Source organism: Lytechinus variegatus, chromosome 6, assembly GCF_018143015.1.
Source record: "Lytechinus variegatus isolate NC3 chromosome 6, Lvar_3.0, whole genome shotgun sequence".
Taxonomy (NCBI): domain Eukaryota; kingdom Metazoa; phylum Echinodermata; class Echinoidea; order Temnopleuroida; family Toxopneustidae; genus Lytechinus; species Lytechinus variegatus.
The window spans coordinates 6,523,015-6,651,460 of NC_054745.1; the positions used below are offsets into that span (position 1 = coordinate 6,523,015).

The window sequence follows — 128,446 nt, forward strand, 5'->3', positions numbered from 1 at the left end:
GGAAAGAAAGAGAAGGAAAAAGAGAGGGAAAGGAAAAGGAGAAAAAAAAGAGAGAGGGGAAGAGGGGAAAGGAAGAGAAGAAAAAAGAGAGGGGAAAGAAATAAAGAAGGGAAAGAAAAAAAGAGAAGAGGGGAAAGAAAGAGAAGAAAGAGGAAGAAGGGGAAGGAAGAGAAGAATAAGGGAGGGGGAGGAAGAAGAAAAAGAGGAGGTGGGGGGAAGAGAGAGGAAAATGAGAAAAAGGGAAAGAGAGGAAGAGGGAAGAAAGAAGAGGAAAAAAGAGAGAGAAGGGGGAAGAAAAGGGGGAAAGGAAGAGAAGAAAAGGGGAAAGGAAGACAAGAAAAGGGAGGGGAAGAGGGAGAGGGGAAAGAAAAGGAGGGAGAGGAAGAGGGAGGAAAGAAGAAAAAGAGAGGGGAAAGAAAAGAAGAAAAAAAGGGGAAAAGAAGAGGGGAAAGAAAGAGAAAAAAGAGGAAGAGGGGGAAGGAAGAGAAGACAGTCCTTAAAAGGCACTTTTCGATCAGTTCAAAACGTATACAAACATTTTCTGCTCGCCCTTTGCGCTCGCATGTTTAATGTAGGATCCCCTCTTACTCATCCTTTTCATGATTTAGGAAACATGAATAGAGTATCCCCGTTCATGGTCTAAATCTAAAATATTTCCGCTCGCACTTCGCGCTCGTATCAGTTGTTTAGTTATACTGTATAGCTGTCCTGTTCATGATTACAAAAACTGATTAAAGATTTCCATTCTTTATGTAGAAATGTCAAAGTTTTTCAGCTCGCGCTTCGCGCTCGCATTATTTGATTGTTGAAATATATAACGTCTTCATGGCTAACTGTATGCAGTCTTTAACAGGACTGGTATGCCTACCTTTCCGATCAGTTCAAAACGTTTATCAAAAATTTCTACTCGCGCTTCGCGTTCGCAGTAATTATTGCAGGCACATCTTTTTTCCGAATGTTCAAATTTTAGGAAAAAATACATACAATTTCAAAAAAAATGCTCGCGCTTCGCGCAGGCACTATAAAATAAGGATTTAATATTATACATTCATGTTGATTTAAAGAATAAAGCTAAGAAGTGACTTATAGGACTACCCCTTCAAAGAAAGAAACGAAAAAAAAAAACATCTTCGAGCGGCCGATCGGGGAAAATATGGTTGAAAAAAATTCCGGGTCCCTTTATTGGCGAAGTCTTGATCCGCCCCTGATTCATGTGCTTATGAAATAAGATAATTCAGCATGCATTTTAGGCACTTATGATAGCCTGGGAGGAGGGAGGGGCCGCCATTTTTCCGAAAAGTACACAGGGGCGCCAAAATCAGGTCGAATTTGGGCCCCCCTCCCTAGGAAATCCTGGATCCGCGCCTGATTTCAAGTACGGTGTTCGGTGTTGGTGTTGGTGTTGAGAGCGTAAAAAGTCCGCTGAACCGAGCTCCAACACCGAGCTGAGTTCAGAAGAACGATACCGGTTGCGTTTATCGATAGCACATGACGTCAGGAGGTGCCGTGGCCGAGTGGTCTTAGGCGCCCGGCTGCGAATTTTTTTTCCGTACTTTAACGCGCAAAAAACCCATGTGCGCATGCGTTTGGACTTAGCCAAATTTGCACTTCTCGCCTCGTTCTCAAATTCAGCGCACACGGCGTAGTCTTTGCACACAGACTCTATTTGCTAGTATGACGAGCCCACGTGGATTATGGTGCTATACGAGTCTGCATAGTTGCATGATTCAGACCCTAATGGGCCTATTAAATTGTTATTATATTATCCTTCATAATCAATATGCGATTAATAGGGCACTTAATTGTACTTTGATTTAAAAAATATAAACAAAATGCAATTGTATAATTATGTGAAAGTATCCTATACAATGTATAGGATACTACGTTCACATAATTTTAGTAGATTTTGGCTCGCATATAAACTTCTATTTGCTTGCGCTCGCAACATGTATTAACAGTATACAAGGTACCGTAATTGTCAAGCTCATGCGCATGCGCTTGACACGCAGTGCACTCGAGCGGATTATAATGCAGCAGCACCAACCGCACTTGATTGGATGAAAGTTCACGCTTCAAAGTTCAAGACAAGTTCGTTCAAAAGTTGTCCATCATGACGTTGTCATTGTGTGCTTGTTGTAATGCTAGTCAGGATCCAGGGTCTCTAAACGATTTAGAGGTAAGTTTTAAGTTAAGTGAGGCGTACTTAGTCAGTGGGTCAGTGACTAAAAACACAGTCACTACACTAGGCCCTTGTGTTAAACGTTGAGGCCTAGATCTACCGGTAAGTTAGGCCTACGTTACAGTTCAATAGGCTACAGTCAGAGTTACAGGTAGTGTATCTGACAGTATAGCTAGGCTAGATCTACACGTAGTAGTATGGTGAGACTACCACATATCGACCACCTCTTTTGAAACCGACCACCTTTCGCGCGTTAAAATTATTGCGTATTACAAACGATACGCGCGGGAGAGTAGGCGCAGTGTCCATAGAAACGGTAAGAATCGATTTTACGAGAAAAAAAGAAGCAACAAAAGGTAGAAATTTAGTAGAATTAATCAAAATTGTATTGACCAAACCCAATCCCTGCTGAAAAACCAAGAAATCCGATAGGAAACGGCTTTAGAACAAACATCCGTCGTCAATCGTCGAATCATGCGCCGGAGCTCGCAGTGGAAGTAGTGAGGCGATCCTTTAGCATCATGATGTCATAGAACTGATTTGAAAGAGTAAAAATATTTCGCCACCGCGACAAGAATCGACCGTAAACTTCGTGTATCGCGGGTGGTCGGTTTCAAAAGACGGGTGCAAATGAGAAAATGTAAAATCGTCGCATTCGTTGTTCGTCGATATATACGCGGATTGAATCGGAGTCGCCGAGCGAAACATGGGAATCTGATCTACTCAATTTTCTGCACAAATGAGACGAAAACTGGGTAAAATTTATGAATACTTTCGCAGATACGATGCTTAGAAGATTAGGTGGTCGATAAGGGGTAGTTCCAACCATACACGTTGTGATGGTGGGCCCCAAGTCAAGACCAAGACAAGTCTGCGCACATAACGATTTGAGTTGAGATTAACATGAATTTTTGTTTATTTCACAAAATCTTTCAGTTAATAATGTTCCTTATAGGCCTAGGCCTACATGTATAATTATGAGTGAGTGTGCCAAATATCTCGTAAAAAATTGACAGAAATAGACTCTACTAGGCCTAGGCTAGGCCCTAGGGCTAGGCCCTATAGGCTATAGGATTTTCTTGGAAAAAACCTCGGGCGGTCATTTTCAATTTCAGATTGAAATAAACATGTCTGCGTACACATTCAGTTGATTCACTTGCACACGATTCAGATTGATGAGAGAAAGGCTGCATTTTGAGGCTGTCTCATGAAATGCCCCAAAATAATTATTTTTCCACCATTTTTTAGTCGGATTTTTAAATGAATATCTGTCTATGTCATGCAAAAGTTTGTGTTCGTTGCATATCTTCCTTGGGTCTCCTAGTAGAATCACGCAGATACAGGTAGACTCTACCGTACGTGTGAACAAGACACATTGTTTGTGTGTGTCCGAAATCGTGTTACCATGGAAACAGGATATTATACAAAAAGAATTGGGTAAAAATCTTGCGATTTGAACTACTTCGTCAGTTTTCAACCAATTCTGCAGAAATTTTACTCACACCTTGGCCTAGCTAGAGGTAAAGATGTGAAAGAGACATTTTTGCCATTGTCAGAGATAGTGTTGCCATGAAAACCACATACTCTTGCCAGAAATGCAGGAAATATCCTCTTCAGGCTTGTGGATCAAACTACTTGCCCAGATTTTAGCTAGTGCTCAGAAAAGTTGACACAAATCTTAGTCATGGGGTAAAGATTCATTTCCAAATTTCTTCAAAGCTGTAAAATGTTAACGCCATAGGTCGAGGGGGGGGGTATTAATCACCTTCAGTGATATTTTTATATTTTTTGTTAGTGTGGGGAGGTTCTTAAAAACTGACAACATCTATAGTATCCCACAATTAGTAACCATCTGGAATAAAATAATTGGAAAAAACGCTCTCCCTGACAAGTATTCCTCCTAACTTCTTTTAATGCCCCCGCAGACGAAGTGCAATAAGCATTGCCCTCCGTCCTTCCATCCCCCCAATTGGTTTCCATGCGATAACTTGAAAAATATTTACAGGATTTAAAAAAAATTTTGTGTGTAGGTAGATGACACCAAAATGCAGGCTAAGTTTGAATTCAGAATCTGCAGGTCAAAGGTCACAGGTTATTAAATATGCGAGTCGGTTTCTGCTTGATAACTTATGAAATATTCAATGGATTACAAAAAAATTTGGTGTGTAGGTATATGACACCAAAATACAGGGAATTTTCGAATTCAGAGTCTGCAGGTCGAAGGTAAAGGTCACAACTCATTAAATATGCGAATTTGTTTCCGCATGATATATACATATTGGTTTATGCACAAGATTAAGTTCAATCACATTGAATGTATTTCTGATTGCGTTAAGTGGGGCGTCAGTGTAATTTGGACACGTCAAATTTCTAGTATGAAGCTAATAAACTGGAATTATTCAAAAGTCAAAGGTCATTTAGGGTCAGTAAGCTTTGGCCACGTAGGGGGTATTTATTGTTGCATTGTCATCATAATTTAGAAAGTTTATGGATAGAATGAATGAAATGTGGACAAAGGTGTAATCAAGTATCACTGACAAATCTTAGGTGACTGTTCAAATGTCATTTATAGTCAGTGAACGTGGTATTGTATTGTTGTGTTGGGGTTGGATCGATTGCACTTTAACTTTCAACCAGACTTTAAATGAGACGAAGCAATACAAAGCCTGTACAGTTCATATATACATTTATAAAATACTTGATGATGAAGATGATTATAACAAATAATACAGGAACATTAGTAAGTCTGATGGTGACTATACTCTCTAAACTCCAATCTCTAATATATCTGTATGCTGGAACAATCTGTAAAGTCATCTCTAACCAATCTGTAATAATCTATAACCAATCTGCATTCTCTGAAGAAATCTGATTTTGGTTTAAAAGTGAACCCTGCCTTTTATATTGGTCTGGTCTAGACTCTTTACAACCAAACAGGTGTTGGTCAACCTTGGACACTTGACCAAAGCAATCTGTATGTCATAACTTTACTCTGAATTGGGGGAGTTGACCTTTTTGGGAGAACATGAAATGTAGGGCAAGTCCAAGAATTCGCGCGCGTTACGTATGGGACATTTCAGAGGCTTTAATGACCTGAAAAATATTGTTAGAAATGACTTTGATTAGATTGAATACCCTCATGATGTTAGACATCTAGGAGAAGAATAATCATGCAAAAAATGGTGACATATGACCTCGACCTTGACCTTTTAGAGAGAAAAGATGTGCCGTTACGTATGGGACGCAGAAAAAAGACAATTTTTCAAACATTTTTTTCAAGTTGAGAATTCTCTGAAAGTATTTCATTTGACAACTTGTAACTTAGTGTGATAGAAGTCACAATACTATAGTATATCTAAGGCAAGTTTCATGTCATATGCCAAATACTTCTAATTACAGACTCTAATTAAACAAATTAATGACATGTTACGTATGGGACAGTTACGTATGGGACATTTTGTCCCCATAGAGAACGTACACAATTTTCCCTATAATTCAAATAATTGAAATAATTTAAAATATAGAAATAACAAAAGAGTGTCATTCTTTTACAATGTTCTATTGAGACATATTTGAAATGACTGAAAAGGAAATTGGTCATTTCAACATTTTTTTTCTTGCTTTTCATGGTTTCATGAATTTCTTATGTATTTCTATTGTTTTTTATTTTTTTCATATTTTTCAATATTCACAATTTTTTTGCTTCAATAGTTTTCATTAATCAGTATTCATAACAAATTAGTCTTTAAAAACCAAAGAAAAGGTAAATAATCACTTTTTAGAGCACTCTTGAGAATTGTTTTTTCCATTCACTTTGTACACAAATCTCCCAATTGATATTGTGTGTAAATGTCCCATACGTAACATGTTGTCCCATACATAACAATTTTTTAATTAACTCTTAATTAAAAAGAAAAATCTATTTTTGAAACTTTTTGTGGTATAACATTTTCATACTTAATAAATTAGAACTTCCCAGAGATGCAACAATTCAAGTATTGTATTATGAGAAATAACTTAAAAAAACATCCTCAAAATGTTACGTATGGGACATTCCATCCTTGGACAAGACCTAATTTGCATAATTAATTAGATGATACCACTTTTTTTCCCTCAAAAGTAATAAGATGTTAGGGGGTCCATGTCCCACGACTCCCACCTATCACTAAATCTCAGAAGTTTTGTTTTTATTTTCTATGAGTTTTTATAATTGTCCCATACGTAACGCCCATTTTAACAATTATGCAAATTAGGTGCCCCAAATTAGCATAAATATGCATATTATCAAATTTTTCTTAATGAAATTTGAAAATTCAACACTTGGGCTTTCTTACCCCACCAAAGATAACTTCTTAAATTAAAGATGAAATTTTGCCTTCTAAGGTGACCATTTCTTGGACTTGCCCTGTAGTGAATAAATGTGTGTGCATCAGAAGTTTAGCTGGAAGAAGAATGAGTAATACTTTCTAATGAAAGTCGGAGCTGGTATACTTCCTGTATAAATATTGATTAAGTATTGATTATGTATAGATATAATATTGAATATGTGAGATATTTCATCACATAACAATATCATTATGTGAATGGTGTTTTTGTGAATTATTATATAGCAGTATTCAAAGTCAGCACTGCTGCTACATATATAATAAATCATGTAATGCAGGCGAGACTGCCGGAGGTGATCCACTTGTTTATTTTTTTTGGTTCGCCATAATTTCCTTGTTACTCTTCACTTTGTGTTTCATGTTTAATAATCTTTTGTATTTTCAATTTTTTTCCCTTATAATTTTCTTGGTGTTTTAAATTGATTTAAGTTGTTTCAAAGAAATGGTTTCATTCAGGTAGGCCTAGATAGGAACTGCATAAAGTATAGTGATTAATGATTATTGATTGATATTTTATTCTGTAAGACTATATTTCTGATTTTCCTAGAGATAATCAAGTTTATAATTATTTCAATCTTTATATCTTGTCTCCTTTCAGTCATTCCTACCATCACAGTTCAAACATGAAGTTTGTAGCTACAAGAAACTTGGTGGGGAGAAGAACTTTCAATGTGTATTGAGGATGAAAGTAGATAATGAGGATGATGTTCAATCCTGGTTAGAAGCTTTCAAAAGCAGAACAGATTCAGTGACATGGAGGTTAGCAAGGACATATCCTAATGCTGGTCTTAAAAACCAATATAAGGTGAGTTGGAATTCACGCTTGATGTAATTTCATGATTAATTGCACTTTTTTATTGTAAAGGATAATATTGGATATCCTTTTTTCTCTGAGCAAATAAGACAATGAATTTAAAGGGAAATGCTAAGACAGAGATAAAATCACTAAACTAATGATTATTTAATATATACACAACAAAAAAGTAAGTTCCCCCCTTAAACAAACATCCATAATTTCCGAACCAATGCGAGTTTTTAATGTATTTTTACATGAGCGTGTAGATAATTTTATAAACTATCCTCTGAGTAAATGTTATGGGCGTATTTTACGTCATGCTTCAGTGAGCACCGTCAGAAGGCAAAAATGTCACTTTTCAAAAGTCACAAGCAAAATATCATTACTTTGATTCCATTTTATTGGAGCTAATCCCACATTCCTCATCAGGAAAAATAGTCAGAAGGCTTGTAAAAGGTACTTTCTAAAAGATGATTAAACTGTTTTGGCTAAATTTCACAGTTGAATAAACACAAGTCCAAATTTGCTATAATTGGATTTTTACACATTTCTATCAATAAAAATGATAGAATAGGATGACAGTTATTTTTGGGAAGAGCATCTTCAACAATATTAATCGTTTCACGGTTCAATGAACATTTAATGAAAACAAAAAATACGATTTTCAAATATCATAGGCATGTATTGTTTCATTTTGGTAACTGAAAATGATCTTTTCTCAACTTTTTTGTTATGTTCATGACCAATTAACATGCTTCAATGATTCAAAGGCGTTTAATTAAACATTTATCACCCTTGAATGAACATGTGGAATGTGATAAGCTCTTTTTTAATTTATTGAAAAAATGCAATTTGTAACTATGGATATCTGTCACAAACCTCCTTGCATAGTTCATTTGATTTGATTTTTATGAAAATCCCGATGTTTAATGTAACAGTGAGTACACAATATTCGAAAATTATGCAAATGAGAAGAAAGTTCAAGGCCTTGGCCCCACTCTGTGCCGTATCGAATGGTTAGTTATTTTGGCATGCGCACCTTTTGGATAGTGTTACTCTGAAGCCATGTGCGAAGTTTCATGAAATAACTGTTGGCAGAAGTAACAAAAACCGTCCATGAAACAAACCCTCATTTCATATTTGTTAAAATTTTGACTTCCTCTCTCATAGACTTGTGTACATTAGAGGTGCATATGTTTAAGAAGAAGTAACCCCTTATTCAATATGGTGGAACTTTTTTTCACGGCTGTCTTTAGCAATGTCATTTGGCAGTAATGTTTATCAACCTATGGGCAGTCTTTCTGTGCAAAAATGAAATCGATTTGTTTATTCATGCATGAGTGAGCACGCATCAAAGTGGGAAAATTGGTATTTTCAATGTCACAGACTCATTTTAAAGGGTATAAATTGAATATTGGGGGCCAATTCTGTTTCAAATGTGACTTAATTGCTGTTGTTTTTATTATCCATCATTTCTATCACTACACACTTTTCGAACTTTAAAAATTTTCATGGTTGAGCGAGCACATTCGAAAGTTTAGGAATGAATACTCTTTATACTGCATAAATGCATTCTTTCCCTAACAATTTCTCATGATCAGTTTAATTACTGGACAAATCTGTAGTGGATCCAGAATTTTGAAATGGGGGGGGGGGGCTTATAATCGGGAGAGACATCAATATTTTCAAATTTGAACATGATCTAACAAGTTTTAGAGGATACTACCATAAACCCCTAAGATGATACGTCACGATACAGGGGCCGCGGAACGGTTTTCAAGGGGGGGGGGGGCTGACCATGCAAAAAAATCACAATCGTATGATCATTTTTACATTTGTGTAAATGCTTTTAGAAAAAAGTGAGGGGCTGAAGCCCCCAGCACCCCCCCCCCCCCCGCGGCCCCTGCAATACACTGTGCTCACTCAACCATGAACATACAATTTTTTTATCAAAATTGTGTGTGGAGTGGCTAAATGATGGACAGTAAAACAGCATAACACTATAAAATTCATCTAAAAACAACTTTTGCCCAACTTTGTATAAATGCACAATCTGAAAAAACGACTCTTGTGACTTTCAAAAATGGTCATTTTTAATTCAATCTTTAATCACTTATGCATGGACACAACCGATCAGTCTCATTTTTCACCAGGAGTTGCTTAATGAGTGTAGAAAACCACCTACGAAATACATGTATAATATCTCAAAATAATTTCGTTCAAAAGTTACAGCAATTTGATTTAGAGGGGACTTACTTTTTTTGTTGTGTATATATTGATTTACATGTATGCGTATTGCTTTGTTTCTCTTTGAAGATTGACTTGCGATGCCAGCACAACACTCGACACACATGCAAACCTGGAAAGAGAACAAAAGATACCAAGTGCCCTGCCACAATGTCCCTTGTTCTGAAAAAGTCCATCAAATATCCCAGGTACTAGTACGTGCATGAATACTTAAAAGTCAAGTCAAACCCAGAAAAATATTGATTTTTTATTTTAATCAATCTATAGAGAAAAATCTAACAAGTATAACGCTGAAAATTTCATCAAAATCGGATATTAAATAAGAAATTATGACATTTAAAGTTTTACTTATTTTTCTCAGAACAGTTATATGCACAACTCAGTGATATGCAAATGAGAGAGTCAACGATGTCCGTCACTCTCTATTTTGTTTTTTAGTGTTTGAATTATACAATATTTCAATTTTTACAGAATTGACAGTAATGTAAAACTTGACTAAAACACACAATGTTAAACAATGTTAATTCCACACATTCAGGGAGGAATAAAATTCAATTTCACTTGAAAAGAGGGAGAAAATTTGAATAGTTCATATTTCATATAATAAAATACAAAATAAATTGTGAGTGAGTGATGTCATCAGTCCCCTCATTTGCATACCGACCAGGATGTGATTATAGCTGCTTTATGAAATTGAGCAAAACTTGAAAATAGCATAACCTTTTTATTTTACATTCAAGTTTGATGAAATTTTCAGTGCTACAGTTGTTGGATTTTTCTTTTTTTATTCAAATCAACTTTCTATTGGGGTTGGCTTGTCCTTTAACTGACTGTCAGTCTAAATGAAATAAAAATACACTCAATTCATTTAATGATAATTTACCTTTTAACAGAAGGAAGAGGAGAATTAATAAGAAATAAATCCATAAAGGAAAGAAAAGAAGAAAAAAAAGAATAGCATAGAAATGCATAAAGAAAGACAACAAAGGGAGGAACAGAATGAATATGTCATTGTTCATGTTAATGGAGAATGAAACCCTTGAAACCAGTTGAATTCATATGAAAAAAAGAAAATTAAAGGAACATATTGTTGAAAGTTTGATGAAGATTGAATGAATAATAAGTTATGAGCATTTGAATATTGAGATCACTTATTCTATGTAGATCCTCAGTCCCATTGGCAATGCGACCTATATCTGTGATATCACACACATACGACTCCCCTTCATTTCACTTAAATTCTGTCTTTTGTAGAGCCTATCACAAGGTGAGGTTTTCTTTTTTAAGAGGGGACAAGTACAGAAGTTTCAACATTATTTTCAACATTATATAATGGATGAATTGTTTGTCATATAATTACAATGAGCAAATATACATGCTTTGGCGTGTATTTTCAGTGTCCAAAGGGGAGAGTTGTTCATCTGTGACATCACAGATTTTGGTCCAATTGTGCTTAAACTTTCTTTGGTCTTATTCTGTTATTTTTCTGCATTCACTCTAACTTTCTCCAAGGGTTCCATTTAAAATAAAAAAAGGCATATATTTTTTGTTTTTTGGCTCAGATGTCCTGTGTGATACCATGCAAAGCGAATTTTCCTAAATGTAATCATTAAAAACGGTCATATATCAATACAATATCACTCTCCCTATTACTCCCTATTACCATGATTACCTTGTCCTTTCAGGTTCCTGACATACATTGTAGAGTGTATTATATGTATATAAACAAAATGATGCCAGCATTGTTAATCTAACTACCTTGCTTACATTCTTATAAAACAATAGTGTAAAGGAATAAATAGGTAATAATCAAACGTGAAATTATAAGTTTATCCCTGTATAATATGAACACTCTCATTCTGATTAACTTTTATCTAGATCCAAGGATCCTCACATCAAGGCAGGACTTCTATTCATTGTTACTTTGAGGTTTGAACACAACCATCCACTCTCATGCGCTGACGTTTTGAAGAGGAAAGATGTTTCTGAAGCCACCGTCACCAAGCTGAAAACCTTGTTCCAAAATGGACACTCTCCCTCCTCTGCGCTTGATATGATTAAATATGACCTTCAGGAGGAGCATGGAGACCAGTATGTTTATGTCTCTGCAGACCGTTCTATCTTACCGGACCCTCAGTTTTGCTACAGGTAAGTCGTCGTAATATAAAAGAAAGATTAAATATTAGAAGTTGCACATAATTAGGTCATTTAGGGTCAATGAACTTAGACTATGTTGGGAGAATTATTTTCAAAATGTTAACCATAGGTTAACTTTTTGAAATGACATGATAACTTAAAAAGTATATGAACCTAGTTCATGAAACTTGGGCATAAAGTTATCAAGTATTAGTGAACATCCTGCTTGAGTTTCATGTCACATGACTAAGGTCAAAGGTCATTTGAGGTCAGTGAACTTTGGCTTTGTTGTGGGTTTTTGTTGAATTATCATTATAACTCTGAAAGTTTATGGATCTAGTTCATAAAACTTGGGATATAAGAGTAATCAAGTGTCACTGAACATCCCGTGTTAGTTTTAGGTCACAGAATGAAGGTCAAATGTCATTTAAGGTCAATTAATTTGGCCATTTTGGGTGCTATAGTTTTGAAAGTTTATGGATAGAGTGAATGAAATGTGGTCATGGGTTTAATCAAGTACCATTGACAAGTCTTAGGTCACTGTTCAAATGTCATATATGGTCAATGAATGTAGTATTAGTATATTATGAATGGTGATTTTGTGAGTGATTATTTTATAGTAGTTTTCAAAGTCAGCACTGCTGCTTTATCAAATCACGTAATGCAGGCAAGTGCAGGCAAGACTGCCAGAGGCGCTCCACTTGTTTGAAATTCATATAAGGAAGGAACTTTTGACATTTTGAGTGTTCTAACAATTGAAGTTTGGTTGCTTCTTTCAAACTCTAAAATATGACCATTACACCAATTTCTTACAAGCTGTTGAGGTCTCTGTTAAGAGTAATGTATGAAAGGGCTATGACACTTGGTCACGAGTTAGTGGTAGTGATATTATCATGATTACATATATGACTTGCGAACAGATTCTGATAATCAATGATACAAAGATCTATACACCACTGACTTAGAAATGTATTAATTTCTTTTGTTAGTGGGGGATGATCAATTCATCTCCCACTAACAAAAGAAAGTCTGATTTACTCTATTGATACATATATTCATCCATGTCTGTAAAAAGAAATTATATATTGACTGGAACATGCATGTAGATGTTTATTCTTATTGTAATATTATTCATATTGATAAATAAGAACCGTACCTCTGCTTTAAACATTATAACAGATCCAGCATTACCTCTGACAAATAAATGTATTTGCCCATGCATAGTAAAGTCGCTATAATCCCCAGACAATTGGGCCCATGGATTGCTTTGTAAGAGCCAATGCTGGATCTGCACCCACAGACACTCTTAAAATGTTGGGCAACATACTGTCCACTCAACAAATTGTTTAATAATTTATCCAATTCTGGATAGTTTTCAACCAATACTGTGTTGTTTTACCCAAATCACAAAGTATTGATTTAAAACTACCCAGAACTGGATAATTTTTTTATTGTTGTGTGGACAGTATGTTGCCCAACATTTTGGAGAATGTAAAACAATGGTGAAATAGCATTATCTAATGAAAGTATAATTCTGTGTCTTCAACAGGTTGTACTACAAAGTATTTGAACAAGCTTATGGTCCAGCTTCTGGTGAGGCAATGTTTGTAGACCTGGAGAACAGGATCCATCTTTATAATGAAGAGCAGCATCAGACTTGTGCTAAAATTGAACAGACGTCTGATGATCAAACTGTTATTGCCATCTGTACACCTCTCATGAAAAGAGCACATGAAACCATAAAGCACAGTGGAGAGTTAGTGTTTGTTGACTCCAGTGGGAACTGTGATAGACACAACAGTAGGATTTTTGTAATGTTGACCCACTCGTCAGCCGGGGGGGTGCCACTGGGAATCATTGTTGCGACTTCGGAGTCCCAATCAACTGTTACCGCTGGATTTAAACTATTGAAATCCATTCTTCCAGATGGGGCTTTCTATGGAAGAGGAGAAGATGGTCCTCAAGTAATAATGACGGATGACTGCAAGGCGTTACGACAGGGACTGCACGCTGTCTACCCGGATGCTGCATTGATCCTGTGCATCTTCCATCTCCTCCAAGCCATGTGGAGGTGGTTGTGGGATGCCCATAGTGGCATTCCTAAGCAAAATCGTCCGTATCTGCTTCAGTTGTTCAAGCGCATGGTATATGCGGATACTACTGTTGAGTTAGAGGTGCAACACAATCATCTCTTGAATGATGAAATTGTACATAAGTATCCCAAGTTCCTGGCCCATGTAGACACAGTATACCAAAGACGTGAGGCATGGGCAGATTGTCTACAGAAGGAGCTGCCAATACGGGGCAATAGAACAAACAACTTTGTGGAGAGCTCCATGAGAGTCATCAAGGAGAAAGTGTTCATGCGCTTGAAGGCTTTCAATGTTACTCAAACCGTTCACTTCCTCTACACGCGACTGGAAGCCTACTACATTCGTAGGCTAATGGATGTTGCCAACAACAGGATGGCTAATCCTTCACAGTCCAAGTACAATGCAGATGATGGTGATGTCAACTTGGATAACATTGTCAAGGTAAGGAAAATGTCAGTGATTATTTTGAATACATGGATTTTTTAAAAGTTGTTCTGTATATTTTCTTTTAATACAGACAAGAAGTAGAGTAATGCCATGTCAAGAAGACATCTTATATTGACTAACGTAGATCATAATACAAGTTTGATTTTCAAAGTTTATTCCATTAATTTTTTTAAAACAAAATATATATACACAACGAAAAAGTAAGTCCCCCCTTAAACAAAATTAAATATCCAAACAACTTGGAGTTTTAATATATTTCGACATGAGCATGTAGGTAATTTTATAAGCTACTCTCTGAGTGAATATTACGGAGGTATTTTAAGTCATGCTTCAGTGAGCATTGCCATAAGGCAATGTCACGTTTAAAGTCACAAGCCAAATATGACTTTTCCATTTTATTGGAACGAATTCCACAATCTCATCATGAAAAATCGTCAGAATGTTTGAAAGTCAAAATTAGCTATTAGATTTTTTACAGATTTCTATCGATAAAAATGATCGAATATGATGACAGTTATTTTTGAGAACATTATTTTCAACCATGTTCATCATTTCACGGTTCAATGAACATTGAATGAAAACAAAAATACATTGTATGTTTTTCAAATATCAGGCAAGTATTGTTTCATTTTGAGGACTGAAATTATCTTATCAACTTTTTTTATGTTCATGACCAAGTAACATACTTCAATGATTCAAGGGCATACATGTACATTCACGCTTGAAAGAACATGTGGAATGTGAAAAACTCTTTTTTACTTCAATGGAAAAAATATAATTGCGAACTCTGGATATCTGTCACAAACCTTTCATAGTTCATTTCAGTTGATTTGGGTCAAAATCCCGATGTTTAATGCTGCTATTGAGCACACAATATTAAAATATTATGCAAATGAGAAGAAAGTCTAAGGCCTTGGCCCCACTCTGTGCCACATCGAATTATTATTTTGGTGTGCGCGCCTTTTGGATAGTGTCACTCTGAAGCCATCTGCGAAGTTTCATGAAAAAACTGTTAGCAGAAGTCACAAAAATAGTCCATGAAACATACCCTCATTTCACTTTTGTGAAAAATTTGCTGTCTCATAGACATTGTGTACACTGTAGGTGCATATGTTTAAGAATATCAAGTAAACCCTTATTCAACATGGTGGAACTTTTTTTCAAAACTGTCTGTAGCAATGACATTTGGCAGAAATGTTTATTAACCTAAGGGCATAATCCTGTGCAAAAATGAAATCGATTTGTTTCCATTTTCTATGTCACAGACTCATTTTGAGGGGTTACAAAGTGTAGTATGTGGGAAAATTCAGTTCCAAATATGACTGAATTGATGTTGTTTGTATCATCCATCATTTTTCTCACCTCACACGTTCCAAACTTTTACACATTTATGGTTGAGCGAGCAAACTCAAAAATTTAGGAATTAATACGCTTTATATTGCATAAGTACATACTTTTCCTAACAATTTCTCAGGATCAGTTGAATTATTGGACAAATAAGTGGTGGATCCAGAATTTGAAAAGGGGGAAGGGGCCGAGAAATTGGGGAGGGGAGCTAATAACATTTTCCAATTTTAACATGCTTTTTTAAGTTATAGGGGATACTACCATAAACCTCTATGATGATACATCCAAAAATTGTGCTCACTCCAGGGGCTGCGGAACAGTTTTCAAAGTGGGGGGGGGGCTGACCATGCAAAAAATCACAATGAAATTGTAATTTTTTACGTTTTTGTACACGTTTTTTGAAAAAGTGGAGGGGGGAGGGGCTGAAGACCCCCCCCCCCCCCCCGCTTCTGCGGCCCCTGCACTCAACCATGAACAAATACGTTATCAAAATTTGGTGTGCAGTGGCTAAATAATGGATAGAAAAATAGCATTAGCACAATAAAATTCACCCCAAAAACAACTTATGCCCAAATTTGCATTTACACAATCTAAAATACGACTCTTGTGACTTTCAAAAGTGGTCATTTTTAATTCAATCTTTGATTACTCATGCATGTCTTGATCGATTAATCTCATTTTTCCACAGAAGTTGCATTATGAGTGTAGAAATTCACCTACAAAATATTATGTCAAAAAATTATTCTGTTCAAAAGTTACAGCATTTTGATTAAGGGGGTAGTTACTTTTTTTGTTGTGTATATATTTGAACTCTTCCAAAGATAAAGGATATATATTTACTTAAATGGAATCAAATTTTAGGATTCTCTTCATAAACATTTTAAAACTACTAATTTTTCACATTTAAATAGTGCATAAAAGCAATACCTAAAACAGGAATTTTCTCAATAACATCACTCAGTAAAAATTTATACATGTTAATCTCAGTCCCTATTTTTTCATAGGGTATACTGTAAAAGTATATGCCTAAACATAGACATGTATTAATTGTTTCCTACAAGTTCTTGCAAAATTATTATTGCACAGTAATTATATTTATGCCCTCATGTTTACATAATATAATTGGAAATAAGCACTAAAGGCTTTTATGGGATATCCTGTTAGAGTATCTTTTGTGCTGTCATTGGTATAATTCTTGCACTTGAATAAAATCAATCAGTCGATCATTTAACGTGCATAGAATCAAGATCGATAATTGTCGTTGATTAAAATTTACAGTATTTAGAATGGATTTTTTTTCCAATCTATCTTGAAAGTCCCTCTTTCATTTTTAAATCAAGTTTATCATGTTTATTGGGTTCTCTTATTTTGATTGCAGGAGGGGGACACAAGCTTCACTGTACCTAGCAGATCATCAGAGAGACTGTATCACGTTGATATTACTCTGGGTACATGCACCTGTCCTATTGGAATCACTGGTGGACCATGCAAACATCAGAGTGCTGTCATGAACAAGTTCAACATAGAGAGTACAAACTTCTTGCCAACATGTTCACCTAATCTGAGGAAAATGTACTATTTCATTGCGACAGGTAGGCCTGAACTCGAAATTGTCGTGCATTGGTTTTTGACAGGCGTGTATCAATCAATCAGGCATGTTTTTTACGTCTGGGACTGACATTCATATGTCACCATCTGAGAGACTTGACTGGATCAAAAACCAGGGTCCACTCCATGTCAGTTTGTAGGCTGATGCACATAGTTGAATATGAGCGCTCTCACTATTAATTCCAGTTGATTCCATCTGATTTTCCATATTGAAACCAATTACTTTTACAATTTCATGAGCTCAACAATATTTTTATTTTTTAATTACTTTGGTATATCTGTGGAATCTCATGCAAAAGGAAATATCTTGTACCATATAAATATACATGTACATGACTCATGTGTATGAGGGAGAAATTGAATAATTATTGTAAACAGATGCCAATGTCAAAATGTTGGATAGAGATGGCATGTTGAAATAAAAATAAAAAATATGTACTGGTATGTTATAATAAAATGATTGTATTTTCCTGTCTTTTCAAATTGGTGTCATTAATAATCCTAATCCTTATCCTCATGTTTTCATGTCAGTGAAATGTGATGGAAAAGATGGTTAGTAAATTAATCTTTCTGCTGTTATTTTAAATGTGATGTATGAAATTACACATTTTCATTGTGAATTAGTTCACACACTTATTTAGAAAGTTTTTAAACAACAATGAGTGCCTTTGCAAGGATATTCCATTCTAAATCCTGATTTTTCTTTAAAAAACAGGAAATATGCAAATGAGGTAAACCACGTGATCAGCATCATCAGAATTACTGGTATTACTGGTCTTGACCAGTTTAATTTCAAACAATGAATTGCTTTAGAACAGTTGACTCTATCAGATGAATATATCTTGCTTTGATCTTAATCATCTAAAAAAGGAAATAATTATTTTAATGATAATGTTAATAATTGATAATTATGATAATATTGATAAAAATAATTACAATATCAATAACAATGATAACAGTTATACGAATGATAACAACAATGATCATAATAATCATAATAATCATGATAATCATAAAAAGAATGATAACAATGATAAATGATAACGGTAATAATTGCAAGATTCATTTTACATAATTCGTCTTATGATCTGACTTGAAATAAAGTCATTGTTTATTGGACCAGTACAACACCAGTTTGATGAAAACAATTTAACTGGTATTACTACTTTGATTGAACTGGTCTCCAGTTGATTTTTACTGGTCCAGTTAGAAATCAACTGGTCCAGTAAATATATACTAGAAACCAGTAAACATATACTGGAAACCAGTAAAAATCTTCTGGAAACCATTTATTGGACCAGTAGCATCAGTTTGATGAAAAAACAATTTAACTGGTATTACTAATTGCTTCAACTGGAATGCGGTTGTTGGAACTGGTCTCCAGTTGATTTTTACTGGACCAGTTAAAAATCAACTGGCCCAGTAAAAATATACTGGAAACCAGTAAAAATATACTGGAAACCAGTAAAAAAAATTACTGGTCTTACTGGTTTTTCCTTCTGGGTAACATTTTGGCATTTAACCGATACATAAAAAGGGAAGTTTGAAGAAAATGGACATCATCAACAGTAAGACATTGCAGCTTATAAAGAGAGGGCGTGTATGATCATATTGTTATTTAGGGAGAGATGACACTCCTGATGATTGGTTCGCCAGTCTCCACAAAGAGGATGACCAAGTTCCGTCAAATGAGCACCAGGGGGGAGATATGATGGGTCCTAGTACCTCTGGCTTCCAAGATCCTCAGATACTTGCGATAGAGTCCCTGGGATTACAGAGGTCTCTTGACAATTCTTTCGCACAGAGGGGACAAAGGATTGAGGCATCTGCTGGTGATGAAGAGCTTTCGCAAAAACTTAACCAGTTTGTTGATACGCTCAACATCAAACTCAAAGAAGATGGTGACTCCTTCAGAGGCCCTCTTACAAAGTTCGCTCAGCAAATAGATAAACTACAGACTGATAGCGCTCTGATATCGGCGCTTGTTACCTTTGGTAAATATAGTGGATATGCTGGGGCAAAGCTTGTTAAGAGACCTGGCCTTCAAACTTCAACGAAGATTGGAGTGCAGCCCACTGCTGTAAGTAGGCGAAAAGCTGCTCTGGGTGGGAGGAGGGCATTGATCACAGGTCGCCCGTTGAAAATTTCCAGAAAAGAGCATGGGTATGCCAAGATCAAGAAGCATAGCTACACAGTCAAGAGGGGTGTTCTTCCTTCAAATGTTCGGCCTGCCGCACATTCACTTTCGCATTGTGTTGCTTCAAATGTTGCACTGGGTAAGAGGCATTCAGCTGGGCATTAAAGGGGAAGTACACCCTGACAAACAGTTTATGGTAAAAATAGCAGAAAAAATAATAAAAAAATATTGCCAAAGGTTTGAGAAAAATTCATCAAATAATTAAAAAGTTATTAGAATTTTAATTATTTGATTTGTGACGTCATATGCGAGCACCATTCCTACATAGCGAACATCAATGAAATGTCATTTTCTAGGAAAATTGAAAATGGTTTTCACTGTACCTTTTTTATATCAATAGACCCAATCATTTCACACCCGATCATGAATGGAAAACAAAATTAAATCATCAGGAACCATACAAAATTTGAAATTCATGCATTTTATATTACATAACACATGGGGCAGCTGCTCGTTTATGACGTCACAAATCCAAAACTTTGAACTCTAATAACTCTTACTCTTTAACGGATTTTCCTCACACCTTCACCAATATTTTTTACTATTTTTCTGCTATTTTTACAACAAAGTTTTCTTCAGGGTGAACTTCCCCTTTAAAGGAGAATGAATTGGAACAAGATAGCTTGTGTGAAAACAGAAAAATCAAAGAAACAGATCAACAAAAGTTTGAGAAAAATCGGACAAATAATGATGAGAAAGTTATGAGCATTTGAATATTGCGATCACTAATGCTATGGAGATAGCAAATTGGCAATGTGACAAAGATGTTTGATGTCACTTGTGAACAACTCTCCCCATTACTTTAGTATATATTTCACTTGAATTGCCTCTTTTATCACATCTATCCATAGATCATGTGTTCTTTCTCCATGAGGGCATGTAATACATACTTTTTAAGAATACATCATGGATAAAGAGTTTGTATCATCATAAGAAAAAGCAAAAAGAGACATTTTGAGGGTATTTTATAGTCCTCCAAAGGGAAAGTTGTTCATCAGTGACATCACACATCCTTGTTGCATTGCCAATGGGAGGATCTCCATAGCATTAGTGATTGCAATATTCAAATGCTCATAACTTTCTCACTATTTGTCTGATTTTTCTCAAACTTTCTTTATTCTTATTTTTTTTATTTTTCTGTTTCTACTCAAGCCTATTTGTTCCTGGGCAAGTCCAAGAAAAGGTCACCCTAGAAGGCAAAAGTTCATCTTTAATTTAAGAAGTTATCTTTGGTGGAGTAAGAAAGCCTAAATGTTGAATTTTAAAATTTCATTAAGAAAAATGTGGTAATATGCTAATTTGGGGCACCTAATTTGCATAATTGGTAAAATGGGCGTTACGTATGGGACAAATATAAAAACTCATAGAAAATAAAAACAAAACTTGTGAGATTTAGTCATAGGTGGGACATGGACCCCCTAACATTTTAATACTTATGAGGGAAAAAAGTGGTGTCATCTAATTAATTATGCAAATTAGGTCTTGTCCAAGGATGGAATGTCCCATACGTAACATTTTGAGGATGTTTTTTTAAGTTATTTCTCATAATACAATACTTGTATTGTTGCATCTCTGGGAAGTTCCAATTTATAAAGTATGAAAATGTAATACTACAAAAAGTTTCAAAAATAGAGTTTACTTTTTAATTAAAAGTTAATTAAAAAATTGTTACATATGGGACAACATGTTACGTATGGGACATTTACACACAATGTCAATGGGGAGATTTGTGTACAAAGTGAATGGAGAAAAACAAATTTCAAGAGTGCTCTAAATAGTGATTATTTACCTTTTCTTTAGTTTTTAAAGACTGATTTGTTATAAATACTGATTAATGAAAACAACTGAAGCGAAAAAAATTGTGAAAATGGAAAAATATGAAAAAAATAAAACCAATAGAAATACATAAGAAATTCATGAAACCATGAAAAACAAGAAGAAAAAAATGTTGAAATGGCTAATTTCCTTTTCAGTCATACCAAATATGACTCAATAGAACATTTGAAAAGAAAGAAACTCTTTGGTTATTTGCATATTTTAAATAATTTCAATTTTTTTAATTATGGGGAAAATTGTGTACATTCTCTATGGGAACAAAATGTCCCATACGTAACTGTCCCATACATAACATGTCATTAATTTGTTTAATTAGAGTCTGTAATTAGAGGGATTTGACTTATGACATGAAGACTTCTATCACACTAAGTTACAAGTTGTCAAATGAAATACTTTCAGAGAATTCTCAACTTGAAAAAAATGTTTTAAAAATTGTCTTTTTTTTCTGCGTCCCATACGTAACGGCCCATCTTTTCTCTCTAAAAGGTCAAGGTCATATGTCACCATTTTTTCCATGATTATTTTTCTAGATGTCTACCATCATGAGGGTATTCAATCTTATCAAAATCAATTAACACTATTTTCCAGGTCATTGAAGCCTCTGAAATGTCCCATACGTAACGCGCGCGCATTCTTGGACTTGCCCTCCAAAGGTTTCATTCCCCTTTAAGTGTTTCACATAATGTCAGAGATATGCAATGATATCATTTTGACCATATAAAAAAGGAACACTGGGGGCTTCCTTGCAATAACACTTAACAGCAGAAAAGGTTCCCTCGTAAATTTATGTGAACTTTATATTTTGTGGTTGAATAGTTGAGTTACAAAGTGCATGCTCAAGTTTTATTGATGTTTTTCCATGATCTACATTCAAATATAGCAGATACAGATTAAAGACTCTCAGTAACACTTTCTTATATCAACATACAATTTCTTTGATCAAAAATGATGCAATTACATTATTTTGGTCTCACCTGCAAAGCACAGCGAGACTATAGGCGACGCTTTTCGACGGCGACGGCGGCGTCAACACCAAACTTAACCTAAGGTTAAGGTTTTGAAATGACACAGTATCTCAGAAAGTATATGGATCTAGTTCAGGAAACTTGGACACAAGGTTAATCAAGTATTACTGTATATCCTGCCTGAGTTTTAAGTCACATGATTAAGGTCAAAGCTCATTTAATGTCAATGAACTTAGACTATGTTGGGAGCTAGAATTATCTTCAAAATGTTAACCAAAGGTTAAGTTTTTGAAATGACATCATAACTTCAAAAGTATATGGACCTAGTCCATGAAACGTGGACGTAAGATTAATCAAATATTAGTAAATATCCTGCCTTAGTTTTCAGGTCACATGACTAAGGTCAATGGTCATTTAAGGGCAATGAACTTTGGCCAAGTTGGGGGTATTTGTTGAATTGCCATCATAACTTTGAAAATTTATTGATCTAATTCATGAAACGTGGACATAAGGTTAATCAAGTATTATTGAACATCCTGCCTGAGTTTCAGGTCACATGACCAAGGTCAAAGGTCATTTAGGGTCAATGAACTTTGGTCAAGTTGGGGGTATTTGTTGAATTAATACCATCATAACTTTGAAAATTTATTGATCGAATTCGTGAGACTTGGACATAAAGTTGACGAAGTATTAGTGAACATCCTGCCTGAGTTTCAGGTCACATTACCAAGGTCATTTAGGGTCAATGAACTTTGGCCAATTTGGAGGTATTTGTTGAATTGCCATCATAACTTTGAAAATTTATTGATCTAATTCATGAAACGTGGACATAAGGTTAATCAAGTATTATTGAACATCCTGCCTGAGTTTCAGGTCACATGACCAAGGTCAAAGGTCATTTAGGGTCAATGAACTTTGGTCAAGTTGGGGGTATTTGTTGAATTAATACCATCATAACTTTGAAAATTTATTGATCGAATTCGTGAGACTTGGACATAAAGTTGACGAAGTATTAGTGAACATCCTGCCTGAGTTTCAGGTCACATTACCAAGGTCATTTAGGGTCAATGAACTTTGGCCAATTTGGAGGTATTTGTTGAATTACCATCATAACTGAAAATTTATTGATTAATTCATGAGACTTGGACATAAGAGTAATCAATTCCCAGAAGGAAAAACCAGTAAAACAAGTAATTTTTTTTACTGGTTTCCAGTATAATTTTACTGGTTTCCAGTATATTTTTACTGGTTTCCAGTATATTTTTACTGGGCCAGTTGATTTTTAACTGGACCAGTAAAAATCAACTCTAGACCAGTTCCAACCAGGGTTGGCGGATTTAAATCACGTTGATTTAAATCGTGATTTAAATCGCGATTTAAATCACCATGATTTTTTTTTTAAATCATTGATTTAAATCACTTCCATTGAAAAATGTACAAATCATGGACAAAGTATTTGTTCAATGCAGTTTTAATTCTTCAAGTCAACTGAAAAACTTTGAATTAACTTTATATCAATAAAAGATCAACAAAGTCTTCATATCTACTTAAAACAAATTAAAATCAAATTAATAAAATCAGGTAATTAAAAACTACAGATGAATGTTGTCAATAGGTACTCATTTTTGTAAATTATGTCGAGTTTTTCTTCTGAAATTTTACATTCTTTGTCAGTCAATTTCTTTCTTAACGTAAAGTTTTCACATAATCCAAAGACTTTCCAGAGAGCAGATTGTAAAAAAAAATATATAATATATAAAAGTCAATGAGAAAAGGTTTGTTGGCAATTTTTCAGTTTTGATCCTATGCCTACACATAACTACTTCTGTCATGTAAAATAAAAAATGATACCTGCATGTAATCAACATATTTAACATGCCTCTTATTTCGTATTTTTACATTTATCATACATTTGATGTTTTGAATAACATAATTATAAAAATCACATTAACATAATGTAGTGCAGTCATAATTTGACTTTTGAGAAAAGCTTTCTCTTATAAACCTTTTAAGTCACTGCAGCCCATTTTATGTTCAGTGCTACAAATAATGGAAGTTTTGTATCTGCATGTAATAATGGAAAGAGCTCTATAACAACAATTTGCAAAACTCAGAATAAACATTTAACACTGCATTTTAATGTTAAGATGCAGGTACTTCAGTTACAATCATTGGCAGTTGTAAGCTGTGTCTCATTTAAAATAAAATACTTCTTTTTGTAATACATATGTTGTAATTTAAGCAGTTTTGCAGTTTTTATCCTTTAAGTTAAAAGTAAGTAGATTTTTTTTCATACTTCATGGATCAAACAGATTTTTTTTGTAGAGAATATGGGAATAAAAATTGTAGATTAATGTAAAAAAATCACAGTAACAGAATGTAGTGTAGTCACCCTTTGACTAAGCTATCTCCTATATTGTTCTCCAAAACTGAGAGTTTTGCATCTATATCTGTAGCAAGAGAAGAGCTTTTTATCAAAAAGATCCTAAACATATACAATTGTAGTCTCTCTTTGACTATTGTAAAGCTGTGACTAATTGAAAAAATCATTGATTTGAATTATTTCTCTTACAATATACATGAATACTAGTAATTGGCAAAGGGTTTGTTGGCAGTTTTGATAAGGGATTTTTTTCTCTTGGATTTTTGTCTCACCTGCGAAGCAAAGTGAGACTATAGGCGCCGCTTTTCCGACGGCGGCGACGGCGGCGGCGGCGTCAACATCAAATCTTAACCTGAGGTTAAGTTTTTGAAATGATGTCATAACTTAGAAAGTATATGGACCTAGTTAATAAAACTTGGCCATAAGGTTAATCAAGTATTACTGAACATCCTATTAGAGTTTCATGTCACATGACCAAGGTCAAAGGTCATTTAGGGTCAATGAACTTAGACCATGTTGGAGGAATCAACATCGAAATCTTAACCTGAGGTTAAGTTTTTGAAATGTCATCATAACTTAGAAAATATATGGAGCTAGTTCATGAAACTTGGACATAAGGTTAATCAAGTATCACTGAACATCCTGCATGAGTTTCACGTCACATGACCAAGGTCAAAGGTCATTTAGGGTCAATGAACTTTGGCCGAATTGGGGATATCTGTTGAATTCCCATTATAACTTTGAAAGTTTATGGATCTGATTCATGAAACTTGGACATAATAGTAATCAAGCATCACTGACAATTTTGTGCAAGTTTCAGGTCTCATGATTAAGGTCAAAGGTCATTTAGGGTCAATGAACTTTGGCCGAATTGGGGGTATCTGTTGAATTACCATCATAACTTTGAAAGTTTATTGGTCTAGTTCATTAAACTTGGACATTATAGTAATCAAGTATCACTGAACATCCTGTGCGCGTTTCAGGTCACATGACCAAGGTCAAAGGTCAATGAACTTTGGCCAAATTGGGTGTATCTGTTGAATTACCATCATAACTTTGAAAGTTTATGATCTGATTCATGAAACTTGTACATAAGAGTAATCAAGTATCACTGAACATCCTGTTCGAGTTTCAGGTCACATGATCAAGGTCAAAGGTCATGTAAGGTCAATGAACTTTGGCCATGTTGGGGTTTTTCGTTGAATAACCATCATATCTCTGTAAGTTTATTGGTCTAGTTCATAAAAAGTGGACATAAGAGTAACCATGTATCACTGAACATCTTGTGCGAGTTAGAGTAGTATTCAAAGTCAGCACTGCTGCTATATTGAACCGCGTGATGCAGGTGAGACGGCCAGAGGCATTCCACTTGTTAAATATTTGAATGAAAAATCCCAGAGGGGAATTTTCTCTACTCACTGGGAATTCCCAATGGAATATTCCTTCATAGGCCTATGTATGATAGAATTAAGTTAAGATACATGATTCCTCAAATTTATTTTAATTGTCCATTTTTACTGGATTTTAATTACCAAATATGTGGTTAAGAACAATATTAGGGGTGAAATGTATAACATCAATATTGATGTCATTGTAAGAGTAAGGGGGGGGGGATAATTACCCTTTTTTTCGAAGGAACTTTAAAAAAATAAAAAAAATCTGATTTAAATCAAATAAATCCGATTTTTTTATTTTTTTTTTAAATAAAAAAAAATCGCCAACCCTGGTTCCAACAATTGCGTTCCAGTTGAAGCAATTAGTAATACCAGTTAAATTGTTTTTCATTAAACTGGTGTTACTGGTCCAATAAATGGTTTCCAGTAGATTTTTACTGGTTTCCAGTATATGTTTACTGGACCAGTTGATTTTTAACTGGACCAGTAAAAATGAACTGGAGACCAGTTCAAACAATTGCATTCTGATTACTGGTCCAATAAATAATGACTTTATTTCAAGTCAGATCATTTAACAAATTATGAAAAATGAATCTTGCAATTCAGAGAAAGTTATTATCGTTTTCATTTATCATTGTTATCATCATTGCTCTTATAATTATCACAATTATTATTATGATTATTATGATCATTGTTGAAATCATTCTTATTACTGTTATTATTGTTATTGATATTGTAATTATTATTACTAATATCATAATTATCAAGTATTAATATTATCATTAAAATAATTATTTCCTCTAAAAATTATATGATGAAGATCAAAGCGAGATATATTCATCTGATATAGTTAACTGGTCTTAAGTAATTCAATGTTTGAAATTAAACTGGTCAAGACCAGTAATACCAGTTATTCTGATGCTGATTACGTGGTTTACCCCATTTGCATATTTCCTGTTTTTTTTAAGAAAAATCAGGATTTATAATGGAATATCCTTGCAATAGCACTCATTGTTGTTTAAAAACCTTCCAAATAAGTGTGTGAACTAATTCACAATGAAAATGTTTAATTTCATACATCACATTCAAAATAACAGCTGAAATATTAATTTACTAACCATCTTTTCCATCACATTTCACTGTCCATGATATAAAACAAACCAAATGCATGTAATTAACTGATCCAGTAAGACCAGTACGAGGACCAGTTAGACCAGTATGTAGTCCAGTGAGACCAGTAACAACCATCAGAAACAAGACCAGTATGAAATTCCAGTACTTCAAGACCAGTTTAATTTTTTAACTGGACCAGTAAAATTCTAACTGGATCAGTATGACCAGTTAGACCAGTAAACTGATGTTCCAATGTCCAGAGTTACCAGTTAAAATTATACTGGTCTGACTGGTCCAGTAGAACTGGTTTTTCCTTCTGGGTTATCACTGAACATCCTGTGCGAGTTTCACGCACATGACCAAGGTCAAAGCCTATTCTTGTAATGCCCTTTGAATTTCCTTCTTAGAATTTTAAATTTCAAATTGTGTTTTCAAAGCGGTGTAAACTTGATGAGTGTAATAGTTCAAGATTCAATTCAGAATTTCTCAACTTTCAATACAGATAGGAAGTATTTAATAAGCCAATATACATGTATGGTAACGATATTGAAAGGTACTGAATGATCTTCAGTGATCTGTATAGCATCAGCTGTTTCATTTTCATATCAGGCTGAGAATGAATATTCAAAAAATCTATGGCAGCTATGTCCACATATTTTGTCTTAAATTGAATTGTTTAAAATCATAAATTTGTCAGTTGCATAAACTTGTACATGGATTTAGGCTCAATACAATCCTTGCTGTATCAGTGTATGCAGCTTTCCAGTTGCATCAGCTCTATACATTATGTGTCATTCACATTTAGCTTTTTTTTTTTGGGGGGGGTATTACAAGTTCAGTCAATGGAACAGTGTTCTTTTAATAGTACAATGATTTTGCAACTAAGCAGGATGTCTGATTTTCGCAGGGAAAATACTTTTTTGTTAAGATCATCTTTCAGGTAATTTGAGCTAAACAACATTTTGTCAAACATTTTTTGAATGTTTTGCATAAATCAATAGATGGATATTTGTTTGAAATTAACTAAATTTGTAAAAAAATTCCCATGTTTTTGCGAATGGTGATGTTATAGAGTATTTATTGATAAGTACTTGACAATTGTAGTTATAAATGCCATAAAAGTACAGTGTATATAGATTGAGGAAAAGTTATTGTTTAATGACTGGTTGTGATAGATTGTCAAAAAAGAAACACTTAAATAATTAGCCAGGTGTTTACCAGCTTGTAATTGTGATATTAGAATAATGTGCTTTAAAAAATTGATCAATGTTTCATAGATCGCATTGAATTTTGTCAAAGGACAATTTATGTGTGCTATGGTAGCAAAGTTATTAAATAACTTTGCATAACATACTTATATCCATCAAAAGATGTCCATCAAAATGGAGAAGAAAATATAGTATTCTTTGTATGATATGATTACACTATTATTTTAAGGATATATATAGGTGGGAATATCGCGAACAATGGATAGGCCTACTGATCATTCAGCTGACATGCATGTAGGAACATTTATGTTTTTATGTGTTTATCAGGTTTCATGTCCACTTCAGAAATGTTATTTGATGAAAATCTTCAGGATTAAAAGGAAAAGGATTAAAAGTAATTAAAAAGAACTTGTTTTTATATTTGTCTGCACTGCAAAATTTATGCTTAATCATTGTCAAAGAGAGAGAGAGCGAGAGAGAGAAGGTAATTTGGTGCTAATATTACCTTTTAATAAGCCTATATACAGTGCGTCCCAAAAAAAACTATACACTTTTGAAACGGCTGCCACATAAAAAATGTAGCACTTTGGGGGAAAAGACTTATAGATATGGAAAGCCAATAAAGTCAACTTTCAAATGACACCAAAAAGTTGGAAAATTTTCATGCTTGAGCGAGCACTGCCCACTGAAACAAAGGGTATGCAAAATAGGGTGGGCTGGAATTAGGCTTCCAATTTCTTTCAGATTTTTTGTTTGGTACTTGCAAAGTTGAAGGTTATGTGGTGAATTAAAGAAGATGTGATCAGTTTGTTGTTTGTGAAAATTTCATACGTTATTAAATTGAAATTTAATGCATGAGTGATAATGAAAGGCAATTTTTAGTGCAGCTTTATCATTGGATCATGTGGATCTCAACAATGTGTTCATGACAGTCAGGAGAAGAGGGCGGTAATATGACTTAGGTAGGTGAAGTAAGTTGATGGGATAAAGGTCAACAGAACATTTAGCAACCCCTCCCTCCATCTCTACCCCTCCCCCACTTCTCTCCTCCTGAGAGACTAAGCTTGGCTAGGCTGGGCAGGAATCAGTCATACATTTTTTTGAGAGGTTAGTCCTTTGGAACTTACAAAGCTAAGGGTCTTATGCTATTCATGAGTGAGATAAGTTTGGTTTTAATAGGCAAATTTCATGAATTACTAAATTGAAATGTAATGCATGAGTGAACAGGAATTGTAATTTTAGTGTAGCATATTCATCTTGTGGACCTCAGAAGTGTGTTCGTGAGAGTCAGAGTAATGTGATGGTACTTGTACCTGTTACAAGCAAGAGGGCGAGATATGCTAAGACTTGGTTAAAGGGGCATTCCTCTTCTTTTTGTCCTTTTACAAATTAAAAGTCATATGTACCCTCCCCTCTTTACCTCCATTTCCCAGCCCCCCCCCCCCTCTCTCTGTCTCACCTCCTGGATTGTAGCCTTTTCAAAACTTAACTGGCAAATGACCGGTGGCTGATGGTCAGTTTGAATGATTACCAAAAAATTTAATGATTATGATGATTATTGGAAAAAAATGAATGTTTGATTGATCACATTGCACATTGAATGAGTTGATTTACTGATAGATTGTTGATTAAATGATTGATAGGAAAAAGTTGATGCCCTAATTCATAATTAATCATTAAACCAACATTCTGCTCTGGACTTCACGCGTACATGAGAATAGCCATCAGTCTCTCAATCGGAGGGGAGGGCGGGAAAGAGGGAGGGGGCGGGGGCTGAATGTTCTGTTGACCCTTATTTCATCAACCTACTTCTCCCACTTAAGCCCTATCTCACCCCCTATTCTCCCAACTGGCCGACTCCCATGAACACATTGCTGAGATCCCCATGATAAAGTTGAAATGCTGCCCCAAAAGAGATCCAAATGATAAAGTTGAAATGCTGCCCCAAAAGTGTAATTTGTGTTCACTCATGCTTTAAAGTTCAATTTAATAACTAATAAAATTTGCTTAAGCTATCAAAACTGATCACGGTTGATCATTAATTTATCACAACGCCCTTAACTTTGCAAGTTCGAAAGGATTTACCTCTTAACAACTGACATAAATTGGAAGGCTAATTCCAGCCCACCCTAATTTTCATACCCTTTGTTTCAGTGGGCAGTGCTCGCTCAAGCATGAATAGTTTTCCAACTTTTTGGTGTCATTTGAAAGTTGACTTCATTGGCTTTCCATATATGTGAGTCTTTTTCTCCAAAGTGCAAGGTTTTTTATTTGGTGGCCATTTCAAAAGTGTATAGTTTTTTTGGGGACGCGCTGTACATTAAAAAGGGGAGTGAGCAGTGTGGCGTAGATGTGGTCATGTGCTTATACAAAATATCACAAAACTTCTTATAACTTTAATATCTGATGCTGTCTGTTATCAAAATAATTAAAGTGATTCACTAACAATTAAACCGATACTCAATGATCAACTTGACCATGGTCAACACTGAAAAATATTAATAGTAATAATCTTAAAGGGTTAATCTGGGCTGAAAATAATAGGAATTAAAGATAAAATCAGACAAATAAAACAGTAAAATTTCATCAAAATCAGGCAAGGAAGAAGAAAGTTATGATCTATTTTAAACTTTTTAATTATTTCGGTGAAACAGTTCTTTGCATTTCTTCATGAATATGCAATGAGCAAGCTAATGACGTTATATCCTCACATATTCTTTTGTATTTTATGATATGAAAGTATAGTTATTCAAATTTTGTTCACCAAGAATGGAAAAGATTTGATTGACATCTGATTTAATGTATTAAGTAATCATTGCTGCAAATTATTGTTAAAAGAGAGACATATATCATACACACATGTATGAAAAAAAGAAAGAAAGAATCTAAGAAAAGGGAAAATTGGGACATGATGCCATTAGCTTACCTAATGCATAATCATGATGGGGCGCATATATACAGGGTATCCAGTCCATCAGGGAAGTCAGGGAATTTTGATTGGCCAAAATATCGAAAGCGCGAGTCAGACTAGTATTTTATACTACAAAAAAATTCTTGGCGAAAACACAGAAAAAATCAGGGAATTCGGTTTTCTTGAAATGAATCCTGATATAACTGTTTTCACAGAATATTTTGCTAAACTTTGAAATTTAATAAATTAATTATTTGTTATCCGATTTTGATGAAAATGTCATGATTTTGCTCTCTGAGTTTTCTCTTTTACGGAGTACCCCTTTAAATAAATCAAACGTGGACATGGGCATCTCATATTATTTCTATGTTCAGGGCGAGATAAAAAAAAAACAAGCAGAGATATTTGGACAATGTAGAGATCGAGAGAGAAAGAAAGTGATTATGTGTGTGTGCACAGTCGCCATTTAAATCACTAGAATTAGCCCCCAAAATATACAAGCACAAAGAGAGAGAGAGAGCGGTCAGTGTATAGTTTATGACAATACAAGGTCTAATTAAATAATATAAAACAATGACAAAATGTTTTATATGTTCTATCACATAGGCCCATCAATAACCATGTAAACCACTCAAGTGTCTGGTTGAAATACATTTCCAATACACGAAGCTTGCAGGGTCTAAATAATAAAGTCTGCCTGTAGACATTAGGGTCTGAATCATACAACTATGCAGACTCGTATAGCACCATTTAATTCCACGTGGGCTCGTCATACTAGCAAATAGAGTCTGTGTGCAAAGACTACGCCGTGTGCGCTGAATTTGAGAACGAGGCGAGAAGTGCGAATTTGGCAAAGTCCAAGCGCATGCGCACATGGGTTTTTTGCGCGTTAAAGTACGGAAAAAAAATTCGCCGCCTGGCTATACATGGAAAATCCGGGGTTCGATCCTCGGCCGCGGCACCTATGCCCGTGAGCAAGGCATTTAATCTACAATGCTCTTTTATCCTGCTTTCAAATAAATGGAAATGCTATATGCATTACTGGTAACTAGGTGTGCACTTGTTTAAAAAAAAAAAAAAAAAAAAAAAAAAAAAAGGTCACGCCTCTGCGCTGCGCCGCTAAATCATCTCAACTTCACGCGAGAAGTCTCGACGACGAAAATGAAATCGGAGAGAAATGCATTAAATTCTCAACGTACAGAATGCCGATGCTTTAATTAATTCAAGAATTCGAAAGAGTAAACATTATTCTTCATCAAAAGGTATAAAGCTCAAATAATTTGAACTCATCTTAACTAGATTTGTTTTTCTTTCCAAAGCAAGGGTTGCAGAACTTCCTCCCCTAGCTTTTTCGACCCTTGTAAAAACGTGTTTAAAAACGAAAACAAATAACCACCTAATGGGTTTGTTTTTTGCGTGAACACCAACCAAAACTGAAGTATGTCTTCTCAATTCTTCTTTCCATTTTCTAGGGGTTTGTCCAGTCAAGCATATCTGAAAAGTATCTTACTTGAATGTTCTATTTACATCAGTAATATCGTGTAAATGGACAAAAACTGTGTTTGAGGAACATATTTCAAAATAAATATTTTGTTCTTTTATCTCAATACACCTACTAGTGAATATAATGTATCGTTTTTAATATCAAAAATATTCATTTCAGCCTACATTACATTTTGGTAATAAGGTACTTTAATCAAAATCACACGAGAAATCGTAGTAAATATGGAATTACCACCCAGTGTACATTTTTCCCTTCACTTTCTGATTACTAGTCTTTTGAATGAATTGTGCCTATATCGACCATTTATATCATATATCCCCAAACAACGAACTCTGTTGAAATTGAACATAACGCCATATACATTATGCATTATTAATTGAAACAGACTTACCACGTGAAGCCAAAACTCGACTATTTCCAAATAAATTCCGTTTTCTAAAATGGTAATATCTCAACTACGTTGGAACTCGCCGAACGATGTGGTATGAATTTGAATACTCCCGTTATCTGTAAAAAGTCACCAACCTTTTGTGCAATTAGCTATACCACGGGGATTCCCATCGTGTTGTATGCTATGCATGATACATGATGCGTTGCCATAGTACCGTACTCGCCTTTGTGAAAAATATGGTGGATGTTAATAAGTACAGTATTGATGATTAGAACGGTATCATTCCAGTTATACACCTAGCATACATCATTCTTATACTTGCTCTCATCTCTGGTTCTGTTCTTCTCTCTCTCTTTTCCCGTTCCTATTCTTACCAAATCATATTTGTTAATAATTGTTTAACTGTTTATCAATACTTGTAGGGGGTATCCTGACACAAAGACCTGCTTTTTTTTTGGTGTTTCACCGTTACCCATACGGATAATTTAAATATTGTATTGGTATTCATTGTAATGTGCTATATTGAATTGTATATTTAGGCCTATATCATGACTGAAAGATTGATGGAATGGCAAATGGAAAAAAAGATGAACGTTTATTTTAATTGAATTTAATAGAATCATCAATGGGGTATGAAATTAGCATACATCGTCATAGGGATATCCATCTTGCATACGGATTAAAGGGGGCGGGGGTACCTGTTTTTAAGGGGTGGGGTGGGCAGAGGCCTGATTGTAGAATGAGCGCTTATGATGATAATTGATTTCATACAAATCATGCCAAGGGTGCGAAGCGACTTGGGAAAGAACATGATAAAATGCTGCATTTGACAGACGGTGTAACCCAGTATTAGCCTGATAATATTGTGTACAATAAGAAAAACGTTGATTTAGGACTGTGATGCCAAAACAATCACAAAATTTATCATAATTCAAATGGTAAATCTGGACTTGTATCTGATTTTTTTTAAGGGAAAATGTATGTCATCTATGCATGATATTATTCCGGTTGCTTTAATCTGCTACGTTGAGCCGCAATTTTGGTGATAAGCGGCCGGAGAGCGCTGTCCGACTATCGCCTCTGCGCTAGCGCAGCCGGCGCCCGTGAGCCGTGCTAGCTGCATGCACGTATGCCCGTTCCATTGGGATGCACACGCAGGCGACCTGTTCCAAGGACCCCCGTTTTCACAAACATTTGTAGTTCCGAAGCCCGTTCCGAGAATCCTCCTTTTTACAATAAGCCCGCTCCAAGGCCCCAGATTTTTGTCTCGCCCGCGGCACACCCTTACCACTTTTTGCGTCGAGTGCCTCCCGGTGGGGGGGGCTGTTCTAAACCTAATGATGTAGGTAAAGGTAAACGACTGACATCCGTGACATAACAATACAAATATCGATGTACTTTATTAGGGGGTCCTTAAATGAAAAGAGAGAAATATCGAGATAGATACTAGGCTGAAGAAGGGTTATAAAGTTGAAATTGAGTTATTGTTTTATAAATAACATTAAGTATAGGCGAATAATATCATTATTGCATGCAAAGATGACATACGTTTTCTTGAGAAAAAAATCAGAAACAAGTCCAGATTTACCATTAAAATCATAATACATTAAAAAGTAGAGGATTATGATTTAACCTGATAACTTAACTACAGACTTACAGGCGAACTGCAAAAGGAAACATGCTTCTGTAACGATATTTACTTCACGGTGCACTTCTGGTTGGATAATATCAGCAGACACTTTGCTCACTTTTACAGGGGACAGCAAAAATAAATGTTGCATTATATCTTGGAAAATAATTTGAAATTACTTGACTGGCAGTATTTGGTCACAGTGCTGACACGCAGCATCACAAATTTATACATCCCAACAAATTAATCCGAACATTTCCATAGTGTGGAAGTGTGTAGGATTTTGTAAAATGTTGATATAAAAAATATCAAATTATTAGCTTTTATCACATTTTGAAACTGTTGTCATTCACTGTTTCGCGCAATATCAGGACATAACGCGCCTTTGATATATGTTCGTCATTGTGTTCAATATGTTGACCTTTTTTTTTTACCTTTACGGATATTTCAGTGGGAAAAAAAGATGCCAGTGCCTCGAAAATATGGGTGGTTTCGGACCGTTAGCCATAACAAGAGCTGTGAACGCGGACAATTTCAAATGTACAGCGAGACGTAAATAGTGAATTGTAATAATATTTACATCAAATTTATGGAATTGGATAAAATTTTCACACTATTATCAATCTGGTGTGAGATTATTAATAGTTATAAAGATATACCCGGATTTTTGCAATATTACGCTCGTGAAAACGTCTGTTCCCTGTGTTTAACATCTGTGTTTGGACTTTCAGACACTCAAATGCACGCGACTAACCATTATGTGAGAACAGGAAAAAATAAATACGAATACAAATTTCTGCTACCCTTCTTTAATGATTTTTTATCACCTTTTTCTCTCAATATTTCTTTAATAACCCCCCTCTCTCTCTCTCTCACACACACACACACCCTCTTCCTCTCTTTCCGTCTCTTTTTTGCTCTATTTTTCGCTTAATACTTAGCTTTATTTCTCTGTCCATATCTCCCTTGAGTCTCTTTTTCTCTCTCTCACCCCTCCTTTAATTCTCTTTATCCTGACAAATATATTAATCTTCCTCTTATCTCCTTGTCCCTCCTTTCTTCTGTCTCTCTCTCCCTACTTATCTCCCCATTTTTTCTTTCTCTCTTCTTATCTCATCTTCCCCATTCGTCCCTAAACATTTAATTTTCCAACCATTCTAATAGACTCATTTGTACATTACAAGATGAGCTGCATAATGTCATTTTTCACATTTAATTCATGTATGTTGACAAACTTACTTGATTATAAAATTACATGATAATATTTTATTCATATAACATCACTCTCGTTGTCACCATTATGGCCTTGCACCATGCAAAGATTTTGATTGATTTGAAATATCAAACATTTATTCAGATATGTTGATTATTGGTGGTAAGTTCAGTAATTAATTTACAACTGATAGTGGATTGGCAAACCTTTCTCAATATGCACAGTAAAAAATATACAACGCTGTTTATTATTATATAAACTTTACAGTAATGGTTTAAACAGTTTTAACAAGTGTTTAGATTTAAGCAACAAAGTTTAAGTTTCAATATCTAATCTTCAATAAATTAAACATGATTGCTGTTTAAACGGTTAAACAAATACTGGAAGGTTCATAAAGTAAATAGCGGTGTATATTTTTTTTTAAACAGCGTTTTTTACTGTGTGTACAAAAGACCATAACCCATAGTAAAGATATTTTCTTTCTATTTTCACATTTTCTGCTCTCAAGTACATGTATGTTACAATCATTGGATCATGATTAACGTGTATGCATCCCAAAACATTCTCTTTGACAACAAGTGTTAATAATTCACAACAAAGCACAGTGGAAATATATTTCATTTAAAACAAAACGTAAAGTATCTACTCATCTTAAGATACAATAGCTCATTACGTCATTACAAATCTTCACATTACATTATAATATACATGCTCTGCCTCTTCTGTTTCTTCCTCCTTTATATATTTAATTAAACAAATCAAACCATAGTAACAACGCTTCTCGGCCAATCAAAATTCGATATCATTTAACGATGTCGATAAACGTTACTGAACGTAGCGTGCGTCAACATCAGTATACAGTCGTTAACAATAAAACGTAACAAGAAAATGTTTCAATAATCCATAGGCTTGCTATTTCAGATTCGCTAGTAAGGTAGTAAGTGTAATATGATATAATCGATTAAACATGTGGGGGGAAAAGTCATATTTAATCTTTGTTGAAAATACAGAACCGATATGAGGATAAAGTAAAAGGTGTACAGAGGCTTTCGAAAGTAACTTAACTGATTGAAATAACCGATATGATGTAATACTTTTATGAATATAATAGATATGGAGTGTGCTTAGTCATTTTGAGATGGACGTCACCGGTTTCTACGGAATGAAAAAAATCAATTGGTGTAAAGAGAATTATGGGGGAAATATATTCATTTCTGTCTATCTTTATAATATCAATTGTGATATGCATGCTGACTGAGCAAGGATTGTTTACACAATATGAGTTTTTGTTTTTATATACATTCAAGAGGAGGATTACGTGCACTAAGGAACATTAGATAACATTAGTCCACTTTTAAATAACTCTTAATACATCTGAACGTCTTATCAAAGCGCTTCGCAGATATATTATTACCCCGGTGGATGTTCATGAAAGATTTCGGCACGGACCAATTTATAATTATAATTATAAGCACTGACAATTTCATTGAGATCCTTGGTTCTGATTGGCTTAGACTCTGACTATTGCTATGGCAATTGTCGAAGAAAGACAACTTTTCAATGCTAACAACTTTCATGAAACGGTCTCCAGGTCATCGGATTCAATCAGTCATTCCCGCACATAATTTGATTAATTCATTTTATATGCATCATCTTGTTATTTATTTGAAATATGCTGCTCGCTTTTCATTTGTTCTTGTATATTACTTGGTTCTAATTGTTTGTATCATTTGTGGCAGCATTTCATACGACTTCAATGTTCTTCCAAGCTGTCTCCACATGCTTTTTTATTGTATATATATTCTTTTACCTGGTAATTGTTTTTAATTTTGAATGAAATAAATTGAAATTGAATTGAATAATGCATGCATCAAGCTACAGTGACGTTCATGTCCTTCATGTAATTAGTTCTGCGCGCGTTGAAATCAACTAACAGCATGACATGCAAATCACAAAACCCCTTGTTCATTTAAGGCGTCTATTGACGGCCCAAAAGTGGCAAACACTCCTTTTTTGCACTGTTATCTTTGACGAATTTTAAGAGTCTATTTCCATCACGTCTACTTTTTGGACCGGTGGCAAACTGTATGAAAAAGTTTCTAAGAGTAATTACCTCCCCAAAAGTCCCTCCTTTTTTTTTTTTGGGGGGGGGTCACCGGCCTTGAAAATTGAGGGACCCCCCCCCTCCCCAATGATTGCCGGGTAAGGCAGGTCGTGTGAAATCACTGTGAGGTCGTTAGTAACGATACTTCTTTAATGAATGCTACACTCATATCATTGGGCTATGTTTTCCCATTTCTAGATGGCATCCATTGTATTTGTGGTTGGTCTTGCATGCCCATTAATATGATTAATGGATTCGTTGTCGTGATCATCAATATGATCCAACTCATCTTTCTTGGTGTAGACCTCTGTCATTTCTTCCTGAACGACTGGTAATTTATCATCCTGCGTATGGAAAGAGAGATACCATATTTCTTTTAAGTGGTAAAAATGGCAAAGAGCCTGTGACTTAATCGTTTGACTTAATAGGAAGGGGAGTGACAAAAGTCACCATTTCATTCATGTAATTGCAGGATGTTGTCCCAAAGGTAACTTTATACAACACACACATATTAGTTAATCCTTAAGAGCTGATTCCATGAATGCGCGTCACGTGACATTTACAGGAATCAGCTGTAGCAAACCAAATTAACCAACACGACAACAATACAATAGACAAAAGAAGAGAGTCAGCGGTGCAGTAGATTCCGATCTTAATGGCGATACCTACCCACACAACAACATGCGTGTGTGCAGCCACCACTTACATTAACCCCCATTACCGTCAAATCCACACGAGATATTAGTATGAGGTTATACTCGTGTGCAAAAATAATGTAAATGTAAAACTATTGAGAAATTAATCATACCTCTCCATAGCTGATCTTGTCAAATCCACAGCGCATGCGCCGTTTGAGACTTCCGGGGAAACAACAGAAGAGGGCGTCTGTCAAGTGATTCTTCAGGCGATTATCAATCAACTCGGGGTCTTGGAAACCTTCCGACATATCAAAATAAAGTGAATTCAGAAAAGAAATATCTGAAAATGTATCTTTTGAGTAATCGGACATTCATTTGCTAGGGGTTTACCATGTGGGTGTCGTGGTCTAGTGGTTACGACTCTTGTCTTTAAATATGTAGGTCGTGGGTTCGATTCCCATCACGGCGTGCGTTCTCGGTAAGAAAATTATCCGAATTGTGCTGCACTCAACCCAGGCGAGGCGAATGAATACCCGATAGGAAGAAATTCATTGATTATCTGATCACCTCAATGGCTGCCTTGCTACAGCCGTAGTAATCATGTTAATAATGATTATGATACAAAATGTAAAGTGCAGTAGAGTATATTGATAAACAGTGCGCTTCAAAAAAAGTTTACACTTTGAAAAAGCGCTGGGAATTAATAAATATACAACGTGTGAGTAATTTTTCACATATAATCTTAGGTTTGGGTCTCATATATCCAATAAAAGTAAAAGTTTTGACAGAATGCTACACTTGAGTGAGCACTATCCATTTTTTAAAGCTCACAGAAATCTGCGCAGAAATGCTCGTTTGTACCATGTGTGAAGGGAAAAGGGCGAGTCAAACTTACCCTGCGAAACATTTCTCATACATTTCCCTTGCACTTTTAGTCAATTGAAATAAAACAGATACATTCAAGCATTTGCTAACAATTTTGCCACCCAAATTGAAATTTCAACACTTAGTAAACACAACCTTCACCCTTTTTGTTCCAGCTGGATCTGAGGACATAACTGAATCTGAACGAACGTTTATACCAGACATCTTTAGCATTTTTTCACAAAGTTTTTTCATTTAAAGTGGGTTTCCATTTAATTTTTCATTTAATACTTGTTTCTCCACACTTTTCCCAAGCTCGACAATGATTAACAAAAATGAAAATCAAGCCTAACCATTTTAAATGTGTAAATTACAGCTCATTGTAAAGCAAATATCGTCACATTGGCCTCGGTGTGAGGGGGAGTGGGGTGGGGCGCAATGTACTCCTCGAAGTGGTTTGGGCAAAGAAACAAATTGAAAAATGTAAAATATATCTTCAAATAAATTTTACTAGCTAAATTCCACGTATTATTCATGATTAAAGTCTACTTTTATTCGCAAAACTATTTCAAAATTCTGCGCAAATCATTTTTCACTAACTTTTCAAAAGTAAGTGGTGCTCACTCAAGCGGACAGTTATATTGTCATTTGCTTAATGAATCTGTACCAATTTTACAATGAATGTGGAAAAAATTTCAGGACATTACAAATGTATAATTTTACATGATTTTTTCTAAGTGTAACCTTTTTTGATACGCACTGTAGTATCTACGCTTAATAAATGGTCCATATTATAAGTATCGTTATTCTTCTTCTTATTAGTAGTAGTATTATTTTATCATTACCATTACTATTACCTGTTAGATAACTGACAATCATTGCTGTGATGATACACACTATGGTTCCGATGAGTCCATAGTAAAGGAATGAAATATGATACAAGTTGGTAATTGCTGGCCTGGAAAGAGAGAGATAGAGAGGGACTGTCGAAATGTTTTTTTTTGTTTATTGAATATTAGAAACCCAATACACTTAAGCATGTACATGTACTCCGCCTTAGCTAATTCATTCATGGAGGGATGAGAGAAGACACACTTAAATCCCCAAAGTCGCCATTCAACATGCTTAAAAGGTGTTAAACGGGGGATCCACTAGGTTGTAGTTTACCCCCCCCCCCGCACTAAATATGTGTAAACATATACACAGACAGTTCTCATACCGGAATTTACTAATTCATAATACATACAGTGACACCTGTCTTTAGTGACCACCAGATGAAAACACAAATGAGGCCTTTATAGCAAGGTGACTGCTATAGACAGGTTCTAATACACACAATCTGCCTCCATGGGAATCAGTTCTAGTGATCACTATAGGCAGGTGGCCACTTACACAGGTTTGACTGTACATTAATGAAAATTGAATTAAAAAATGAAGTGCATGAGTCACAACTCCTTTGAATACTTAAAAAGAAAACCAAGAGTCTAAAACCCGACTAGACCAAAAGCTTCGGTCTCTGTTATGTTGGTTGTTCAGCTGAACTTCGTTGGCTTCACTCACCAAATACATAGACCGAAGTTAAACCGTCGTCTGTACGGGGGCTCAATGACCACGGCTAATTTCTTGTTTTTCTCCTCAATACCGTGATATTTTACACAAACAGTGCATTCATATGCACCTTTAGGTGATAATGTTTAAGTAACGACTAAGTAACGACAGTTTCTTACTCTAAATTCCCGCTTTGAAACTGGCATTCAGAGGATTGTCTCTAAAGTTGACACTTGCGACTCGGAGAGTGGGCAGCCATCTTGGTAATGAATTATTCATGAAAAAGTGGCCGGCGAAAGTTAGACTCCGCCCCATGACCTTTACGTCACACATATGCCTTGGCAAGCGCGAGGAAACGTTGAAAAGGAAAAGAATATTAATATTGAGTTGACGGTTGAGTTGACGGTGCCGTGGGAGACGAGGATAGAAGAGGCGAGGGAGAGGAAAATGGATAAGTATGCTAGTCTGAAGCAGGAGTGTGAGCAGAATGGATGGGGAGCAGAGGTACATACAGTCGAGGTTGGGTGCAGGGGGTTTGCGGGTGTCTCTGCAAGGAGGTGGATCCGAGCAATGGGGTTCAGTGGTAGGGAAGGGGAGAAGTGGGTGAGGAGAATGTGTGGGGCAGCCGAGACGGGCTGGGCTTGGGTTATTCAGAAGGCAGTGTAGTGCTTTCTGGACAAGATTACTTAGGTGTCAATGGGGGTGCTGTCCAGGGTATTCCAGCATAGCACTGGCCAGCCAGGGGGAGGTGTACAGCACTCAAATGGCCGAAACACTTGTGATCCCTGGTGTGCTGCTGATGACCCGTTGACATCTGCAGAATTTAAGATCTTTCTGTATTTTCTACAGCCTGACGGAAAAGAGATGATCTGATTGGCCAATGGTTTCGATAAGCAGTTGACCCGGAAGTTCATCCCACCTCATATGTTTGTGTACATTATCGACTTCGGAGGAACGAGTGAATTGGGAGCTACACGACAGCCGAGGAAAGTCACTGTTTTTGTTCCTTTCGAATTGATGTTTTACCACTTTAATGCCAATTAATGCCAAGAGGAAATAACAAGCTGCATTTTGGTAAGTTTCTTTTTATATATCGTTTTGAAATTAAGAAATAAATCGATGAGCCCCGCCGGGGGGATTTTGCGTTGTACCTCCCCTAATGGCGGGGATACGCTATCGAGCCGTCTGTGGACGAGGAGAAATTAAAACATTAAAAAAATGTTTAAAAACTCCTCGAAACAGACGGCTGCCAGCTGTCTAAAACCCGACGTACTTACAATTCCTCCGAAATTGGTTCCTGGGTTGAGCCTGGGAGTGTTGCCGTAGTCCATTCTGTGGTTGGGCTGGTGTAGGTCGTGTATGTGCCATTGGGTACTGGACAACCTTCAACCGATAAAGGCAGTTGGCCCCTTGATGAGGGGTATATGATTGATCCTACCTTGATCCAAACCATGACAATGAAACTGGCTACGAACCCAGCAACAGCCCCCTAGAAACACGAAAAATAAGTAAGGGTTCTTGGTCATCAGTGGAGGATGGATCGGTTAAAGAAAACACAAACACATGGCCCCAAAATTCGATCAAATAAGGCTAAACAACAAATTTACTCTTTCGTTCAAAATAAAATGTTACTTGACGTGCCCACGACCTAATATCAACAGAGCCTGCTGACATGGGGGGGGGGGGTCATGAAAGTTGTCAGCAATGACAAGTCGTCTTACTCCGACCACAGCGACAGTCAGAGGTCATAGCTTCTGAGCCAATCAAAACTACGAATTTCACAAAAATGGTCAGCGATGACCGTTTAATCATCGCTGACAACTTTGATTTTTTATGTACAGTCAGTTGTTTTCAGCGCTACCCTAGTATACAACTAGCAAGCTCAGATCGATTCTCATCGTTTCTTCAACTGTAGCTCTTTCACAATCGCATGGATCAGAGATGATTGAAATGTTAAGGAGTTACTAACTCTGGAACCGACGACAAAATCTCGCACCAAAAGTACCCCTCACAGTGCATCCTAAAAAAGTTGTCGCTATGATTCTATATCACATTATATTGGCTAAAACAAAGAAGGAGAATCTCAAGATAACAATTTATTGCAACAAAAATGTAGCTTATACGAACCTTTGAATTACAACGATGCACGAATACAGCTAAGATAAAGATACCAAGAAACCCGCCAGAGATCACCCCGACAATACTGATGGTAAACTGTGTTGAGAAAAAAACACACACACAAACAAATTCCATGCTTACTGTGGGCGTACGACGGATGTAAATACCTAAATTCGCGAGATTTTATGAAGAGGCCGCAGTGTCAACGTAAGACTGATTCATTTTTACAGGCCGTAGGGGTGGCAGAAAAATTATAACGCGGATTTATAACATTTAAAAAACAAATATTTTTATGCTTGCCGTAGTAATTAGACCAGCCGCATCCATTACGTAGAACGGATTACGGCGGCCGTACGTTGAGCGTACAGTGGCCATGCGGCTGCCCTGGACTCGAATGATGTTCCCTTCCCTCTTTTTCCCTTTTTCTGCTTTGCAAGCATGGTGCGACACTTTGAAAGGTTTCGGAAATTTCATTTCTACTGTAAAATAGCATGATGAGTGTGAAGCCACTCATTGTATACTCACTGTACATACCCTCCTGCCGCCGCCATGAGGGTGCCTTGCTATTCCTACTTGCATCTGGCGAAGTATTTGTTAAAAAAATTACGGTCGCGGCAGGGTTACTCTGCAGCGGCCCACAGTGGGCCAGAATGAACCTAAAGTGCGCCAAAACCCATTATTTACACATTTGTACGATTTAATTTGGTAGATAGGGGTGATTTCACCCGTAGAATTCAATGAAAGTATTTTCAAATATTGATGACGTCGTTAAAATACTGTTGTCTGATTGGGTGTTAACATTTGAGAAGAAATTACATGTTTCTAATTCTACAATAAGTTTCAAATTTTTAGAAACTAGTTTTAGAGAAATTTCAGCAATAATTAAGCATATTAGCAAACAGCAAACACACAAACAGGCAAACAAAGAAAAATAGTCTGTGCTCGGGGTACAAACAACTCAATATTGGTGACTAGAGTATCGCTTGAAGAGGGCACCCTACCACGAATCCGGAATTGTAAAATTCAAAGTGAAATTGTAAAAAAAAAATCAAATGAGTATTTTCATTCCCTGGGAACAACGATCAACCACACCTATATGAATTAAAATGGATTGATACCAGAAGTGGACAATGAAATCTTTAAAATAATTATTCCAATGGTAAATAATAGAGGCCGGGTCATCGGAAGGTTAATAAGTACAAGGCCCTACAAGGCCTACCTATTACACCAAGAACGGCGTATACAAAATCTCTCTCTGCTATCTCACCAACTATGTCTTTGGTGAGAGGATCTTTTGGCATACTTTGATCATCAGGGGGAAGAGGCTGTGATTGTGGTATTCTTAAAAACTTGCTACTAATCACAATGTCACCTGTTACCATTAGTCTGTGGAATACATATAAAGTCAATGAGAGTCACACACCAAACAATCCTAAAAATGATAATATACACTTCCTTCTTGATCGATACTAACAATAATTTATAGCAAATTTAGAATGAGCCAAGGGATAAACGAATTCATACGTATATGTGAAGTTACAAACCTTTTTGGGGGGATAAAAAGGATAATGCAACTTATACATATATAGAGCCCACGTATATCCCATCTCTGTCCATGCACATTTTCATATTTTGGCAGAAAACTGCATGAGACCTATCACATCCCTAGCCTTGTGTCGATATACAATAGCCCCTACTTGGTTTATGAACATCCAAACAAATTCATAATGTTATCCGGGAATCTTGTCAGATATGGAACACGGTATGGAACAGTTTGAAATCAAAATGAAGTTGTGCTACATGTATCATTATATAGTTAGTTGAAGTGGGAATGAAAGCTTGTCTTTACGTATGTTTAAAGGGGAATCCAACCCAAATAAAAACTTGTTTTTATAAGGAAAAGAAAAATCAGACAAGTTGATAAGTGAAAGTTTGAACAATATTGGACAAACAACAAGAAAGTTATGAATTTTTAAAAGTTGTAAATATTGGTAATCACTATACCCATGGAGACTTCAAATTGGCCGCATATGGGATGTCATAGTGATGTAAGGCAAGGACTATTCTTCCATGTACTCCATTACATATTATGGCTAAAATGTCATTTTTCCCAAAAGTTTTATTTCAAATTATATTTTTCTTTCATGAGGACATACTACAATATACTACCTGGGTTATAATTAGATTACTGCCCCAGGGGAAAGGGTACTTAGGAGAAAACCACAAATCCCTGATAATAAAGTACATGGCCTATGGGAAAGTTGTCCTTGCCCCTTGTCATAATTTACTTACACAGTTGCCAATTTCAAATCTACTTAGTATTAGTGATCTCAATTTTAAAGCAACTATAACTTTCTCATTGCTTGTCCGATTTTTTTCAAACTTTCACCATTCTGTTTAATTTATTTTTCTCCTTCCCAACATAACATTTTATGGCCAATGCTGGATTCCCCTTTAACGAAAATATTTTAGTCAGATACCAGTCACAAGAGCCAGACACTTGAACGGACACCCCCTCCCACTCTCTCTCTCTCTCTTTCTCTCCCAGCACGCGACGCGGAGTTTGGTTAATGTCACCCGCAACGTTCGGCACGCGCATAATGGGACACTAACTTGGAACGATTTTTGTGATAAATACGGCGAACATGTGGTTGGAAAACTTGTTATATCTCCAGAAAATGCAGGTATATGCAGCCAAATTTGATATCAATGTAAAGCCTGAACTATAACAAAGACCGTCATGATATTTACAACGCAGCAATCTACAGCAATTTGTAAAAGAAATGATCATAAAAAGAATTGCTAGAACCCCCCCCCCCCCCCCCATTGTCAAATGGTTTCGTCCAAATTTACCTTTGAAGAGATAATCACTTTATCTTGAAAATTTCCGATCACTTAAAACAATGATTCATCAAAAAGTAACGTCAATAAAAAATAAATTAAGCAATCCGTTTTGTTAAAATAGTGAAATATCTAAAAACGTGTCATTTACACATGCGGTAGCCGTAAAGGGTCATTTTTCCGGTAATATTGAATAAAATGGGCAACTAATGATCAATTTCATGGAGAAATATTGTATGGAGACATTTAACAGGTTCTTATCTTTGGTTAGAACATGAAAAAAAAATCAAAATTTGTTTCATGACCAAAAACCAGTTTTGGCGCACTTTTGCTCTCTCCTGGCCCACAGACTGTGCGGGAGTGCGTCAACATTTCAAGGACATACGGCAGCCGAAGAATTTCTGTCTCAATAAATTTAAAAATACTCCATGCAGCGACCCTAATACCTTGGTCACATTTGCTCTACAGCGGCCGTACGGCGAGTCGAAAACAGCCGTTTTATTAATTTTAATTCAAACCACCTGTATAGTTGGACAAAATATGTTAAAACGGCTGTTTTCGACTCGCCGTACGGCCGCCGTAGAACAAATGTGACCAAGATATAACATTCGTGACTGAACTGGACGTGGAAATTCTGCGGCGACCGTATAATTTCTACTCCCCATATAAACTGTGTAGTATACACGAATATGCATGAATTATCAATTTGTTTATAAAAAATAAGGTTACAGAAGTGGCATCATAATAAGTAAATCAATTGAAAATATACAAATAAGGATAGGCGGCCTACCTAAAGCAAATTAAGCAAGTGGGAGCCTTTCTTATCATTCGTAATTCACAGATGAATCAGTGTGAATAAATTCTAATTACCATAATCAAGTAAAATACATGAATATCATTTTTGGATATTCTCTAACCCATTTGTAGGTGACTTTAAAGTGATACATTCATTTGTTTTGTGCATTATAACTCCCTATGAAATCTTTTACTACAATTTCACTCAAAATGGGGTAAAATACCCCCCCCCCAAAAAAAAAGAGAGGAAAATCTCACTTCTTTCAGAGAGGAGCGTGATTATAAATTAGATAAGCTCTTTTGCATTTACAGATTACGTCATAAATTCAAAGGTGTGGCCTGTTGTTTACGGCTTGCAAAGTTTATTTACTTTATCACGTCACGGTGCGCTATTGAATTTTGTGTACATTCGTAGCCCCCCCCCCTACCCTTTAACGAAGTATTGGGTAATATGACCTAACAAAATGGTTCAATTCTACAAGCAAAATAAGAATCGCCACCTAAGGTTAACCAGATGAATGTAAATTAGCATTGACTAACGCCCTCGCACGATTCGGTATATCGAATTAGATGACGCGGAACCGGATAGCACACCATGACGTAGAAAATGTAAATAAACGTTGTAAGGCAATTAGTTACTGTCTGCATACCTGTAAGATTCCGGACTGCATGAAACTAATACAAAAAGAAAAGCCAATTGCCAATATGCCGTACACAAGAGCTGTAATAAAATAGAGAAAAAGTTATGTATTCTAAAACTTTGTAACAAATAACACATACAAACAATTGTATCTGGCCGTGCAAAATTTTCTTGTAATTAAAGGTAAAAGACAGTATTCACAGGAAACACTTATTTAATGAGAATGTCTTGAAAATCAAAGTTAAATGCCACCATATTTTCCCCCTCTAAGCGAGGGACTTATTCATAATTCATCACACATGTCATAACTGTAGTCAACTGAACATCACAATATATTTAACATTTTCTTTGGTTGTAATCATATTATTTTCTACTTCTCTTGCAAAAAGGTATTTTAAACTTGAACCTCTCCTGTCCATACTATATCTATTTCAATTAGGCAACATTTTAATATACACCAAAAGGCGATTTTCTTTGTTATATCCGTGTTTTTATCGGTATTGATTAATATAAGAAAAAAAATTCACATGAGTTTTGACGCTAAAAGAGTACATCACAACACTCCTAACCAGAAGCTATTCTTGGTCAAACAGCGCCGGGGACAATGGTTAAAGTCGCACCCCTTTCAAATTTATTATACATAATATCATTGCGAGTGCGATTTTTTTTTCATTATTCTTTGTTGTTTTTTTTTTGTAATCTTAACACGATTCATATCTAACTTATCAATGAATGCGAGCGCGAAGCGCGAGCTGACATTTTTTTTATCGTCGGACCTGAAAAGGAAACCTTAAAAAAAAGCCTGTTTAGAAAATCATGCATAAATTGTGGTAGGGATCTCATTAGATAAAGTGACTTAATACAATTAAGGGCGAAGCGCGAGCCTCTTTTTTTCAACATTAAGATCTTAAGACTGAAATTCCTAAACAAACTATGATAACAGCCGAACACGAAGCACAAGTGAGGATCTAACTAAGCTATTAATGCAGGCACAATCGATGAACTGATTTTTTTTAATATTCTCACCTGAATGAGGTCTTCCGATGAATACATAAACTTCCTATATGTATCTCAACATGGTAATGCGAGTGAGAAGCGCGAGACATTTTTTTAATGCATAACCTCTCATTAAAGGGGACGATTATTTGTAGAAAGAAAAATAATACTAATAAAGAGGGTTTGTATCTTCCTTATCAAATCAGTGATGATAATTTAAGGACAATTAAACCAGAAAATTAAATGTGTATTTCAGAAGTGTTTGTAAGAACGAAGGGTAAATTATCAAAATGCTAACCCGCAGACATGAACAGTTATAATATGCGTTTGACAAATAAATACTCTAAGGACTATTTGATTCTTGAAAAGAATAAGTGTACTATATATCACTAATAAAAAATGGCACGATATTCATTAAAAAACATGCAATTTTAATTTCTAATTGAGTTGGAAACTGCATTACCAGTGGTATTCCTTTTCTGCCCTTTTTTCCCTTAAGTTTGCCTATTCTTTATGCAAAAACAAAGCTTTTTCTGTTCATTCCTCGTTTTCTTTTCTTTATTTGCGCCCCCTTTCCCTTTTATGAGCCCCCATGAAATTGACGCCCGGGCACGTGCTTCCCTTGCCCTTCCCTAGATATGCCACTGCTCCGAACGTAAGAAAAGTGCTACAAATGTGTTTTGTCAGCAATACTTCATTTAAAACGATTATTTCTAACGGGTAATAAGTTGTTTAAAAGTAAGCGAAGCTCACCTTTACATGTCCAATTTCTTTTAAACACAAAAAACAGTGAATATCAGTCTGCATCTGTTCGTAGAATTCGGTTTTAAACAAATCCGATAAAAAAAACCTTCATTACTAATTACCACTATATTGTTATAGGTTTAGATTTGGTACATTGAAATAGAATCAGCTTTGTGAAATTATGAAATCTTAGCTAAACACTGGTAATTCTGATAATCACTAACACAAAAATGCATATGTGGGACAGTGTATTATTAATATTATTTTTATATGCGATTGTTTTTTGGGCCTGATGTTGCCATCATAAGATGATAAAAAGTGGCACATGACTGCCACGTAAAAACTATACTTAAATGAAAAGTACAAGATTTTACATCCAGCTAATTAAATACGAATTAACCCTATACTATTCTTAACTATTTCCATGTTGGGAGCTAAAGGGAATGTATTGGAGGGGAGAATTCCACAGCCTCGCCGTCCTTGGAACATGGACCTAATAGTAGGTCCATGCTTGGAATATATGAAGTATTCGATTTTGGGACAGTGACTCTGTATTGGTGGGCAGCTTCGAAAATACCCGACATTTATGGAATTCTTTGCGTTTTTTTTTTTTTAGCAATTGCACCTTTTTTTTCTTCACTTGAGCCATTCGGCATATTTTTTTCATTATTTTTACAATGAAACACCTGAGTGCTTATTTTGTTGATTCTGTTCGAAGTCATTTTGAGATCGTTACCACAAGTTGCATTTATCTTTAACTGATGAAAATACATTATGAACGTCAATTTGCAGCGCGGGAAATAATGAATATTAGAAGATATATATACATACATATATATATATATACATCATCTTTTAGAGAAGTTCATTATGAAAAATCACAATCGTTGTACTCTACCTAATATCTTGGCGACTCTGGCGTAGTTTCGCTCACTAATATTCGGCCATATTGCTTTCACGCCATCTTCTGCCGTGACAGCTGCCAGTGCATTTACTCCAGACGATAGCGTGCTGCAGAAATGGATGACATTTAAATGTTAAATAATTTATCTACGTTTTGGTTTCTTCAATATTTTTGTCTGTTTTTGGTATTATCGTTCTACGGATTACGAGAGTAAAACAAGAACAATCCGAAACTAGACTATTCAATTTTTGAACAGTTCCATTTTGTATACACAGCAACATGTTTCAACTGGCGCAATTTTTTTCTCCAACATAGTGCCTTTTTTCGTGCAACGACATGGTTGTCAGAGGGATTTCTTCCCTAACCCTAAATCACTTATTGCCCGAGGGTTACAGGACATGGTATTATGAATAACCTTCAAAGAATATCGGGGCTATTAATTTCATTTTTTAAATTTCATTCGTCATGTGATATACTGTAGGTTAAATATACTCTTAATATTTATATATATATATATATATGTGTGTGTGTGTGTGTGTGTGTGTGTGTGTGGGTGGGTGTGTGTGTGTCCGGAGTTCGATCCCCGGCCGCGGCACCTATGCCCGTGAGCAAGGCATTTAATCTACAATGCTCTTTTATTCTGCTTTCAAATAAATGGAAATGCTATATTCATTGTTGGTAACTAGGTGCGCACTTTTTTTTTTAAAGTGTGGAAGAGTGTGTGTGTGTATATATATATATATGTATATATATATATATATATATATATATATATATTTATACACATACATAAATCATTATTCTATTTATTCTCAGATAGATTTTCATTAAACCTTCCTTCGCACTTTGATCTTGTTTAAGATTTTTATTTTCCCTAAACCAACATATCATCAAGATTAACTTCCACTTTTAATCAATTTGTCTTTTTCTTGCATTTTTTTCTTTTCTTTCTATTTATTTTCTTTTTTTTCTTCTTTAACATGCTTTCTTTTCCCTTTTTACATTGAATTAAATTGCAGAATAATATATATATTCTTGTCCTCTTATATACTTGTGCATTTTTATGAAATAAAGAGAACTTAGAATCGAATTGTATATCAGTTAGCATGTGGTTATAACCTACCTCAGAGAAGCACTGACAACTGATGATAAAAATACACCAGGCATTCCGGGTAACTTGGCAAACAACTCCATCACAAAGAGAGGCATTATCTATAAAAAAAAAATAATAATAATAAATAAATAAATAACGAAGGGGAAAAAAACGAAATTCGATTCTGGAAAGAAGTTTATGGGGAAAATGAAATTTCAATATAAGAGGTGGCGATTAAATCACATGCAGATAAGCTCTAAATGATAGGAACTGAACTTAGACCTACGGATAAAGATGTAAACAAGTGTATCGATTTCTGTAATTGTTAAAGAGATCTTATTTTCACCAAAAAGAACCTATCTACCCGATAGTTTATGTTATGAATTATATACCTGGTCACGTGACGAGACGACCTTCGATTTCCATGGGTCACAGTTTACGTAGTAGGCGTACATTACCAATCCAGAGAGTATGCACAAAGCAAATATTATCCCCTTGAAGAGGACCGCGAGGAACAAGGCCCTACAGACATGAAAAGAAAACGATTTTTTTTTCGAAACAAGAAAAAAAAATGTTGTTTTCAGGTGAACTATTCATTTGGGGGGCTTACACATGAACAAAATTTCAACATTTTTTTTCTGTTCGGCATCTATGTTGCAAACGATTTTAATATAATCATAAAGCCAAATATTTTAGTAACCAATACAATAATACATTAAGCAGTGATTTATTATTTACTATGATTTTTATTTATTGCCTGTTTCTGTCTTCTAATATCATATTTTTTCATTGATTTCTTTTATTTATCTATCTTTATATTTATTTATTCATCTTTTTTGGTGAGGATTTAAAACATTTCTATGCAGAGAGTTGGCAGTAAAAAAATGATGGAAATACTACTACCTCACACTTACCCTGTTTACATGTAATCGGCTTTTGGTTCAGAACCGCGAGTCGATGCAGAATCGGCTTTTGGGTTTATCTTGCACCGCGTTTACACGCTGCACGCTGCCATAATAAAGACAACGGTGAATCCATGCGCTCACAAGTACGTCATAATGGTACAGTAAATGAAATGCGCTTGAATTGCCGATGCAGAATCGGCTTTCTGTTTACACGTAGAAAAAAAGCAGATTCTGCATCGGCACGTGGTTCTGAACCTACTACTTTGGTGGTGCAAAATTGCCGATTCTGCATCGAGAGCCGATGCAAGTTAATCGCGTTTACGCGCAATGAAAAAGCCGATGCAGCGTGTAAATTGTTGCCCATACGCCTTGTTTCACCTGCTCAATGCTTGGAAGTTACTTACTGTATGGCCCTGGTCTTGGTTCCACAGGCAATAAGGCGTTGAACCTCTACTTGGTTTGGTCTTGCCCCGTTAATAGTACTTCCTATTAACATAGTCCACAGTGTATATAGGATCCTCGGATCTGGGTTCCCCCTAAATAACAGTTAAACGAAAATTTACACAGCAGCCTACAGTACATCTCTTTTTTAGCACAATGTTGGCTGAGAAATTGTCGTTACAATCTCTGGTTCTGGGGAAGAAAGGAGACGGTTGCAATTGGACATTTAAATTAAACCCATCCCACTGCAACAATAATTGTATATATTTTTTTAATTTATTTATTTTATTGAAATATATTTATTCAGAAAAACACAAGATTTGTATAAAAATACTGTTTTACATCAGATTCCAAAAAGGTTAAAAAGTTACATCAAAATTCAAAAATCAAAACTGATATAAGAATACGACCAGGTGCATATAATATGCTAAAAATAAGAATGACAAAGGCAGTTCGTATTTACGCAATTTATTTATTTGAATAGATGGTTAATCAAATAGATCATAGATATTTATTACTGAGCACTATACATAAATGATTAAAAAAGAAATTCATTCAATAATGGATAAACCAAAAATAATGGTTGACAATGATAATGATAGCTATTATGATAATGATGATAATAGTAATAATGATGATAATAATTATCAAAATAATATTTTTAATGACAACAAATAATCATATCAAATTCAGGAGAAAATATGTGATTAGATAAATCTATGGCAAAACTTTTAAATCGAATTTAAAAGTTAAAAAGGTGATTGCTTGATTATATCAATTAATAAATGAACGCAATTAATGTACATGTACTTAAATTAATGCAAATGATTAAATAAGTTAATCATTTAATAACACAAATTAGTATGTTAATCATCTCAAATGGGGAGTTGGTAAATTTGGCAAAAAAAATCTTTACTCGAGAAACTGGATCCGATCGCCCTGTTCAGCAATTTGCCAAACTTTGTCGAGACCGCCGACCACCATGGTGCCTTTGATGATCAGGGCGACGACACCGACGATCATGATGATTCCTTGGACGGTGTCTGTCCACACAACTGCCTTCAAACCACCCTGCACATATACAAGATGTATATTTATATATATAAAAGTGTGATGTTAGTCACGTACTACAGCTTTGGCAACTCTTTTATTTAGATATTGTGTGAAAGAAATGGATGAAGAGAACAATGGTTGGCGTAGCTTAAATCAAGGTTCTCCAGAGCTATCTGCCCTTTTTTGGAAAACAAAAATGGAAACGCCGAAAAAATGCTTCTGCCGGGAATCGATCCCAGGCCACCAGCTTTGAACGCCGGTGCCTTAACCACCAGACCGCAGAGACGGGTTAGTGGCAAGGACGACCCCGATCCGACTGACCGTAGGATAAACAGATTTTCGACACTATATCAATTATAATTTCCTTTGTCGGGTGTGGGTAGGTAATGAACAATGACAAGCCGCAATTGTTATCTTCATCCATTCCTTTCACAACTTATTTGAATAAAAGAATTGCCAAATGCTGTTGTGCACGTATAATTTCACACATGATAAATGATTCCCAATCATATATATATGTATATATATATATATATATATATATATATGTGTGTGTGTGTGTGTGTGTGTGTGTATATATTTATTTATATATATCTATTCATATATATCTATTCATATATATGATTGGGAATCATTCTTTAAAGCGTAATACCGATCTGTGTAATACGAATCCCAACCACGGTGTGTTTTCCTTCCGTAAAAAAAAATCTACACTATGCTGCACTCAACCCAATTGAGCTGAATTGGTATCCGCCAGGATTGATTCCTTTAATGCATGCTAGAGCTAATCCCGGGGTAATAATAATAAAAGATATTAAAATCCCTTTTAATATAAGATGTACCATGTGTTTGACATTTTTACTTTCTCACACAGCTTTCTCATTTCCCCTCTTATTCAAGAGCATTCAACACATTCTTTTCATGAGAAAAGTTTAGTTTTCATCATGATGATCATATTGATCTCAATATACATGGTGATTGTATCCGTGAGCATGCAAATTAGAGACAGATCACCTAATTCGTCCTCACGACGAATGAAAATTATAGTTAATATATATATATATATCAGTCAGACCGCAGGTCCCTATGCTAATGAGCAAAAAGGCCAGATTCATCCAAATCATCTCGTGACTGAATCCTCCTTGCAAAATCTCGTGATTCGTGAGATTTTTTTCTCTAAGAATTTACCTGTTTTAACTTCAAGTTAAAGGAAATATTATTGCACCATCAGATAGAGTAAAAGTTACTCTTTCATATTGGTCATTTCTTTTGTATACAATATTTTGTTAAATAAGTACATTTCTGGCCTGAAAGTGTGCCTCAAAACTGAATTTTCTTCCTCCGTTTTCTTTTGCAAATTGCGCAAAACTTTTTATTTTGAGCTTCAATGATATCTATATCACCATAAAGCTGAGCTTCTGTACTTTCTCACAATGCCACACTTGATATGCGGCACCTTTTAATCGGGTCAAGATCACACTTTTCCCACCAAGGTACAAGACGAGATTTCTGAAATTTTGTACTTGCATGAAATCCAGAGTCCTGATTGGCTGGATAAGGTTCACAGAACAACAGGCGCGCGGTATTTGAGGAGATTACCACATGGGAAGTGTGACCTTCCCACGAACCCAGGCACTGGAACAGTTGGAATTTGCCACTGGGTGGTCTCTTTGACCAATCAGAGTGCAGTATTCTTGTTTTCAAACTGCTTTATGAACTTGGCAAATGAAAAGTGTGATCTTGACCCGATTAAACCAAATCTTATTTTGAAACCTATATAATTTTATAGCATACATATTCAGCTTTATCCTGATATGAAAATCATTTGAGCTCAAACATAAAGTGTGAAAATAGCAGCTTTTGTCAGGTGAAAATTTTTATTTTGTAGCATATTTTAGATCAAAATTTTAACCTATATTACAAAATCTTTGAATAAATCCAAACACATGACCTGAAAGAATTATTCTTTTTCTTTACAATGGTGGCAAATTCATGAAATTCGAAATTCGAACATGAAATTGCACAATTAGAGCAGCAATGACCGAATAAAAAGAGGTGTTTTGGTCCGCATCAAGCTCATTAAATATGCAAAACAACTCAAGTCATGAATATCACTTGGATTAAAGAAGCCACTTTCTTGGGACCTGCAGTCTGACTGTTATATATTTGCACCACGCAAATTACTCTTATTTGTAAAATACTCCTGGATGCTTACCACTGATGTATAAAATATACACACTACTCCAGTCAACAGAATACATGTCCACAGATCAAACCCAGTAACTATGGCAACCAAATGAAAAAAACAAAATAAAAGGGATATTAATTGAAGTAACACGTTGCATTTTTTTTTGAGGGGGTAATAATTGTTTGTTAGCTATTCTTTCCCCCCTTTTTACATTGAAACTAAAATATTTTGAGGGGGTAATTATTCATTTAGCTAGATGTTCGGCAACATATACATTGCGCCATCCAAATAATTCCATTATTAATGTGGGTCTCAATCACACGATTACACTACAAACGAAAATGCATTATGGGTAACGCACTTGGCAAGTTTTCAGTAGTTGGTTATTGTTTATTTTAAGTAGTCACATGTACAAGGCAGTCAGTTGGAATTTGCTTTAAATTGAGAGGTGTGCAGTTTAAAACACTAGCACACAAAGAAAATGAAGATGACATACCTGCATTCAACACTATCGCAGGTGTGTAGACCACAGATCCCAAATAGAACAGCTGTACGGTGACAAGTATGGTAAGGCGAAAATCAAAATGAGCGTATGATTACACATTGACGATCTTACGAACAAAATGAAATATACAGAGGGAAATGGAAAAAGAATAACTGTTCTTCTTCTTCTACTACTACTACTACTACTACTACTACTACTATTACTACTTCTATTACTACTAATAATACTAATAATAATGATAATAATAATAGCCAAAATAATGATAATAATGGTCTAACTATAATAACAGTATAAATGATAATGATTATAATGATAATGATGAAAATAATGATAATGACAATAATATCAATGGTGATGATAATAGTGGCAATTTGTTGAGCGCAAACTGATCGCCAGAGATCCCGATGGCGGCTAGCTCCAATGGCGTAGGCTGGGGGTACGTGCCACCTCCCGCTCTGGCAGAGGAGTTCCTACACTAGCAAACACAACGAAATTTGTACCAATTTTTTTTTTGCTTTCAACAGCTGATTTTTTCCAAACTGTAGTTTCACCCCCCCCCCCAAGATCCCCCACCATACTACTTTAGTGCACCTCTCAATGCTCAAACAAGCCTACACCCTTGAACCCAGTAACGATGTCCTCGCGTTCACTTACATTCCGAAAACAATAAATGTGTAAAACATAAATATGTTACACTTTGTCAACAAACCCAAGCAAGAGGCGAACAAAGAAAAATGATAATGAAAAAATAGCATATAGTAGCATTTGTTATCCGTATTCTGCACTTTCCACATTTTTAAAGGCATGAACCTTGTATTAATGGAGTTATTGCTATCCCAATTATTGACCCATAATCATTGGTTCTATATGCTTTGCATGTTCGATGATGTTGTAAATATTCATTGTAGCCTAAATCAATGTAAATATTGATTGTAAATATCATGTGTACTCTCATACCCCTAGAGCTGGTCGATATAGAAAAAAATCGTACGTTATCTTATCTCCTAAGCGTGCGTCAGACATGGAAAAAAGTCTTATAATTTTCTAAAATCCAATAATTGGGCTTGAAACGTTTACTAGCGTCACGACGCGCTACCACGTTTGATTACCTTTATAAAAACGCGCCGTCTATTGTACAGGATAAAGGGTCATCTCTTTGATATTTTGCACGCCGGTTAATCACGAAATATATAGCTTGTTAGTAAAAGACAATCACGATGCCACATACTAAAATACACCCGCAGAAAGCTCGCAATGCATGTTGGCAACCAAACATGCAAGTTTGGCCTATTTCATCATCCTTTAAAAAAACGTTCATAATTTCATTCTTATTTTACATACTGGTAACCTGTGAAGCAGTTCAATCTCAGATCATAATGTGCATTGTATGTATTGGTAACTGTTTATGGTTTACAGAATCGAATCCGAAAAGAACCTGTGCAGGGCGGTCGGCTGTATACTCAATGACAATAAACATGTATTTTATGGTGGCCCTGAAGGGACATCGCATATAGACCAAATCGCGAATATTCACGACGTCGCCAATTTCGTCCTGGATTTCGTCGTCAATTTGAATATTCACGAAGAAATTGGTGACGAAATTTAAGACATCGTGAATTCCGTCGCCAATTTCGTCCAAATTTCGTCGCGAATTATTCACGACGAAATTCACGACGTCGTGAATTTCTTTTGCTTGCCTGGGCGGTATGCAGGTTGAAACAGAACGATGTCCACTGCTATCCGATTGGGCGAAATTAAGGAAAATAAATTTGATATTAGACCAACTATTTATGAGACGAAATGGTCAAAGACGAACTGGTGATAAGACGAAGTGATGACTGGACCAAATGGTTATTGGACCATGGTTGTTAGGCGAAAAGTTAATGGACAGACTTGCATTATACGAAATGAATGTAGACCCTGTTGTGAGTGGACGAATTAGCAGCAGGCGAATTGGTTTCAACCCGCATACCGCCCAGGCAAGCAAAAGAAATTCACGACGTCGTGAATTTCGTCGTGAATTTCGTCGTCAATATTCAAATTGGCGACGAAGTTGGCGACGTCGTGAATTTCGTCGTGAATATTCAAATTGACGACGAAATTGGCGACGTCGTGAATTTCGTCGTGAATATTCGCGATTTGGTCAATATGAGATGTCCCTTCAGGGCCACCATACGTCTGTGGTCCTCTACTGCCAATTAAGTTTAACTAAACTTTTATGAAGTGTACACATACCGTAAAAGATGAAAAAGCTATGTTTGTTATCAGTCGTAAAGCTTTGTTGAAACGCATTTCAAAAAACTGTGAGAAAGAAAGATATTAACATGAAATAATTATTTTGCTACCTTTATTTACTGAGGGAAATATAGAATGAATGTACAACCATAACACTGCATTTGACTTGTCAATTAAGACAATTTAAAATGAGAAGAACCTAAATTAAAACTATTTACAAAAAAGTCTTTGAATATACCAGTTGTTTATTGTTAGCGCTCTATGAATAGGGACTGACGATAAGGTATTTTTCTCTCATTTTCGTCTTTGTATCGGTTTTATTTTTTATTTTTTATTTATTCATTATTTTTTTTGGGGGGTCTTTACTTTCTTTTTCTTCTTCATCGTCTTCTTCTTCTCCTCCTCCTTTTTCATCTTCTTCTTTTCTTCTTCTTCGTCTTCTCCTACCCCTCCTCCTCCTTCATCTTCTTCTTTCAATCTTCTCCTCCCTTCCTCTCCGTCACTATTTACAATTTCAACACAATAAGAAAGATAGTTGCTCACCTCATAAATACTAATGACGTTTATTCTAAGGAAAATGGGTAGGAAAAGGCGACAAAACAAGACATCTCCTAGGGCACCTGTCACCATCATCCAGGAAAACATAGTCCCATATACGTAGATCTCACCAGGCATTGATATTACAGCTATTGCAGATATATAGCTCACCGCCAGGGACATCGCAACAGGGAAAATACCCATTTTTCGATTACCCACTAGGAATTCGTCGGCCGTCTTTTGCTTCCCGCCGGAGCAAGCAGAGTACACACCGATGGACGCGGACACGAAAAGCATCGCTCCGAAGACGACGTAGTCCCACACGCTGAAATAGCGGGGGCCTGAATCGAGTCCTTGTTGGTCCATTATGATGACTCTGTGGATGAGGCAGTTGTAAATATTAATTAATAAATTTTCAGTGTTTTACCCTCCTTTTGGATGACTGAGAGAAAAGGGGAAATATGGTTCAAAGTGTACCCAAATATGCTAAAAATTGCTGGCTTTCATGCCCAAAATATCATATGCCATAGGCATGAAATTTAAAGTATGAATATTAATCAAGGGTTATAATGGTCGCATACATTCGTAATTCCGAAGCTTCGTAATTCCGAAGGTTCGGTTATTCCGAAGGTTCGTATTTCCGAAGGTTCGTAATTCCGAAGGTTCGTGATTCCGAAGGTTCGTCAATCCGAAAACGAAATAAGGTTCGTAATTCCGAAAATTAAATAAGGTTCGTATTTCCGAAAATGAAAAATTATTCATTATGGTAACAAAAACGGTGTTGTCATTACAAGATTACACTATTATGCAATGACGATCGATGATACATGCATGTGTTGTGGCCAAAGGCATGTATTTCATTAAGAATAGGCGCCCTGATCAAGCATAGGCTAATTTCGATTTTATCTGAGCAATTGCTGCCTAAGCAAATGGTTTAAAAATGCAGGGGATCAAGTGTGTTGGTCGCGTGCGAGTAACCTCTAGATAATAGGATTTGTATTGGAGGGGATGTCAGTTTTAATAACAGCTTCTGCTGGTAATAAAAATAATACTATAATAATGATCCTTGTGAGATGTTGAAAGCGCGAATCGCAAGCTCAAACTAATAGACATTTCATGTAACAAGACGTGAACTCAAACATTCTGAGCAGTTTTTTTAATCGTGTGAAAGATGTGTATCTTTCTAAAGAATTAACTCGAGGGCGAGCTGTAATTTGTTTATATACTGACCTGGGGCCCGTTGCATAAAACTTTTCAGCTGAGAAAATTCAGGTTGTTTTACCGGAGTTTTTGCCCTGTGCTAAAGTCAATGGCGGAAATCAGACTAACCTTAGTTTTCAGTTTTTCCAGAGTTTTCTCAGGTATAAAGTTTTATGCAACAGGCTTCTACTAAGTAATCTTTTAAGGACTGCATTTAGTGACTCATGAATAGAATATACATCTCACGAACTAAATAATGAGAGCGCAAACCGCAAGCTTAAAATTTGTGACATTCCACCTGAAAACTGGACATTTTGTATTTTTTTGTACCCAGGAATAGAATGAGTTCCTCAATAAACAATACTTGATGCGAGCGAGAAACGTGAGCCAAAATTTTCCGATTTTCCAACCTGAAAACTGGACATTCTAAGCATTCTTGTAAAAAATAATAATAGCTCGGAGAACAGTTTTCAGAACTGAAGTGGCTTCCCTGGGTAAATAATATCTATATGATTATTATCATTCTAGGCCTACATGAAATTTCCAAAAGTTTGAGCACGTGATTCGCTCGCAACATCTCACAAGGATGCCCTTTTAACAGTAATTGACCAAAAAGGCGAATTTTACATCTTCAGATTTGATTTTTTCCCCAAAAAAATAAAACGTAAATTTATAATTTATCAATCAGTGATCACTTAATTTCTTTTTGCTCAATTCAATTACTACAAAACACACAACCTCTTTACACAGATGATAATCTCATGGTGAAAATATACGTTTGCACCAAATTGCCCCTATATTGGCTCCCTTTTTTTGGCTTTGCCACCCCCCCCCCCAAGGAAAATATATTCCGCCGCCACTGGTTGAAACACCCATCGTCTTCATGGCTAACTGCAAAAAGTTCTTTAAATGTCCCCTTTAGATCAGGTCAGAGCTTATAGCCTATATTTAAAATTTCTGTTTGCGATCTTGCTAGCAGTTATTATCTAAATTTAGTTACATAGGCATCTCGTTTTAAAGATCACAAACATATTGCCCATCATATTAAAAAAAAATATATAGCTCGCGCTCGCATTATTTAAAAAAGGGTTTATCATGTTATTACATATTTACTTTATTTTATAAGTATAAAGCTAATTATTGACTGTTAGGACTACCCTTTCAAAGAAAGAAACAAAAATCAACTTTAAGCTGCCGATCGAGGAAAATGTGGCTGAAAAAAATATTGCCCCCCTCCCCTGATTTGACGAAAGTTGGATCCGCCGGGAGGGAGGCAGGGGGCACTTGCACCCCAAAAATGAAATAAAAAACAGGGAAATTAATATTTTCCAAAATAGGAAAGTTCCTTTTTCAAAAATAAATATGCCGTTTTTCGTGTTTTTTCGAAATAAAATGCTCTTTTTAAAGTATACAAGTTAAGTTTTCAGGCTGGAATATTGCAAATTTTCAGCTTGCGCTTCGCACTCTTATTCGATTGGTGAAATGTGCATCCTAAAGAGGTCACTAAATGCTTTAACAGGTTCCTTTTCTGGTCAGTATGTTTAAGCTGTGTTTTGCGCTCGTGTTAATTTTTTAGTTAGATGCACATCTTTTTAATGACAGCAGAAATCTGCTCGGATTTTTAAAAACTTATTTTCATTTTTTATTGAAATACCCAAAAGTTTTAGCTTGTGATTCACTCTCGCAACACCTCGCAATTATGCCATTTTAAGAATAATTTACCCCCAAAAACGTTTTACAAATTCACCTTTGAATTTGTTTTACCAAGCCGCTCGCTCATTACACTCTCTCCCGAAAAAATAAAGCCTAAATATACGTTTTGCCATAATAAGAAATCACTTCAAAAAAGGTTATTCTCTACTTAATCACTATCAAACACACAATGACTTCAAGCAGATGATAATCTTAAGGGGAAAATATCACCAAAGTGTCCATTTTGACGTATGAGTTTCATTTTTTACCCCACAAACGAAAATTCGTTCGGCCGCCCTTGCCTTCCTATCCTCATGACAATTGAACGGCTACAGGGTCCCCCGCCCCCCTCCCCCTTGCCTCTGCCGCTGCTTTCCCGGTTTTCATTTTTCGGATTAACGAACCTTATTTTGTTTTCGGATTAACGAACCCTATTCGTTTTCGGATTAACGAACCTTCGGAAAAAGAACTTTATTTCGTTTTCGGATTAACGAACCTCATTTTGTTTTCGGATTAACGAACCTTCGGAAAAACGAACCTTATTTCGTTTTCGGATTAACGAACCTTCGGAACAACGAACCTTATTTCGTTTTCGGATTAACGAACCTTCGGAACAACGAACCTTATTTCGTTTTCGGATTAACGAACCTTCGGAACAACGAACCTTATTTCGTTTTCGGATTATCGAACCTTCGGAATAAAGAACCTTCGGAATAACGCCACAAATGTTCGGATTAACGAACCCTTTTTCGTTTTCGGATTAACGAACATCGAGGTATAGGCAATTTACGTGTTTCGGAATTACGAACGTTCAGAATAAAGAACCTTCGGAATTACGAAGCTTCAGAATTACGAAGTGTAACCATAATGGTTAAGCTATGCCATTGCCGCAGCGTTTCTGGTATACTTTCGAACATATTTGGACATGATTATGGTACAACTATAATATGCAAAGCTTCCATGGGAATAGTAGCATTACATTTACTTCAGAGTGTTTGATTCCTTTTTATTTAACAAAAACTGAGGAAAAACTAAAAAAAAATGCTGTTAAAATCACGCATTGAAAATAAATCATTTTATTTGCAATATCCGCAGCATAATCACATAACATAATGGGTTACATCGGAATCAGAACAATATAATTTGAGCCAACATTTAAGCCAAGATCTCCTCCCCCAACCCTTGCCTCTGAGATAGTAAAAACGGAAGGAAATATTGCAGGAGCAAATATCTTGTCGCACCAAAAAGTCCAATACTGCACCTTTCGCTCTTTACACCCGAAATCACACATTGTTGCTATGGTCGCATCCTCTTTCTCACTATCTTAGTTGGATTTTGCTTTTCGTTAGTGATGCACATTTGTAATTCCCGTAAAAGTTACAACGATGAATGCGCCCCAAAATGGTGTAGTGAAGCTTTACCTATGGATGTACAACGATCCCACTGTATAAGTGGTATTAGTACACAGGCCCTTTTATATTTTAAATCTAAACTGATGTGGGTGAATCATGGCTAAAACACAATGAAACGCATTTCTAATCAAGTCTGTTGACCTGGATATCACAATCATACTGAAAAGTAAACACAAAAAATAAGTAAACACAAAAAAATAAGACCGAAGGTGCATTTCTTTTTTTTTCATTCTAAAACATGAAATGAAACATTCCCTCTCTGTTTTAAAAGCATGATTGAGAGTAACGTAAAATTAGAGGGAAGATTCAAGAGAAAAGAAGATTAGACATGTGTATATATCATTCCTTCATCATTATACATGTATATATATATATATATATATATATATATATATATATATATATTACAGCGCATTATGTCACTCTGGAAACGAGTAGAAGATTGGAATCAGAGCAAATCAAATCGAATATTTTTACTCTTTTAAAATTATCCCTGAAGAGAAATATTCTCACTTTGATGTTCTTCTTACCTTATTGCGGATATTATTGTTCCTTGCAGAGAGAGGGATGGATTTAATATGCATCCAAATCCACTGTGTCATGGATTTTAAGGACTTTATTCATGTTGTTGTTATCATATACCACGTGACCACTCACGTGATATGATAAAACGTTTGTCCCAGATGTATCATAGCATCTGCAAAGTGATTAGAAATTTGATATAAAAAATTATACAATGTATGCACAAACTCAAGTTCAAGTTCAACCTTCTTATATTTGCATTCATGGGGTGTGGATACTATAAACATAACATACAACATGTTTATGATGTATTACTTTGTAATTTTGATACATCGTACAATAAAGAGTTTTCGCAAAATTAACCCTAGCACGCAGCAAATGAATTGAAAATCTAAGTCAAATCACAATGAAAATGTAGGAGGTTTGTGTAAAAAATTGATAAATCGGAACAACACTTTCATCCTACGTTTCCGAGCTGACAAAAAAAAAACGCAATGTCGTTTGTTCAAAGTCACAGACGAAACCGCTGTCAATTCACATACCCTCGACAAAGACATCATTGTCATCAGTGGCGGACCGTGACTCGTAGGAGACAAAGCATGGGAGGTGCACAGCATTGTTCACAAACAATACAGTGTCCCTCCAATGCTTTGTCTCCTCCGGGTCACGGTCCGCCACTGATTATCATGAAGGGCATTTGATATCACATTCTTTATGTTTCAGAAGGTGTCCTGCTTAGCAGTTCCGAGAACTTCCTAGTGTATTATACTGTGGTAGCCTACGTCTCAAAGCCAGAGCCCTAGGAACTCATTTTGTTGTTGCTAGGTTGCTGATATAATTTTGACAAGTAAAAAAGGAAGGTTTCACTGCGAAATATAGGCCATTTTGCTTTCAACACCTACCAGAATTCGAGTAGGAGCTTCCATTGGAAAATATTACAGGCAGCATTCTCAAAGGAAATTTTTGAGGGGGTGCTTCATCATTGTTCATCTCCCCAGCACCCCCGCTTCCCAGGGTCATAAGCAAAACCTTGGATCGGGTTCACTGCATGGCAAACAATGTTAACGCGAGGAAGCAACGAGAGTCACAGATTATGACAAAATTCTCCTTCTGGTGCATGGTATGGGTTAGTCTTATTTACCGTATGAAAATTGCAAAAACGAAATGGACGTGTGCAAAAGTGAATTATTGCTACAAAATGATAACATGATGCAAATACTTAAAAATGAAAAAAGATGATACTGAACGAAGACGCTTCTCTGCGCCATTGATTTCATGGTTCTGTTCTTCCTAGAGGTTTTTTCAATATAACGGAATAAATGATATAAAATACGGATGCAATTTTCAATTCTAAACAATCCTGACCAAAAGAAAATGACCATGGGTAGCGGTGGTACTGGGAGTTCTGAATAATTTATTCGGGGGTGCTGCGTGTTTTATTTTTCTGGATATTCTGGAAGATGTGTAGAATTTGGAAAGACTAACCAAAATGAAGTTCATTTTGAGGTGAAACCTTTTTTTATTACTCTGAAACAATTTGACATTCATTTTGTGGTAAGAGACCTTTTTTGAATTCATCAGCACCCCAAGTCAATAAATTGTTCTCCCAGGGCCTTGCTTCAGATAAATCCTTTACGTAATATTTCCAAAGAGGGGAAATCTGTCGGTGTCTGTTTGGAGTCCGTGTTGTCAATATTGGGACTGCTAGAAGCATTATTATTATTAGACTATTTTTTGTTTAGTTTCAGGGGTATATGTTGTTAGTCTGGTGTAATGCACTCGATTTAAGGGGGTCTAAATGCAGTGTAGAGCCTACAAATACTTGTTCAACGAAGGCCCTCTCTCTGGGATTGAAACAGAAACAAAAATCTTAATGAGCTACATTAGTGTGAAGTCTACTTACTGATCAAAGTTTTAATCACGGTCTGTGTTCGCAGACTATTAAGCGCAAGTGCTCGTGTAAATATTAATTTCATTTATTGCCATTTTATTGGTGATACTTTCAACAAAGAAGTTACAAGACGTAAGCATAAATAAAACCATACATCTGGTCATTGAACTAAGCTACGCATATCATCATGACAGCTATTAATTTAATCTTTACACTTTGATTTTTATATAATATGTAATCTTGCAATTTATTGTCCTCAACGATGACATCCAGGTCAACCTATGACAAAGCCCATACAGTTGTCATATTCATATCACAGTAATCATGATTACATAAATACTGTGACATGAATATAACAACTGTTTGGGGAGCATAATCTTATTCGGTCCAGAGTGTGTACGAATATTCTAGTTATAATACGTCTTATTTTGGTATGTTACATATAAGAAGAACTGTAAAAGCAATTACATTCATTTATTTAGTTATTTCCTCTTTAAGGATATTTATAACTTAGAATGATCAAGAACGTTCCACAACATGTTTGAAAAAGCTTTTGTTAAGCAGGCCTCTGCCTATTTAAAGGGCAAAGAGTTTTATTGTTGAATAGGAAAAGCAACTACACAATAGGATTTCAGCAATAGGCTTAGCTATTTTATTGACTGTGTTAGGTCATTCAAGAATGTTTTAGAAATGTAGAATGCTCCAGAAAGGAGAATGTTGTTTTAATCATGTTTGAAAAAGCTTTTGTTAAGCAGGCCTCTGCCTATTTAAAGGGCAAAGAGTTTTATTGTTGAATAGGGAAAAGCAACTACACAATAGGATTTCAGCAATAGGCTTAGCTATTTTATTGACTGTGTTGTTGATTTCACTTAGGTCATTCAAGAATGTTTTAGAAATGTAGAATGCTCCAGAAAGGAGAATGTTGTTTTAAAAGACAATACCAGAAGCCTTTAGAATAGTGAATACTAGAAGGATCTAGAATAGTTGTAATTAGTATATAAAGCTGGCAGATTCGTCAAGGACATCATCACATCATACAAGATCACTTCATAAGATCAGATCATATCAGATCAGAGCTAAATGTTTCACGCCAGACTTTATGTCAGAGCAGAGTTTATTTCCACCTGGAATAATTATCTTCTGTGGAATTATTTGCACACCACCAATGAACTGTTTGAAGTTATTTTGAGAGAGGAATTCTCAGTTCTCATCGAGATCATCAACCTCTTTAATGAACGCTTATCAACCCATGGATTGCTGAAATTGACTGTTAATCATCAACATCGTCTTCACGGACATTTCAACTAATCACAGTGACTCTTGTTATTCATCGTGCTTCAACTTCGGTTTTATCATCGCCATCATTGTGAACTTTTACTTTTCGCCCGCCAAATTGGACTTTTACTTTGGATAATTAATCGGATATATTGCACATCGGTCTCCTCAAGAGACGTATGATAAATATTTATTCCTGTTTTATCTATGATTGTTAATGTATAATCAATTTCCTGTAATAAAAAAAAGGGAAATTAAATTTCAAATTATTTCATTGTTATTTGTTGCAGTATCGTAACAGGTAAAATCAGATAACATATTGCATTTGAGTTTTGATGTACGTGCATGGACTTCGACCGGGATGTATGTTTTATTGAGTTGGAGAAAGGTTATAGAGGGGGTCGAGAAGGGGGGGGGGGGTCGTAAGGGAGGGAACGGAGAAAGGAAGAGAATTGAGAGACAGAGGATGGAAAACTTGGGAACAATGAAGATATGGGGTTATGGTTTGTCGACATTTGCCAACAAACACGTAGTAGGGGAGAAGAAGATTTTATTTTCTATATCTTTTGAGCTCAAAGGTCATTAACCGTCTTACATTTAACGCCAGAAAATTGTTATAAAAAACACAATGCATGAAAGACTCATAGATCATAAATTAAAAAGGGATGAATTTCGAAGTGCCTTTGTGTTTCTTCATCATATTCAACCAAGTTGTTGCATTATCAGTGGGGTTCGTTGTGAGCTTCTCCGATAGCTGAATTGGAATAAATTTTGGACGAACGGTCCAAAATTACAATAAGAAACTTGTCAAAATTAACCCCGAGAAACAGCAAATACTTGCGCGAAAAAAAACACAAGATAGTTATCGTTGGTAACCAGTATTCTGCGTGAAACTTATACTTGTCTTTGCTGTTTATACTTTGTTATCATGATTGTGGGGTAAAAACGAATCTAAATTGTTCTGACGGCTAAGAAAAAAAAGGTCTATTGAATAATTCCCTTATCGATGCAAATTTCCATGACAGGCTATCAAACAATCTTTATGTTTGAAACGGATGCTCTAGGCAGAGAGCATGTCTTCATTAATACTCATTAGCTGGGCTGATGACGCCATATCCCTAGTTGTTTTTTTTGCATTTTATTATATGTCATTGGGTTTATTCAAAATGTTTCTATCAAGAAATCAAACAGCTTGATTGACAACTGATCGAGTGCATTATATATTCCCTGCTGCAACTTATTTAGTCATAATGGAGATACATAATTGACACATTCATAAAAAAATGAAATAATTATGATTTCATGTAATAACATGAGAGAAAGGAAAGTGGGGATGTGACATCATCGGCCCAGCTGATTAATATTCACGAAGACATGCCTAGACCTGTAACCGGAATAATGCAAATCTTATAATTCAATAACTTTGCTAATTGTAATTCGATTTTGATGAAATTTTCAGCATTTTCATTTTTTAATTTTAATGCATTTATTCAAATATAAATATCTTCACCCCGGAGCTCACAATAAACAGCAGTGAGTATTGGAAAGTGCCCTCATTCGTTCTTGTTATTAATTCTAAAGCCTCGTTGGGTTTTTTTTCCTCTCTCTCTTGTCTATTTTTATAATCTTCATTATTCTCTTCTATTATTTCCATATTTATCTATTCATATCATGTATTCTAATCATAGCTTTTTTCATACGTTTGACTATATTCAAAATCATTACTTTTGTCATTGTTATCATCACTATTATTATCATTACCGATTGGGTTTGATTTTCTTCTTCTGAGAGGTGTGTTATTGCACTGAGTTAATAGTATTTACAACTATATCCCGGTAATGAAAATGCAGACTCGATATGGTAAGACGTTTGAATGGGTGAATGATGTCATGATGGTCGTTGAAGTGTTGCAATGAGTTTCAGAGATGACATTTCGCATTACCTATATACATGTACATGTACTTGTCTCCTGTCTCCAGTTGGCGTCCTTCGCGTCTAGGAAGTTGATGGGTTTGCCTGTGTGTTGTGTTTCTTGTTTTGGATATATATATATACATATCAGTTAAAATGAAGATGAAAAAATGATATAATCATATAATCGAGAAAATGTACAATCAACTGTTGTTATTTTTTTTTTTGGGGGGGGGCTACGAAGGGTGAAGAAAACTGTCAACGGGTCTTCAAACAAATTAATCTTTTTATCAATATTACGCACCTGGGAGTACAACACGTTCAACAACAATACAAATAGGAATGAAAAGAATTGTGTTGTATAGAATTGGTCTCGCCATGACGTGTACGGGGCTATCAACCGTGACCAACTGCAAACAGCTCTTTGGGTTACAGTAGTATTATGCACATGTTGGAATCAGACGATCACTGGTGGCCTGCTTCGCCGGCTGCTCGCACCTTGTCTTCGGCGGATCCCCTGGAAATCTTAATGCCGTAATCCAATACTTACTTAACCATTCCTGCGTGTGTTTAGTTGGGGAATACCCTTATGGAAAGGGGAATATATGGATTTCAACAAGCTTCGTTTATACCGTGCCAGTAAGCTCTCATTGGAGGTTTCATGCAACAAATTATGTTGCTTCTGCGGCGACACTACAAGTGTTTTATGCAGTACAGCAAGCCGGAAGTAATCAAAGTGGAAATTACATAGATAGGCATGCAATCGAAGTAGAATTTACAGGGGGAAAACATCTTTATTTCAATAGGAGAAACTATGTAAGTATTCACCATTCAATTTCCTATTAATTTCTAGATTACTCCCTCAATATAGGCTTACTGTAGTTCGCATGGGCAGAATTCACTTTTTGTCATATGCACTAGTACCAATCCAGGCCTGGTTTAGTTGACGATTAGTTGAATTAGTTCTACGGTACTACTAAGATCATATTACGTAATATTATTATTAATGTAACACTATACTGTACCAATTTATGTATTGTTATGCAGGGAGAAAGATAGGCCTATAACTTACAAGCAACAGAAAACATGTATTCTGGCTTGGACCATTGTGATGTCCGAATAACTGGGTTTAGCCGATTAGGCCGATACCAGCCACATATAGGGGAAGGCGGGGTAAGTTGAGCATAGGCATGGTAGGGGGAAGTTGAGCAACCACCCCAAGCTAATAATGAATGAGTCAGACATTGTGATGGTGTCATATATTGATGACCCATTTCATAACCCTTAAGCCCACCACTTTGTTTTGATCTTTGAAATAAAAAGTACTTTTTAGGGGGAAATATACAAACTTCAGCAAAGAAAGTATAAAAAAGGGTGTGAAATGGATAAGTGTTTTTTTTTACCCACTCACGTCTTGAAATATATTATAGAAATAAGAACAATAGTGTTAGTCCAGGTATGGTTTCTCATTCTTGTCATGGTCTTTTACATTATGAATGCATAAGAAATGTGTGGATGTGAAAACATCGCAATAAGTTCGGACTGCAGCCAAATCAACATGGGGCAAGTTGAGCCATGGTAATTCTTATGGTGATGTATAATAATAAAAAAAAACCGTAAAAGGCCATTGATATGCAGCCAGAAAGGAGCAAATTCACATGACAGTTCTTTTACTTTTAGAAGGTGTTAGTGCTTATTAAGAATTAATAAGTAAAAAGACTTCAAAAGAAAAATTGTCATCCTGGTACTTCCCGCATAGATTTTGTATATAATTATTATGGCTCAACTTACCCCAGACGGTGGCACAACTTATCACACAGATGTGGCAGGTTGAGCCATTTGTTTTTTTTTCAAAGGTTACAATGACTTTCAGTGTGGGGTAGAAGTGTATAATTGGATGAAAAAATATTTCCCAAGGATCAAATTTAAGGGCAGGGTACTTATTTCTACAATTTTACTAGTCATATTGTTGTAAATTGGATTTTCCTTGTGTAATATTTCTCTAAAAAAATCTAGTTAAAATGATACTATGTTTTATTATTTCAATTCAGTACATGTAGCATTTGAATATAAAGTGTATAATGAACTTATATTGCACATTATATCTGCCAACTTTATCTTTAGTACTCTTTCTTCCTCTCTGTACTTCTATCAGCTTTGACTTACTCTCTCCCTCTCTGCTCATTGGCTAATTCTTTCCCGCCTTTTTTGCTCATTGGCTAATTCTTTCCCGCCTTTTTTGGAGTAGCAGTAATGCCAATTCATGTACCCCCTTTAGGGATGCTTTTGTACTATGATGTGCACCATTGCACTTTTATTGTTAGCTAGGGAGAGAGTCCAGTGACTCATGACACTGGCAGTAGCCAGGGCATTCCCACTGCTTGTTGTTGAGGAGGAGACTTGTCCCTACAGAAGGAAGTTTAATTTTGAAGTAGAGAAGACTTCTGCAAGGACTTCCCTTGATGTACAATTTTACTTTAGATGTTGAAGCAAAATGCAGAATTAGTGTCTGACCGAGGCTGTTTTCCTTTGGTGAATAAAAGAGTTCAATGAAACCGCAGCCCTCGTGAGTCGTGTCAGTGTTGTGGTCGTCGGCGCGAACCCTTTCAATGGTGTCAGAAGTGGGATCATCAGCAACAAGGGACCATCTGGTGCGGGCTCTGCAGATATCGGACTTAGAAGAAATCTTGAGAACTTACATTGTACGTGGTCTTATCCTGGTGTCATCGTGCACAACGTAAAATTGAAATGACTTTAGACTGGTTCTAAACAGCCTCGGTCAGACTGTATGTAATGGACAACATATGCTTTTTTTTATTTTTGCAGTGATTGTATTGTGGTTTCGCTATTCTGTATGCAAAATTCTTTTTATGTTCCAAATTGAAATCTAGGATCATGGAAACCAGTTCGAGTTCATCATCAGCTACAACTGAGAGTATGGATGTTTTGTCCCAATTCTTCCGCCGTTCAATTGGATTACAGAGTATATTACAGAGCAACTTACCAAAATTCCGAGGGATGCCACATCATGCGGATGATATGTCCTTGTCAGAATGGCTTGAAGAATTTAATGGAGTAACTGCTAACCAAAATATGGAAATGAGTAGCAAAGCTCGACTGTTGCTAGATCACCTTTCAGGACCAGCACGAGAGGAAATAATGTGTCTCAGTGAATCAAAGAGACAGGATTTTGATGAAATAGTAAGTCGTCTGAAATTGTGCTTTGGCTATCAGGAAACCACACAGACCCTCAGTAGTCAGTTTCATAATCGCATACAGAGAGATGGAGAATCACTTTGTGACTTCAGCCGTGCCCTGATTCGCACCTACAACAAGATGGAAAAAGCTGCCACTACACAAGCTCAAGGAGAAGCTTTAAGTCAGTTGAAAAACAAGACCTTAAGTGATCAATTTGTCAATGGTGCCCGGGAGGCTTGGGTGAGGAGAGAGTTGAGGCGAATACAGATGATGCATGAAATCGATGGATTTGCCAAGATTCGTGAGGAAGCCCTCAAACTCTTTCAGGAGACTGCCACCACTCAGAGGCCCAGAGTCCGAGAAGCAGATATTGAAGTTGGAAGGGCAGTCATGAAAGATTCCATGCTTGTGCAACAGGTAGTAGAACAACAGAAAGCTATAATGACGGAGTTGGAGCAACTTAGGGGAGAAGTCGCCAAGCTGAAAGGAGGAAAACCTCAGAGAAAGAGGACTGATGGACGATGCTTCAGCTGTGGCCATAAAGGACATCTACGACGTGACTGCCCCAACATACCCACCGGTTCCCCTGCACATGAATATAATTACTCTGCTGGCAACTGGCATCAGGAGAATCAAAGCTTCCCCACTTGGAGCACGGAATCAGGTACCATGCAGAATCATGGCAGTTTCAACAGGCCAACAGTCTTCCAGTCCTCATCACAAGGAGCTGCCAGTATTCCTCACCAACATATCGCATCCCAGGAGGAAAACTAGACCCCTCTGTTGTTGAGGGCCAAACGGCAGAGGACAATAGAAAGCAATATCATACAGAAGAGCCCATAGAAGGAACTGTAACCAATCCACAAACTGATATGTCATTTGGTGGTAATTCAGAGGATGTAAATGAATCCAGTGGGGCACAAGGCAGACAAACTTCAGTGGCAGAGGTTGTGCCAGCAATGGATGAGATAGTCAACACAGCTGATTTGATTTCCGAAAGCCCAGCTGTCATAGCAGAAGTTGCTGGTGTACCCATTGGCTGCATCCTCGACACTGGGGCAGAGGCGTCCATTATACCATCAGACGTGTTTCATCGACAGTTGGAAGCAGCGGTAGGAGAAGTGAGCCCATTTAATAAACCTTTGAAAATTGTCGGTGTGGGGCCAACCAAAGTACCAGTGGAAGGCTTCATCCGAACCCATGTCTCTGTAAACGATCAAAAAGCTACAATAGGATTTCTAATCGTACAACGAGAGTCATGTGGGGAAAGACAAAGAGACTTCCCTATTCTGCTGGGATGCAATGCCCTTCGAGCACTATTTCCTTTGGAGAGAGCGAAAGGGGAATTTCAGATGGTGAAGGATTGCTTCGACATTGAGACTGCAGGTAGTGCACATGTACGAGAGGTTGTTACTGGGGCAACAAGAGTAGTTTTGCCTGCCAGGACGATACAACACATAGAGTGCGCAATGAGGCCTTTCCAAGGTGGGGAAGATGCTGAGTCAAGTGTCTGGCTTATCCAGGGTAACAGCCAGTTTGGAGATTCCCAGGTTGAAGTCATTGAAGGCTGTTGTGCTGAAAATGGGGACATGCATGTTCTACTGATGAATTCTGGAGACAGAGATTTCATAGTACCACCCCATTCAACTATTGCTTCTGCCAAACAAGTGGAAGAACATTGTGAAATTTGTCTACAAGCTAAAGATGACCAGTTAGAGGTTAATATCTGTGATGTATTGATTGCCAAGACAGAGCCGGGAGTTGATGACGACGGACATGAGCCAGAGCAAGCAATGGATACCAAGCCTCCCCGTCGGACAGCATCAGCATCACAGGAGAGATTCTCTTTCACTGATGGTACGGAAATACTGCTTCCTCAGGGCATCAGCCTAGATGGGATGGCTTATGAAGATGCATCTAGGATTGCTAAACTCCTACATGATCATGAAGCAGCATTCTCTAAAGATGAATTCGACCTGGGATGTTGTGATATAGTACCACATGAAATCAGAGTGACCTCTGACAAGCCAGTGCGTCTGCCCTATCGAAGGATAGCTCCTCACGTGACTTCAGAGGTTCGTGATCTATTACAAGACATGCTGGAACGTAAGATTATAAAGAGGTCAACTAGCCCCTATGCCAGTCCGATCGTTCTTGTGAGGAAGAAATCAGGGGCATTACGCTTATGTATTGATTATAGACAATTGAACAAATTAACAGTCAAAGACTCCTTTCCACTACCCAGAATAGACGAATCATTAGAAGTAATGAATGGAGCCAAATACTTCTCTTCCCTTGACTTGTCTCATGGATATTTCCAGATCACTATGCACACAGAATCGGTGCCCCTAACTGCTTTCCGTGTACCCTGGGGACTCTATGAATTTGAAAGAATGCCTCAGGGTCTATGCAACAGCCCAAGCACATTTCAGAGAGTAATGGAGGCAATTTTTGGTGACATGAACTTTTCAAAAGTCATACTCTACCTTGATGATGTTTTGGTCTTTTCCAGAACGTTTGAGGAGCACCTCGAAACACTCAGAGAAGTCTTTGACCGCCTAACAACACATGGCCTGAAGTTGAAAGGAGGAAAGTGCCAGCTCTTCAAGAAAGAAGTAGCCCACCTAGGGCACATTGTCACTGAGAAGGGTGTCATGGTAGACCCAAGCAAGGTATCAAGGATCAAGTCATGGCCTGTACCTCAAAACGGATCAGAATTATGCTCCTTCCTCGGTCTTGCTTCATATTACAGAAGGTTTGTCCCTGACTTCACCAGAATAACAGCACCACTCCATGCACTAACTGGACAGAAGTGTAAGAAAAGGAGAAGGAAGACAGGGGACATCACTCCAGACACAAGCTTTGTGTGGACCAAAGAGGCCGAAGAGTCATTTCATGAGCTTAAGGAGAGACTGTCTTCAACACCAGTTCTTGCCTATCCCAAGTTTGGAGAAGAATTCATACTCGAGGTTGATGCATCTCTAAAGGGACTTGGTGCCTGCTTGTCGCAGAAAGATGACAATGGACATTTACACCCTATCTCGTTTGCAAGCCGTAGCCTACGTGGAGCCGAGAAGAATTATCCAGATTTCTCAAGCTTCAAGATAGAACTTCTTGCCCTTAAATGGGCAGTAGTCGAGAAGTTCAAAGGGTATTTGTTGGGTGCTAAGTGTATTGTATACACGGATAACAACCCCCTAGCCCACCTTCAAACTGCACAGTTGGGGGCCACTGAACAGAGGTGGGTAGCACAGTTGGCAGCCTTTCAGCTGGATATCCGATACCGTCCTGGAAAACTTAACAGATGTGCCGATGCACTCAGCAGGTGCCCTGGAAATGATGAAGGCGAGGTGAAGGAGATGATCGGAGCACTGACGGTGACCACTGTCCTCCCGGCAGAAGTTGTGGTTTCAGGAGACCAGTTGGTAGATGAGGAGCCGCCGAGAGTTCCTGGCGTGTACCCGTCATACTCAGTAGAAGAACTTGAAACTCTTCAACAGAGTGACAATGCACTCTCGGTGTGCAGACGTTATCTCAGGTGTGAATGGAAGTCCGAGGATGAAATCAAACAAGAGAATGCAGAAATAAAGTCCTGGTTGAAGGAGCGAGCTAGCATTATAGAATACAAGGGAGTCCTGTATAGGCAACCACCAGAATCAAAACATCCTCAAAGAAGACAGCTTCTTGTACCAAAGAGTCTCCAAGAAAAGATGATAGAAATGGCCCACGACCAATGGGGCCACCAAGGCATCAATAGAACTTTAGCAATCCTGCGGGAAAGATGCTTTTGGCCGGGTATGTGCAATGATGTGAGAGGACACATCAGGAAGTGTTTTGCCTGTGTTGCATCCAAGACTCCAACGCCAGCTATACGGACCCCAAGACGGCATCTGTTGGCATTCAGACCCCTCGAGTTGATCGCGATAGACTTCCTCAAGCTTGACAAAGGCCAAGGTGGATATGAGGATGTCTTAGTAATCACAGACGCCTTCACCAAATTTGCTCAAGCCATTCCTTGCAAGAACCAAACTGCCGCAGTAGTAGCACATGCTTTGATTGATGGTTGGATCGTTCACTACGGTGCTCCACTTCGAATTCACTCAGATCAGGGGCGAAATTTCGAAAGTTTGTTGGTACGAGAGTTGTGCAAGCTATATGGCATTGAAAAGACACATACCACTCCTTACTATCCCCAAGGAAACGGGCAGACAGAGAGATTTAACCGAACCTTGTGTGGTATGATTCGCTCCCTTGATCCTGACCGTCGAAAGAAGTGGCCTGGGCTTATTGGCCAGTTGGTATTCTTGTACAATTGTACTCCACATGGTACAACTGGATTGTCACCGTACCGACTTCTGTATGGACGAGAGCCCAACACCCCACTGGACCAACTCATAGGGAATGGAAATGCAGATTGGGATGAAGACTTTGTGTCAGAACACTCTAAGTCACTCCAACAGGCCCACATGTTAGCGCAGCAGAATATGGAAATGATACAGAATAGTGAGAAGATGAGGCATGATGCCCTCCCTATGAGTTCACCTCTCAACATCGGCGCAAGGGTACTACTGAAGAAATGCGCATTTGAAGGACGTCATAAACTTGAAGACAAGGTCTTAAGGGATCCCTTCATTGTGACAGCAGTGAATGAGATGGGTGACGTGTATAAAATCCGACCCATGTTTGGAGGACCAACAAAGGTGGTCAACAGGAGATTGTTGATTCCTGACCCGCGGGAGGAAATAGCAATTCCTACTCCACAGGATAAGCCAGAGGACAGAGTGAAGTCACAACCATTGCCCACTTCAGAGAATACTACCCCCTACTTCACCTTCTTGTGGGAACCCTCAGAGCCTGATAGGCTTACATCTGGTGAAGAGAGACCTGTCACCCTTAATCAAAATGGCTCTTGCGGAGAGAATGAGCCCACTGGTAGAAATGTTCCTAGTGAAGAAACCAATGTGGCGGAAGATGCCATACCGCAGAATGAACCCCTGGAAGACGACAAATCTCGACATGATAACATGAATCATGAGGTCGAGCGTCGGAGGTCCCGTCGGGTGAACAAGGGACAACACAGAAATCGACTACATCTCCCAGTGTCGGTATTACCAAAGTGAAGTGAAAAGATTATTTCTTTTAGAGAGACTTTTCATCTTATATGCATTTGATATAGAGTGTGATTAATATTCTATAATGTTTGACATATTTTTTTCTGCATGTTAAGCTTACTGTAGTAAGCACTTTTATACTTCATTTTGAATTTCATGCAATTACCGCAGATAGCAACTATTATTGCATGGAATGTGGGGAAGATATTGTATTTTTTGTGTTTTATCTTTGTTTCAAACATTATGACATTAATCGTGGGGAAGATGTTGTAAATTGGATTTTCCTTGTGTAATATTTCTCTAAAAAAATCTAGTTAAAATGATACTATGTTTTATTATTTCAATTCAGTACATGTAGCATTTGAATATAAAGTGTATAATGAACTTATATTGCACATTATATCTGCCAACTTTATCTTTAGTACTCTTTCTTCCTCTCTGTACTTCTATCAGCTTTGACTTACTCTCTCCCTCTCTGCTCATTGGCTAATTCTTTCCCGCCTTTTTTGCTCATTGGCTAATTCTTTCCCGCCTTTTTTGCTCATTCCCTAATTCTTTCCCGCCTTTTTTGGAGTAGCAGTAATGCCAATTTATGTACCCCCTTTAGGGATGCTTTTGTACTATGATGTGCACCATTGCACTTTTATGTTGAGGAGGAGACTTGTCCCTACAGAAGGAAGTTTAATTTTGAAGTAGAGAAGACTTCTGCAAGGACTTCCCTTGATGTACAATTTTACTTTAGATGTTGAAGCAAAATGCAGAATTAGTGTCTGACCGAGGCTGTTTTCCTTTGGTGAATAAAAGAGTTCAATGAAACCGCAGCCCTCGTGAGTCGTGTCAGTGTTGTGGTCGTCGGCGCGAACCCTTTCAATATCAATTCTAACATGCAAAATGCAAAGTGCCACAACTTACCCCGCCTGCCTTTCCCTACTGTTTGATCACATTGGAAACACTCATCCACAGTGTGTCTGTGTGTATATATATATACGTATGTATATCCCGCATATCCCGCATAGAATACATAGAATATATATATATATATATATAGGCCCTATATATATATATATATATATATATATATATATATATATATATATATACATGTATATATATATATACATGTATATATATATATACATGTATATGCATTTGTATAGTTTTATGCATCTTTAGATATTAATTCTAACAATTGTAATATACCGTGAGTTTTATATGACATACATAATTAATTAATTAGCTATTGAGATAAAATGTTATCCGATAATTATTCATTTCGTGTTTACAAAAAATACATAAAAGGCACATTGCAAGTCTCCTTCTTGTACAAAAAGCAATGGTATTTTTTCTGTTTTAATATCATTTTGCACTCCCTCTTACAAGGCACCATTCCTACGGTACTGCAATGTTAAGTATAAATTGGATTCAGATTTGTACTTGGTTCTTGCATTCTAAAATCTACAGGACATTTTTTTTCTCTACCAGATAAGGGTGTTTGTATGCATTTGAGTTTTTAACTTTACCATCCGAAAGAACATGGTCAGGACTTGAACCTCTGAATCAATAATTTGTAACTTCCCCACAGCTTGGATTATAGGCGCACGCCACAACGCCCAGTTTCATTTCATTTGTTTATGTTTATGTATTAGGTTATGGGCTGCGTAAAATGGGGAGCGACCGCCCACTCCTCCTAAAGATAATTAGTTACAATGTAGAACACCACCCCCCCCACACACACACATACATGTATATATGCACAGTGGTGGAATGTTCTCCTAATATAGATAACATAAATGGTTTTCGAGTGCACCCCCCCTCCAAAAAACACATAGCAAAAACTGTATGGATATAAATAACATTAATTATTAAATAGCCAGTAGCGCTCCGTGTAGGAAACAGTGCTTTGTGTATAAAGGTTAGCGACGTTGTAAGATGAAGAGGAATTAAAATAAAATCTTTTGATAAAAGAACAAAGCAGAAAAATGCCGATAAAAATACATGTTTTAAAACAAGAAATGCTAAAAAAATGATAATACGGGTGTGTGAATAAGGTCATAATTGTTCTGTAATTTGTTGGGGTTTTTTAGCCTTCATAAATCATTTGATAATTAACCGTTTTAATACGCACATAATTCCGCGTCTACTAAATTATATGCAAGCGCAAACTCAAATTTGACAATTCAACCAAAACCGTGCATGGAGCGTAATATATGTAGAATTTTGACGAGACGTCAACCTCTTTGTGTCAGATTCAGTACGTAGTTATCATGGTTATTGTAGTGTCACAACTTCAAAGGTATTAAGGATACCAAGATTCACTTTGAACCACTTTATGAAGTGATGGCAGACAGAGTGTTGTACACGTCCGGGGGCAGTTTATTTTTGGAAGGGGGTGTGCCTCACGAAACTCGTAAATGGTGGGTCTAAGGAACTGACCACGAAGGAAAAGTATGGGGTCTTGGGAACTAAATATACAAAACAAAAAAAGTAATTCCCCCCCTTTAACAAACATCAATAATTTCCGAACCAATGCGAATATTTAATATATTTTTACATGAGCACGTAGGTAATTTTATATCCTATCCTCTGAGTAAATGTTTTGGACGTATTTCTACGTCATGCTCCAATGAGCACCGTCAAAAGGCAAAAATGTCACTTTTCAAAAGTCACAAGCCAAATATCATTACATTGAATCCATTTTGTTGGAACTATTATTCCATATTCTCAACATGAAAAATAGTCAGAAAGCTTGTAAAAGATACTTTCTAACAGAAGATACAACTTTCTTTGCTAAATTTCACCGTTGAATAAACACTAGTCCAAATTTGCTATAATTGGATTTTTACACATTTCCATCAATACAAATTATAGAATACGATGGCAGTTATTTTGGGAAGAGTATCTTCAACAATATTCATCCTTTCACGGTTCAATGAACATTTATTGAAAAGAAAAATACGATTTTGAAATATGTTAGGCATATATTATTTCATTTTGGTAACTGAAAATGTTCTTTTCTTAACTTTTTTCGTTATTTTCATGACCAATTTACATGCTTCAGTGATTCAAACAGGGTGGCCAGATTTCACAAAATGAAATACGGGACAATTGAAAAAAATAAAAATCAACAAAGAAGGCTACACAGTGTTAGACTTGTGAAAAAATATAAATAATTGGAAGGGTGAGCGGAAGAATGAAGGAGAGAAAGAAAAGAGATGAATTGAGAAGAAAGAAAATATGAAAGGGAAAATGAAGGGAAAAAATAAAATAAAAGAATAAAAGAGAGAAAAATGGTTTACGTCATTCTTTGAAATGAATATAGAAAGACGGAAAAATAAACGAAAAAAAGATGAATAAACATGTGAAAGACAAAATAAAAGAGAGAAAGGAAAAAATGAAAGTAAGAAAAAAGGAGGAGGAAAGAAAAAATGTTTCTTTCATTCTTTGACAGAAACAAAGATGAAGAAAACAGGAAGTAAGGAAGGAAAGGAAAGAAAGAATAGGGGAAAATAGAATGAAAAAATGAAGAATGAAAGAAAGGACGAGAGAGGGAGGAAAGAATTAAGGCAGGTGCAAATTAAAAAAATAGAAAGTAATGGAAGGAGAGAAAGAGCGAAAATAAAGGGGAGACTGAGCACGGGAGAAGGAAGAAAGAACAAAATTTAAGGAAAGAAAGAATAAAGGAAATAACAAAGGAAATTTAATAGCAGAAAGAAAAGAAAGAAAGAACAAGCAGGAAGGATAGAAGGATGAAGAAAGAACTTTGAAATAGTTATGGGAATAAAAGTAGAACTTAAACATGAAGAACACATAAAATTTAGCTGGTAAAATTGATTTGAAGATATATTTTACCTTTTTAACTTGTTTCTATGCCCAAAACACTTCGAAGAATGCATTGCGCTCCACCCCCCCCCCCATGTACCGAGGGCCGTCGTGACGATATTTGCTTTGCCCTGAATTGTGATTGACATGAAATGGCTTAGGCTTGATTTTCATTTTGTTAATCATTGTCAAACTTGGGGGAAGTGTGCAGAAACAAGTTTTAAATGAAAAATGAAATGTAAACCCAATTCAAATGATAAAAAAACATAGTGAAAAAATGCTGGAGATATCTGATTTAAACTTTTATTCAGATTGAGGTATGTCCTCAGATCCAGCTGGCACAAAAAGGGTAAAGGTTGTGCTCTATATGTTTTAAATTCTCAATTTGGTGGCAAAATTGTTACAAAATGCTTGAATGTATCCGTTTTATTTCAATGGACTGAACGTGCAAGGGAAATGTGTGAGAAATGTTTCGCAGGTTAAGTTTGAATTCGCCCTTTCTCCTTGACACGGCGTGAAAACAACCATTTCTGCACAAACAGATTTCTGCGAGCTTTACAAAAATGGACAGTGCTAACTCAAGTGTAACATTCTATTAAAACTTTTACTTTCATTGGATAGATGAGAGCCAAACCGAAGATTATATGATGTGAAAATATTACCCTCATGTTCTATATTTTTAAATTCCCAGGGTTTTTTCAAAGTGTAAACTTTTTTTTGATACGCACTTTATAGCTTATTTTATCTTTACATACATGTAGTTCTTCCCAAAAGGTCGATTTTACGACTACTCTTCATAAACCACTGTGAATGAGAGAAAACACATGGGTTTGGTCTGTTTGCCCCTCCCCCTTAAAATACAGTTGAACTATTTTTTTTCTTTCAAAGTCCTTTAAAGACCCTCTTGAACTTTGGACCTGTAAGGTAAATTATAATGGAATGCGTGAGTGAAGTTTGTACTTGATCCTGTATCTCCGTGCTAAAGATATTGTATGCATGTACAATAAAACGGGGAACGCATTACTGCCATGCAATATAAACGTGACTATTGAGTTGAATATATTTCCAGACCGAAAAGCAATGGCACAATTATTCAAGATTTTGATTGTGGATTTTATTTTCTTCCGTTTAATATAATTTAGATTTAAGTTATTTAGACCGTGATCAGCCATATGCATGTCCTTCTTGATAACTTGTTTTTTTTTAATTAAAATAATTTTCGTAATTGCAGAATTGGGTTGTTTGATCGGAAGAAAGCTTCGAACTCGAAATCATGAATGTAGAAAAAAGGATGGAAACATTTTGCAATTGGACCATAAAAGGATAAATTGTTAATATTTGTTTAGCGTGGGTGGAAGTCACATGTGGAGACGGAACTCCTTTATAATTAGGGGAAAATCCCTTTTAGAATAAATACGATTTCGAATAATACCGTGTTCAATGATTTAATTGAATATTTCAAGAAAATCTATCATCTGTGAACACATTTCACTTTATTTCATTTTCTCCATTTATTTTTTAACCACAACCTTGGTTTTTTTTAGAATCTCTTCCATTAAAAACTTGTATGGCTTATTGTAAACAAAAAACCATGGGCAGATCCATAATTTTTCGAAGGGGGCACATTTTCCTCGTGAAAAATTGGCAAAAAAGGGACAAAAAAGTCCCGCTCGTTTCCGCTCGTAAAACGCTTACAAAAATTGTGCAACGTTTAATCGGTGCTCCAGCGTTAAAGGCCTGGGGTCCGTTGCAGAAAGAATTGCGTTTAAACGCAAGTCAAAAAATCAATCGCAAGTCCCAAATGCGCGCTTTTGATTGGTTGAAAATCAAGTTGCGGATGATTTTTAGAGTTGCGTTTTGATTGCAACTCTTTCTGTAACGGGCCCATGGTCACACCGCCCGAGCGTTGTTTGAGCGGTCATGGAGCGGAGAGAAAAAAATCATAACCACGATAACTGCTCGCTACCGTTCACCAATTTTCGATTTCTTTTTTTTTCTCGATTGTTGTTTTCGATATTTTCCCCAATTTCGTGAGCGAAATTCGACCCTCTTTCCCTACCGCTCCACGACCGCTCCAACAACGATCGGGCGGTGTGACCAGACCTTAATGATTGCTACTATCATTATTATTATCAATGTTATTATCGTTGTTTATGTGGGTGGTGATGGAAGAAGTAGTTTTAGTAGTCGAAGTATATAGCAGTAGCAGTAGTATTAGCAGCAGCAGTAGTAGCAGCAGCAGCAGTAGTAGTAGTATATCAGTAGTATAGTAATATTGCTACACTGCAAAACACTGGAGTTTATGTTACACCAGCCTGGCATATAGGATATTTGAAAACACCAGGGAAGTGTTTAAAGAACGCCAGATAAGAATACAAGTGGTATTGTTTTAACACTGATTGGTGTTGCTTAAATGAATATGTGATGTTAGCCTAACGCCTAAGCAGTCTGGTGTTGTTACAGCACCTTTAATTTCTTTCCATAAAGATACCTGGCTGGTGTTACATGTAAATTAACTCCAGTGTTCACACAATAAATTTATCATAAAATATTATACTTCATGTCAATCAAAAATATGTAAACCAACGTCCTCAAAATACTTTGATACTCTTTCAAAATGATATGAATGATAATAACAATAATAATGATCCTAAAAATATAATCATAATAAAATGGTGATAACAATATAGTATCTGTACCGCCACAAACCATTCTGGGCTTGACTTTCGTTCAATACTATTATTATTTTCATTGATATTATTGGTATCCATTTTCTTTGTAGATATAGAAGGGCATGAGCATGGCAAGTCCTTTTGAGCTAACGCAGATGCAACTTTACAAAGTAGCAGAAAAGGTCAACCCTGATGACTGGCTTAGCCTTGGGATTCGTCTTGGTTTCGTGTATAATGAAATCCTGGTCTGGAAAGAAGAATATAAAGGGGTAATACATGGTCCCGTCTAACAGAGAGTTACCATTGATCGAATCAATCTCAACTGTATTAAGATCCATCCCTACCACAGAAAACTTACACAATCTCCTACATGTAAAAGAATCCCACTGAATCTTCAAGAGAATGATGAATGTATGAATATATATCATATCTAGAAAATGTGTTGAAAACAAATTTGCATTTTAAACATGTGAGATGTTGACCTTGCGGGCCGTCCATACATGTAGTTGTTATTGATCAGATCATTTGCAACTCTTTGTAAGATAGGGCCCTGATATACCAATCCAACTTTTTTCTCTTTCTCTCTTTTTTTTATTGTGGACTGTTATGTCAGATATCGAAAGAAAATCATGTTCACACGAGATTTCCCAAGGAACTTTTGTTTGAAATAGGGGTCATAATTTGTCTTAAAATCAATTACCTTGACTGTGAAGATAAAATTTTTCTATAAGCATATATATATTTGTCGAAATCATCGTCACGAATGTTCTCATTTATATTGTACTTTTATTTTTGTCATTTGACGGGCATTTTCAATGCATTTAATCTGTTCTTGAATCATCCGTACGTAGCTGAGCGAATACTCTCTTATTGCCCAAAACTACTCTATCATTTACTTCATATTATTTGTCGAAAATCAGTAAACAGGAACAGCAGTTTCCTGTTCAAGCCTGTGTATAGCTTTGGTAAAGGGTCAATAATGTGATTGATAATCGAATATCATCTAATATGACAGTCTTACTGAAGCGTAGAGACCGTTAGATATTTTTTTCCAACTGCACTTCTCTGAGAAAATTTCAAATATTCAAATCTTGGATATATAGCGCCCTCTCTCGGCGATGCTTGTTTTGAATTAAAAAAATGGGCATTCAAGCACTTATCTTATAAATTTAGTGATTAGATATCCAAAAGTTACAGACAAAGAACATATCTTGAAAGTTTCAGCCCATTCCATGATTTGGAATAGGATTTAATTGAAAGACAAAAACACACAGATATTTTAATTTGATCGGGTGACCCGATGAAGTTAAATTTCCATGTAAAATCGCAAAATTTATCCTATAAACCACATTTTCATTTTATGTTCTCCACATCATAACTGTTATAGGGCATATCCATTCATATTAGCTAGCAATGAATTGGAATAGTGATAGGTGCATTTTGGTGGATTTATCAAAACTATACCCAAGCTTTAAGTGTCAGAGATGACGAAAAAATGAAAATTTGCAAATACATTATGTACACTGTAGTATGCTTTGAATAGAGCTCTAAACTGATGTATTGATTCGCCGATTTTCGACAAAGACTTCTATGTTGTCTTTCATCATGACTGGCATTCTACATTATATTTTCTCTGTTATTGAGCTATCTGTAAGCCGCTAAGACAAATCTCCGTGTCAGCTTCCCTCGCAAGAAAGGCCAATAAAGGACTCCCTTCAATGAACAATGCCTATCATCAATAATGACATTTATTCATTTCTCACCCCACCCTCATTATAAAACTCGAAAGGATATCAAGAATGGGATTTTCAATATGTTGCGCACCTGGCTTGGTATGTATCCTAACTTTACCCAACCGGACGCCAGGAAGTTTTTGATTGACCAATTCAAAGAAATGGAACGGATGGATCTGGCGTACTTGCTTACCAAAACAGGTAAGATGATTGTTCACTCTGATTAAATACATGCTTTAATAAAACGCATCAACATAAAGAATACTATCATGATGGTATGGCGAAAATCCATTAGACAATAAGAGAGAGAGCGAAGCAATATCACATATTCTAACTTGTGATGACGTCCTTAAATTCTTGTTTTATAAAGTTGACGATAACTGGAATGATTTGTCTCGGATATGAAATGACGTTTCTGTTGACTTTAAATCTCACATGAATAAAATCATTCTCATTTTTAATGACATGAAAAAAGGAATGACCAATTTGATCGATGATCACTCTGTTTAAAAACACATTGGTCAAATGTTTTTTTTCCCAATTTTTTCTTCAAATTTTAGAAGTCGGTTTCGTACCACCCCATAAAGTTGCAGTCATTGGTTCATCGAGACAATTCGAGTACGAGGTCAGGACTTATCAGCAAGAAAAAGGTTCGTCGTCCAACTTGGTTTTGGTTTAATGTATTGTTCATGGGGGGCACTCACGTGTATACTGTCACTTAGTGTACATCCGAGAAAAGTATCGGGTAAGAGTGCTCCATTAGGGTCATTTTGTGTCCAACCAACATCCGGCATTTCTTTTGGTCATTTTTATTTATCAAGTGTGATGAAAATTTTGCCAATTCTAAAGTAATAGCTGCTTATTTTTTAACCTTACCGGACAATACGCTTCCCGTAATGGGTAAAATACTGTCCCAAATTGGCTGGACATGATTACCCTCGTGGTGGTTAAGATTTTACACAATAATTTGTTTACAGTGTATATGCCAGGGGCGGATCCAGCTTTCGCCAATAGGGGGGGGGGCGAAAAATATTTTCATCAACATTTTTCTCGATTGGCCCCTATAATCTGATTTTTTTTTTTTTGGGGGGGGGGGTTCAGGGGGTAGTCCCGACTAAAGACTGAAGTCTTAAGTATATGTTAGTTTTTATTGTTATAAACAAGATAAGGTCTATCATGTGGTCTTGATATATAATGCGAGCGCGAAGGGCGATCTAAAATTCTTCGATATTTTATGTCCTTAGAACTGAAGATTCTGAGCAGTTTTTATAATCATGAACAAAGATAAGTATCCAACTAAACAATGCGAGCGCGAAGCGCGAGCCGAAATTTTATTGTAGTAACGTGAAAAGGGACTAAATTCGGACTGTTTTTTTTGTGATTAATGAAGAGGCACAAGTATCACCAATTAAATAATGAGAGTGCGAAGCGCGAGCTCAAAATGTTTGATATTCCGACCTGAAAACTGGACAGTCCAAGCGCGTTTTTTATTTAAATAAACAAATGTGTGTCTCAAACAATTAAATGCGAGCGCGAAGCACGAGCTTAATTCTTTAATATACTGACATAATAAAGAAGCATTTTGACAAATTTTGGAAATAATTTCCAAACAGGATAGGTATCTCACAAATCAAACAATGCGAGCGCGCAGCGCGAACTGAAAATTTTGATATAACAATTTGTGTAAATCAAACAAAATAATGAAAGCTTGATGTGCGAGCTAAAATATTGTGTGCAAATTAATTTCAGAACTGGATATATGAAGTTTCATTTAATCCTCTTAAATGGGATTCATTACACAGGCAATGCGAGCGCAAAGTGCGAGCGAAAATTTTTATACAAAGTCTATTTTTTTCAATTCTTTCCTTCATCTTTTTCTTGTTTCCTTTCGGGGACGGGCCGGCCGTTACGAGGCTGTAAATTGCACATCATGGGTATAATACCTCTTTCTTACTTTTCTTTCTGTTTTTCGTAGTTACTATCAAGATAAAGAGTACACTTTTATCTGCAGGTTGTCAAAAAATGGGGGGGGCGGGGCTGGCTCGGCCCCCTCCTGGATCCGCGCCTGTATACAACCCCTAGCCCCCTTTTACACGCCTCTCCAGAGGTTCCCAAGCATCCTTTCACCCCTTTTCACTAACCAATTGGTTCAAAGACCACCAGTTCATATCATATAAGGAAGTAACCGTGTGACATCTCTGCCTGATCGCAGTCCACGTCGTTCTTGCTATGGTATTAAATGGTACAATACAAAATTTGACATTAAACGTCTCTCATGAACACTTTATTTCTCAGAACTTTCATTCAGGGTGTCCATGCATTCGAGCGAAGGACAGGTACCGCTCTCCCTGATCTTAGACTGCCTAACCGAACCTAACGAGTTTGCCATCAGGCTGTGTACATGCATCCATATACTCGGACTAAGACTCATCCGGATGCAACTGCCCGACGATGGTACCGGAAGTAGTATGAAGGTCACGGTCGCTTCGATTGATGAAGATGGCGTTCTGGAGTTGCAGAAGAGGGTGAAGTCATTACCGAATCGCTTTGCTGATGACCTGAATGATGTCATTTGCAAACATATTGCCGCTGGTATGGAGAGGTCAACGATTTCTCTGAAAACCTGGTTCTCTGAGAAGGACGAGAGGGAAATTGGACAGATCATCGAACACTTCCGAAAAGAAGGTATGCGAACATTCCAAACCAGAACGTAATTCTGAACTGTGTGTCCCTCCATGAGTAAGGGGTTGTATTGCACAGAATTAAAAAAAACATCAACTTCTTCCCCCCCCCCCTCCCCTCCCTCTGCAATTTTCTTCTCTTTTTTTTGGAAAATGGGGGTGCGAACTCAAACATGTATCATCCATACACACTCACCATACTTTAAAATCGATAAAGGACGACCGTTTCAGACGTGCCCACAACTATGGACAAACTTCCCTTGACATTATAAATTCAACAACTTACAACATTTCAAATTAAAGTAAAAACAAAAAATCTAATCCAACAGTATGTACAGCATCTGGGAAGTTATTTCAGCGCAACACTTTAGTTTTGGCGCTATAAAAATGCATATTATTTTGATTTACACTTTGTCGCACCATATGGTTTACGGCCTGGGACATTAGGATGAGGCGCTATTGGCACTTTGGAATGGCGTCACCATTAACAGACGACCACGGACCACACATGTCACCTGGCGGATTGCTTATGTGAATATTCATCAACTTTTTTTTTTCTTGCAGCAAACACAAGACCATCTGATGCTAAGCCTTTGCGTGTCAATGACCTAGAACTGGTAAGACTTGCAAAAAAACTAGATGCCTCGTTGGTAACGGAGCTCGGGTTGAAATTAGGTGAGTTTGGAAACATTTACCGTGGTTGTGGTCATTATAGTCATTTAATTTATGATAGCGGTGGGGGAGGAAGTGAAGATGGTAATAATGGTGGTGGTATTGATGATGATGATGATGATGGTGGTGGTAGTGGTGGTGGTGGTGATGATGATGAAGATGATGATGATAATGGAGATGATGATGATGTTGATTATGATGAACATAATGATGAGGATGAAGATGATGAAGATGATTATGATGATGAAGACGATGATAATGATGAGGATGATGATGATGACGGTGGTTGTATTGATTATATTTCCTCCATCTGGAACAAATATCTTTCTAGTCTGGGTATCATACAAATTTTCAAATCTAAAACAAAGAGCAGTATGTGTAGAACGATGGTCGGACGTGCAACCTAAAGGTTGCCGATGATTAAAAACGAATTCCTTATTTGAATACGTATGTGCGATGCCATTGACCTGAATTGATTGGTTTTGTTTTTGTTTGTCAGGTATGTCGGACGCCGAAATCAATAACCTTTGGGCCATGTCAAGCAGATCAAAGTTCGAGCATATACTGTTTAGTTGGAAATCGAAGCACAATCCGTGTATGAACGACATTCCTGTTTTGGCTGAAATTCTGGAGTCAGTTGGTGCCAGTCGTCTTGCTTCGAAACTAAGGAAAGGGGAGCTGAGGGAAAGTGAGAAAGAGGGTAAGATATTTTGTGTTTAAACTCCTATTTTATGAACTAAGTAAGATATACACACGTTTCTCTGTCGATGATCAGTATCCTCCCTCCAAAAAAGAAATGATTTCCTTGCTATAAATGAAGGGTTTAGTTGCAAAAGGGGTTAGGTCCGCTTTGGACCATTCCGATAAAAACCTTGTTGTGTATTCTCACTTATTGCAATATTCTTATAAGAAACTAAATTGTCATGATGTACTACCCTTTTATGTGAACGTAAAATTGGGTATAAAAAAATATACCTGTCTTCAATTTTTTCTATATATTAAAATAACGTATCATTGTGGTTCCGACCCCTTTTGCAAGCAAACTGAAATGAATCCAATCTCTTTTGACAAAGAAAAGTGAATGTTCTTTTCCACTTTTATTCAAGTTTTCATTTGAACTTCAAATTTTCCTTGGTATCATCAGAGCGACTAAAAATTTAGAGGTCTAGAGACAGAAAACAGTAACATTTATGAAATATGGACATAACCCTTTTTGACAAATAAGCTCTTCAGAAAAGTTTGGTTGCAAAAAGGGTTAGGTCCACTCCAAGAAAATTATTTTGTTTATTTTGTTTTTATTTTCATGATACCCTACCATGAAAACAACATTTGGTATAAAAGAAACCGACCTGTCTTCATATTTTTTTCTATTCTTCAAAAAAAAAATCAGTGTGGACTTAACCCCTTTTGAAACAAAACTGAAATGGACCAACCCCCTTTTGAAAAAAAAAGAGATTTTCTTTGGCATTTTAGTTCACTTCTTAATGGGAATTTCAACTTTTTTGGGGTATCATGTTTATAGAGCTATTAAAATCAAATTTGATGAAAATAGACCTCACCCTTTTGCAAGTGAGCTCTTCAAATATAGCTTGCTGTTTGATTGAAAAAAATAATAATCATAATAACTGTATATAATAATACAGTTGCCCTTCAAGAACATTCCAAAAACTTTCATGTGCCAGGCTCAATTTTAGCTTTGAATAGTATGTAGATTTAAAAGTAATCGAATGTTTACTTTTCTTTATCAGGAGGATTCGCGAAGCGAAAGTGTGTCACATTTTGTACTCCGATATCATGCAATATTGTGAATCGCAAAATGTCACTCTCCGCTTATTGTTTCGTTGCCTGCTAAAGCGATCTTCCTGTAATAGTTTTTTTCTCATAAAAAATATACGACAGTTCTGCGGAATCAGTTTTGCCTTATATTTTAATTTATTTTTTCCCCCCGAAGAACAAAGAAGAACGTACCTTCAGCGGGTATCTGCTCACTCTTCGATGATTAGCGCCATGCTGTCCCTTAAACTAAAGCATCCAAGTAATCAAGTCCCGCCTTCAGGTGCAGCTTCTGGTGCAGGAATCTCACAGTGCCACAAATACGTAAACTACCCACCTGAGGACACCAAAGAAAATAAATTTGTACAACACACGTACGTCAACACTACAGGTTTGCAGGATGAAGGGCGCCCTCCCCAAGGGCAAGGCACTGCTGATTCTAGCACCAAGGAACCCGACTATGAAAGCATCATCTTTCGCACTGAAGATGCGAAGCCAACTGAGAAACAGGCAAATATAGCAGCTGAAGCGAATCCTGATTGTAAGTCTTATCTGTGTGTTTGTCGGGTATTATTGAAATAATGTTCTACAAAAGAAATAAGTATCAATAAAGTAAAACTGTATCTACGCCCACTTGCCCCCCCCCCCAAAAAAAAAAAAGGAAGAAGGGAAAATGGGGGGAAATGCGAAAAGATAGAGAGAGAGACAGATTTGTTGGGTTGTTGTTGATTTTTTTTTTGGGGGGGGGTGGATACGAAGGCACACTTTATGGACTTGTACCAAAATGGATGGATAGTCTAGAATCTCGTTGATGCAATAATCATGATAATCATCGACTTAAATGTGCGCATTAGCAGTAAAAGTTCAAGGTTAGGCTTCGTTTAAAGAGAAATTCCAGTAGTTGCAGTAAGCACTGATTTCATGAGAAAGTCTGTAAAACAAGGCTTAATTGTCAGTATACATGTATCATCGAGGATCTAGATCTGGTACAGTTACATAAAGTGAACTTTGTGAAATCTTGAAATCTACGCTGAAAAATGTTCACACCGAAGATCCCCAACACAGATAAGCGCACGTGGGACAGTGTATAATTATTGCTTTGAATGTCGGGCCCGACGCTCAACCCGAACCCTGTGCTGATTTGCTGATTTCTCATCAATTACACAATTTCTTTCAGATTCCTTTGGCACATTTTATTTATGCAAACAGACACTTTGGTGGTCATTTCATTGGATTCTGTACGAACTCATTTTGATATCGTTACCAAAACTAGCATTTACCTTTAAATGAGTAGCGATCTAAATTTTAGTATGGTAACTATCACACAGTGTCAATTTGTCAATCCTGAACATGTTGAACGCTTTCGTCAAACAATGCACCAGTATTTTATTCTTGACTTAATTCAACCTTTCGAGCTTTCCTGTTTTGATGCAAAGAACGGAATAATCGTTTAGTATGTGGTATATGATATGGATATATTTCTGTCTATTTCTTTATCTACATGTAGACGAAATGATTAAGGATGCCAACGGAGGAGAGATGCAAACTGCTCGAGATGAAAATTATCATACTTATGTACAACTAAGAGAACGTGAGTAATTCAGACAGGAGACTTTCTTGAGCTTTTTCTTAAATTTTGATTATGATTTGCTGATACTGACAACAAAACATGAATGCCTAATATATGTTGTGTTATTACAGGACAAGTCCACCCGAACGAAAAGTTGATTTTAATAAAACGATAAAAATTCTACAAACCAAACACTGAAAATTTATTTATTCTGTTTGGCAGTTTAAATAATTATTCCTGCGTAGTACGGATAGAAGTAAACATGTATCCTTCACCCCTAATGCCACCTATTGTGGCTTTGTTTGTATACATGTATATATTTGTTTTATTATAATATGCAAAGTAGCCTCCACATAAGCATTTGATAGTTAAGGAGACTTTATCTCACAGGGCCATTACTGGCTTTATTTCAAATCTTCCTATTTCATTTCTTCTATGACCATACAGGCCAAATTATATCATTGTATCTATCTGAAGTTATTCTTGTATGATTTATCAGCTTTATCATTAATCTGTATAATTGATGTGTATAATTGATGCAAATATATACTCATTGTTTTTAGAGATGAAATAAATGCGAACTGAATAAAAAACAAAGAAATGGCATCAGCAAAATATTTCAAACAATAATTATGTTAAATTTCGTTTTATAGCCGGAATTCAGAAAGGCGGTGAGAGGAGGATATCTCATAAGCGACTGGGAACATCTGCGATACCAGGTAGATTGAGAATTCATCAATATTGCTTTTCCTCTGAAGCACCATTTTACAATAATTATCAAAATTATCTTTATGAATCTTTATCCGTTCTCTCGTTTCTTTCGTTCTTCCTTGTATCTTCCTTTCCTTCTACTTCGTCTTCTTCCTCCTTCTTCCTCTTTTCCTTTTCCTTCTCTTTCTTTTTTTTGGGTCTTCTTTTTCTTCTTCTTCTCCTCCCCCTTCTTCTTCCTCCTCCTTCTCCTTCTTCTTTTTCTTCTCCCCTTTCTTTTTCATTTTCTTATCAGTCTTCTCTTTCGTCTTTTTTTCCTCATTTCAAACTAAACATAAGATCTCACTACAGCCTTAAAGCCATACGAAGGTGCTTCTTTGATAAAATAGAATTTTGTTTTTAACGAAACTTATTTAAACAATGAACATGATGAACAAAGCTGTGATACATTAACCTTTTAAACCCATTTGTAAAGCGGTTACACGTAAAGTTATTAATTTCAAATATTCAGAAAGAATTCAGCTTGATATTTTGCCCCAAATACTTTTCTAATCCTTTCTAGTTATTGACAGAATGGACTTTTCCATTCTTGAAGACATGTGGGACAGGCTAGATGTTTTCGGCGTTACTAGGGATGACACAATGCACATAGCAGGCTTGGTGAAGCTAGCACACGCTCTCGACCGTATGAATCAACGTGACATTGCGGATGCCGTATGGATATGTGAGTTTGTTTGTGCAGAGTAAAAACGTTGTTTAAAGGGGTGGTCCAGGCGGAAAGTATTCATAGCTTAATAAATAGAGTAGAATTCACTGAGCAAAATGCCGAAAATTTCGTCAATTTCGGACAACAAATAGCAAAGTTCTTGAATTTAAAGTTTAGTAATATTTTGTAAAACAGTCGTCATGAATATTCATTAGGTGGGCTGATGATGTCACGTCTCCACTTGTTCTTTTGTATTTTATTATATGAAATTAGGTTTATTCAAAATTTTTCCTCCAAGAACTAAAAAAATTGGATTGACAACTGATTTAGTGCATTAGATATTTATTGCTGCAACTTATTTCAATATAAGGGAGCCATTTTATTCACACAAGTATGAAATAATGAAAAAAATATGATTTTATGTAATAACATAAGAAAACGTAAAGTGGAGATATGACATCATCAGCTCGCCTAATGAATATTCATGACGACCTTTTTCACAAAATATGCCTAAATTTTAAAGTTCAATAACTTTATTATTTGTTATCCGATTTTGATGAAATTTTCAGCGTTTTGCTCAGTGAGTTCTACTCTGTGTAATAAACTATACATATTTTCAGCCTGAACCACCCCAATAATTTGTGAACCTGACAATGGTTTTTAAACGGTTAAACCCTATCTAGGCGGGGGTATTTTGGGAGTTCATATGGCCGAAGGGGGGCACCAAGACCCCTCCTTGAGATTTCGGCCGTCGACCACGCGAACGCTCGTTGTCTAATACATAATCTACAAAATTGTATACTAAATTGTTTTAGGTAATAAGTGGTCATGCTAATTTATGCGTTAGTAGTACGCGAAATCATACTGTTTCCTCGAACTCCCTATAAACGCTCAAAATGTTATAGTTTTTGGTTGAGAAACTCTTTGTGCTGTTCTTATAGCAAGAGTCCATGTAAAAGAATATGATCATATCAATTTCTTATGCATAAAAAGTGAATACAGTTGAGAGCGTTGTATATAATTTTAGATAACTTGTTTTATTTTGTACTCAGTGTTACAATATGAACTGGTTTTCTTGTATACCAACTCTTCTCCAGTTCATCATCGGGCAATTGTTCCTCAATAAAGGACACATGGCCTTATTTTTTACCATGTAAATTATGCATGTACACAATTTAATAACTCTCGTTCATCTGTTCATCGTTCGCCGTTTCCTCCCAGGGGGCCACTATTGTCTCGTATCCATCTTGTAGCCGTGTCTGTTCTAGACTTTACAAAGTACTGTACATACCCGTCACACCCAGGCGTTGTATCACATTGCCTTGGTGGATATCAAAAAGATACTCTCATGATTAGGGAATGTACTTTATTGGTCAATTATTATCACGATTAAGTAATGCTACATACATTGAATAATTATTCATTAACTATTAATTTTTGTCCTGCCCTTTTATTTTAAGAAAAAAAATCTAGCTCCATTTACCTACCCTTTTATTTTCATTAAGAATTCTAGCTCCAATCGCTCCATTTTTTTTTTCTTTTTCAAAGAAAGTCTTTATTTAATATTTCTCCACAACGCATATAAACAAATGCAAAATGTATGTGATACATCAAATTCAATATCATACATATACACAATACATAATTTAAATAAGCTCGATGTGCCTCGATTCATCAAGATATACAATAAACTTATTTTGTTGCATGTGCATAGTTCGTTCTATCTCATGCTGATACTTTAATTTCTTTTGAAATGATGAGAATGATAAGTTTCCTTTTAAACATTTAGTTGAAAAGATATAGTATTTGGCATATAAAATATCAAAAGAAGAATTTCCAGCTGGTATGCCAAATACAAAGTCATTAAAAGATAATTTTATTTCACTTTTAAGAGTGTATTTTTCAAAATCATCTAAAAATCGACGAGTATTAAAGGGGACATTCCCAAAATAAATGAGCAATAGTTTCCGTGTGTGCTGAACAAAAGGAACATAAATCAGAATGTGATATACCAACAGTTTTCAAGTACTTGTTAACGCCAAGAATATTATGAAAAATTTTGTACTGAAAATATCTAAGCTTTGTTGAAAAAGTACATTTAAAAGGAATCATATAGATTTTGTCCCAAGTAACGATTGGATCTGAAATAATACTTTTCCATTTGATTTGTGAAATAGGAAATTTAAAAATTTTCTCAAAACACGTTTTATGAATATATTTACACAATTTTGTTACCTTGTTTATGTTATATATAATTTCCTCTTGGTAATTCACTTTTGTTTGGGGAGGTTCTTTGCAAACCATTTTCCATTCAATTGGTATGGCAGATATAACAGAATAATAATCAAGAAAATTACAATGAATATCAAACTTACAAACAAAATCAGAATGTGAGAGAAAGTTACCATCCTGCTTCAACAAATGATTTAACCTAATAATACCTTTATTTATCCAATAAATTTAAAAAAGTAAAGAACCATTTACCTTGATACAAAAGTTATTCCATATAACCTGATTGTGAATAAACTCAGCAGGAGGATTTTCATTAAAATTTAACTCACACCAAGACTGCAAAAATTCTTTTATAAAAATATTATCCATATGAAATTTCTATTCATTGTTTCTAATATTGCAATAAAAAAAAGTTTATTACCAAGACCATTTAGGAACAAGTTAACAAAACATTTCCATTTACCTGTGTTATAATCATTGAAAAATCTTTTCACCCATGTAATTTTCAAGCCCATAATAACTGACTGTATGTGTAACATTTTTAGGCCTCCTACATTGTAATCTCCAACAATAGTCTTACGATTAATTTTGTCAGGTTTTTTGTCCCATACAAATTCAAAGATTACAGAATTAAGTTCCTGCATAAACCATTCAGAAGGTTTTGGAAGGACAGAAAACAAAAATATAAGTTGACATATATCCGGACTTTTGACAACAGTAATTTTGCGCAAAGGCGTGAGGTCTCGTTGCGACTATATTTTTAGAGTTCTTTTTAATTTTTCAAGTTCAGGAATATAATTGAGTACATAAAGATCTTTTGGATCATAAGTAAATTGTACATCCAATAAATGAAAAGGGCCATTCGAATACCTTAACCCTGTAGTATGAATATCCGGAGGGTGGGCTTTGTAATAGCCAAGTGCTATGATTTCAGATTTATTGCGATTCATTTGTAATCCAGAATATGTTGCTTAGTTGTCAAAAATATGGAAAATTCTGTAGAGAGATTTTACATCCTTTATATAAAATACAGTATCGTCGGCATACAAACTGATTTTAATTTCAACATCATTTATCAAAATACCTTCAATGCCAGGGTCTTTTTTAATACAGGTACTCAATATTTCATGACAAATTATAAAAAGTAATGGACTTAGGGGGCAGCCCTGACGAATACCTCGAGTGATATTGAAAAATTCGGAGGCATGACCATTATCAATGACACAGGAGTATATATATCTGTATATATTACTTTAATCCATCTTATGAAATTTTCTCCGAAATTAAAATATTGTAACACTTCAAACATGTATGACCATTCTAACTTATCGGAGGCCTTTTCAATATCTGCTAATAAAATGAAACCAGAAACGTTACTACTATTTGTATATTCTATCATATCCAACGCAAGTCTTATATTTTCTCCTATGTATCTATTTTTAATAAAGCCTGTTTGATCCGAACTAATGATATCATCTATTACTTTTCTTAATCTTTGTGCAAGGCACTTCGGAAGTAATTTATAATCAGTGTTTAAAATAGAAATCGGGCGCAATTTTTTTAAATATAGAAGATCGTGATCTTTTTTAGGAAATAAGATTGATTATAGCTCTTCTTTGCTCTTAATGACAATTTACCTGTTTCAAATGAAAAATTAAAACTATTCAAAAAAAGGTCCCCTAAATCTTAAAAAAAAAACTTATAAAACTCACATGGAAACCCTTCTGTACCAGGGGTTTTATTATCTTTCATTGTTTTAAGGTATCCATCAATTCTTTCGTCGATATTAGACCTTCACTATGTTTTCTATCATTAACCGATAGCTTATACGTTTGGCAATCTTGAGGCAAAATATCATCAAAAGAGACCATTGGTGGATCACAAGAACAAAACATTGTCTCATAGAAATTTTTAATGGCCTGAACAATAGGTTTAGTACTTTCGACAATCTCCCCCTTTTCGTTATTGATTTTTGAAATTAATTTTTGTCGTTGATTTCTCTTTTCTCAATCAAAAAAAATATCGGATACTCTTTTCCCCATGTTCGATCCAGTTTGATTTGGATCTAACGATAGCACCGTCCGTTTTCTTTTTATATATTAACTCGAGATCTTCTCTGCATTGTTTTATCATATCTAAAAGGGAATCGGACGGATTTTCATCATAATCTAATTCTTTTTTTTTTCTTTCATAGAAAGATTTTATTCAGAAATCAAACACGAAAGCAATTCAATTTACAAAAGAATCATGAAGCGAACATGTTTACAACAACTGTACATGCGTGCTATTATCTAATGATATGACAAAATTATGATGTTTTTGACTGAGAACCCTTTCAATTTCACAATAGCGTTTCAATACGCTCTTAAAAGAGCTAAAACACAACCGATTACCCTTACAACGTGTGGAAAAAATGAAATATTTAGCATAAAGAATATAACGGTTTACAGTAGAGTATTGAGCGTCAGGGCAACCAAACAAAAATAAATTCTTATTCAAATACACGTTATTGTTCAAATAAAAGGTTTGGAAGTTTTGAATAAATTGTTGAGTTACAGGGCAGTCCCAAAACAGATGTGAAATACTTTCAACAGAGGAAGAACAAAATGTACATAAATTAGATTCAGACAAGCCAATATCGTAAAGATGTTTCCCCCCATTATCCGATTGAAAAGTTTATATTGAAAGTAGCCGCGGAGTTTTGTAGAAAGACAGCATTTAAAGGGAATCATATACAATCTGTTCCAATTATTAACCGGTTCATTTGAAATGGATGCCCATTTTGATTGCGAAGTGGGGGACTTTAAGATTTCATCAACAGAAATTCTATGGATAAACTTGCATAAGTTAAAAACATTATTTAAATTATACAACAAATCTTCTTGAGTTGTTTTACTCTCAAAAAGATGTTGACTAAAATGTTTCCATTCATTGGGTATTGCAGAAATCAATGAATGATATTCAAGAAAATTACAATTAATTTTGTATTTTTGTAAAAAAGTTGTATGTGAGAGAAATTGTTTTGTTCATACATTAAATGTTTAATACTGATGATCCCATTTTTAAGCCAAAGTTGTTTATATATAACTTTCCCATCTACTTTGATCAATGAGTTATTCCATAACACTTGATTCTTTATATTCAAATCAGATAAATTAGGAGAGAATGTTAAACGACTCCAAGTAATTAAAATTTCTCGAATGAATTGATTTTTTATTTGTAATATTTTGGGATCATCGTATTTTAAATTACATGTCCAAAACAATTCTCCTCCAAAGGTGACCAAGTTGTGTTCGAAAAAACATTTACATTTTCCTTTATTTTCTGTGCTCATATAACGTTTAACCCACGCAATTTTCAAGCCAGAAATTACAGAAGGTAAATGTAACATTTTCAATCCACCTTGACTATAGTCTCCAATAATTGTAAGACGACTGATTTTATCCGGTTTTTCATTCCAAATAAAAGAGTAAATTAAATGTTGGAATTCTTTCAAAAAATCTAATTCTAATTTATTCAATTTCAGGACCAAGTCAGTTTCATATGTTTTGTTTTCTTTAGATTTATTTATTGAACAGTTTATTGAAACTGATCTCATCTGACACTTTAAGAAATCCAAAAATGTATTTGGATCTAAATTATTATAATGATATAATTTATTATCTGCAATACAATTACGAATGATTTCAACGAAAGTATTGTCATTAAGGAATGAGGTGCTAAACTTCCAAAATCCCCGACCTCTAAAATGTTGATGAACTTACCTTCCAAGCAGTTCCCAATTTACATTTTGTCTTTGGTAATCGTACGGTAGCCAGTGGGGGTCGTATCATGTTAATCGTACGATCTCCCGACTCCTGAGGGTGCAATACGACGACCCTCCGATTACCAAGGGATAAACGGTGATTGTAGGGTCAACGATAATGTTTAGTGCGAAGTTATATGAAGGCTTTGTCTGGCAAAGAATGAAGTGCAGGTTAACCAAACCCTCCGCGTTAATGCACTATTTCCATTTCTGCTAAGACATGGTATCGATCTTTTGGTCTAATGTTTTCAAATCAAAATAATACTAATGCACGGAACCGGAATATAATCCATTATTTTTCATTTTCCTCCTTTTCATCCAGCGCTAATAAGGGAGAACATGAAAAACGAATACCTGCATAAATTTGTTACCGGAAGTATAAAGGTTGTTCCACGGGTCATCACGAATAGACAAGACTTTGAAATGGGACAATTGACAACTCTTGAGGAGGTCGTTAATCGGACAAAGGCTCTCGAGTATCCTAGTCGCATTTTCATCGAGGCCAACGAACCACTTGACCGGCTAATGGTGGCAGAGAAGCTCGGCTACGATTGGGCCATAGAGAAGGATCCGCACAGTCCGTTGGGGAACGTTGATTTGCTTTACGTCTTGAACGTTGCTGACATCGCTCCTGGGTCATCCGTTGGGGGCGCTGTAGCATCTCAACGCGTATGTAAGGAATTCGAGCTGACTGAAGGTCGAATTGAAGATTATTTCAAGAGCACCATGACAGAATATGTCATAGTCTTAAGGGGAGATGAGAATGACTTCCAGAAACTATTATCAGTCGCGCCGTTGGATGAAAGTAAATATGGATTCTCAGATCTAATTAAAGGAAAATATCTAAGCCACTGTATTGTGATAATGACAATTGGTCCACAAGCGCTCGCGGAAGGTCCTAAAAACTTCGCACATTACAAACTTTTACAAACCCCAAACTCAGCAGCGTCAGATTGCTAGAAAATTAAAAGGTTTGTTCACAGACAATGAGTCGCCGCCTGAAATTAATTCAATATGGTATAAGGTATGGTATCTTAATTATAACCATGGACCTAATAGTCCATGCTCTTGTAACGGCATCAAAATACTCGTTTGGAGGGTTTGTTCGAGAAAATGTCATTAATTAAAGATATTGTTTAAATTTTTGAGCAGCCGATTTAAATAATTCTCAAATCAAGATGAAACATGTGAGAAGTGCATGTATTAGAACTAATAAACTCTGAAAACAACCATTATTGAGAATGAAAACCTAAAACTACTAGGCAAACCCCGATTTTGTAAATAGGTGTCTTATAGACGCCTAAATAGTACACATAACTGTATGGGATGAAATTAAGATGGTGTTTCCGGTCACTTTATATCTCAATTTGGAAGCGCTAAATAATTATTTTCGAATCATTTTTTTTCTGGGCTTTATTTTTGTAACATATCACAGACACGGGTGAAAGTGTAACCTTCTAGCTCAGATTTTTTTAAAAAGTCAAACCAATGTTAACCAATCAATAAGCTTTTATAGGCACAGTTGATAGCAATGTCATTACCAGTTCATTTTTAAGCTGCCATCCCCGTGTGTATTGTTTTACATTTATTTATTCTATGATATAGAAATATATCATATGGGTCGTTGGAAAGGGTGTTGAATACCATTGACAGGGGTAGCGGAGGAATTGATCCCTTCCCTGGGATCAAAACCGTTCCAATTTATTAAATGAAATCCACAAAATGCTGCCAAAGGTATAAATAATCTGTCTAATTCTGTTAGAATGTATTCGAAATAATCGTTTTCTTAGATGCATGGTTTACCATTCACCAAACTGAATCAAGTAGAATTGTAGTTGTATCATTGTGGTAATGATAATTCTATAGAAAATTGAGCAGAGAAGGAGTCAATAATTGCTTTACTGATGATTATAATAATATTGCTAATAATAAGAAGAATAATTATGGTTATGGGAAATGTTAAAATAAAATTAGACACCTAAATTCTTGCCTATTATTTCATTATTTTTTATTGTAGTTGCATCAATTGGTAAATGTTTATATTAGTTTTGATCTGTTTGTATTTTTATATGTATTGACCTCTATGCTAACGTGGCTTTGTTTGATCGTAAAAAACTGATATTCATAAATCATTATTTTGTGTCTTAGTCAAAACTTATTCATCTAGCATGTTTTTATTTTTTACTTCATTATTTTAGAGGCATTATGACAATCATACTTATTATGTATAGTTAAAGATTTTCTTTGGTGGGTTTATGCTTGCCATGCTTATTGGAAACTAGACAATTCGAATACGATCTGGGGCCCGTAACACAAAGATTAACAATGATCGCATAATATTTTTCTACGATTGATTCCACTGAATACAATGTACAATTAGATTGAGTGTACAATTTATCGCTAACCTTTGTTTTACGGAATCCTGGGGGTGTTTCACAAAGATTTAAGTGTGACTTAGAGTCGCACTTAAATGCCGACGCGTATATGATATGCAACGCGCAATCTTATTGCACTCAACTAAGCATTTAAGTGCAACTCTAAGTCATACTTAAATCTTTGTGAAGCACCCCCTGATCTTATATGTAGGTTGGTGTTTCATTGACTTATTGTAAGTTACGAACGACTTTACTAACGACTGGCGATCCTTTGTACATTAACACCAATCGTAATATGGGGAGCGTTTCATGAAAGGACTTGTCAGACGTTTTATCCAAGAATGTGCTGTTTTATCCAACATTTTATGGTAACACTCCCTCTCAGCCGATCATAATGAAGGAAAGTTGTCAGACCTGACAACTTGTCGGACAGAAATGTTGATGAAATGCTCTCCTAATGTGTATCATTTACCCTTAAAGGGGTCAAAGGCGTTAATTAGCAGCTTTACGAAACACCTACCAGAAGACAATTGATCGATTTAGTGTTATGCCATCTTCAGACTGGGGGACACAAGGAGTTTTCATACAGCCACAAAAGGCGGATTCAAGAACAAAGGAAATGTATTATCAAAAGCCTTCGTGACAAAGAATATTCAAAATGTCTTTGTCGAAAATTGGTAAATCAAACCAACAATTTGGTCCTTGATTCGAGACAAACAACCTGTTTGTTATTTTCCGTCTGCTCCGGAATAAGGACGAAACTGCTGTTCTCGTGGACATTTTTCGACCGAGATCTCTTAGCCGTTCTTTGTCATTTGGCATGTATTGTCAATAAATTTACTGTGTATAGTAATCTACCGTACATCACGAAGCTACAGAATCTAGACCGACAAAATACAGTGACTGTTGGATAAAGAATGACATAAAATAATGTATATAATCTAAACTTACCTTTCAGTCGTACATTTCAGATTTTCATGTCATGAACACTTTCGTCAATTTTTGTCTTAATTATGCCAAACAAGTTCTAAGTAATACATATTTCAAACTAGTCTTCTCCCTAAAACATGGTACATGTGGTAAATCATTCAGGAATAAAAGCTGTTTTGTTTCCTTGGCGTTAATATCAGATTATTTTTATACATTTATATGAAGTAGTATGTATGCTGCATAATGCTATTAAAATCTTTGCTGTATTATAATTTTCATGAATCATATGATGTATCGATTTGGATTGGTTTGTTGTTGGTATTTTGTCTCTCTAACTACATTTCCGCCATCGACCCCCCCCCCCCCTCCTCCTCTTTCAACCCGCCCCCCCCCGTCCTCTTTCTACCCCCACCCACCTGCCCCCGCCCCCCCCCCCTCAGACTACCGCTAATGCTCTCTTTCTCTATCATGTCTATACATAATTGCCCGTTAATATAGTAATATAATATAATAATATTTAAAAAAAAAAACATATGAATGATAACTATGTTATAAGTAATGAATAATCCGGAGAGTTTTAAGAACATCATTTTTTATACATAGAATTAGTATGGCGCCATATCCATCTCCCGTTTAAGGGCATGTCACGATGTAATTGTAGATTCTACGGAAAACAAGGGCGCGGGCTGGCTTAAGCATGGGGAGGTGGAGCTAAAGTTGTAGGGGGAGGGATGCACATCTTGGGGAGCTGGAGCTAAAGTTCGTTAAATCAGCAGAAGGGGGGGGGGGTACAAATTTCGTTTTGCATGCCAGTGTTGGTATTCCTCTTCCTCAGCGGGAGGGTGCACGCGAGCCCATTGCAAAGCTCCACCCCAAAAAAAAAAAAAAAAAAACCTCCGCCCATGAAAAAATAATAAATGGTAACATTATTTCTCTCTTTCGGCATGGATTTACTTCATTACATTCCTTTTACTTTTCTTTAGATCTAGTGTATTATCTATGCTTTTGGATCATGTGGTGTTCTTCATTTTGATAAGAACTGATCACGTGACTTCATTGGAAATATCTTGCCGTCAATTCATCAAATATGTTAAACATATATCCAGATCATGTCATGAAGCATTGCATCCCATCTAGTGCAATTTGACGAATGCCCGCTTTCGATTCCGGCAATTTTCCCTCGCAAATGGCCTAGAACAGTAGAACGAGACTTCATCAGTCACTCTCGTCCTCGATAGCATATCCTTTGTGACATCATCACGTCCATTGACGTCATAGTGCCTGTCTACGTCATAAGTGTGGAATATGATCTTGCTCAAGACGCTTAGATGAAGGCTGTGTGACCAGGGAAGTAAGAGAGCAGATTTTCCTTTTGACCACTTTCGATGACATTAAAGGGGTAGATCACCGTTTGATATTACGTTTATTTTGCTTACTACAGAAATCCTAGGAAAGCATTATTTTAAGGAAAGTTTGGGGAAAATCCACCAGAAAGAAATTAAGTAATCATTGTCTAGTGTTTTGATTAAATAGCGTCAATATTAACACTTGCCCCTTTAATCCCATGCGATGTTAAATCTTATTTTTTCCTATCCACTGATTAACGGTGACGTTTTTGCTCTCTTATTCTCTGTCTTGCCATCTCTCTATCTCCGCCTTTCCCCTCTCTCTCTCTGGGTCATGTACAAAATGTGTCCATCATTTTAATGGATTCACAAGGGAAAATGTTCCCTGATTAAAAAAACCAACGTATACATGTATTAGGAAGCTTCTCGCATGCTAGACCAACATGCAATCATGTAACAAATCATTACTATGCATGCTATACCTTAATATATTCCTCTCAAATTCATGCTTCTAAAGTTGCAATCTAGGCGGGAATTAATGATTAAAATTTAACTAAAATCTATTTTATTGGGAAGCTTCTCGCCTGTTACATGTACATCAAAATGTCAAACATGGAAATAAGCATGAATATAATACACTTTAACTTGTTGCTATCAGATTCATGTTTTTAAATCTGTATTTCCAGCTTGAATCAGATCGACGAAACCGCTGATAATTTCATTTAAATATCCATAAAATACATTTTATTTCATAATCAGCATGATGCAGTATTCTATGAAAATAGTTATGTGCATGACGTCACCAATATGCATTGGTGGACTGGTGATAATTATCACCATTGTTTTTTATTCATTTTTTCCTTCATGAAATCAGAATTGTGTCATATCTTGATACTTGTACCTTTCATGGATCCTATTTTCTGAAGTGAACAATTGTTGATGAATTACCCGTTAGTAATCAATAGTGGTAGTCTCCTAGTATTTGAACACTATCACTTCACAACTCTTTATACGTCAGTCACATTTCTCTTACGCGGCCGCTCATTTGTCAGTTTTATTAAAACCACCTATATGTAGCTGGTAAGAAGTAGTAAAACGGCTGATTTCGACTCGCTGTACGGCTGCCGTATAGGGGAAGTGTGACTAAGGTATAACTACCCGAATGTTCGTTATACTTGGGTTGAAAAATGACATGTTAAAACCTTTATCGTGACAAAAACTTCATGGATCTAATTTAGGTTAGCATCCTACCATTTTTGAAATAGGTTTCTATGCTACAGTTTTCAATGATGAAAAGACTATTTGCTCTGATTGTATGAAAAAATACGTTTAATTTCCATAGCATCTGATTGATGAAGTATTTACATATTCATAACACGATTTGCTAAATTCGTATTATAATTCATATGTAACGGGAGATTGTATTATGATACCACTTGGAAAATAATGAAAGTAAGATAGCACACTTCATTTGACATTATTATGAGACATCGTGGCACCCTTGCATGATACTTGCATCCTAGGGAGAGCTTGTATATATACATTTAATACAAATATATTTTCTGATAACATCATTCATAACAAAACAACATGTAATGTTAATTTATTGTCTATTTTATCCCTGTATTTTCTCTCTCTATTACTTCTTTTTTATTCAGCCCTCATGAAATATGTTCATTTGCCTATTGCATGTTTTCACCATATCATTAGGTTTCTATACCCATTGTAGTTATTTTATCCTTGGCTATTGCATCTATGTCTCCATGTCCTTCGCCTGTTACGTATTAGTAATAACCTAGCATATTTCCCTATTCGTCATGCGATGCCTTCTTTCTTTGAATACAGTATCTATCCACTCCCTCCCCCGGCGATTACACAGTCTCTAAAATCCCTTTGCATCCCATTTTCCCTTATGACGTAATCACTTTAACATCTTCATCTGCGACGCCCAGACTTGCCTTGCAGCGCTATTGCCACGCACGCACAACAAAACCCACACCCACACGCGAAATCTCTATCACATACACACACCCATAATCAAGCGTTGTGTGCCATACACCATGTACACGAGTGCACACACAGAGTCATCATATTGGCGTCACGTATGCATTTATCTGCGCAAAAAGCTTTAGATCGGGGTATTTTGTTGGACGTTAAATGCATTGCCTGCTCGCTCTTGCTAGCATTATTCGACCCTGGGAAAGTCATATACACGCTGGGTAAAAGAAGTAGAAGCGATATTTTGCTTAATTCGAAGCAACCAGTATTGCCACTGTAGCATTTCACTGTGTCTACGGTAATTCACAGTTACTCCAATCATCCATTCTTTACTCCGAAAGTAAGTAATTAGTATCACAATTTATTTATTTCATTTAATTTAGTATCTAATTATTTGCATTTTCAGGTTAATTTCCTAATTCATTTTCGTATGATATTTTATGTCACTATAACAAGGTCATTTTACTGATTCTTATTCATTGTGTCGTCGTATTTCGTACTCCTTTACGTAAGATGAGTTTGGTGTATAATTCTAAATTTTAATCATATTTCATAATTATATATTTCACTTCATAAAGCTATATGAATAACCGGTGTAGGATTTTTGTCTCACTCTTATTTGTATTAGCAATTATCTGAGCACTATAAAGAATTGGTTGGTTTTTACAATTTAACCTAAACAGCTGACATATATTTATTTAGTCGATCATAGCGCGGCTGAATGTCAAATAAGTCTTTTTTCGTCGAAAACAATTGAACATCAATTTTGTAAGAGTGTTTTTGTGTCGCAGATACCCGAAAATAAAGCGTCACATTATATTCTAATGATGTATGGGCAACCTTAGGCATTAACCACTGCGCTATATTTATATCTTTGCAAGATTCACATAGCATTGATAATGATAATAATAATAATAATGATTATAATGGTAACAATAATGATTAGAATATTAATAATGATAATAATAATAATGATAATAGCTGGATTTATAAAGATTCTTTTGCCTGAGGATTCAAACTGTTATTATTACCCTGGCTTTAGCTCGAGTTACCATCACCGGCACTCAGTGCATTCAAGAAAATAATCATGCCGGGTACCCTTTCACCTCACCTGGGTCGAGTGCAGCACAGTATGGATAAATTTCTTGCTGAAGGAAACCTTGCCATGGCTAGGATTCAAACCCACGACCCCCTGTTTGAAAGACGAGATTTGGTAGTAGTGCTGTCATGTATATCCTGGTTTGATCAAGCGTCGACCAAGTCGGCATGAGATTTCGAATAAAATAAAACTAGTTTTTATCTTAATCTTGTTTAGATCTAGTTCAGGGATTTAGAAAGTAGTTCAACTTAAATGGATATATGAAAACCTCATTTCGGTAAGCTTCGGTTAAAAATAATACGCAAAAATCCCATTTGTTTGCCTTTGTTATTTATCATCACCTTCGTTCACACACACCATTACAGTCGTCATTATCAACACTAACATAATTGAAGCATCATCATCATCATTATCATCCTTATCATCACCATATTATGACCACCACAACCAACACATCGTCATTTCAACATCATCATCATCGTCACCACCATTATCATCACCACCATCATCATCATTACCACCATCATCATCACTATCATTGTCACCACTATCACCACCATCATCGACACATTTACGTCGTCACCATCGTTATCATCACCGTCATCAAAATCATCATCATCGTCATCATCATCATCGGCATTATCATCATCATCATCATTACCATCATCATTATCATCACTACCATCGTCACCACTATGACCATCATCATCATCATCACCACTACCATCATCATCACCACCATCATCATCATCACCACCATCATCATCACCACCATCATCATCATCATCATCATCCGATATAGAGTGAGAAGGTGAAATGGTCTATGATGAACGAGACTTAAGCTAATATTGATCACTTGTCTTCCTCTGCCTAGGTATTGCTTCTATGCCATGAATCATTAACTCACACTAGTTGGATTACTGAATAACTAGATTATGAAAATATTGCGTTGCATTAGGGAATTACCTAAAGCGAAATATCATATATGTATAACGCCTGTTTACATGGTTTAGGTATTTGTACGTTGATCGTGGGATACATTGAATGCGTGACTATTGGTGACAGTATCATTATTACAACAAGTAATATGATTTCATCACCATGTTGTAGGTAAAAGCGGTGGTAGTAGTAGTAGTAGTAGCAGTAGTAGTAGTAGTAGTAGTAGTAGTAGTAGTAGTAGTAGTAGTAGTAGTAGTAGTAGTACTAGTAAAAGAAGTAGTATTAGTAGTAGTAATAATAGCAGTGGTACATGTAGTAGTAGTAGTAGTTGTTGTTGTTGCTGTTGTTGTAGTAATAGCAGTAGTAGTAGTAGTAGTAGTAGTAGTAGTAGTAGTCATCATCGTCGTCGTAGTAGTAGTCGTCGTCGTCGTCGTCGTAGTAGTAGTAGTGGTAGTAAAACTAGAAGTGGTAGTAGTAGTAGTAGTAGTAGTAGTAGTAGTAGTAGTAGTAGTAGTATTGGTGGTAGTAGAAATAGCAATGGTAATAATAATGTAATGATATTACTAATACTTTTTAAAATGATAATAAAATTATGACAAATTGATTCTAATGATAATACTCATGATTACTTCAGTTTATTTTGGTATATATGTGCATAGTCCTAATTCATATACACGCACCAATAATAACCATGTGAATACTTGCCCTATACATGGTATATCCATGATATCAGACAGATATCTCTTCTCTTATTTTTCTCAAATATATCATATCCACGTGTATGCACTACAGTGCGTATCAAAAAAAAGTTTACACTTTAAAAAAGTCCTGGGAATTAAAAAATACACAACACGTGGGTAATTTTTTCACATATAATCTTGGGTTTGGGTCTCATCTATCCAATGAAAGTAAAAGTTTTGTCAGAATGTTACACTTGAGTGAGCACTGTCCATTTCTGTAAAGCTCGCAGAAATCTGTTTGCGCAGAAATGCTCGTTTTCATGCTGTGTCAAGTCGAAAGGACGAAATCAAACTGACACTACGAAAGATTTATCATACATTTCCCTTGCACTTTTAGTCAATTGGAATAAAACAGATACATTCAAGCATTTTATGACAATTTTGTCACCCAAATTGAAAGTTCAACACACAATAAGCACAACCTTTACCCTTTTTGTGCCAGCTGGATCTGAGGACATAACTGAATCTGAACAAAAGTTTGTATCAGACATCTCCAGCATTTTTTCACTAAGTTTTTATCATTGAAAGTTGGTTTACATTTCATTTTTCATTTAATACTTGTTTCTCCACACTTTTCCCAAGCTTAGCAATGACTAACAAAATAAAAATCAAGCTTAAGCCATTCCATGTAAATTCCAACTGAGTGTAAAGCAAATATCGTCACGATGGCCTCGGTGTGTGGGGAGTGGGGTGGGGCAAAATGCACTCTTCGAAGTGTTTTGGGCAAGGAAACAAGTCAAACAATGTAGAAGATATCTTCATATCACTTTTACTAGCTAAATTCCATGTGTTCTTCATGATTAAGGTAGCTTTTATTCGCATAACTATTTCAAATTTCTGCGCAAATCATTTTTCACTAACTTTTCAAAAGTAAGTGGTGCTCACTCAAGCGGAAATATTTTTCGACAGTTATATCGTCATTTGCTGTAATGGACCTGTACCAATGTTAAAATGTGGAACAATCTTCAGGATATTACAAATGTATCATTTTACAGGATCTTTTCAAAGTGTAAACTTTTTTTTGATACGCACTGTATAATTAATTACTTGACGCTGATTGATTCCAAAGCTTGCAAGCTGTACCGACCTAACCAATGAATAACAATCCTTTCATCGCGTCTCTGTTTTCAGGATTACTAATCATTTTAGAGAGAAATTTGGTTGATGGGTTTCAGCCCTACCCCCTCCCCATGAAGCATAACTTGCTTTTCTTATCTGAAATTATTTTCTCCTTGCTATGTATTTCTCTCTTCCACCCCACTCCCTTCCCTCCCCTTCTTCTTCCTTTTGTTGAAGCAGTTTTATATCGATAAGGGAAAATGATATAAAACGAATAATCATAGCAATTTATCGTAATGTTTCACGGGACTGTTATCTTCTGAAAAAAAACCCCATCTCTATTCAGTGTTGTTTTCCGCGGGAACCTCAACTTCAGTTTGATTGCCACTGTTATTTTGAATATCCTCACATCCATTTACACTTTTTTTTCTTTTTTTACAGGCAATGGGTATATTAATTGCCGGTAACGTTATTATATACATCATACATGTACATCAATTCGTATTACAATATCCATTTAAAATTCGGTTGATCTTCTCTCTTCACGGACTTCTATAATGAACAGGTAAATTTGACATCACACTTTACCCGTATATACCATCATGATTTTCATTTTATATCTCACTCAATATTATAGTACACCCAAGCTGCTCCGATGTCAATGATGACGGAGGAGAAGACTGCTCGATATCTATCACAGATTGGACGATGTAGCGACGAGGGCAGAGCAAACTTCGAGAGCCTTGCCGAGAGTATTACATCGGCTACCGAGGAGGACGTCGAAAATGTTGAAAAAGAAGCACGAGTTCAGGTTTGTATTCACCCATGGGTATCCACAGGGGTTTATATCCAATTCCAACATTGGAAGTAGTCGATCATGGTTGCGCGCAGCGAAACTTGTGGTATTCATTGGTTTACATAAATCACTAGTCAATTTACTTTGGCGTCAAAATTTATTAATAATACAATGCCAACAGTTATTTGATTACCGGCCTAGCTGGTACATTTTTCTTACTTTTACAATATAGCAATTACCATGAATATTCAAAATCCTGCTGATTCTGCTGTTCTTGTTGTTGTTGCTAATGTTGTTGTTAAATGAAAACACTTTTGAAACATGAGTGGGGGGGGGACTGTTTTGGCGAGAAATTGCTCCCTCTAATTTTTCAAGGGAAAATTATAGATTTATTTTGTTATAAATCAATGAAAACATACCAATTCATAGCATTTTCCTTTTCTTGATTGTTTTCTTTATTTAGGGATGGATCGTTACTTTCGTTCCATTAGGGGGCTCTCGATATCGTTTCATCTCTTTCTCTTTATACTTTATATTACACACACGCACAAATGTATATATTCATACATATATTACATTAACCTATTTTTTTCATTCACAACATCTTTGAATACAAGAGTTGCCAAAGAAGTTGCACATGTATAATTTCAAATATATATACATTTCTTATAGATCGTCCTTGCCCTCTCAATTCGAACAGATGAGCGAACAATGTACTAGGATCCATCAAAACGAGAATTCCTGAAAGGTCACACGAAATTGAATTAATATTCCTCATAGTATAGTGCGAGATGAAACCTGATCTGATTCATGAAGCTATTTTACTTGCCCACTGTAACAGCTATCTATAAATGTCTGTGGGGGTTCGAAGGGAAATATGCTATTGTACGGGAGAGGGAAACTTAGAGGAAGGGGGATAAAGAACTAATGTAGAATCGCAATGAGAGGGAGTAGTAGAGATGGTAATGAAGTTACAGGCGGAGACAGGGAAAGAGCGGGTAGTGAGAGTGACAAAGATAGAGATAAAGAGAGAGAGAGAACAAAAAAAGCGAAAATGATTTTTACATGTCCTGTATGTATCTTTATAAAAACGAATTCTTGGGCGGAGCTATGTAATTTGGCATGAAAAGTAGAAAAGTTGTATTATTCCCAGTTAGGATTGCATTGTTACAACTATTAGTAATTTTACAAAGAAAAAATAAAGAATGTTTACCTTTTCAAAACAGACGACACAATGAATTTACAAACCAAACGTATTGATGCAGTGATATGTAACGTAGAATTACAAGTTAAATGTGAAACAAAGTCAAGATTGATAATCTTTGTAAAAATGCCAACGAACTATCGCGGTTTTTGAAGGCAGTGCATCTTTAGTATAAATAGTGTTCTTTTTTGTAAATTAAATGCCATATTTTCCCCGTTTTTAAACACTTATATTTTTTTGCATTTTTACAGCCTATCGTAATCTAACAGTTAACACTGTTTGTGAGTCCCAGCTGCCAGTAATTACTAATGTTTTTAACAGTTTTATTTTGAACAGTGTGGTTGAGAAAAAGGTCTTTAAATAGATCTCAACGTCTCCATTATAGGGAAAATATCAATCAGTAAACATAAATTTGTTCATTATTTATTTTTAATACCAATAATTGATTTTCACATTTGCAGCTGGTTATTCAATGCCCAAGGGAAACTCATTCTGCAAGGCCGGATGCTCATGTAATGAGGAGTAATTGTTTGCTATCTTATCTCAAGGATTCTTGAAATTGCTATAGGAATGATTATTACTGATGAACTGTAATAGAATTTGTTTAGATATATTTCCTCTCTTTGTCTTCTTATATGATTTTTTTCTTTATCTCTTTCAATAAATTATTTTGTTTTAATTTCTTATAAATGAAGGGGGGATGATAGCCCCGAAGCTACTGGTCTTTAACTAGCATGAGAAAGGTGCAATTGACAAAGAAAATGTTTTTTGTCATCTTATATGTCACGTTATGTTGTAAGTTTGTTCACGGAAAATGGAAATGAAATAAAATGAATCATTAATGCAGTCAATCAAAAAAAAAGAAAATCATCTACTGTCGGTGCTAATGTTGGTGATGTTATTATTCAATAAAATTGTGGGCTCTCTTGAACTCGATGAAAAGCGACTTATCATTGTTTTATCATAATTTTATTTTCCAGAATAAACACCTTTGGTATGAAACCCATCTTGTTTTTTCTTTTTTCGGGGAGAATATGGGGGCAATGACCAAGATGTGACGTTGATAATGTACAGTGATAGGCCTGGCCACAACGCCCGAACTTTGTTGGAGCGGTCATTGAACGGTAGGGAAAGGGGCCGAATTTCGCCACAGCTCGTCACCGCGCACGAAATGGGGGGAAAATCGAAAAACACGGGCGTTGCCTTAACGGTGCACCTCTGAAACCGGCGTTGATTTAGCGTTGGTTTAGCAGTGACACAAGCGTTGATAAAGCGGTACTCTGGGCATGCGGGCGTTGGCTCGGCTGGGGTTCGTTTAAAGATGGCTTAATAGCATACCTCTTTTGACTACAGAGCTCAACTAATCTCTCTGATAGAAGTTCAATTCAATTCAATTCAATTTATTTCCACATATTGAGTAAAAAACATGTAATAAACATTACAATCGAGCAAATACATAGATAATAACAAATACAAGTATAAATAGTAACAATATATACATAAAAAGAACATAGAAAATCAAAATGTGGAGGGGATTGACAAAGGCCATATTGATCTATCAAGGTCAATCCCCAATGAAAGAAAAAAATGGAATACATAAATTACAAAAGAAAAAATAGATACTTAACCTAAAAACCCCAGACGAAGCAAGAGAAAGTAAAAGACAAATGAAGGGGGGGGGGGAGACAAATATAAAACTATCTTATGGAGTAAATAGATAAAATTTATATTTCCGTTTGAAAGACAGGAGTGTGGGGGGAATGTTTGAGTTCATTCGATAAAGAATTCCAAAGTTTAGGTCCGACATATTGAATAGTGTTTCGTGAAAATGTGTATTTGAAATTTGGAATAAAAAGATCATTAGCTTGTCTGGTTAGACGACCAGTAAGTGATTTATTCTGTACAAAACATCTATTAAGAAAGTTTGGCAAGAGATTATTGTAATAAGAATACATAAATATAGCAGTTTGTTGATTATTGATTTGATCTATAGTGAGTATTTTATATTTGGCAAAAAATGGTGCAGTGTGTGTACGAGGGTTAGAGTTTGTGATAATTCTTATTGCACGTTTTTGAAGTATTCTTAATCTACTCAGATGGCAATCAGAACAATTCCCCCAAACAATATTACAATAGTTAAAATGAGGTAAAATCATTGTATAATACAGATTAAGAAGGATATTCAAAGGTAATATATGTTTAAGTCTGTTCATGACACCTAATGTTTGTGCTACTTTACAAGACACGCTGTTAATATGTTCTTTCCAAGTTAATTTATCATCTATGGTAATCCCCAAAAATTTAGTAAAATGAACAAATGGTATATTACAACCATTGATACATACATCTATTTCATTACAATTAATATTTTTATTTTAGGTTGGAATAACATACAAACAGTTTTATCAAGATTTAATTTAAGTCTGTTTGCTAAAAACCATGAATTAACCTTAGATAATTCAGTAGAGAGAGTGTTATTCAGCGTCTGTACGTTGTCCCCTGTTAAAAATAAATTGGTGTCATCTGCAAAAACAATTGGGTTTAGTATATCACTTACATATTGAATATCATTAACGTATAAAAGAAAAAGTAACGGGCCAAGTACTGATCCCTGGGGTACGCCTAAAGAAATTGATTTTATTTCAGAGGACACATTGTCAATTGATACATACTGGAGTCTATTATTTAAATAACTTACAAACCAATCCAAGCAAGAACCTCTAATTCCATAGAATTTCAGTTTTTCTATCAAAATATTGTGATTGATACAATCAAACGCCTTTGATAAATCTAAAAATATTCCGATCAAAAATTGCTTATTTTCAAATGTTTCAGAAATGGTATTAATAAAATCAAGTAATGCCATATACGAAAAATATTTTTTTCTAAAACCATATTGTCTATTATACAAAATATTATTACTACATAGAAATGACATAAGGCGAGTATAAACAAGTTTTTCAAAAATCTTAGAAAATGTAGAGAGTACTGATATTGGACGGTAGTTATTCAATACACATTTATCCCCTTTCTTGTAGACAGGAATAACTTTCGCTAACTTAAGCTTGCTTGGAAAAATCCCGTTTTGTAAAGAACAATTAAAAATATTGCACAAAGGTTTTACAAATAATAAAATATTCTTTTTAATAATGTCAACGTCTATATCATCATATCCAGGACTTTTACTAGATTTTAGATGTCTTACGATTTCAAGTATTTCATGACATTCAATTGGATTCATAAACATAGAATGTATGTAATATTTTTTAGGAAGGAACTCTGAAAAATGATTCTGTACAACTGGTAAAGTTCTCTCAATGTCATTCCCAACATCAGCGAAAAAGTTATTAAATGCATTTACAATAGTATTTTAGTCAAAAATTTGTACACCGTTAATCTTAATGCATAGGCAATCTAACTTGTTCTTCACTCGATTCAAAATATGATTAATTATTTTCCAAATACTTTTTGTGTTATTACAAGATTTCTTAAACAAATTAAAATAATATTCTCTCTTGTGCCTACGAATTTCCTAAGTTACTAGATTTCGGTAAGTACAGTAAGCATTTTTTCGATATGTTGTTGGGTTTTTGAGATACTTCCTATACAAAAGATGTTTTTTTATTAATCATTTTCTTTAATCCTGAATCAAACCAGGGTTTATTTTTATTAAATATAGGTTGTTTTACTGTTTGGAGAGGAAAACATTCATTGTAAATACTAGTAAGGCTTAACATAAATGCATCGAACTTAATATCAACATATGTCGATTCAAGAACCATATTCCAGTTAACAGTTTGCAATTTATTACAAAATCTAGAAGTATTAACATCATTTATAACACGCTTACATCTTACATTATTGCATAGTGATTTATGGGGAAAACTATAAAATTTAGAAAAGGTAAAAATAGGCAGGTGATCACTCACATCACTTAAAATTATGCCAGTACCAAGATTATATTCAGGCCTGTTTGTAAATACATTATCAATAAGAGTAACAGAATTATGAGTGATCCGTGTTGGTTTGAGAATCAACGGAGTAAAGGAAAATGTAAGAAGAAAATCAATAAATTTATCAATATCATTATTCATTGTGGGATTCAATAAATCAACATTAAAATCGCCAATCAATTGACATTCCTTATGCCCTGATGATATTTTATGGAGCGATGGCTCAACAAAGTTAAAAAAATCAGTGATAGGTTGAGAAGGAGGTCTGTACACTGTGGCAAGAATTAAGCTTTTTTCCTTATGAAACACTTCAATAAAAATCGACTCAATAGAATCATTAAAAACATCAAGATCAGTGCGCCGATGAAACCTCACACCATTTCTGATAAAAAAGCCAACACCTCCACCTCGCTTATTCTTACGGCCAGTACCAACAAAATTGTAACCACTGAATATAAATGTCTCGTCATTGATTAGCCAAGTCTCAGACAAAGCTATGATATGGAAAGAAAAATTTAAAGTAGACAAAAGAGATTCAATATTTTCAAAATTTTTCTTAATACTTCGACAATTGAAATGCACAACTGACAGTGTACTATAATCATTAAGATTATATTGGCAAGAATTAAAGTGATCATTTAATTGAAATGGCAGATAATAGCAGGTATCATTAATAAAATCATTCTCTTCAGTCCCCACAGAGGTGTGCTCCTGTAAACTCTCCTTAAAGAAAGGACATTCATGATTATTCAGATTTGGAATTTGCCTCAAACAAAAGGAACAAGACGTGGAAATAGACATTTAAATAACATATAAACAGGTTTAACAAAAGCACATAGATAATAAGACTACTCATAAACTGATAAAATTGTTCGTTTCAGAAAGAGAGAGAGATAGAAAGAAAGGAGTAGCTTCGGAGTGAATGAATTCATAGTATTAAGCAAATTAACTATTCAACTGCTGGCAAGATTTCTGCAATGGAAATGCTTACAGGTAGGTCGGTAGAGCTAGCTTACTAACAACTCCAGTGACAGGTAAGTACTGTAGGTACATGTACATGATCAGATCAGCTTTTCTTCATCTTCTCCAGATCATACACACTTGAGATCAGCTTTGTGGCTGTTTTACCTCCTGTTGCTGGGATTAACGCGATGACTCGTCCATCAGATGACCATGCTGACTGAATGACAGGATGAGCGCGAGCTTGCTTGAGGAGACTCTGGTTCTTTGCTGTTAGATCTTCGACGATTGTGATGCCGCTTCCTTTCAGCTTCTTTCTGTTTTCCATGATTTCTCTTCGTTTTCTGTAGGTGGTAAGTTTCACGATGATAGAGCGAGCATATTTATCGCGAATGATACTAGAAGAAAGATCAGTAGAAGCCACGCGAGATGCTGAAGCGCTTGATGTCACATCACCAGAAGATGGATGTCCAGTCGTTGACGATGGATGAGCCTTTAGTTTTCCTGTCCGATGAGAACGATCGATGTCTGTTGTTTTATCAAGTTGAATGCCCAGCTTTCCACATATGATGTCTGTTGCTATGTCATCAGTGTTCTCTCCAGTTGACTCCTTTACACCAAATATCCGAATGCACGAACGCCGGGAGTACTGCTCCATGTTGTCAATCAAATTCTCTAGCTTTGAACATCTGTTGTTTTGGCTGGAAATCTTTTCACGAAGATGCATGATTTCTCTTTCTTTCTCATCCACTCTATTGTGTAGGTTGATGACATCACCTTTTACTGTCTCTATGCTTGCAATCAATTCATTCAGCTTTTTTTCTATTGCATTGCTAACTACGTTGTCCAAAAGTTTGATGAACTCTTGATTCTGCAAAAGATCCTTCATCACCTGGGTTGCCAAGGCTGTCGTCTGTCTGGTATTTACTGTTGTGTTGTCAGGCATAATGAAATTTGAATGACAATAAATAAGCAGAGCCTTGGAGAAAAATGCACAGGAGAGATAGGCCTAAGATGTCACACGAGTTGGATGGAGTGACAAAAAATTAGGTATCTGGGACTGAAGTAAATAATACAGTTTGGAGTAGGTAGAAACTTGCCTTATTTTCCCTCCTCGCTACTCCATGAAGAGCCGCTAAAATCTCCTTAGAGCATTGTAGAAAGTATCAATAATCCAGATATGACCATTTACACAGCTTTTGAAGATGATAGGTGAAAAATGCAACAAATCTAATCCAGAGAAAGATTCCGTACATTCGATCTAATGAATTGACAATTTATTTGATAGAAGTTCCAAACGAGCTCGTGGTCTATTTCTCCCCGTTTTTATTGCCAAAGACTGGTCCCTCTCTGACACCTCCATACCAACGCCAAACCAAAGTTCATCGTCGCAAATGATCTCTGCTCCAAGACATGACACGGTTCCATCAATCCCGTGTCCACTTGGTAAATGCTTACAACCGCTCCATCAAAGTTTTTGTCACGTTTAATCGCTGTCCGGCCAAAGCTGGCGAAACAGCGGTGGTCCAGCGTTTGAGATTTCTGCGTTGGCCTAGTGGACCCAAGCTTCCACAAACTTCAATCTAGCGTTGGCAAACTTTGACTGGGTGTTTTTGGAGCGATGGTGAACTTTTGGAACGATAGGAGGGACCAGCAGCGGTGGCTGAGCGTATACGACGTTGCCTTAACGGTGCCAAATTATCGGTGGTGAACGGTAACGAGCGGTGATGATTTTGTTTTCACCGCCCCAGGAACGCTCCAGCAAAGTTCGATTAAAATAGTAAAACATTTTAGATATAAAACAGTAACGCATCTAAGAGACATAAAAAATGTTTTCCGCTAGATATGTTACACTTCTTTCTTATTTTCCTTTGCCCCGACTATTCTTGTTGAAGTCACAATGACTGGAGAAGAAAATGTGGCTAATGTACAAGCCTCCCCCTTTTCATGGGCCACGTCTGACCTGTCTAGCACTATCATTTTCCGCGTAATATTATTTGAGATTTTTTTTCCCTTTCTGTTAAACAGGCAAGTCGAGCAAAACAAGAAGCAGACGATGCCATCAGAAAGATTTCGAAGGAAAGGGATCGCCACATTCGAGAAATCCACCAGAAAGCCGAACAGAAGGGAAAACTGATTCGAGAACGAAAGGGGGCTTTGCTTGCCGAAATCAGCAGATTGCGGGAAAGCTTCGAGAACACGATGAAAGAGAGGCGAGGTCGCATTGAAGCTCAGGTAAAGATGCGGTCAGGAGCTATGGCCAACCTTACAGCGGTCGAAGAAACCGAACCGTGCGACACTCTACAGAACGTCGCCAAGGATAGCCTTGATACGGTGCGCCTCGTCACAGCCTCGTGCAGGAAGATCAAATTCACCCGACAACAAAATGACTCGGAAGATCTCGTAGGGACACTCAATGGAGTACAACACTCGTGGGAGTTGGAGCGTAATATCCCCATACCCACAAACATATCTTATCCAGAACTCCTTGCAAAATCCAGAGGCAACAGCGGTGTAATAATGACGAACGAGGTTAGATCCGGGCTCTTTGAAATAAATACCGATACCGAACAAGCGCGTACGATCGTTGCGGACGCGCATTTCGATATTTGTGACTGTGCATGCGCGTATAATGACACACTAGTTGTAAGTGACTATAATAGTAAGACTATTCATATTTATGATATGGCTGGTGCGTCAGTGAAATCAATAGGCATCCCGTCGGCCCGCGCGAGGGTAGCCGTGACAAAGGATGGCTTGGTGTTGGTTGGAGATGAACTCAACGGGAAAATCTATTTCCTGAATCCCAGGAACGGAAAAATCATCCGAACCTTACCCATTGACGGGAAGAAAATTAATGGAATATACTACATGAGCCGTGGCTGGATCGTAATACAAACCGGCATTACGGTAATCAGTGTCTATGATGATTTAGGCGTCCTGAGGGAGACGATCCAAGACAGCACGTGGAGTGAGTTGCGATGCGCAGTGAGTCGTGACGTCATCTACATCATGTATAAGAAAGAAGACGACCCAACCACATACGTCGCAATGCGTTCCCCGAATACAGGTCGCATCGAGGTGATCGTCCGATGCAAGATATCGAGGTTCCTGCTATCGGAATTCATTGTGACGTCATCTGGAAACATCGCCATCAACGGTGACAATGAGATATTGGTATTTAACCAAGCACCGGGGTACGAAGCTGTTTTGAAGAGGTTAAAGTAGTATACTAACCAAAAAATAATAAATAAATACAGAGGCAATATAATTCGGACCCGTTGCTTTATACGACTTTCTATCTCTCTCTCTCTCTCTCTCTCTGTTTCTTCTCACTTTTTACAAGATTTCATTTTTGTATTAAACCTAATACCCGCATAATATCTATCCAAAAAATCAGGTCTTATCGGATTTTTATGCCACAGGTACCTGAGGCCGTAACACCAAGCTTAGCAATAATCGTAGAACATTTTCTACGATCGATTGGATTGACTACAAAGTACAATCAATTGTGAGAATTTAGTGTACGATTAATCATTAACTTCTATGTTACCTAAGAACCATCAGATTGTTGTAAACTAGGGCCTACAACGTTCATGTGCAATATCCAACTTTACAATGGAAATGTATGAGCAATATTGATTTAAAAGAAGTATATTAAAATTATCAGGGGTTTTCCCTGTATATTCAGAATGCAATGAGATTCAAAAGATTGTGTATTGAAGATAAAACGGGTGGGTGTTTCATATAGCCGTTCATAAGTTAAGAGCGACTTTAAGAACGACTGGTGATCCTTTCTTGTGGCAAATGGTAAATACGCAAAAGATGTTTGTTGGCGACGTTTAACGTACGTAAGAAAGGATCACCGCTCGGTCATAAAGTCGCTCTTAACTTACGAAAAGCTTTATGAATCATCCACCCAGTCTGTAATATTAAGTTAGTTACAATGAATTTGTTTTTAAGTAGTCATTCTCGTTTGTGTGTTCTCGAAAATGATTGGTAAAATTCATCCAACATCAATTAACCTACACTGCAAAAATACCGGTGTAACATTACCACCAGCTCGGAATCTATATAGGATAAGACCAAAGAGGTGTCGAAACAGCACCACTTTAATACCATATGTCTGATTGATTCTTAACTGGTGTTGTTTCAACACTTCCCTGGTGTGTTCCTATATAGATGCCCAGTCTGGTGTTAACTCAACACCTGTATTTATACAATGTAAACAGTTTATTAGTTGATTGGTGTCATTTTTTCACATATTCAGCAACAGACTGGTTACTTTGGCCAAGAAATCATATTTGTGAGCGATGCCAAAATCGCGTAAAAATACTTAGGGAAAAGCTATGTATTTTCCATTTTGTGTGCAGTGTATGATCATGTCTATGATATTGGGGCGGCGTTGTCTAGTGGTTAAGACTCTCATCTTTCAATCTGTGGGACGTAGGTTCGATTCCCAGCCATGGTGGGTTTCTTTTAGCTGCAAGGATTAACCCACATTGTGCTGCACCCAACCCAGATGAAGTCAGCTGGTACCGACAGAAAGTAAATCCTCAAAAAGCTCCCAGCATTAGAATGTGTAGGTGGATACGTGCGCTACATAACTCTGCATTATGCCGATTAAGTCATTATTGTTATTGGGGCTATTGTACATTTATTTCATCAGATTTGGGATGTAAGGCAATGGCTGATCCAGAAATTGAGAGCAGGGTGAGTCCAGTCAGTCATTTTAACGTTTTGGAACAATTACAATAGCTCCCATGGTTCTTACTAATGGCGCTGTCACACCTTGGCGTTTTAGACAGCGTATGCCCGACGTATGAGGAATTTGGCGAATACGCTGGCGTACGTCGAATACGTTACGGGTAAGTTTTGCATACGTTAAGAGTACGCTAAAACACGCTGTTATACGTCGTCATACGGCAAGGTCGTCGAAAAATTTTGTGCTTGCACAAAAATTTCGACGTATGCCAGCGTATGGCTCATATGGCCCGCGTATCCGCATACGCGGGCCATAAGGGGCCATAATTTGTAGGCAAGTTACGCGATCGTTGATACACGTTGACACACGTTACTCGTAAGTTACTCATAAGTCGATGTACGTCGAGATAAATTCCAGCGTACCCTAAAACTTACTTCTAACCTATGCTTTGAACGTATGTGTAACTTAACTCCAACGTATATTGACGTATGAAGACGTGCCCCGGACGACTACGAAACTTACTGAACGTGTTTTACAGCTACCGTATAATGGCGTATTGACAACGTTTATAGGAATTGGTATATAAAGGTGGGGTTCACAGGAGTTTTCTTCTGCATGGCGGCGGTGTTGATACGGTGATGTATCGTGCAGTTGTGATTTGAATAGTCGAACGGCAGCCTTTTTATAGGCTACGACACGTGTTCGTCAGCGATACGCTGCCGCGCGCTATGCGTAAGTTAGGCTATCGTAGGGCATAAGTTGAGTACGCCAGCAATACGCTAAGCATTAGTTGGAATACACTATTTATAAGTTAACGAAGCGTTCGATATAAGTTACTAATACGTTATGTATTCGTCCAACTCGTTATGAATACGCTAAGTATACGCCCAGAGTTGAAAAAAAATCAAAGTTCAGCGTATGCCGACGTTTTAGAGAAATTTTGATACGTCGGGCATACGCTGTCTAAAACGCCAAGGTGTGACAGCACCATTAGCAATTTCAAAGAATAGGGTGTATAATATTGCTTACCTGCGTGGTCATACAAGTAATAGTCATTTTCATGTAAATAAAAGTAGCACATAATGAAAATATCGCTTTACGTTTTTAAAAATGTATAGACTACAGAGTCATTGTGTATCAATTTCGGTTTTTTCTACATCTTGGCGCCGGTCGTCCCTTTTAGACTTCTAAATAATGTTTACTGGTTTGTAGTAGAAAATGGGGTTAGAAGTAGAATCATAATTCGGCAATGATGTTTAATCTTTGATTGTGTTTCAAATGCTGTTATTTAAAGTAATCAGGGATGATAGTTTCGGGGGGGGGGGGGGTAGGGGGCGTGGAATTTTACGTGTATATGATTTATTATCATGATTAGGCTTTACATGGTTATCATGTTTATAAAGGGACAATCGTTTTGAAAAATAAATTTGGCTTTTCAGTCAAAATGTGTTTCGGGAAACATAATTTGTACTTTTCTAAAGAATTGTGTGGATTTCAAATGTCTGAGGTGTGTTTTTTAGCATCATTTGTTTTCTCATTTTTTTCATACTGAAGGCGAAGTGAAATTACTCCTGAGTAACTCCGGATTAAGTTCATGAACGCTTGTACTGCGTTTTTTGTTAATACGTGTTGGTTTTGTGTCATATTACTGTTAATTGTTTTATGGTGTACCTTTCCCCATAGCTTCAAGATCATATTTGCGGCCCCATGCATCAAGCTGTATCCTTATTTGTTTTCATGAATTTTGAAGTGCTGTGGTCTATAGATACTATGCATGGTTAAGTCATAATTGAGTATATGAATATAAAAGTCCATAGACGGTCATTTTAAGAAAATCGAAAAAAACTGACATTTTCCTTTTATTTCGGCAATCAAAGTATATTTGGCCAAAAGACATCAGTGAACATCCTAAAACAAATGTAGGTGGACATTTTTTATGAATAATAAAATAATGAAATTAATATTCACGTTACTTACTTTGTCTCTTAGAATCATACGGACTTGGGTCATTTTTACACAGTAAAAACCGTGATGTTGACCGGTGTACATAGAGGACCACACCAGTTATTTTACACCGGTGTTAAATTGGTGGTGTTAGTTTTACATATATAGGTGCTATTAAAACACCTGTGGTTGTTAAATTTACACTCTTTGGTGTTATATGTTCAATTTCTAGGGTGTTATTCTAACACATCAGGGTATGGTCCTCTATTAACACCAATTGGTGTCAGTTTTAACACCACAGGTTTTACATTGTACAGTCATATACATGGTAGACTTCGGAAGGGGGGAATTTGAGTTTTTTTCAGACATGTATCAATCAGATATGATTATTTACATCTGGGACCGACCTGTAGTAAGTAGAAGTAATAAGAGAGGGCGCTGTGATATGAGTGTAAGAAAAGCCATTATGTCCTGGACTTTGGCTTTTCCTACAGCCATACCAGGTTTTCCTCCTTTATTCAAGGCATTGTTGAGATGATTTCAGATTTATCATCTATACACAAATCATTGTATAAGCACCCGTTTCCCCTATTTAATTAGGTTTCGCCCTTAACCCTTTACGCGCTGATGTTGCAATTTTGCACATTCATGCAATTAAATTCAACAATCGTAATAACTAGTTTTCTCCCCTACCTTCAAACTATATAAGCTAATAAAAGGCAATAGTTCTTTGATGACATCTATACAATGATAATAAGTATCGATGGTGCAATATGGATATCTTGAATTAAAGAAAATGTCATGGAAACAATCGTCATTATTATCCCCAAAAATTAATTCAGCGTGCAAAGAGTTAATTGGACTTGGGCTGTTTTTATACTCAGATACTCAATTTCAAATCGCCCTCCATCAGAGGACATAGCTTACACGTACACGCGGGAGTTGTCGGGGATGCGTCAGCTGCATAAAATCACCAATGGCTTCAAGCTCCAAGATGGCGGGGCTGCATGATGACTAATGACGTCATATATATATATTCACTTGGTTCTGCCCCTCAGCTTGTAATCAGAGTTAGGTGTTCTAAACGAATGTCAAACTGCAGAAATTCCCGTCCATCAGCAAGACCGTGTTGACGACAGTTACACTGGTTAACACGGTATAGTGTAATGAACTTATTAAAAGCACCTACTTGAATGCTCCCCAGGGAGTGGAAAAATGATTATCAAATGCATGCGTAAATCACACCAATGACAGGACAACTAATAGAACGTGTATGTAGGCATGGTAGTGCTCTTGGTTCGTTTTATTCGTATACTAGTTTTGAGGTAGGCTGTAGTGGGGAAGGTGTCTTCGATTGGCAATGACATTCACAAATTTCTCGGATCTGTAATAACCAAAAACCTTGCCTCTTCTGACGTTCATGCGTATATTTCAAATAAACTTGAAACTCGTTTGAAATATATAGATGATTCTTTGATACGTAACGAATATAAACTGAAGGTTTACTCTCGATACTTGTTGCCATCACTACGCTTTGATCTTACCGTAAATGATATTACCCACTCTCATTGTCTAGCTTTGGATTCTGTATCTAATGTCTATCTTAAGAAATGGTGTGGTATGCCTCCCTCAGCAACGTTGGCTTTTGTACATATGCCAAATGGTCTAAACATTCCTAATATCTCAGATGTATATAAAGAATGTCATACACTTTCATACGTAACTATGAGAGAACAGGGTGATGAAAATGTAAATCACTGTTTGGATACTCGACTGGAACGAGAGAAGAAATGGGTTAGGAAGAAATCAGCTATTGTTAAATCGGATACTGTGTATTCTCAAATCGAACAAAATAGCTTGAAAGGGAAGAAAACTGAAGCGAAAAAGCTGCTCACTCAAGAAGTGAGTGAGATTTGGCATTCACATGTAAAAAATCTATTAGTTCAAGGTCGGTTTCTGGATCTCCTGTCAACAGAAGACAATTGTGTCATCTGGAAAAGTATTATGTATAACTTACCTGTACGAGTGCTAAAGTTTCTCATAAATTCTGTTACTGACACAACCAACACTAGAGCTAATTTGGTTAGATGGGGTAAATCTGTTACAAACAGATGTAAACATTGTAAAGGTCTTGAAACATTAAATCACGTCTTGAATAGCTGCCCTACTTTTCTCTCACAAGGTCGCTATACATGGCGTCATAACAATATATTGAAATACTTTGTACGTCTGGCAACAGAAAACACAATTGATAAACCCGAACTGCAAATATTTCACGACATCCCAAACATGAATGGTTATTCTCCGGCCTCGACCATCCCCGTGTCATGCACCCAAACGAATTTAAGACCAGATCTTTGTATCTTAAATGAACGTAGCAAAAGATTATTAATCTTAGAACTAACAGTTCCTTTTGAACTTGCAATTGACAGAGCGCACCAATACAAAACTGAAAAGTACACTGCCTTGATTACCGACATCGAGAATAATGGCTACCGAGTAGATTTCCTAGCCATTGAAATTGGTTCAAGGGGATTTCTTTCCAAAGAAAACACCCAACGAATCAAATCTTTCTTCTATTTTCTTGAGACCAGACGTACAAAATTTTCTTTGATTAGAGATAATATGAGTAAAATGGCGGTTGTTTCATCTTTTTCAATATATTGTGCAAAGGATGAATCCATCTGGGGCGATTACAATCTGTTGGAGCAATAACTCATACTGTTCACTATTTCCGTTTTCTCCTCTCCTCTCTCTCTCTCTCTTCTTTTCTTTTCTTTATATACCCCCTCTTTTCTCTCCTCATTCAATCTCTTCCTATTTCTATTTCCTTCTTTCTTTTTCTATTGCTTCCCAATAATGTACGTGTTTTAGATATTATACTGACATCGATAACATTCACTACCCATAATCTATATTTCAATGTTAGGCCTATTAGTATTATCATAATATGTTTTTATTATTTAGGATATTTGCTTACGCTTTGAAGATTGGCCCCAACCTAATATTTGTAAACTTAGTGTATGAATGAATAACTCCTTTTCTTTCTTTTTTTTTCTCTCTAATATTTACCCCAACGTAGTCTGTTATTATTTCACATTTCATTTTTATTTAATATGCTGTATGTCTATGTTATGTACTTGTTTTTGAAATTGTACATTGTTTTACACTATATTGCCCTGCATCGACAGTTATGTGTCATGACCTGGGCCTATCTTAATTTTATTATGTTTTGTATTGACTTTGTAAATTTCTTTCCTTTATTGTGATTTCAATAAAGTGATATCAAATCAAAAAATTGAAAGATTTGTATTGCATTAGAGACGTTGTCAAGATTCTACCAGCCTTAGTGGAGTACTGAGAGCCAATCAGCTCGGCAAAGCTCGAGGTCAACGCTTGTTTGATGCTTGTGTGTTTTTGTAATAAAAAAGTTCATATTACACCAATGTGCCAATGCCCTCATTGATTGTGTTTGATTTCATTTTTATTTAGAACTGTCCATGATTGATAAAACATGATATGGCCTAATATTTATATTAAATTTCTAAATCTTCACATGGTTTTGTTAAGTCCCCTTTCCCATTCCTAATATTCGAGGGGCTGCTCTTTGGTTGGACTGTTTCGTTTGCCTCTTATCTGTATAGATCTCTCCCCTCCTCGATGGTAAATTTCCAACTCGTCCACTCATCACATGGTACGAGAGCGAAGTTGACTCAGTAAAGTTGGAGTTGACTCAGTCGGTAAAGCGTCTGCCCGTCGAACCAAACATCGTGGGTTCGAGCCCACGAAGGGAGGATGACTGAAGCCAGTGCGTTATGTGTAAACGTCTCTCCCCTGTTTCATAGATACAGGCTATGTTCAGTGGAAACACTCCTTTCCCGGATAGGACGTAAATGGAGGCCCCATGTAGAGGAGAACCACCACCTTTGCACGTTAAGAACCCACTGCACTTCTCGAATAAGAGTAGGGGAAACCCCGGTGTAGTGGCCCACCTGCATTCCCCAACCGGTTATCGGGAGGAGAGACCTGCGGGTCACAGTTCTGCGTGCGCGCCCTTCTTTGCGACCTAGATTGGCTGGCTCCTCCAATGCGCCTTTGAATGACTTTGACAGTTATATGGCGCTATACAAATGCTGTGCATCATCATCATCGTCATCATGGAGCGTTGTAGCCCAGTGGATAAGTCTTCTGACTTTCAAACAGAGGGTCGTGGGTTCGAATCCCAGCCATGGCGTAATTTCCTTCAGCAAGAAATTTATCCACACTGTGCTGCACTCGACCCAGGTGAGGTGAATGGGTACCCGGCAGGATTAATTCCTTGAATGCATGAGCGCTGAGAGGCAGCTCAAGCTAAAGCCGGGGTAATAATAATAATAACAACGCGCCTTGGAATATAATATTTCTAGATAGATGGCGCTATATAAGTGATTATTATTATAATTATTATTATTTTATAACTGCATTTGATCTAATGCTATTCCGTCCATCAACATTTCGTCTAACAAACATTCGGTCTAATAACCATTTGGTCCAATAATCACTTCGTCTAATCACCATCCCGTCTATGACAATGTCGTCTAATATCCATTTATATTACATTCGTTTCGTCCAGTTCACCCCTATTTCAATGAGACCAAATGGTATACGGACGAAGCTACTGGATCAACTGGTTATTAGTCCAAA

General features: G+C 36.2%; 6 protein-coding genes across 6 annotated transcripts; 5 read left to right on the forward strand and 1 right to left on the reverse strand.

Annotated features, from left to right (window-relative positions):
• Positions 1–1,862: 1,862 nt before the first annotated feature.
• Positions 1,863–18,115, forward strand: LOC121416928. The gene is made up of 6 exons (XM_041610461.1): positions 1,863–2,176; positions 7,163–7,369; positions 9,677–9,795; positions 11,486–11,755; positions 13,293–14,277; positions 17,009–18,115. The coding sequence occupies exons 1-6, from the start codon at positions 2,111–2,113 to the stop codon at positions 17,306–17,308; spliced, it is 1,947 nt and encodes a 648-aa protein (XP_041466395.1). The 5' UTR covers positions 1,863–2,110; the 3' UTR covers positions 17,309–18,115.
• Positions 18,116–18,847: 732 nt separating this feature from the next.
• On the forward strand, positions 18,848–19,636 carry LOC121416927 (the record flags this gene model as incomplete). Its single annotated transcript, XM_041610460.1, has 1 exon — positions 18,848–19,636. A coding segment is annotated over one exon (693 nt), but the record flags the coding sequence as incomplete, so codon positions are not given.
• Positions 19,637–38,168: 18,532 nt separating this feature from the next.
• LOC121416761 (sodium-coupled monocarboxylate transporter 1-like) lies at positions 38,169–59,498 on the reverse strand. The gene is made up of 15 exons (XM_041610218.1): positions 59,139–59,498; positions 58,596–58,661; positions 56,352–56,403; positions 55,883–55,950; positions 53,531–53,685; positions 52,578–52,709; positions 51,661–51,790; positions 51,299–51,387; positions 50,170–50,282; positions 47,531–47,612; positions 43,265–43,340; positions 42,415–42,626; positions 40,447–40,547; positions 38,896–39,023; positions 38,169–38,431 (listed from the first exon to the last, which is right to left on the reverse strand). The coding sequence occupies exons 1-15, from the start codon at positions 59,496–59,498 to the stop codon at positions 38,282–38,284; spliced, it is 1,914 nt and encodes a 637-aa protein (XP_041466152.1). The 3' UTR covers positions 38,169–38,281.
• A 9,941-nt stretch (positions 59,499–69,439) lies between these two features.
• Positions 69,440–100,918, forward strand: LOC121416929. Its single transcript, XM_041610462.1, has 12 exons — positions 69,440–69,851; positions 83,946–84,104; positions 85,625–85,769; positions 86,129–86,218; positions 87,864–88,253; positions 88,814–88,924; positions 89,421–89,621; positions 90,873–91,235; positions 92,202–92,285; positions 92,918–92,983; positions 93,535–93,696; positions 100,038–100,918. Exons 2-12 carry the CDS (start codon positions 83,958–83,960, stop codon positions 100,673–100,675), a joined length of 2,397 nt encoding a protein of 798 aa, XP_041466396.1. The 5' UTR covers positions 69,440–69,851; positions 83,946–83,957; the 3' UTR covers positions 100,676–100,918.
• Positions 71,015–73,026, forward strand: LOC121416930. Its single transcript, XM_041610463.1, has one exon. The coding sequence runs from the start codon at positions 71,931–71,933 to the stop codon at positions 73,005–73,007; it is 1,077 nt and encodes a 358-aa protein (XP_041466397.1). The 5' UTR covers positions 71,015–71,930; the 3' UTR covers positions 73,008–73,026.
• Positions 100,919–106,427: 5,509 nt separating the features above from the next.
• Positions 106,428–121,928, forward strand: LOC121416931. The gene is made up of 3 exons (XM_041610464.1): positions 106,428–106,704; positions 110,839–111,012; positions 119,143–121,928. The coding sequence occupies exons 2-3, from the start codon at positions 110,857–110,859 to the stop codon at positions 120,340–120,342; spliced, it is 1,356 nt and encodes a 451-aa protein (XP_041466398.1). The 5' UTR covers positions 106,428–106,704; positions 110,839–110,856; the 3' UTR covers positions 120,343–121,928.
• The last annotated feature ends 6,518 nt before the right edge of the window (positions 121,929–128,446 follow it).

Excerpts from the sequence above, each read along its gene's own strand:
- LOC121416928 (XM_041610461.1), top strand. The coding sequence starts at position 2,111 with ATGACGTTGTCATTGTGTGCTTGTTGTAATGCTAGTCAGGATCCAGGG. Across the intron at positions 9,796-11,485 it reads AAGTCCATCAAATATCCCAG|ATCCAAGGATCCTCACATCA; the intron begins GTACTAGTACGT and ends ACTTTTATCTAG. Across the intron at positions 11,756-13,292 it reads GACCCTCAGTTTTGCTACAG|GTTGTACTACAAAGTATTTG; the intron begins GTAAGTCGTCGT and ends TGTCTTCAACAG.
- LOC121416761 (XM_041610218.1), bottom strand. The coding sequence starts at position 59,498 with ATGGACCAACAAGGACTCGATTCAGGCCCCCGCTATTTCAGCGTGTGG. Across the intron at positions 42,627-43,264 it reads TGCATCGTTGTAATTCAAAG|GGGGCTGTTGCTGGGTTCGT; the intron begins GTTCGTATAAGC and ends TCGTGTTTCTAG. Across the intron at positions 38,432-38,895 it reads ACAAGATCAGCTATGGAGAG|GATGATAAATTACCAGTCGT; the intron begins GTATGATTAATT and ends TTCCATACGCAG.
- LOC121416930 (XM_041610463.1), top strand. The coding sequence starts at position 71,931 with ATGGAAACCAGTTCGAGTTCATCATCAGCTACAACTGAGAGTATGGAT.
- LOC121416929 (XM_041610462.1), top strand. The coding sequence starts at position 83,958 with ATGAGCATGGCAAGTCCTTTTGAGCTAACGCAGATGCAACTTTACAAA. Across the intron at positions 84,105-85,624 it reads GGAAAGAAGAATATAAAGGG|GATATCAAGAATGGGATTTT; the intron begins GTAATACATGGT and ends AAAACTCGAAAG. Across the intron at positions 88,254-88,813 it reads CGAACACTTCCGAAAAGAAG|CAAACACAAGACCATCTGAT; the intron begins GTATGCGAACAT and ends TTTTTCTTGCAG.
- LOC121416931 (XM_041610464.1), top strand. The coding sequence starts at position 110,857 with ATGTCAATGATGACGGAGGAGAAGACTGCTCGATATCTATCACAGATT. Across the intron at positions 111,013-119,142 it reads AAAAAGAAGCACGAGTTCAG|GCAAGTCGAGCAAAACAAGA; the intron begins GTTTGTATTCAC and ends TCTGTTAAACAG.